Source organism: Amphibalanus amphitrite, unplaced genomic scaffold (assembly GCF_019059575.1).
Source record: "Amphibalanus amphitrite isolate SeventyFive unplaced genomic scaffold, NRLGWU_Aamphi_draft 000791F_arrow, whole genome shotgun sequence".
NCBI classification, from domain to species: domain Eukaryota; kingdom Metazoa; phylum Arthropoda; class Thecostraca; order Balanomorpha; family Balanidae; genus Amphibalanus; species Amphibalanus amphitrite.
Window position 1 is genome coordinate 1 of NW_024882285.1, and position 138,909 is coordinate 138,909.

At 49.9% G+C, this 138,909-nt stretch overlaps 10 protein-coding genes across 16 annotated transcripts; 6 read left to right on the forward strand and 4 right to left on the reverse strand.

The window, feature by feature from the left end:
• The first annotated feature begins 2,759 nt into the window (after positions 1 to 2,759).
• LOC122366211 lies at positions 2,760 to 13,313 on the forward strand. The gene is made up of 4 exons (XM_043338190.1): positions 2,760 to 2,854; positions 11,162 to 11,393; positions 11,625 to 11,865; positions 12,103 to 13,313. The coding sequence occupies exons 2-4, from the start codon at positions 11,163 to 11,165 to the stop codon at positions 12,153 to 12,155; spliced, it is 525 nt and encodes a 174-aa protein (XP_043194125.1). The 5' UTR covers positions 2,760 to 2,854; position 11,162; the 3' UTR covers positions 12,156 to 13,313.
• Positions 13,314 to 17,082: 3,769 nt separating this feature from the next.
• LOC122366208 (dnaJ homolog subfamily B member 12-like) lies at positions 17,083 to 39,728 on the reverse strand. Its single transcript, XM_043338185.1, has 9 exons — positions 39,584 to 39,728; positions 37,887 to 38,080; positions 37,333 to 37,492; positions 30,355 to 30,500; positions 25,716 to 25,850; positions 25,275 to 25,408; positions 22,258 to 22,370; positions 21,408 to 21,571; positions 17,083 to 18,704 (listed from the first exon to the last, which is right to left on the reverse strand). The coding sequence occupies exons 2-9, from the start codon at positions 38,017 to 38,019 to the stop codon at positions 18,595 to 18,597; spliced, it is 1,095 nt and encodes a 364-aa protein (XP_043194120.1). The 5' UTR covers positions 38,020 to 38,080; positions 39,584 to 39,728; the 3' UTR covers positions 17,083 to 18,594.
• An 835-nt stretch (positions 39,729 to 40,563) lies between these two features.
• On the forward strand, positions 40,564 to 63,971 carry LOC122366209. 4 transcript variants are annotated; one of them, XM_043338186.1, is made up of 8 exons: positions 40,564 to 40,685; positions 42,189 to 42,382; positions 58,403 to 59,392; positions 60,379 to 60,566; positions 61,249 to 61,341; positions 61,644 to 61,836; positions 62,230 to 62,344; positions 62,725 to 63,971. In XM_043338186.1, exons 2-8 carry the CDS (start codon positions 42,308 to 42,310, stop codon positions 62,910 to 62,912), a joined length of 1,842 nt encoding a protein of 613 aa, XP_043194121.1. In that variant the 5' UTR covers positions 40,564 to 40,685; positions 42,189 to 42,307; the 3' UTR covers positions 62,913 to 63,971. The 4 variants fall into 4 exon arrangements, with proteins under 4 accessions (XP_043194121.1, XP_043194124.1, XP_043194122.1 ...); XM_043338187.1 differs by lacking the exons at positions 40,564 to 40,685; positions 42,189 to 42,382 and adding exons at positions 51,528 to 51,720; positions 57,400 to 57,792; XM_043338188.1 differs by lacking the exons at positions 40,564 to 40,685; positions 42,189 to 42,382 and adding exons at positions 51,528 to 51,720; positions 57,400 to 57,792 and having other exon boundaries at positions 58,406 to 59,392.
• Positions 63,972 to 64,181: 210 nt separating this feature from the next.
• Positions 64,182 to 66,520, forward strand: LOC122366204 (immunoglobulin domain-containing protein oig-4-like). Its single transcript, XM_043338179.1, has 3 exons — positions 64,182 to 64,433; positions 64,874 to 65,023; positions 65,841 to 66,520. Exons 1-3 carry the CDS (start codon positions 64,239 to 64,241, stop codon positions 65,997 to 65,999), a joined length of 504 nt encoding a protein of 167 aa, XP_043194114.1. The 5' UTR covers positions 64,182 to 64,238; the 3' UTR covers positions 66,000 to 66,520.
• A 63-nt stretch (positions 66,521 to 66,583) lies between these two features.
• Positions 66,584 to 68,872, forward strand: LOC122366205 (immunoglobulin domain-containing protein oig-4-like). The gene is made up of 3 exons (XM_043338181.1): positions 66,584 to 67,601; positions 67,911 to 68,060; positions 68,397 to 68,872. The coding sequence occupies exons 1-3, from the start codon at positions 67,404 to 67,406 to the stop codon at positions 68,547 to 68,549; spliced, it is 501 nt and encodes a 166-aa protein (XP_043194116.1). The 5' UTR covers positions 66,584 to 67,403; the 3' UTR covers positions 68,550 to 68,872.
• Positions 68,873 to 75,336: 6,464 nt separating this feature from the next.
• Positions 75,337 to 76,374, reverse strand: LOC122366228. Its single transcript, XM_043338221.1, has 2 exons — positions 76,243 to 76,374; positions 75,337 to 76,027 (listed from the first exon to the last, which is right to left on the reverse strand). The coding sequence occupies exons 1-2, from the start codon at positions 76,307 to 76,309 to the stop codon at positions 75,495 to 75,497; spliced, it is 600 nt and encodes a 199-aa protein (XP_043194156.1). The 5' UTR covers positions 76,310 to 76,374; the 3' UTR covers positions 75,337 to 75,494.
• Positions 76,375 to 78,647: 2,273 nt separating this feature from the next.
• LOC122366229 lies at positions 78,648 to 80,964 on the forward strand. Of its 2 annotated transcripts, none has more exons than XM_043338224.1 (2): positions 78,648 to 78,728; positions 79,331 to 80,964. In XM_043338224.1, exon 2 carries the CDS (start codon positions 79,969 to 79,971, stop codon positions 80,683 to 80,685), a length of 717 nt encoding a protein of 238 aa, XP_043194159.1. In that variant the 5' UTR covers positions 78,648 to 78,728; positions 79,331 to 79,968; the 3' UTR covers positions 80,686 to 80,964. The 2 variants fall into 2 exon arrangements, with proteins under 2 accessions (XP_043194159.1, XP_043194158.1); XM_043338223.1 differs by having other exon boundaries at positions 78,653 to 78,728; positions 80,075 to 80,964.
• Positions 80,965 to 86,432: 5,468 nt separating this feature from the next.
• LOC122366201 (protein gooseberry-like) lies at positions 86,433 to 101,443 on the reverse strand. 2 transcript variants are annotated; one of them, XM_043338176.1, is made up of 8 exons: positions 101,308 to 101,442; positions 94,427 to 94,740; positions 92,939 to 93,065; positions 89,970 to 90,157; positions 89,447 to 89,591; positions 88,303 to 88,535; positions 87,852 to 87,988; positions 86,433 to 87,577 (listed from the first exon to the last, which is right to left on the reverse strand). In XM_043338176.1, the coding sequence occupies exons 1-8, from the start codon at positions 101,372 to 101,374 to the stop codon at positions 87,466 to 87,468; spliced, it is 1,323 nt and encodes a 440-aa protein (XP_043194111.1). In that variant the 5' UTR covers positions 101,375 to 101,442; the 3' UTR covers positions 86,433 to 87,465. The 2 variants fall into 2 exon arrangements, with proteins under 2 accessions (XP_043194111.1, XP_043194112.1); XM_043338177.1 differs by having other exon boundaries at positions 86,472 to 87,577; positions 87,852 to 87,985; positions 101,308 to 101,443.
• A 9,870-nt stretch (positions 101,444 to 111,313) lies between these two features.
• LOC122366213 (arylsulfatase I-like) lies at positions 111,314 to 131,888 on the reverse strand. 2 transcript variants are annotated; one of them, XM_043338194.1, is made up of 5 exons: positions 131,712 to 131,881; positions 127,996 to 128,159; positions 115,944 to 116,321; positions 115,468 to 115,636; positions 111,314 to 112,398 (listed from the first exon to the last, which is right to left on the reverse strand). In XM_043338194.1, the coding sequence occupies exons 1-5, from the start codon at positions 131,830 to 131,832 to the stop codon at positions 111,722 to 111,724; spliced, it is 1,509 nt and encodes a 502-aa protein (XP_043194129.1). In that variant the 5' UTR covers positions 131,833 to 131,881; the 3' UTR covers positions 111,314 to 111,721. The 2 variants fall into 2 exon arrangements, with proteins under 2 accessions (XP_043194129.1, XP_043194127.1); XM_043338192.1 differs by lacking the exon at positions 111,314 to 112,398 and having other exon boundaries at positions 114,344 to 115,636; positions 131,712 to 131,888.
• A 551-nt stretch (positions 131,889 to 132,439) lies between these two features.
• Positions 132,440 to 136,652, forward strand: LOC122366214 (arylsulfatase I-like). Its single transcript, XM_043338195.1, has 4 exons — positions 132,440 to 132,651; positions 132,914 to 133,077; positions 135,022 to 135,399; positions 135,597 to 136,652. The coding sequence occupies exons 1-4, from the start codon at positions 132,462 to 132,464 to the stop codon at positions 136,464 to 136,466; spliced, it is 1,602 nt and encodes a 533-aa protein (XP_043194130.1). The 5' UTR covers positions 132,440 to 132,461; the 3' UTR covers positions 136,467 to 136,652.
• Positions 136,653 to 138,909: the final 2,257 nt, after the last annotated feature.

Here is a 138,909-nt window from a genome sequence, read left to right on the forward strand (position 1 = left end):
AAATAAGTTCAAATGCACTGCAGCTTGTACTGAAACCAAGATAAAATGCGCAATATCTACCCTACATTGCCATCGAACGTTCTTTATTGAAATGTAGACGTCTGCGTTTTAAATGCTTACATTCAATCTCTAACCTACTATAGGTATAGCATTCCTAAAATCAATCCGGTGAAGTGAGCATTGGTGTGCAAGATAAAAGGCAAGTCTAAGGATATTGTATACATTATCTGCAAAGCGCATAAGATGGCACTACATACACAAAGTGCACGGTCCTTCGCCCCTATGTTCACACTAAACGTATTTTTTGTAATTAACCAATATTACACCACAAAACGCAAGCTCTACACAGTTATCATAATTAAAAATCTTCATAGGTAAGACAGCTAAATACGTAACTTCAATGAACTCTTATGCCTTGATCACGAACGGTATGCAGCAATATAAATTATGCACCAACGTCCGGGGTTGCGTAAGTCTATATGCGAGCCGTGGTATATGGCGCGCTTAAAATGAAGAGGTAACGCACCAAGTTCTCGGGGACCCGAGCCCGTTCTCTGTACAGAAGGCACGGCCAGGCGGCTTCCCTCGAGCCCGGGGCCCTGTTTGGTATTCTGCGGCTCGCCTGATCGGCAGTGTTGCAGCAGAAGTGTCGTTAGGGCTCCACACCTGGGCCCGATCTTATAAATGCCGTAAAATCGATTTGCAGCACTGGCTAAGGTTCAGCTACAGAAAACGGAGCTGCTTAATGCAAAATGGTTTTTACGGATTTTAGTCCATCGTATGTACGGCCCTCCAGCAAAAGAGTGGTTGGTTAGCCTATGTGTTTTTGGTGTAATAACTTTGAATGACAGAGATGCTCCTGTAAAATGACTCAATAGAAATGAGAGGAGGGTTCGTGCACACACTTCGGCAATGGTTTTCAACAGCCATTAGACGTATTCATCAATGCAGATCGCTTATTGTGATGTTGGCAACCAACCACTAAATACCTGGAGGGCCGTACATATATTGACGGTCTCATGAATCGTTTCGCTGACTGATCGCATTTGCCAGTTCACTGATATCACTGTAGATGTTAGCAAATACCATGAAAAGAACAGTACAGCGCTTACGATATAAGATTGGACCAACCAACGCCTGACGGTGCGTGTAACTTTTGTTGCCGTAGGTATATACGAGTGGTATAAATACACGGGAGTTCATGGGGCCGATCTCACGCGGGAGATATCAGTCTTCACTGTCCCTGCAGGCTGCCTGGCAAACAGGCTGACGGAGCCCACCAACCGAGTCTGCGTTAGCAAAGCGTCAGTAGCTATAGGACAAAACAAAACTCTTGAAATGCACATTGGCCTACATACTAAGTAGGCAACGTAAAAATTAAATAATAATATTAGCTCTATCATAACTCACTAGTACGCATGCAAGTGCATAACTAGCGAGTGCGAAAGCGTTACTGCAATATCACGGCCCTCATCCCTCGCCCGGTCATTTAGCTGCAGTGACCTTTGGCAAGCCCCGGATATGATCCACAGATGCATGTCGACCTGATCCAGTAAAGCCGCTGTGCCGTTGATTAAGAGCTGTCCTCTCATGGTATAGCACCATCGGCAGTGATGCACCGATAGAGATAGTGTCGTGTGGAGCTGGATTTCTGGGTACTTTGGCACTTGGCAAGATCCAAACTTTTCTATGTGGCTTTTCAGACACGTTTGGATGAAACTCCGATATCACAACCTCTAGGAAGGCTTCCCAGTTTTATGTAACGTCTAGAAATCTGTTGATTGGGTGAGAAGTTGTGCATGTGGGGAAGGGCCACCGGTCGGTGCCGATATCGTAGTTAAAGTTAGTCAAAATGAGCAGTGTTGCATACGGGTGGAGCATATTCTAGGTAAAAAGGTGTAACTTGAATTCATAGCTATGTAAATTAAGAAATGCAGTCTGATGCTCAATGCTCATGAGTACGACTATTCAAAACGTACATATATTTGACAATTATACCTTTCATATATAAAGAAAAGTATTGATGCTTAAACGTTAAGTCCGTATGATAACTAGATACGTGTTACTTAAGCTGCCGTATGCTCCATGAACGAGTGCAGAGTTGGCACCAAGATAATGCAACATTCAGCAGGTTAATTATTGGTTTTCCGCCTAAGACTAACGTGGTATGAATATCAACGTAAATGCTTGGCAACCCGGTACACAAACGCTGCTTCGAAATGGTGAGAATCATGCTTTATACACAGGAGTTCATGACAGCTGCTGGCTCAATTAGCTCGAACAACGGCCTCGCAGCGACTGAATGGAGCTTCCTGACAATGAAACTGCTGCTAGACCATGGAATTGCAGTGGCAATTTGCATTACGACCCTTGGAATCGTAGTGCCCGTTGGCTGAACTATACACCCACATTTCGACATAGATAAGTCTCGAAGTCGTCGATTTTTCTAAGACATTGTCCCACTGGTGAATCATTGCCCAACGAATGTTAGTCCTGAGTCTGACGGAGAGTTTGGACTCGTATTCGGTTTAAATACAATATAATACTAATAAGTCATCCGATCTCAGGTCTTTGCACCCAAGTTTTCGTGTCATCCCGCATTTTGTCTTGCCGTGAGTTCGTTGCTCTCTGTGCACGTGGGAGTAAAGGAACGCGGCGGCGGCGGCGGCAGGGACGGCGGCGCGCGCCTCGTGATGCTGCCTCCGACCAGGTAGCCGACGGCCTATATAGCCGGAGGACACGGCGGCCCGGTCACTACAGCGCGCGGTGTGGACTCGAGACACGGGCCGGCGGCAGTGGCGACACCACGGCGGACCCTGACAGCTCGGACTCTCGGACAGAGGAGACAGACCAGGTGAGCCCGGGCACTGGACAGGGGCTGTGGGTCTCACTGGGAGGCACTCCGGGCTTGGACCACTGGATCCGGCGAGACGGCGGAGGGATGAACCGTGAGACGAGCCGCAACACCAAGCATGTGCAACTATGAACTATGCAAAAACTAACAGCGGACGTCGTCCGTCCGCCGGACGAACTGCAACTGGCATAAGCTTTCCGAAACACCAAACAGGGTCTACCTAGCATAATTCCGTATATTCTATAAAGAATGCATGCATAAAAGGTGTGTAGAGTCTCTGGTAGACCATAAAATGGTACCTTACACGAGAAAAACAATGTGAAATTATGTAGGCAATAGGCCAAAGCTAAAGAGTACAGGAACGTTAGCGTGATCATTCAAAACTAAATTTGTTTTGTCAACGGACCATAAAAAGTCATAGAAGTTAACGGTAATAGGAGTTGTAAATGAAAAATACACCATGCCTCCAAATAAATCTAGGTGACCTTGTGCCTGAACCGCAGACAAGATTGGGTTTGAAACATTCAATTGCTGGGTGCATAATTGGAGACTGAATGCTATAAAAGAATGAAATGCTTTTATTTCCTTCTTCAGCTTTCAGAAGCAGCGACCGCCTCAGTGACCTCTCTTGAAAGCATTTGGCTGATTGACCTCCAGCGCGATAATGAGGGCGACGTTTGAGTTGTCTGTCGTCTTTCGTGCATTCAGTCGGTAGCGCAGCAGTGACCGAACCACTAGCCAGATGAAACCATGGTGAACGAGATTGGCATTGACACGGTCCTGGGGATATGACAAACTTCAGACTTTATACCTACCGTATTCGGCATTTACTTACCGTAACTTTTTAATACCGTAGTTTCGTGCAACTTTGACCACCAAGGGCAACTTTGGCCCACGCCTAGAAAACTAATTTAATTTGCCGTAACTTTTTACACTTAGGGTAAAGTGGGGTAAAACTGTCAGGGAAGCACCGTCTTTACCCCACTTTCCCTTAATTGTAAAACGTTACTGCAAAACAAATTAGTTTTACAGGAGTGCGCCAAAGTTGCCCTTGGTGGTCAAGGTTGCACGAAACTACGGTAGCTTTTCTATTCATCGTGTAATTTTATGCTGCTTTCCGTAAATTCGAATTCGAAAGGAGAAAGATAACCAACTTTAGGTCCTGACTCCTGATTTTGCCTGACAAAAGCTGTTCAATCACCATTGGTCGAAAGTATAGGTGTACTTCAGTTGGCGAGCGACAGTTGATGCCGAACATCGGCTGTAAAAGGCTACGGTAGCGCTTCGCCTTACGATGTAAGGCGAAACCATGGTCGTTCACACGGATTGGCTGATTCGATGACATTGGTTAGTGCCAGTGTTCACACCACAAGCTGCCATTGACTTTGTGGGCCCTCACAAACGATGCCTATCCAATCACAAGCTGTGAGTCGAAATTCAAATCGGTTCCGACAATTTCGATTGATACGAGTTTTATAAATTTTGCCCCTGCAATAGAAATCCTGTCCTATTTGCCCCTCATTCTTTATATCTTTATTTTTTCTCCCTGTCTTGATTCTGCTCTCTTCTCTCTCTCTCTCTCTCTCTCTCTCTCTCTCTCTCTCTCTCTCTCTCTCTCTCTCTCTCTCTCTCTCTCTCTCTCTCTCTCTCTCTCTCTCTCTCTCTCTCCTCTCTCTCTCTCTCTCTCTCTCTCTCTCTCTCTCTCTCTCTCTTCTCATGTGTATGGTGTATGTGTATGGTGTATGTCTCATGTGTATCTGGTATGGAGACTGAACCGGTAAAACAAAACTACAGGCTAAAACTGCAGTTGGCTGTAACTTTATACACCGAACACGTGCTCTATCAAACGCACACTTCATAAAATATTGGACTTTTTCGTCTTACCTTCCCAGAATGATCTTTTTTTGGAACATTGCAATATATGGCGTGATGGCTCATTTCGAGCTTCCACTGGAAATAATTAAGATTTCATTCATTTTAGGTACGCATAGGTACTACGCACGGAAAACAGGACTGACAATGGAAGGAGATAAAAACATCAACGCTCACAGAAGCCCAAGAGTAGGCAGTAGGCACATTTTTGGTGGCCGTTCTCCAATAGCAAGTGCGCGGCCGAGAGACACGTCACTTGATATCGGCTACGATACATGCCGTCGCAAAGACTGAATTTCCCCTGTGGATTATGATTGAAACTGTGTTGGTGCAGCCGGTGCTGACCAATGGATTAATTCTAGTCAACGATACCCGTGACACTCACTGACCCACTGCACACCAGCTCAGACCGGCCAGGCTCATGGAAACAGACCACAGAAGCTTCTGTGGTCGGTGCTGTAGTTTACCTCCCTAGGGAGGTAAGGGTGCGTCTGCTTGTTGTTAAAGGTAGTGTGCCAGCTTTCCTGGACCGTATGGAGTTAATGGCCCAGATAAGGAGAACCGGATTTTTAGAACTTATCCATACCTTCAAAACTCATGGAAACGTCTTAAATTCTTCAAATTTTGAGTACCCCAGTGCGAAATTCGCCCCGACGGGTTGTCGGTCGTACCCCAACCACATTTCACACCACTATGAACAATAAATGCACACACTGAAATCGCTATTACCGATATGCTCATCCAATCAAGTTTCGATAAACCCGTTCATCATCATCTCCTGCGGTTTCGAACACGCCTGTTAGGTTAGTGGTGACCGCGCCCAAAGCCAGGGCCCCGGTAACGTGAGGTAGCCGAGTCGGGGCAGCGTGCGCTGACCCAAGCCGGGGCCGCGCGTCCTCCCGGTGTCATGTGATAGCCCGGGGCTGCCCGCGGGGATGCGGTAGACCGCGCCCAAAGCTGCGGCCCCGGCTTGGGTCAGCGCACGCTGCCCCGACTCGGCTACCTCACGTTACCGGGGCCCTGGCTTTGGGCGCGGCTTCTGCTCATACTTTGTGGTGCGGTGGTGGTGCGTCGGGCCGCGCGCTCTGACTTCGGCCAAGAAAAATGCGTCAGCTGATCATTGTCATTTCTGCCACTTGCGTGTGGTGAAATGGGGTCATACCTTAAGATATGGCTTTTTCATATCAATTATTTTACATAAAATCATATTTCAAACCATAAATAATGTTCGACAGCCAAATAAAAGAAACAATACCAATACAGGCTTACAGTTTAAGGCTCGACAATGTGTTGTCTACGATTAGACAGCTGATAACTCATTCCCGTACGTCGTAACTCTATAATGACGTTTGCTTATTGTCACATGTGCGCCGCACTCGCGATTGTTGCCGACGCCTGTTTGCAGGTCAGCCCACTACAGTTGTTATACATATCGAAAAACCGATAAACTTTTAGGCAAAAAAGGCACTTTTCCAGGCCCATTTTTGATTTTTTTTGCGAAATTAGGTAAAAACAGAAGCTTCTTATCCTAGGAAAAATAAAATGGGAAATCTTTCAAAGGTGGCACACTACCTTTAAATGATCATTTCTGTAAATGATTCCCGCTTTATATGCTATCTGCCTCTATTATATTATGATCACTTGGCTTTCTGCCTACTTTTGTAAGATCATTATTTCCTATAACATGCATCAATATTGCACAGTGGCGCGGGAACTACTTTCCGACTGGGGGGCGGGGGGCACCCGGCACACCATAATAGAGATCAGCCTAGGGTACCCCCAAATCTAGTTTTCTCACCGGTTTTAGGCCACTTATTTTTCATCCCTCGGCTTTTTCAACAAAAAAGAAAACATTTGCAAAAAAAGTGTGGTATTCCGTCTCAGAGCTGTGGGGGCACCGCCCCCACGGCCCCAGAGTGGGGGGGGGGGGGCAAGCTGCCCCAACTGCCCCCCCGGCTCCCGCGCCTATGATATTGCATTCAACAAGTGAGCAGTACCTACCTTGTTTTGTATTCATTCAAAGAAAATATATCAGTTCATAAAAAATAGCAAAAGCTCGTCACCTTTAGCCCACGTCTCCATGCATGTTCGCTTACGACATCGTTACTACAACGTTTGCAGCTGTGATCTGTCGGCGTGCTGGAAATGTTACCTACCTACTGATTGTTTACCCCAATTACTTAGGTACATACATCAATAGTCACATACCATGTAGGTCAGAATGGTGGCGCACAAGCGCCAAAAAGAAACTGTACCGCCAGTAGTCCACTGAACAAATATTATGTGTTTGCCAATGCTTAGAGAGCGTTTCCAGAGACGGGGACAAAAGCTACAGACAAGCGTGCAGACATAGTAATGGTGGTCGTCAGACGCGTGAAACCTGAGCCAATACAAACGCGTGTTTATGTAGCTGAACTAGTCCAGGAAGTGTGCGAAGAGACTAGCGTAAAATAAGTATATGACGACGTGACATGTATGTGCTTATGATTGAATCTGAACTTCATGCAGTAATTTCATAAATTCCAAATTGGGCATGCTTCCCTCTAACATTTCAAAATATTGAAAAGAAGGATCCGTAGCATTGTTAAAGTTATTTCCGGACATTCCTTCAGAAACAATGTTACTCGAGGCATCGCCGTAAACATAAACGAATAAATATCTTATGTCTCTTTGATGCTTAGGCCTGGCAACACTATGCGTTTTCTGCGTGCCTTTTTTGCGAGTTTGCGTGATTTGCGGAATATCGTTCTAGAAAGAAACGACATTACGTTTTTGTTAGGTAAATGTTTTTCATATAAACTTTTAATTAACATAAACGTTTTATTAACTTTTATGTAAATATTAAAGAAGGTTAATTAACCCTCGCACCGACGGGGGGGGGGGCGGATATCCGCCCCTCCCTGAGGTTGCGAAATTTGGTATGACTAACCTCATCAATTTTACACATGGTGTGCAAGTTTGAACCTCCTACCTTTTAAGGTCAGGTCACCAGGTCACTTTGAATGACCCAACCTCAAGTCACTTTTTTGCAACTTTGTCACCGTGTCAGAGCTACAGTAGATGTCGGAGGCCTTTGAAGTCGCAGGATATTTATAGGTCATTAGTAGCTACAATTTGTGTATCTCGGAATTTTGATATCGGTGACCTAAGGTCAGGTCAATTTCGCGACCTCCCCATTATAAGTCAATGGGGGAAAAATCAACTCCCTGTTTTTACCACTAAAACGGGTCGGAATGGCCCCATATACCATACATTACTTCATATACGATCAACCTTCACTATCTTGAGGTCTGTTTTGCTGTTGGGCAGCTGTGAGGTCATGTGACGTCATCAAAGGTCACCAAAGGTTTTTGGCCAATAACTCCGTACAGGAACAAGATACAGACGCGTGGATGGTCTCATTGTGTTCAGCTCGTCAAGACGCATCGAATGATACACATGATGACCTCGAGGTCACGTGACCTGAGGTCAACCTTTGACCTTGACCTTTCGAGGTCAACATATATATCATTCGACGCGGATTGACGAGAGGATCACGATGATGCCCTCAGTTTGTTCCTATCTTGACTAATTCGAAAGTTATTCGAGAAAAACTCTCTCCATATCTAGCGCCGCCATTTTGACTTTTTCGACCCCTGTGACGTCATCTTTGACCTGACCTGAAAATGACCTTTGTAAAAATTGTAGATCTTAGCCGTGCGTATCCGATGCCGTTTACCGCTTGTCGCTATCTTGCTTCGTTCTCGAGATCTCAGGGGGGGGCGGTCATCCGCCCCCCCCCCCCGTCGGTGCGAAGTTGGCGCAGACCCCCGTCGGTGCGCGGGTTAATAATAACCTTTTTCCTAGAACGATATTTTGCAAAACACGCAAACTCGCAAAAAACGCACGCAGAAAACGCATAGTGTAGCTAGGCCTTAAGCGCATCGCGTTATGGGTGCCTGCAGCTGCCAGTGCCACTATGCGTAATCCGATTAGGTTAATAAGGATCGCTCTCTATCTGCCTAATAACCATATTAATTATACGATAATGCTGCTTAATTCACAACTTGTGTATTTACTGCTTAGCAATGTGTTTCATATTATCAACATGAGCTTTGGTATGCTGTATTTATATGCGTCTCTCAGCTACTCTTACTTACATTCTGTGAAAGTCTCACTTGTTGATAGCCTTTTCTTCATGTTGTTGCTTACTTGCTTACCTATGTACCTAATACCTACCTATTAAAGTGACCATCCCAGCTTAACATCAGTTTTGAGTTGAGATGGCCAAAATGGGGTCCCTGACTTGCACTTACCGGTTTAAGCACTCAGAACATCAAGTAATGCCTCAAATCGAAAATATCTAATTTCGAAGTTGCAGCACTTTGGATTCAGAGCGGCTAATGCATTTAAATCCTTCCTCTAAATGTGTGACATCAGCGCAGATCTAACGATTTTAAATCTGTTACTAAAACGTTTGGTAGCACACGGTGGTATACGATGTGTGCTGCTTATGCTGCCTGTGTGCTGTTTTGCGCGCAACAACTGCCGCACTTTCAGCTGCCGAACTATTGCTTCTAAATAAAGTCGCTAGGAACAGCGGAGATCCCAAAAAGTAAACAAAAGTAAAAGTATAATATCTTGAAAACCAGTGAATATTTTTTTTTCGGTGAAATTTGGTAGATTTTCGTTTTCGCTCTTCTTGAACCGAGCGACATCATGTTCATGCTAATTCATTAACTTTTTTGAAGGTGGGAGGGTTCCTTTAGGGTAGTGTTTTGTTGAAGTAGGTCGGTGTTATTACATATTGGAATGTCTAAAACTCTAAAACAGGTATACAATAGATGTATGTCAATGAACAACACACACGTAGTAGAAGTCACATGGAACGCTTAGAAAGATGCTTGCCTCTAGTTAAATCCAATTTCATTGTCATTTTTGGCGTATCATATTTTACACAATTACACATTTGCTTACATTCACATTTGTTATCTTCAAGATTCAAGCTAAGCTTAGCTACGGTACAGTATGGTGTACGTACGCCGTACGGTATGCGATGTGCAGCATTGGCGCTACCATTTGGCATCACCGGCATTGACAAAGTTTTTACCAAATGTCATTTTCTTGGGTTTCAAGGCGCGCCGCGCGGTGGACGGCGTTCGAAAGTGAGTCGAGACGGCAATGCTCCGTATAGCGCCCGAGCGATCGAATGCCTGAGGTGGTAGACTGTGCCGGCACACACGGGTGTCCAGCGGTGCAGTCTACCCTCCAGCCGCGTCGCCCGCCCGGATATCTCGGCTCAGCTGCTGATGGGAGCGGCGCGGTCTTGGGGAGGGGGACGGGAGGGGACGGGGCTCGGCAGGTGACAGGGTCGGTGTGTCGGCGGTCAGACGATGATCCACGGGCTAGTCGATAGATAGCTCCTGGTCGTGGGAGACGGCCGCGGTGTCTGAGCACCTCCCGCGGCGCCGGCCGGTCAGCGGACGCTCTATCAGCAGCGCACAATGCGGCGGCGCGCCGTCACCGCTACCCTGATGGCCTGCAGAGGTCTGTTGTCACCGCCGGCCCTCTCTGCGGGGCGCCGGGGACGGCCGCAGAAGAAAATGTCACACCAGGAAGCCAATATGAGTGATGGGACATTAAAGGTTATCGACAAAACTCGCGCCCAGGCGTTGATGGCAGCATGTCTTGTAGTGCCTTTGGAGCGTCATAAGAGCGTATCCCCAGCTTCCGAGAACGTTCTAAAAAGTGCACACAAGACTGAAATACTTACATAGGTACTGGAAACATCGGGTAGGTACGGGTAGTTGCGGGTAGTGGTAACCACGCGGTGGTGGAAGTTAAATGTAACGGAAAGGGCGTATAAATACAACAATAAAATACAACAGGGACTTTTATCCGTGAGGTGACGCATATCCTTTGGGAATCAGATACAGGGCGTGAAATGAAACAATCCGTCATTTGTTGACATTTAGGTTCAGACTAACTGCGTCATCGAAAAACTGCCCGCTAAATAAGTCGGATCGAGGAAGCGATTAGCAATTCCCGACTTCACAATGGACCCTGACCACGTTCAAACGTTTCTTTACTTTCTGTAAATAAATAGTTGCCAACTTGTGCCTTGAACGGATATTTAGTAGCCAGAAGTGTTTGTGACCCGGCTTGACTGTATGAATTGGTGTAACCTGATCTCCTTGACCTGTTATACCCGGCTGGCCCTGTGTGACCCGCAATGATGGTCAAACACTAACCTCCTGCATTGCCTGTGACCCTGTTTAACCCGTCTGACCCCGAAGACCCGTCAAGATGGTCCGGTGCCACCTACTGCCCTGCCTGTGACCCCGTGTGACCCCTTTGTGACCCGCCAAAATGGTCCGGTGCCACCTTCTACCGTGTCGGTGGACGGTGACCCGTGTGACCCTTCCTAACCCGTGTGACCCCTTTGTGACCCGCCAGGATGGTCCGATGCCACCTCCTACCCTGCCTCTGGGCCGCTCTGCTGTGGGTCTCCGTCCAGGGCCGGCCGTCGTCCGTGGAGCAGCTGCCGGACGGCACTGACGTCATGCTCAGCTCGATGGGCCTGGTGGAGGGCACTGATCAGCAGCACGAGCTGCAGCAGGCGCCCGGCACCGCATGGCAGCAAAAGACCGGCGCGCCGCTGATGGACGTCAAGGACCAGCTGGCCACGGTGAGGCTGCTATACCAGCGGCCACTTTTTACAGATATTTGAGGGTCCATTTAGAAAATATCCCTGAATTGTTTCGTTTATGCATGCACCGCTATCGAGAGGGCGCCGATTGCCGACTTGGCTTGAATTTGCGATAAGTAAAAATGCAAGGATCTAGCGACTAAAAACCTGGCGTTTTTCGTTATTGCATAGAAGCCCCCGGCCCAACTGACCGCGCCGTTGCCGGCCCAGGAGGAGCACGGCGAGGACAGTGCCGTGCTGCGCCAGCTGCTGGGCCGTCTTCTACCCTCGGTACCCTCTCTGCAGCCTCCGCGGCGCCGCCGGAGCGGGCCGGACGGCGACCGGAGCAGCCAGCAGCAGCAGCTCAGCAGCCAGCAGCACCAGCAACTGACCCGCCAGCTGCTGAGGCGCTTCAGGGAGCTCCAGAAGCGCAGCTACCCCTACAGGAGCGACCTGCTCAGACAGGCACGAGGTATGATCTGCAGCCAACTGTACGGCATCTATTCAATGTTTTATGAAAATATCATTTACAAATGCTTGCAGTGAACAGTTCCAAGGACTTTACTCAAGATCATAAGCCGTGGACAGCTATCCTGGCATTCACACTCCACGGTGCGAAAAACTTATATTGCTTTCAAATGATGACGACAGTGTTCTGCATCCGCCGTGTAAGCTTCTGACGATAACTACTTCTTTTGTGTATTTCCAGGCTACATGTGCCTCAGCAAAGTGTGCAATTTCAAGGGCGCGCGCGGCAAGTGATTACCTCGAGTCTCGGCACCAACCGGTGACGGCCGCTGGTGAGCGCGGGCCACCGGCCAGGGCGCGGTCTCCGATGACATGAGGTCGGCCCTTTCCACCAACAGAGGCCGGCGGGCTTGGCGCTCTGGATAACAGCTACAATAAGGAAACGGAACCAGTGGGGCGCTAACTACATCCATGGGAGGAAGCGATTGGGACAAACATGTCCTGTTTAGAAAATTCGCTTTGGCGGAAGGATTTATCAAAAGAATGCGAGAAATGTCAGAAATTATAACATACCACTATCCGAAGCGTGTTATTTACCAAAATATGATAAATTTAATAGACACTTGCGCATAATAAACCTAAATCAATCATTCACGATCGGAAAAGTCCCAGCAATTGTTTTTATGTACACGATTGTAAGTATTGAAATTCGAATTAAATATGATACAGATTAAGACGTGGAGATTATTTGCGGGCACATAGAGGCTGGATATAAAAGTACCTATCGTAAAAGGTTGTCTATGCATGCAGGTTGGTGTCGTACTTTCAATGCTGGTTTATATAACTCGTGTTCTGTAAAGTTGAATGCAGAGCAAGCGAGAGCTGGTTACTCAATCCTTTGCATCGTTAAACGTTACGCTTCGTCGAAGTCGGTTAAGTCAGCTAAGGGTCAAGTTTGAAGTTCAGGAAGCTTAAATGTTAATGTTTGAACTGTAACATCGTCTATGCATAGGTTATCATAGAAACATGTACAAGAAATCTTCATGTTGTCATGCTTCAGACCGATAGGACTAAGGAAGCAACCTAGGAATACTTTGCAGCACAATCATTTTTGTGACTAGCAATCTTTGAGTATTCCCGATGCTCTACTTCCGAACTGACGGAAAGCGCCAAACGGCCGAGGTCTCACCAAACGTGTCCATCAGTGCGCGGGCCCCGCCGAAAGAGGACGCACGGGACGCGCGCTCCTGTCAATATTTCTCGTATAATAATGCGTCCCGTCTGAACGTAAAGACTCTATTTCGAGCGTCGTAAATCGTCCCCTCCTGTCCCCTCCTGACGGCGCCCGCGCACCAGTGTTGCTCACCCCATTCTGTTGGTCATATTGGCCGACAGGAGTGCAGCTACGGGTGACCTAATGTACCATCTCCGCACCGGGTCTTTGCCGAATAAATCATGTGCAAAACAGTGCCTTTTTGATGTTGGAGCGAGAGAAAAATGAGGCGGAGTGCCAGTGGTGTTTGAACACTAGTTTGCGGTATGGGTATAGTGAAAAGTACAAATACGGCCAATTCAATACACAATGTGCATCGCCATTCGCCCCCCCCCCCCACACACACACAAAAACAACTTTCAAGCAAAATACGTGAACAATTAGGGTAGAAACAGCATATAACAGCTGTGTAAAACGTCAGTTAAATATTACGGTATGCATAAGTAGGCATGAAGAATAGCACGCCACGTTTTTAACCTATCACATCCAGAAGGCATTCCCTAATTCCCTTCGAGTAAATCGAGAAATAAACGACTTTAAATAAACTGACAAATGTAATAACTAAATTCAAAAGATGTCAGTTTCCTGCTGTTCTCAAAAGTTATCCCTGTTACGATAAATGAGATACATCAATCCTCAGCTTTGGATTGTTCAACATTGCAATGAGATAGAAACCAGCAACGAACATAAGCTTCATTATATCGTGGCCGTGCACTGAACAAATCGGCTCAAACGTCTCCGATCAACGTTATTATTCAAGCAGGCGTTAAAAATGGAGCGAAGAACTTCATCCCCATCGAGCGAGAATCTCCTATAACTACCTACTGCTAAAATACAGCAGGGCTGGAGTTCGGGCTGCTAGGGTCGTGAACCAATGCTGATTCGGCCGTCCGCCACCATACCCGTGGAATCTTTTTATGCACCACCAAGTGGACTGCTCTGGTGTCATCATTAGCGAGTGCTACACAGGTTCGCTATCATGTGTCGAAATCGGCCGCCCCGGGTCCCTAACAAGGCTGTCACGAAATATGTGGGCTCGTGGCTCCACGCTCAACGTGGGCGCAACAGCCAAACAAAGGGCGGTAAGACGGGATGCCGATGACACCTCAACATGACGTTCAAAATGAGAATGTTTCTTCGAATTTTTAGGTCCATTCGGTAAAAATAAATTGTGTATTGTAATTTATATAATTAATAATTTATGTAATTAGTGTAATTTATCAAAAATAAATTGTGTATTGAATGCCACACGTAACTTGCAACGGCCTTGCATGCTAGTGAGTAGCGACTGAATCAGAATGGTCCGTGTCACGGGTGACACTTTCCGAAACTTATTGGTAGGGCTCTAATGGTTAACCCGCGCACCGACGGGGGTCTGCGCCAACTTAGTACCGACGGGGGGGGGCGGATGACCGCCCCCCCCTGAGATCTCGAGAACGAAGCAAGATACCGACAAGCGGTAAACGGCATCGGATACGCACGGTCAAGATCTACAATTTTTACTAAGGTCATTTTCAGGTCAGGTCAAAGATGACGTCACAGGGGTCGAAAAAGTCAAAATGGCGGCGCTAAATATGGAGAGAGTTTTTCTCGAATAACTTTCGAATTAGTCAAGATAGGAACAAACTAAGGGCATCATCGTGATCCTCTCGTCAATCCGCATCGAATGATATATATGTTGACCTCGAAAGGTCAAGGTCAAAGGTTGACCTCAGGTCACGTGACCTCGAGGTCATCATGTATATCATTCGATGCGTCTTGACGAGCTGAACACAATGAGACCATCCACGCGTCTGTATCTTGTTCCTGTACGGAGTTATTGGCCAAAAACCTTTGGTGACCTTTGATGACGTCACATGACCTCACAGCTGCCCAACAGCAAAACAGACCTCAAGGTAGTGAAGGTTGATCGTATATGAAGTCATGTATGGTATATGGGGCCATTCCAACCCGTTTTAGTGGTAAAAACAGGGAGTTGATTTTTCCCCCATTGACTTATAATGGGGAGGTCGCGAAATTGACCTGACCTTAGGTCACCGATATCAAAATTCCGAGATATACAAATTGTAGCTACTAATGACCTAATAACATCCTGCGACTTTCAAAGGCCTCCGACATCTACTGTAGCTCTGGCACGGTGACAAAGTTGCAAAAAAGTGACTTGAGGTTGGGTCATTCAAAGTGACCTGGTGACCTGACCTTGAAAGGTAGGAGGTTCAAACTTGCACACCATGTGTAAAATTGATAAGGGAATAGTCATATCAAATTTCGCGGCGCTACGCGCCGCGGTTTTTCCGCTATTCGCGAAAAACCTCAGGGGGGGCGGATATCCGCCCCCCCCCGTCGGTGCGCGGGTTAAGTTTAAGATGCCGAAGCCATTCTTACTATGCAGCGCCATAGGATTGATGTTAAAATTCAGAAATTATTGGTAGGGCTCGGGCCCTATCAAGCCTATACAGAACGACAGATCCATGGTCCGTGTGACTGAGCAGGGTAGACTGGCCCGCACTACACGCATGCTGTGCGGGTCAGCCTACCAGTGCAGGCAGCGGAGCGGCACGGCCTGTTCAGTCGCGAGTCGGCGTTACAGGCGAGGTTAGAGACGTCACACCAGCGGCGGCGGAACACCTTCAATTAAAGGGACCCTCCCACCTTCAAAAAAGTGTATGAATTGGCATGAAAGTGATGTCGCTCGGTTCAGAAAGAGCGAAGACGAATATCTACCAAATTTCACCGAAAAATATTCACCGGTTTTCAAGATATTAGACTTTTACTTTTGTTTACTTTTTGGAATCTCCGCTGTTCCTAGCGACTTTATTTGGAAGCAATAGTTTGGCAGCTGAAAGTGCGGCACTTGTTGCGCGCAAAGCAGCATATACCACCGCGTGCTACAAAACGTTTTAGTCAAACATTTAAAAATCGTTAGATATCTGCGCTGACGTCACACATTCAGAGGGGTATTCCATGCATTAGCCCCTCTGAATCAAAATGCTGCAATTTTGAAATTCAATATTTCCGATTTAAGGCATTTCTCGATGTTGTGAGTGCCGAAACCGGTAATTGTGAGCCAGGGACCCCATTTTGGCTATCTCAACTCAAATCTAATGTTAAGGTGGGAGGGTCCCTTTAAGGGGGGCACTGCCGACTTTTAGTCCTATTCTTTCCGTGCAACCCCCATAGGGCTAATATTAAAATGCCAAAATCAAAGCGGAACACAGTGCCCCGGTGTCCCCTCGTTCCGCCGCTTGTGTGTCACACATAGGTAATAGCGTGGCCTGTGGACGATAACGCAGAGTTGAAACTGGTTCGAGAGGGGAAGTGGGGGCAGCTCTATACAACAGATCACTACGCTAATACGACAGTCAACGACAGTAGGATCCGACCGAGCGGTTTTCCACAAACGTTAGCCGTGACCTGAGACGTTTCAGATATTTTCAATTGCATAGCAAGGAACCAGAACGCAAAATCCAACCAGATTTCAGATACTGGAGAACCATTTTTGGCAGTGTACCCCCGCAGTGTTTCAAACAACGTTTTCGAATATGCCACTGATGTCTGAGGAGCGCGAAATTATAGGCGATCTACGCTAGATACGTTAGACCTCACGTTCTACTCTACTTGCAATAACGACTAAACCATTCGAATTTAATGAACAGTTGCCGAAACGGAAGCCATAAACGATGATCAAACCTCATTGATAAAAGCGCTAACATTTACACCAAATATATAATAAATAGTAACAGGCAGGTAATCGTACTTTCAAACCAACTCGTCTTGTAATTGTCAACCATTCTTCGCAAGCGCCACATTTCTGTCCCGACGTTTTCCGTCAGACGCCCGCGTATATTGGAGAAGTTTGAAATTCGAATGCCTCCGATGGGCGATGTCTTGACATGTTTGGGCTGAAGCTCCTCATCCTTTTCCGGAACGAATTATGCAAAGTTCAACTGACTTCGAATGGTGTGTATTGTTTAAGTTAAAATCACATAGATAAATGTATATAATCACTCATAGACACATCGTGTCGCGTTATTGATCGCATTGCGGTCTCGGCGACTACACGACCGTCAGTCGGTGATATTGCGTCAAACATACGCGCGATCACCGTATCTTGTACAGCGAACGCTGCTCTAGGAGGTGAAGGCCGTTCATAGCTAGCGAATAGCATCGTCTAGCCAACGACCGTCGTTCTCTAGGCGGTGTACTATATCCTCTTGCCAGCGAACGTTTCAACAAAACGTATGTGAATCGAGACGGGACACGCGACAACAGTGACAGATCGTTCGACACGAAATCGAAATAATATATCTATGTAGTTTCACGGTATGCTGTTTAATCATAGTGCTATCTAGCTACAGATCTTGCCACGGTATGCTGCGGGCAGTCGATTCCTGCTCCTATACGCGGTAGACAGCACACAAAACTCATGGCCATGGCACCGCAGACGCTCACTCGACATTCTAGCAATCACCTCGAACCGTCCCCACCCAAGGATCATCACAACCTCCCAGTCTGGGGAAGGATCACACAGGATTCGCCCACACACAGTTATCAGCTATCCTTGCAGCAGCACATCCGTCAAGGAGAACACAAGGTCTCTTGACGGCTTTTTCTACCGTTTTTATCACACTACCCAGTGACCAGCGAATAAAACTCGGAGCTAGCTAGCGCGCCGTACAGGACTGAGCCACGCATGACCGCGTTCGCGGCGGTGGCTATTTCCGGCGCCCGTCCGCGACCCCCGGGGCGGGTAGCGGTGCGCGGCGACACGCAGGCGGTGCCGGTACGTGGCCGGAGCCGCTCACTGCTCCCGGGGGAGCGGCACCAATCGGCGGCCGACCGGCGACCGATCAGGAGCGCCCGGCCCGGCCCCGCGGCGGCCGTCGGCGACCGAGAGCCAGCGGGGGCCAGTGTGACGCCAACGCGTCGGCGTGCGGAGCGCAGTCCACTCAGTGGGTGATACAGGTGAAAACTGAACACTCGAGGGGTTAGTCACTGCGCGGCGCACAACACACACATATAGCCTCTACGGCGGAGCTCGATAATATGCGATTGCACCGACCATCTGAACAGCGTACTCGTCATCCCGGGCGCTCTCGCCCAGATCCCTTCTACCCCCCCCCCCCATCACGATTTACTACGTCCCCCTTCGAGACACGTTGTAACATTCTCACCAAGGAACGAATAAACGCCCTGAATGGACGAAATAGACGCCTACCCACCTACACTTAACAGGACGTTCACCAGCATATCGGCGTTTCCGTTAAGAATCCCGACTTTGCGCCCGGTCGGTCACTCGAGATCGGAATCAGCGTGACATGGCAAATTGTAATCTACCAACACAGAAACCGATCTGCCTGCTCCATATGATCACCGAGAGGCAAGGGAGGTTAGTAGGGATGACCGTCTCGCCCACTGCGGTGTATATTGGGATCTCTAGGGGCCGATACGGCGCGTCGTCTACGTGTAGATTTCCTGCAGACGTTGACAGGACGGGGTGCCCAGACCCTGCGCCTTCTTCAACTGGCTGCTGTCTCCAAAACTGCGCGCTCGCCACATCATGTTCTCCTCTGTGAAATCGAGAGAGTTGGTAAAATAGGGTATATCTGCGGCATAAAAGACGACTAAAAACACAGCCCTGTTGCAATCACCTCCCTTGATAAAGAAGGACAAATATCATTCATGGGCATTTTTTTAACGCATTGTCCTCACTGCTAACTCAAATCCCATTAAAATAAAAGTGCGTACTTGTACGCGCCCCCTATCCGGCCGCGCATGCTGATCCCTAATACAGGCCCATTCCAGGTGAAGCTAATGGCTCACAAGTCCTTCCTGCGTCCCACCCAGAGCGATAAGTCCCCATGTGACCCCTTCCATCAGGGGTGGGCAATTCTCCCATCCCACTCTGGCATTAGCGCCATCACCGGCGACCCACTCCCCATCCGGGCCCGACCGAGAACATACGACCCTCCGGCCGCGCTAAGACACTGAGCGGGACGCCGCTTCCGTCCCTGCCGCGCCACCGAGTGCCGCCAGCGATCACAACAGTCAGCTGACGTTAATCAGAACATTAACGTTGCGTCACGCTCGCCGCACTGAGGGCGACCTGCGCCGCAACTGACGCCGCTGGGATTGAGTAACACGCAAACGCTACTGAGATCACTACTGGCATCGGAAGCGGCGAAGAAAGCCTGGGCCGTTAGGTGAGCGATCATGGCCGTTATATTGGCCAATGTAAGCCCGCTCGAGTGCGGTAAAAGCCGCCGGAGGAGAGGGGAGGGGAGGGGAGGGTGTGGCGGCCGTCCATGCATTCATCAGCGGGCGCTGGTGTGATGCTGAGCAGGGCTGCTGCGGCCGACAGTCAGAGTTGGCGCGGCGGAACACATGAGGAACGGCTCAGACCGGGACTGACGGGTAAGAGGGTCGGGGATATCGACTGCCAGTGCCCTTGGATACCTGGGTACGGTAACTAACACCCGGGCGGTGGCTGAACATTGAACAGCCGGGTGGCGATAGGCCTCAGGAAAGACTATGTACTATGTAGTGTAGGAAATGTCATATAAAGGGTAAAGCTCATGAAGGCGTGAAGAGGATGTCCAACTCTAATGGCATAGGGGAAACTGAATCCGTAAACGAACCTTTCAGTCTGCATTTTTCTGCTAGGCAGCAAAAGTCCTCCCGTACGCAATAAGTATGCTTTCTATACGTGCGTTATAATATGCGAATGTGGCGCCTTCCGGCGACCGACTAGAGAAATGAATGCCAACCAATCCCTCTCATATATGTACATTTACTGGAACCACGACCGCACGAAAAGCTCTGCTATCAATAGTTAAACACCATCACAGAGATAGGCGATACCGAATCTCATCAATATTTCAGAACGTCTGACTGTATTCTTGGGCCTTGCAGCAGACAAACAGACCAAACACATACGATGGTGCGACAAAACTATCCCGGAAACTTCACTCTGAACTTACCTCACACCTACAACTGTGATTCATATCCAGGCAGTTTCATTCGAGAGAAGTCTATTGTTTTTACACTTATGAGTTGCACAATCTTCGTCATCATGCGGCGCGACTTTTAGACGCACGAGATCATTAATTACTGCCGATGTAATTAGTATAATTGTTCGTACCACCTTCGCGCCCTTAGCTGTATTATCGGAACACGGAAACTACATAGGTATCAATGGCAATACGTCACAGTGAATAAGCATAAATCAATGAGTACCGGCAGAAGAATGGAACTAATGCAAGTTATTACCTACCAGATAATATAAAATAATTCAGTTGAAATCATTTGAATAATACACACTACACAGCCTTTAACAATTACTAAATAAATGTACCTATCGAATTGGCGACATGAATACAGGCAGCATCGTGAAAAACTATGCCTTATTTATGAAGGCCACATTTTGTTGCCCGTAGTGAAGAGATTTAATAAAATATTAGATCCAATTCTTCGTGTCAGTCCCAGGCATGATAAGAAGACGCAGGTCATAATCGTAACCTTAAAATAAGTGAGTTAATCACAAATAAATAAAAAAGTTCCATTGCCTCGTCCTAGATAACAAAGAAGATAATGTTTCAGTTTCACGCTAAAGCGGATGCAGGATGTCTGGCGATGAGCCCATCCACTGGCATCTGAAGTGGCCGCCACACAATGCGTTTTTACACCGTCCTTTTTACTTGTAACAATCCAGCCCAGCGTCTATTGAGAGGCACCGTGTGAAGCGATCCCCTAGTACCTGCACTTGGCGAGCTATTACAGCGGTCTCAGATGTTCAGCCGCTCGACTGGCCTCATCCGACTCCAAAAACGAGCGAGGGTGGACTCAGTGATTACCACGGTGGTTTATAAGTCATCGGCCCAAGGCCGGAGTAGGGTAGGGACTGGGGCGGCGGCGTGTTAGCAACTGCCATTGTTACCGACGGTTACCATGCTCATAGGGTAGCGAGAATGGTCCAATGCCCCTGACAGTCACAAACCGATTCGAATAGCGTACCCGCATCGCGACACGCCACACGAGGACCACTTGTAGGGAGGTGTAACGGGACTTTTATCAACTGAGAGCAGCCGGTTATCGTTACAATCCTACCGTCGGAACCTCGTAGTGAGGCGCAGCTATTATTTGAAGCAGACAGAACTTAATAGTTATGAATCAAGTTCTATTTAGCACAGCTCACTCACTAACTACATCCCTGAAGTCCGCCTTGACCCAACCCATCTCTCCCCTCCCTTTCCTTTTCCCCTGTCGTCACTTACTGTAGGTTCTCTCCTTGAGACAGGCGTTGCGTAGCATCCTGACATACTCTTCCTCGACCTCTGCCTCTAGCCGATATAGGCTTCCCTGGTATTCCGTACTAAAGTCGGGCTTCACATAGTAGGGCACCTTGAGCGTTCCCGTGCGGCGCACCATGCTGTACTTGCTGTTGACGGAGACGGGGGGGGGGGGGGCAGGGGGGCAGGGGATGTTAAACGAAGCGGTAAAATCGGCAAAAATTTAGTGGTGAGGGTGGTTGGTGGTAGCCGACCTCACCAGTCTTCTACGTGTACTCGGGCTTCCACGAACTCCCAGAATAGACCGATGGTGTAGGGTTCCCGGCCACCATGTATCACAGCAGGAAGGCCCGGTAATGTGTGTGGGGGTGCCATTGTGTGAGCGTTATGGGCTCGGAGGCTTAACGACTGGCCCACCACTGCAGTATGGCAGACCATGCGGTTCAGTAGGAACACATTAAGGCACTTCGTAGAGGCTCTGGTGGGGAGCTCCAGCGGCCACATGACTTACTTTTTAGGAATTAGGCTGTTCGAACGCATGTTGCATATGCAGCATTATAACCTAATTTCCTGTCACTCTGATTGATTTCTCAGGCATGATACATTATCAGAAAGAAACGCAGCGCAACTCTCAATACAAAAATATGTACAAAGCACATCCTCAAAAAACCTAAATTCAACACAATTCTGCACAAAACTTGATACAACGGCCCGGAGATCACCCGCAGCCTCCTAGCAGTTCTCACGGCTGACCGACCGTCAGAAGCTCCCACTGGAAGGCTCTGGCCTGTACAGCAGGTCCTTTACGAGCCAGCTGGACGTCACGGTCTCTCACCTGGAGGGCTGCAGGCTGTACAGCGGGTCCGACACGAACCAGCTCGACATCATTGACATGAAGATGAGCAGCAGGATGGGCATCAGCTGCAGCACCAGTGAAGACGTCGGCGCCTGCGGGCAGGACGGCGCTGCCGTTCAGAGCTACAGACACATACGATATACATGGCGGGGAAAATATACAGTCCTCACATTCGACAAGGGTGAATTCAATGGTATGCATCAATTGATACACAATCATAATGAGCTTAAGCATAACTTATTTGTCGAAACATATAATTAGATTGTCGGTTAACTTACTCATTCATGAAAAGGGAAATCCTACGGCGGAAGTTTGGCACCAAACAATATTTCCTTACATCAAGAAAATATAGGGGATTCGTCGCAACAGTTAATTCATGTTTTCATTATGGTACGACTGTCCGAACAACAACTGTGAGCGAAGAGTATCTGCCTGAATATTTTAAACAAAACAAGAACGAAAGCAATTTGCAGCGCCAACATTTGCAAACCTAGGCCAATATTTATAAGCTTCGCGTATCAATTTGAAACATGGATGGACGTGGCAGATGACAAGCACATTTGTAACGAAATAAATCGTAGACCCTGTGCACTGCAGTGACGGTATTTTATAAATGACGGACAAGCAAACATTACTTTTGTCAATATAAATGTTCAACGCACAGCGGCAGTCGAAACAACAAAGCCCGCGTACACGGCCATTTTATTTTTAAGCTGGCAAGGTTAGTATTCACAGCTTAATGGCTCTTTTATCCGCCTACGACGACTCGAAATTGGCTTGATCCTGTACAACCTAACAGTACGCAATTTAATAGCCGTCATTTGAGCAAACTGATGAGCTTTTACTGGTCCCCTAGTGACGAAAGGCAGCTCAGTTCCATTTGTGCCAGTATTCTCCGGTAGTATCCATCTTAGCTCAATGAAACGCACATCTGTTTCTGGAAATACGCCTGTCCGCACACGCGACACACACCTACAGGGAATCCGACACTCGCGGGCGAGTCGTAGGCGGGTGAAGACGGGGGCGGGGCGGGGGCGGGGGCGGGGAGGGATGGGTCGCGGTGTGACTCCGACAGAGCGGTCACCGTCACCGTCACGTCCGTCACCTTAGCGTCATCACTAATCACGACAGCCGAGCGCGCCGCACGCGCAAACATCTCAGTAGGAGCTCCGGGGCCGTCAAAACACCGGCATCCGCCGGACACCGGCCGAGCTACGACCGTGTTCGTTTTCATTAGCGACAGGAACCGCCGGCCAGTCGGCGGCTCTATATTGCGCGCCGGCGGACAGTTCTGTCACAGAAGGGATGGCCTCTTTTCTAATGGGAGGCAAAGATCGCCGGTTAAATTGAAGCTATCGTTCATCGCGGCACGCGAGATGACACGGGGAAAGAGAGATCGTTTGTACCGGTCCCGGGACTCGTTTTATGAGGTGGTTGATAACAGGTGGCGGGGTTCACACGCGTGACGATCAAAGATAGACGCTGCTTTCTGAATGAACAATATAGAATGACGGGAATCTGCAAAAAGTACCATTAAACATATACAGCTTTCGTACGTAAGACTCGTTCAAATCATAACCAAATCAGGACATTCGTTTTTCCTGGTTCTGCGACACCTGAGCGAGCGTCATTTCAGCGAACGACATTTGAGCGAAGCCTTTTCAGCGATTATCAATTTAAGCGATTGACTTTTTCAGCGATTGTCAAGTCGGCGAATTCAATCACAGCGATTATCAACTTAAGCGAGGACCAGAATCAGCGAAACCAGATTGAGCGAATATATGGAGGCCAATGGGGGACCAATTGAGCGAACACGCGAAACCGAACGCGACAGAAGTCAATCATTTGCTACTTTTCGGGAATTCTTGCCCTTGGAATACCCGCTTGGTGTGTGTCATGCTTCAAGCTGCGCGCGGCAAATTAAAAATTTTCTTTTAAGCTTGGAAACCACAAAAATATCTGGCCTCATTCTGCAATTTTGATCTGGAAATGTGGAACGTGAGAGGACGATGGAAGGAATGCCAAGGACCAATAATAAACTCGAGAGATGGCACAGGGGGATCCAATTCCAGTCTATGTTTCATGGACCTCACCCAAATATCTGGAAATTCGTACGGTGCTTGGGGCAAGAACAAATTTTACAACATGGGGAACTGATCCAAATTCAAGCGGGAGAATTTCGCGAAAAACAGCACAAGCAATATGAATCTCTGAACAAACGTTTGGTCATCATTATTGGCAAACAGCAGGGGGGGGGGGGGTGAAATCGAACCGCTGTAATTTTTTAGAAATGTGGCATTAAATTTGGAGCTTAATGTCTGAACTTTGAACGTGACATCCGCCATCCAGTTCCGGATAACCATGAAAAGTTCCGGAAACATTCGTTGTACGAACGCTCGCAAAAGAAAAAAAAAAGAAAAAATACACCGTTACGGGACGACGAAGTGTTTCGCTGAAATGACAGTCGCTCAAACCGTAGTCGACGAAAAAGATGTCGCTGAAACATAGCTTTCGCTTAGATTGATAATCGCTATATTTGATAATCGCTCAATTTGATATTCGCTAAGTTGCCAGTCGCTGAAAATGGTTCGCTCAAATGACGTTCGCTCAAATGACACTCGCTAAAGTCGCTCGCACCGGTTTTTCCTTCCTTTCTTCGTTCCTTCTTCAGTATTCTCTACACCATATGCTCGACATTCGACAAATCAGTAGATAATTCGACTGTTGAAATAGCATCTCTTTTCATCAATAATCACGTCAAATCCACTACGGCCAGCAAAGGCAAACATAACTAAACCGACAGCTATCCATCACAGCCCACTCCTCAGTCCTCAACAGCTCATTTCTTCGGCGGGCGGGCCAGCTCCTCCGCCCGGACCGACCAGTACTCTCACCTCTCCCCCAGACATTCTCACACTTGTCTCACCTCTCCCCCAGACTTTCTCACAGTTGTCCCGCATCCCGCCTGGACGTTCCCCCCCCCCCCGTTTTCTCACCTCCTCGCGCTCCTGGCGGGCGCGGTGCTGCTGCTGCGCCCGCGTCCATCGCCCGTTACGACGCATGTAGATGTTCTGCGAGGGCATGCCACCGCCGAAGAACATGTTGAACAGCTCCTCAGCAGTGACGTCGGCTGAAGCAGAGAGGATAACGGTCATAAAGGGAGTTACGCACAGCTTTGTGAGGTATTACGGACGACATATCCACTCCCTACCACAATGCCGGGCAAAACAGAGCTATTATATGTCGATAATGATGTAGTCATTCATCTTTATCGTAATACTGGTGTGGCAGGCAGCGTTTAACTCCAACGCGACAAATGGTTACCATAGTGATCAACACAGGTCACCAACCGACCTTCGAGTCAGCCCGATTGACCTTCACTCCACGCCACTGACCTTCGCGCCCGACCGACTGACCTTCGCGCCCGCCCGACTGACCTTCAAAGCCGCCGTGCGTGGGGTCATAGTGATGGTGTCCGCGGCCGCGGCTCGAGCGCACGTCCTCGTTGCCATACAGATCGTACTGCTTCCTCTTCTCGGTATCAGAGAGCACCGCAAACGCATTGCCGATGGCTGTAACAGCGGTGAGGCGAGTTGAACGGCCGAAAAACGGGCCGAGGGATGCAAAAGACTGATGTGTATCACCCAGCAACGTCCGGAAATAGTACACCCCCTGACTAGTCATGTTACAGCGACATATGTCGGTAATGATGGTACGACAGGGCGGCACAGGGTCGAAATATTCCAGCCGGGGAGGGCCACGTCTTTAGGGCGCCTCCCCCGCCGTCCGTATCCGGCTACATCATTGGCCCCATCAGACCCTGTCGGCGCCGGAGGATGAAACCACTGTGGCGCCGGTGAGAAGGAGGGAGGGATGAGGGGAAGGCCGATGGGTGGGAAAGAGGATGGGGAGATATTGGTGAAGAGATGGTTGGATGGGCGGCGGAGTGGGACCATGGACACAAGAACGAAAAAGACAAACCGTCGAAACAACTTGTTCACTGAAGGCAAATAGAGCCACCTCTGCTACCGCGCCTTACCAGTTGTGCATGCAAACCTGCTTGCAAATTATAATTGCTTGACGAATGACAGGACAAGATGTTTATGGGCCTCAGACGGGTACAGACGGGTATGGTTGCGGTTGATGACAGGCTGTAGCCAGGCGAAGTCAGTAAGGGCACCGGCCGTGTGCGGCTATGTGCGCATGCTTAACTTCGGGACTCCAAATTCTGCCATAGAAACGGAATAGCGCGATCAGAGGGTAGAGGGCAAGGCTAACGCAACAAAAAAAGGCTAACGCAACAAGCTCAGCTTAGCGGGAGCTCTGTCCTTGTGAATACTTCCATTCAAAAGGTTCGGACTAAATTCATTATAAAAAAACAAGCGTCACTTCATCATCAGTTCACTCGCGTATGTTGCTCATTGCCAAAAAATAAGTATTTTAACCGTATAACAGAGTCATTTTGCCCGTGATATATCCGTATATTATAGGAATCCAGTCTGCAAGGAACATAGAAGCCACCACCCTGCCAGAGTCAAGGCCATTCGTGACTAAAAGCGGAGGAAGACGGAGGAAAAAAGGAGAGGAAGACGGCGGACAGCGGCACGAGCCACACAGGACACGTTCGGACAGTCCGTGGCCCGCGGTAGGGTGCCGTTTCCTGGTCGAGTGCCGCGCGAGGGCGGGCCACTCGGAGCCGCGTCCGGGGAGCGTGCTCTGGAGGCCCTCCCCCAGAGGCGTGCCGTGCGCCGCGCAGGAAACGGGCTAGAGAAGCTGCTGCCGTCCACCGCCCACCGCCTGCCGCTAGCGTCGCCTACCACCCATCGGTGCTGCTACAGTAGTTAAGCGTCCACTGTCCACTGTCCACCATCCACCGCCCACCGCCCACCACCCACCGCCCTCCGCCCACCAGCGCTGCTAACCACCACCCGCCTCCGTCCACGTCGTTCACCACATTGCGGTCGTCCTGCTTTCAGCCACCGTTAAAATCGCCCGCCGCCCACAGCCATAGGAGCCCGTTAGCACGTAGCTGGGACTACTAACGCATGCCGGCCAGACACGTAGTTCTACCTTTCCCTACAGAAAAGCACGGGTGTCCCTGGGGAAAAATTAGCCGAAAGGGTAAGAGAAACGTCCGACTGGTAAACCATCTGGCAGGCTCACCGCCTTTGTTCTGGTAAAGCCCGCAAATATTGGCAATATATCAAACATTTAAAGGTAGTGTGCCACCTTCCAATGATTTCCCATTTTATTTTTCCTAGGATAAGAAGCTTCTGTTTTTACCTAATATCGAAAAAAATGGGCCTTAAATAGTGCTTTTTTCGCCTAAAAGTTTATCGGTTTTTTTATATGTATAACAACTGTAGTGGGCTGACCTGCAAACAGGCGTCGGCAACAATCGCGAATGCGGCGCACATGTGACAATAAGCAAAGGTTATTATAGAGTTACGACGTACGGGAATGAGTTATCACTATCAGCTGTCTAATCGTAGACAACACAATGTCGAATTTAAACTGTAAGCCTGTATTGGTTTTGTTTCTTTAATTTGGCTGTCGAACATTAATTTATGGTTTGAAATATTATTTTATGTAAAATAATTGATATGAAACAGCCGTCTCTAAAGTTATGACCCCATCTCACCACATGAAAGTGGCAGAAATGACAATGATCAGCTGACGCATTTTTCTTGGCCGAAGTCAGAGCGCGTGGCCCGACGCACCACCACCGCACCATAAAGTATGAGCAGAAGCCACCTGCGGTAGACCGCGCCCAAAGCCAGGGCCCCAGTAACGTGAGGTAGCCGAGTCAGGGCAGCGTGCGCTGACCCAAGCCGGGGCCGCGGCTTTGGGCGCGGTCTACCGCATCCCCGGGCAGCCCCGGGCTTTCACATGACACCGGGAGGACGCGCGGCCCCGGCTTGGGTCAGCGCACGCTGCCCCGACTCGGCTACCTCACGTTACCGGGGCCCTGGCTTTGGGCGCGGTCTACCGCACCACCTAACAGGCGTGTTCGAAACCGCAGGAGATGATGATGAACGGGTTTATCGAAACTTGATTGGATGAGCCTATCGGTAATAGCGATTTCAGTGTGTGCATTTATTGTTCATAGTGGTGTGAAATGTGGTTGGGGTAGGTACACTCGGGGGCAGATTGATGTTCCACCACTCCCTACCCATCGGGCTCCCATGGCTCAGCACTGGCTGCTGCCAGTGGCAGCACTGGCCTCAGCACTGCTCAGCACTGCCTGCCAGTGCGAGTGCTGCCAGTGCTGCCACTGGCAGCAGCCAGTGCTGAGCCATGGGAGCCCGATGGGTAGGGAGTGGTGGAACATCAATCTGCCCCCGAGTGTACGACCGACAACCCGTCGGGACGAATTTCGCACTGGGGTACTCAAAATTTGAAGAATTTAAGGCGTTTCCATGAGTTTTGAAGGTATGGATAAGTTCTAAAAATCCGGTTCTCCTTATCTGGGCCATTAACTCCATACGGTCCAGGAAAGCTGGCACACTACCTTTAATCAATGCCAATTAAATACAGAGTTAGTTAATTCAAATAAAGAAATAATCGAAGGGCCATTCAAATAGAATCAGCGTTTATTATGTGGATAATAATCATTTATTATGTGGATGGTTACAACATTGAGTGCATCAATGAAGCCCAGGGTTGAGAGCAAATTGAGAAACGATGGCTTACATCGCAATGTAGCCACCCGACCATAGCCAGCTACTACGGCCATCACCACATCAAAAGAACAGTCAGCTTCCATCCATGGCATTTGAGCGCACGAGCAGCACGCCGCTCATCTGTTCTCTCTGCGGCTTCAGCGGCTAATTCAGAACTGAGCAGCCAATCAGCGGGAATGGTGTGGCGCTATACGGCACGGGAAACGACAGCGAACAAAACTAAACGCCTGCCGCGCCAGCTGCGCCGCGGGCATGAAATTACAACAGACACGCAGCGCACGACAGATGACGGTAGAACGTCATGGTCTGTCAGTTTCTGGGATATGATAACAAAGATATTGGTTACGATAATCAATTAGTAAATGCTTAAGCATCGCAGGCGTTCATGAGCATTGCATAGGCTTACAAATTCGCAAACAAGTTGATGAATATGAATGGTTTACGAATGTCATTGGTAAGAGATTCGACGAGTCAATCCAATACATGCATTAAAAAAAAAAACATTCGTGAGGTATTGGTCCGTACACTAAAAGTTCAGTTTCCTCATGCCTATGCCTACGACATCGTCATGAAGAACAAAAGAAAAAAATCAGCGGTAGCATCACTCCTCTATCCCTCGATCGGCCTGGAATCTTCAAGTACGATGACCGGTGAGTGTGAAGTGTGAACACTCTGGAGTGGGGGTTCACTGACAGAACAAAAAACGTAGTGCAGTCGCCTATCGGCTATAAGTGCAGCCTCCCTTAGAGCACGTGACAGGCTGTTGACATCCGGAGGCGTGCTGACCTTTTATATGGACAAGTATCGCCAAGACACCATATTTACGGAAACCTTACGGCCAGGAGCCGAGGGAAGCCCACCAATTGTGACAGGTGAAACTGCAAATGAGCTTTAATGGTTCACGCTGTTTTTCTTTCAACATTTAAAGAGTGACAACATTTAAAGGTGGGGTCACGCTTCTGGAAATCTGTTTTTGTGAAGTGATTTGTCAACTGATCTCCTTAGTAAGCAGCTGCAAAAAATTATGCATTAACCATATTAACGACAAATCTATATTCAGTACAATTTTGGTGACTAAAATGAGAGTTGCGCTGGCAGAAAAAAACATCTATGAATCTTTACTCCCTTACCAGTTTGACTCCCCCCACTCAGCTCGGGGGCACACGACAAGGCGGGTTGCAGCGGATCCCTCAAAAGTCGGTCAGACAGACAGCTCACTCCTCCTCTCCGATTGAAAGCGAGCCCATGCATTTAAATCGGCCCGCCACACACGTCAGCCATGTATAATCCTGATTGCGGCCGGGACGATAACCGGAATCCGTTCTGTTCGACGGCGTCCACAATGTACCAGTGACGGGCTCGGCAGCGCGCCGCGCCACGACACGGCACTTACCTTTGAAGGCCTCCCCGGCTCCCGGCGTCTTGTTCTTATCCGGGTGAAACTGCAGTGCCAGCTTCCTGTATTTCTTCTTCAGTTCGGAATCAGTTACTTCTTTACTGACGCCGAGAATTTCGTAATAGTCCTTGCAAACTTTTATCCTGGAAGATACAGACCGGTTTGACGTAAAATATGTGTTGCAGACGTTCTTCAACTTGACTCAGTGGACTGTATAACTGTGTGTGTGTTGACGTCTCGCATCATTTGGTGTGGCGACCGGGGCCTGACAGGATATAGGTTGATATGGTAATGAGGCGAAATTGGGAATTTATAATATCAGAAGTGGATGCTATATGAATGGATATAATTTTGGATCAAGGTTTAAGAGCACTCTTTTCAGAGCGACAAAGGAACCCTCTTTACAGAGAGCATGTTAAGACCTAAAAGGGTATGTAGAGCCCTCTTTTCAGAGAGACAAAGGAACCCTCTTTACAGAGAGCATGTTAAGACCTAAAAGGGTATGCAGAGCCCTCTTTTCAGAGAGACAAAGGAACCCTCTTTACAGAGAGCATGTTAAGACCTAAATATAGACATAGAGCCCTCTTTACAGAGAGACAAAGGAACCCTCTTTTCAGAGAGCAAGAGGTATTAGGAAAATAAGGAATCAGATAGGAATGATAAGTAGACCCGGTCACCGTGAAATAGAAGACTGTGCGAACTGACTGTGTGCCACTCTCCCCGTGCTCTTATCCGCCGCTGCACTCCACTCTTCACCATTCACAAACACAAGATTCTTCCGAACTGGTGAGTATTGCAGATGGCGAATAGGCGATGACAACACAGTATCACTGACAAGAAGAGTTGGCCAGAGAGAGCGAGGCAGTGCTCTCTCGGCGCCGAAAAGTAAAGAAGTGAGAGCGAGGGTTGCTCCCGCCCCGTTTATATACTGGGTCGGGAGGACACAGATGGCGACGGAAGTAATGAAATAACAAAGAAGCTACACACTACACAGCGTCCTGGTAACCCTACCACGCGGTCGGCACATGTCGGCATAACGGCTCCGGCCCGCCGGGGACACAGGTCCACGTGCGACGCTACGCCAGCCCACCCCTCCCCCCGGGTCAGTCCCTCCGGTAACAGCGCATCCTTTCATACAACTGCAGCTGTAAGACACGGTAGCCGGGAGAGAGGAGCGTCCCGTCACCCGATCACTGCCATAAACTCTCTCGCGGACGGCCCATCTGCCGGCGGCGTGGCAGGGGGATGGGGCGGCGGCGGCGCGGAGCGGCGCCGGCCGGGATCACGAGTCGGCCCGGCCCGGCAGCTACGATCAGAGCCGAAATGAGCCGCAACATCAACTACCTAGTGCAGTTTGTCGGCAACATCACTCCCCCCTGTGTTTAGATATGCATTCTAAACACACACACTAAGGAGACGACAAACGTTCCGGCACATCCACTAGCTGCATCTCATCACACCGCTGTCGCTGCTCTACGGCGACAGCGGCAGAAGTCCGCTCCTTGAAGACGTTCCGGCTGGTCGCCGCCCTTCACTACGCTGGCCAGGGTGTTTGACTTCACCTCCTCCATGTCGTCCGTCAGCGGTGGCGTTGGCGCTTGCGCCGGCCAGTTCTCTTCGTCGTCGCTCAGGAACGCTGGGCCGCTCAGCCACCGGCTCTCGGACGTGAGTTCGGGGGCAGCCAGTCCCCTCGAGCAGTCATCGGCCGGGTTCATCTTTTCTGGGACGTGCCGCCTGGTGCCGCTGAAGGTTCTCTTTCCGGACGACTCCTGAGCTTTCCTCCGCTGCAGCCGTCGGCGCACCCAGGCGGAGGCCAGATCGCTGGTCGAAGTGCCTTCCAGAACTTCGTGCCGGCTGCTCCTCCATTTAGTCAGCTTGAATCCCCCATCAGAGAGGGCTCCGATGGCTCCTTGCTTCAGATGCCTGGCGGTATCCACATCCGCGTCATACAGCGAGAAGTCGTCCATGTCGAAGCTTCGTTGGATCTGCTCGGGTTCTCTCGGAGGCGCTGTCCATCCTTCATTCCAGCGCTCTTGGGGCGTTTCTTTGAGGACATAGTTGGCGATGCCCGGTGACGATCGAGCCCCCAGCAAACCGGTTTTATATCGTCCTTGACCTCTGATTGTGCTCTCTTCCAACGGTTTGACCACTCTTTCTCCCTCCTTTGACCTGGGTTTAGTCTGGCAGCGCTCAGTCCCGAAAGGCTTGGTAGACCACCCTTCACTGACAGCAGCAGACCGCTCGTCCTCCTGTTCCGTCAGCAGCAGCTTCGTGGACATGACTTGGCGCAAGCTACTGGGAACGATGGCCGAGACCGATCCTGTCAGTGCCCATCCGAGGTCGGTCTTCACTGCTACTGGTTGATTCGGGCGTCCGACACGCGTCTCTCTTTGCAGGACCGCTTCTAAGACGTTCGCTCCGATAAGCAGTTCCACTTGCCTACCGTCGTACTGTGGGAACTCAAGTCCGTGAAGGTGTTCACATCCCTTGAGCTGGCTTCCTTTTACCACAGGGGCAGTCACGTTGAGAGCTGGAACGGACCACACTTCCGGGATTTGGATTTCGCTCTTCCTTCCATCAGGGTCCAGTGCGCTTATGGTCAGTGAGACGCGCTGCGAGGGCTTCTGGACGCCACTTCCTTCCACATTCTGAATTCGGAGTTGGCGACGGTGTCCGGTGATCCCAAGTTCGCGCAGAACGTCTTCACGGCAGATGGATGTTTGCGCCCCGGTATCGAGCAGCGCAAGAACCTCTTTCGAGCCTCTGGTGCCATGGACTTGGACCCGAACTACCTGGAGCAGGGTGTCCGTCTCCTCGTTCAGTGAAGCCGCCACGAACGGCGCGCTGTTACTGCCTTCTTCCTTGCGAGGTTTGTCGGGTACCGCTTGTCCTTTGTTGCCATGAAGCAGGGGATGATGCTTGAACTTGCAGCCTTCGATACCGCACCTTCTGGCCACCCTGCACCTTCGGCTCCAGTGCCCTTTGCCGAGACACGAGAAGCACAGTGTCTCAGCGCTCACGATATTCATTCTTGCTTCGGTAGTTTTGGCCTTGAACGTCGGGCAGTCTGGGAGCTTGTGCGTGTCCTCACACACCACACATGCCCGTCGGGATTCTGGATCTGCCGAAGAAGTGACGCCTGTCGCGAATGCCGACTTTCTTGCCGTCCCACCGTCCCTAGACTTGGCTGCTTCTGTCCTGTCGTTTGTCACAAACTGGCTGCCAGAGTGGCTAAGGACATCGACTTCTATCTTCAACCATGAGCTAAACGCCTCCAGGGTGGGTCGCACTGGTCGGAGCCTATGCACTTCTCGGCCCCATTCTCGACCAAGCTCGACTGGTAGCTTCTCCACCACTCTTCTCAGGTTTTCGCTGCTCGCTAGGTCGCTTGAGTAGCCCAGATTGCGAAGAACTGTCACCGTGTTGTGGACGACTGAGTAGAATTGCTCCATGGCTGGGAGGTCCATGAGAGATGGCGGGGTGGAGGTGAAGATCTTTCGCAGATGGGCCTGTATGATGTCTTCCTCTCTGCCGAAGCGTTCCTGCAAGGTCTTGAGAGCCTCCTGGTAGAGTTCCCCGTTGAAGAGCATGCCGTTGATGGCTTGGGCAGCTGGTCCCTCCACCGCGTTTTGAAGGTGTGCCATACGCTCGGAGTCGGACAACGACGGCTGATTATGCACCAAAGCTTTAAACAGCCCAATCCAGCGTGGCCACTCTTGAGCGCTTCCTCGGAACGTCGGCAGGGTAAGACGTGGGATGCTCTTCACAAACGCCGATTGTTGATGAAACAAAGGCTGTTGCTCAGAGCGAACATCTGTCACCCAGTTAGCGGGATGCTGTTCGTTCTTGCTGCTCGGCAGCTCGGCGTTGTTTGCGGCTGTCTGCTGCTCAGGTTGCAGTGTTCGGCGCTGTTCTTGTGGCGGTGGTCTACGCTGAGGCAGGTCGACCGTTACTGGACCCTCCGCCACATTGCACTCCCTAGGGACCAGAGCGACGTTCTCGCCATCGAAATCGTGCCGTCTCTCCCACTCAAGGTCGCTCTCAGCTGCCTTGCAGAGACGTGCCTTCACAAGCGCTCGTTCAACCTCTTCCTCCATAGCCTTCTCCTCCAGCATGTCCTCTTGCTCCTTCAGCATGTCCTCTTGCTTCCTCAGCATGTCCTCTTGCTCTTTCTTCAGCATGTCCTCTTGCTTCCTCAGCATGTCCTCTTGCTCTTTCTTCTGCCTTTCTCGTTCCTTTCTTGCCCTGAGATGCTTCAGCTCGAGGGCCTTCATCTCTGCAGTTATTTCAGCCTCCCTTGCCACTGTTGAGGCCTTTGAGCATTTTGAAGCCCGGGACCCACTGACCTTACTTCCGTCTCGCCGTGGAGCGAGCGACATCGGCTTCCCCTCTGTCTCGGACGCTGAGCAGCCTGAGGACTTCAACTTGATGGCCTCTTTAATCGCCTTGATTGCTGAGGCGTGCCGTGCCGTCAACCGGGCGGCATACTCTTCCGCCTCTTCTAGCTCACCCACTTCATGTACCCTTTCAACATAATCACCATTTATATCCAGGAAGCCTTCCAGGGCCGTGTTCAGGGACTCAAGCCGCTTCCTAAGTTCTTCTTCACTTGCACAGCGATCGATTTGTACCTCAGCCATGTTACAGGCACGGGTGAGTAGGGCGGCCTTGCGGCCACGCTGCAGCTTCAGGGTCTTCAGCTCACCGGTGGCTGTTCCTTCCTTCACTCCGCCATTGACCCTGCTCTGCGGCATCGCCATCCCGTTGCTTTCCTCTGTTGAGTCTTGAGGCGTCAGGGCTCCCAACTCTCCAGCAGCACGTCCATTCTCTGCTCCAGCGCCGTCGCCGCTCCGTAGCATCATCTCTCTGTCGTCTCCCTCCTTTGAATCTTCCATTATCCTTCACCTAGATCCTGCGGGGGGCGAGTTGATGCCACTTGACGAACACTGGCGAGGGTTGCTACTGCGGGCTGTGCCTCTGGACCTCTTCCTCTGACTTGTCACCTCTGGCCGGGATCATCCGGCCCGGAGGACCAGAAAATGTTGCAGACGTTCTTCAACTTGACTCAGTGGACTGTATAACTGTGTGTGTGTTGACGTCTCGCATCATTTGGTGTGGCGACCGGGGCCTGACAGGATATAGGTTGATATGGTAATGAGGCGAAATTGGGAATTTATAATATCAGAAGTGGATGCTATATGAATGGATATAATTTTGGATCAAGGTTTAAGAGCACTCTTTTCAGAGCGACAAAGGAACCCTCTTTACAGAGAGCATGTTAAGACCTAAAAGGGTATGTAGAGCCCTCTTTTCAGAGAGACAAAGGAACCCTCTTTACAGAGAGCATGTTAAGACCTAAAAGGGTATGCAGAGCCCTCTTTTCAGAGAGACAAAGGAACCCTCTTTACAGAGAGCATGTTAAGACCTAAATATAGACATAGAGCCCTCTTTACAGAGAGACAAAGGAACCCTCTTTTCAGAGAGCAAGAGGTATTAGGAAAATAAGGAATCAGATAGGAATGATAAGTAGACCCGGTCACCGTGAAATAGAAGACTGTGCGAACTGACTGTGTGCCACTCTCCCCGTGCTCTTATCCGCCGCTGCACTCCACTCTTCACCATTCACAAACACAAGATTCTTCCGAACTGGTGAGTATTGCAGATGGCGAATAGGCGATGACAACACAGTATCACTGACAAGAAGAGTTGGCCAGAGAGAGCGAGGCAGTGCTCTCTCGGCGCCGAAAAGTAAAGAAGTGAGAGCGAGGGTTGCTCCCGCCCCGTTTATATACTGGGTCGGGAGGACACAGATGGCGACGGAAGTAATGAAATAACAAAGAAGCTACACACTACACAGCGTCCTGGTAACCCTACCACGCGGTCGGCACATGTCGGCATAACGGCTCCGGCCCGCCGGGGACACAGGTCCACGTGCGACGCTACGCCAGCCCACCCCTCCCCCCGGGTCAGTCCCTCCGGTAACAGCGCATCCTTTCATACAACTGCAGCTGTAAGACACGGTAGCCGGGAGAGAGGAGCGTCCCGTCACCCGATCACTGCCATAAACTCTCTCGCGGACGGCCCATCTGCCGGCGGCGTGGCAGGGGGATGGGGCGGCGGCGGCGCGGAGCGGCGCCGGCCGGGATCACGAGTCGGCCCGGCCCGGCAGCTACGATCAGAGCCGAAATGAGCCGCAACATCAACTACCTAGTGCAGTTTGTCGGCAACAATATGCATTGCTATGCTGCGTACTACGCTCAGTTTGGTTGCCTGCTGATGCATGAGGCAATTTGGTACCGACTGCTGATAAGGTTCATGAATTTAAGAAATGTTGTGGGGGAGGGGAGATGAGGTGAGTACTACTTGGGTTCGACACAATCGACACGGGGTCGTACTAAAAGCTTCAGGTGGGCGTTCACCACAAAACTTGGGGAGTTAATTATATGTAAATAACGCTACATTTGTCAGCAGATGTTTATTTCCAGGTACAGGTAAAACTTTGCCTAAAGTATTTTGTCGCAGCTTTCGTTCGAATAAGTCAAACTATGTCTTTAAAACAGAGAAGTTAGTGAGAATCGACACGCATCAGATGAGCCCAACATGGTCCAACCAATCACGCCCACCGACGAACCGTGTCAAACTCAATTCAAGCCCTCTCGAGCAGTCGGGTGTGGCTACCCAGGTGATATGGCACTCGTCAACAGCGTGCTGAGCAGCATGAGATGTGGCATTATGATCAATTATTGCTGGCAACTTGTGTATACCTAATATGATGCACACCAATTTACTCAATCGTGACATCAAAATGTAACATAACTCGTGATACGTCCGTAAAAATTAACTTCCAATACAAGCGAGCGCTGAAATATATACCGCACATAGCCCTCTCTCCACTACAAGTGCTTTGTAGGGCGTACCCTGAATTCACTCCACCCCACCTCACCACCTGTCCCTCCCATCCCCCTCGTTACTGACCTGCGGACTTCCTCCAGCTGCTCCTTGGTGTAGCTGGCCTCCTCCGGGGCGGCGCGCGGCTCCTCCGTCTCCGAGCGGCGGTGCTGCGCCCTGGCCGACGGACGGGAGCGAGCGCCGTCTGGTGTCGACTCGCCCAGACGGTTCAGCAGCTCGAGCAGCGCTGTAAGCCCGGGAAGCCGGGTCCAGTCAGGGCAGGGCATTGACGGTAGGCGCACGGGGCACGAAGGCGACAAAGGGAGTATCTCGGCTTACAGAGATTTATCTACAATCCACATGTCAAAGCACATTCACTCAGTGTAGGTTACAATACAAGAGTAGAATAGCAGATCAGAGGCAACTTGAATGGGCAGTCCAAAAACCCTATTTTTGACTAATTAGATCGGGAATACGCTGAATTTTCCCGTTGGAAAATATCTTTTGGGAGTGATAAGAAACCAACAAGACCTTTACAAAATAAACAAAGAGTGAACAGTACCCATGTCCCATTACATAACCCCCACCCTCACAGTCACATGACTGATGACCCTCTCCCTCCTCCCGAGCTCAGAACTCACACTGGGCCTTCTCTGTGGGGTACATTTTCTCCGCCTTCCGCAGCAGGCGCGCCGCCTTGTCCCGCTCGCCGGCATTCATGGCCCTCTCGGCGGCCTCCACACACCGCTCCGCCTCTCCTTTATTGGCGTCCATGGTGTGGCAAGGCTCGTCGGGACGTGCTGCTGCTAGGTCTCACCAAACACTGCAGATCAGACTGTAAGAGAAGTCGAGATCAAAGTCAGATGTGTTCTAACCACCGGCTCTATGTTAGTGTGAGCGAGCGAAGCGAAGTTTTTCCAATAGAACGGAAAAATCGCAGTAGAGCGGCCTGGCCCAGTCCGGTCTCTCACGCTTTAAAGAGGTTTATATCTCAGCAGCTGCTGCACCGATTGATCTGTGGTCATTTTAATGGGTAGCACCATCCATTCCCTTCTACCCCAAAATTGACTACTCTTAATGCATCTAAGTCACTGTCATGGCACGTGCCACGAAGAAAGTCAGGGGTGTTCAAGTTGTTCTGCTGAAGTGGCTCTTTGAGAGGCCTATATTGCTGGAACATTTGACTTATGGTAATTTATGTAGGGTAGTTGCATCCCTTCTACCAAACATCGGACACTCTCGATGCATGTGGGAGACCCACACAAAATCATGCAATGCAAAATCAAAATGAAGAGGCACAAAGTTTGTTCTAATTACAAAAGCTCAATAATTACTTGGGCAATTGTGCTGAAACTTATCATGTGGGTAGGCACTTACCACTGACCACTCATCAGGCTATGTATATCCATATGTCAGCAGTCAGGTTGGGGACTGCAGTGCACAGGCAGGGATTATTTAGAGCAGATAGGCATGCGCATGTGCAGGGTGCTACTTTTACATCATGAGAATGGCTGGACTAATTGCGCTGAAAGTTGGTACACCCTTAGTAACCAGTAACTAGGGTGCCAGGAAAACCATGTCTGTTCAGAGTAGACCCAGTTTGCAAGTGCACACATGCAGAAGGATGCTTCCACATCTTGAAAACAACTGAGCCGATTGTGCTAAAATAAAGCGCAGCGCGAGACACCAACAAGAAGGGTGCAATTGCAACTTGCAAGTCAGCTGAAAAAGCCCCTCTAGCACTAGAGCAGTGCAGTTGCACTCTCTTGTTCAGGGGATGGATCAATCAGAGGGGATGGGGTAAATCGGACCCCAGGTCCAGTCAGGCCTGGAAAGCACAATTTAATCCTTTTGAATTTATTGAAATCACTTCCTTTGAAGCATAATAACCCCTGCTCGGGGGAGGTAAATACAGGGCACGTATTTAGACCGTGACAAATTATGGCACTTTTTAATAATGCTATTCCAAATTCTGGCAGGTTGTTAATTATTGAATTATATCAATATAGGCTTGGTTTTTTTAAAACAAATATTGTTGATTTTTGGGTAATTCAGGCACACTTCTGTGATTGTGAAATACACCCGTGAAATACACCTGCTGGCTGCTGCAGCCACTTCTCCAAAACGGTCACCCTGCTGACTGCTGAGCTATCCTCCTGCTGCGTTAACTTAAAATACAGTATGATACAATGCCCTCAGGTGAAATAACTGGAAAAAGACAATAATGGATATCAAAATGAGTAAAAAAAAAGAGGCTCTGCCGCTCTTTTGTCATTTTGCTCATTTACCAACCATCGTATAACAATGATCATGCAATGCATGCAGCATTAAAACTTACAGCATGAAACTGCAATCGAATATCCTTGGAATAGCTCAAAAGATGATAAAAATATGAAAATATAATTGTACTATTCTTCAGATTATATGCCGCAAATTGTCGCTTTTGCCTTTTGACGGGCTAGGGTCTGGATTATTCGGTGAAATGCTGCATACGCTCTTGGGACACCTAGCGGCTCGATTGGAAAACCTATTTAAATTTCTCATAAATATGGAATCATTTGATCAAATTTTCATTTATTTTTCATTTAAGTGTTTCACTTCATATATTAAGCTCATCGACACATGAAAATATGAGAAAAAGCATTAAAATAATGGTAAAAAGCATGTTTAAAAAATGAATGCTACTGCTACGTCAGTGACACGTTCAATTGGTTCATTCCTGCCATTACGTCATGCTAAACTCAGGTTATGATTGGCTCACTTCCGGAAAGAATACCCTACATCGACAGACTGTGTGAGAAATGAACATGGACAAAAATATGATGTTTGCTGCGCCACTTTTGTGCTTAAAGTTGTTGAACAGCACCCTGGTTACAGGGTGCTGAATTGACAGCAGTGCTATTACTGCCTTGGTGCTGTTCAACAACTTTAAGCACAAAAGTGGCGCAGCAAACATCATATTTTTGTCCATGTTCATTTCTCACACAGTCTGTCGATGTAGGGTATTCTTTCCGGAAGTGAGCCAATCATAACCTGAGTTTAGCATGACGTAATGGCAGGAATGAACCAATTGAACGTGTCACTGACGTAGCAGTAGCATTCATTTTTTAAACATGCTTTTTACCATTATTTTAATGCTTTTTCTCATATTTTCATGTGTCGATGAGCTTAATATATGAAGTGAAACACTTAAATGAAAAATAAATGAAAATTTGATCAAATGATTCCATATTTATGAGAAATTTAAATAGGTTTTCCAATCGAGCCGCTAGGTGTCCCAAGAGCGTATGCAGCATTTCACCGAATAATCCAGACCCTAGCCCGTCAAAAGGCAAAAGCGACAATTTGCGGCATATAATCTGAAGAATAGTACAATTATATTTTCATATTTTTATCATCTTTTGAGCTATTCCAAGGATATTCGATTGCAGTTTCATGCTGTAAGTTTTAATGCTGCATGCATTGCATGATCATTGTTATACGATGGTTGGTAAATGAGCAAAATGACAAAAGAGCGGCAGAGCCTCTTTTTTTTTACTCATTTTGATATCCATTATTGTCTTTTTCCAGTTATTTCACCTGAGGGCATTGTATCATACTGTATTTTAAGTTAACGCAGCAGGAGGATAGCTCAGCAGTCAGCAGGGTGACCGTTTTGGAGAAGTGGCTGCAGCAGCCAGCAGGTGTATTTCACGGGTGTATTTCACAATCACAGAAGTGTGCCTGAATTACCCAAAAATCAACAATATTTGTTTTAAAAAAACCAAGCCTATATTGATATAATTCAATAATTAACAACCTGCCAGAATTTGGAATAGCATTATTAAAAAGTGCCATAATTTGTCACGGTCTAAATACGTGCCCTGTATTTACCTCCCCCGAGCAGGGGTTATTATGCTTCAAAGGAAGTGATTTCAATAAATTCAAAAGGATTAAATTGTGCTTTCCAGGCCTGACTGGACCTGGGGTCCGATTTACCCCATCCCCTCTGATTGATCCATCCCCTGAACAAGAGAGTGCAACTGCACTGCTCTAGTGCTAGAGGGGCTTTTTCAGCTGACTTGCAAGTTGCAATTGCACCCTTCTTGTTGGTGTCTCGCGCTGCGCTTTATTTTAGCACAATCGGCTCAGTTGTTTTCAAGATGTGGAAGCATCCTTCTGCATGTGTGCACTTGCAAACTGGGTCTACTCTGAACAGACATGGTTTTCCTGGCACCCTAGTTACTGGTTACTAAGGGTGTACCAACTTTCAGCGCAATTAGTCCAGCCATTCTCATGATGTAAAAGTAGCACCCTGCACATGCGCATGCCTATCTGCTCTAAATAATCCCTGCCTGTGCACTGCAGTCCCCAACCTGACTGCTGACATATGGATATACATAGCCTGATGAGTGGTCAGTGGTAAGTGCCTACCCACATGATAAGTTTCAGCACAATTGCCCAAGTAATTATTGAGCTTTTGTAATTAGAACAAACTTTGTGCCTCTTCATTTTGATTTTGCATTGCATGATTTTGTGTGGGTCTCCCACATGCATCGAGAGTGTCCGATGTTTGGTAGAAGGGATGCAACTACCCTACATAAATTACCATAAGTCAAATGTTCCAGCAATATAGGCCTCTCAAAGAGCCACTTCAGCAGAACAACTTGAACACCCCTGACTTTCTTCGTGGCACGTGCCATGACAGTGACTTAGATGCATTAAGAGTAGTCAATTTTGGGGTAGAAGGGAATGGATGGTGCTACCCATTAAAATGACCACAGATCAATCGGTGCAGCAGCTGCTGAGATATAAACCTCTTTAAAGCGTGAGAGACCGGACTGGGCCAGGCCGCTCTACTGCGATTTTTCCGTTCTATTGGAAAAACTTCGCTTCGCTCGCTCACACTAACATAGAGCCGGTGGTTAGAACACATCTGACTTTGATCTCGACTTCTCTTACAGTCTGATCTGCAGTGTTTGGTGAGACCTAGCAGCAGCACGTCCCGACGAGCCTTGCCACACCATGGACGCCAATAAAGGAGAGGCGGAGCGGTGTGTGGAGGCCGCCGAGAGGGCCATGAATGCCGGCGAGCGGGACAAGGCGGCGCGCCTGCTGCGGAAGGCGGAGAAAATGTACCCCACAGAGAAGGCCCAGTGTGAGTTCTGAGCTCGGGAGGAGGGAGAGGGTCATCAGTCATGTGACTGTGAGGGTGGGGGTTATGTAATGGGACATGGGTACTGTTCACTCTTTGTTTATTTTGTAAAGGTCTTGTTGGTTTCTTATCACTCCCAAAAGATATTTTCCAACGGGAAAATTCAGCGTATTCCCGATCTAATTAGTCAAAAATAGGGTTTTTGGACTGCCCATTCAAGTTGCCTCTGATCTGCTATTCTACTCTTGTATTGTAACCTACACTGAGTGAATGTGCTTTGACATGTGGATTGATTATCCAACTACAGTTTGATATTCAGGGTGCGCCGATTTCGCCCAAACTTGCCCCAGGGACCAAGTCTGACACGCTGAGCACGAATCTGGTGTTAGAAATCCGCTTTTCTCAACCGATCACCCAAATTTACCGTTTTTGAGTTCGTCCATCTACAGATTGACAAACTCCAGGGGCCATCGATTTGGCCCAAAAATGGGTCTAGGGGACCAAGTCTGACACGCTGAGCACGAATCTGGTGTCAGAAATCCGCTATTCTCGACCGATCACCCAAATTTACCGTTTTTGAGTTCGTCCATCTACAGATTGACAAACTCCACGGGCCATCGATTTGGCCCAAAAATGGGTCTAGGGGACCAAGTGTGACACGCTGAGCACGAATCTGGTGCCAGAAATCCGCTATTCTCGACCGATCACCCAAATTTACCGTTTTTGAGTTCGTCCATCTACAGATTGACAAACTCCAGGGGCCATCGATTTCGCCCAAAAATGGGTCTAGGGGACCAAGTGTGACACGCTGAGCACGAATCTGGTGTCAGAAATCCGCTATTCTCAACCGATCACCCAAATTTACCGTTTTTGAGTTCGTCCATCTACAGATTGACAAACTCCAGGGGCCATCGATTTTGCCCAAAAACGAGTCTAGGGGACCAAGTCTGACACGCTGAGCACGAATCTGGTGTCAGAAATCCGCTATTCTCGACCGATCACCCAAATTTACCGTTTTTGAGTTCGTCCATCTACCTACAGATTGACAAACTCCAGGGGCCATCGATTTCGCCCAAAAATGGGTCTAGGGGACCAAGTGTGACACGCTGAGCACGAATCTGGTGTCAGAAATCCGCTATTCTCAACCGATCACCCAAATTTACCATTTTTGAGTTCGTCCATCTACAGATTGACAAACTCCAAGGGCCATCGATTTTGCCCAAAAACGAGTCTAGGGGACGAAGTCTGACACGCTGAGCACGAATCTGGTGTCAGAAATCCGCTATTCTCAACCGATCACCCAAATTTACCGTTTTTGAGTTCGTCCATCTACAGATTGACAAACTCCAGGGGCCATCGATTTCGCCCAAAAATGGGTCTAGGGGACCAAGTGTGACACGCTGAGCACGAATCTGGTGTCAGAAACCCGCTATTCTTAACCGATCACCCAAATTTACCGTTTTTGAGTTCGTCCATCTACAGATTGACAAACTCCAGGGGCCATCGATTTGCCCCAAAAATGGGTCTAGGGGACCAAGTCTGACACGCTGAGCACGAATCTGGTGTCAGAAATCCGCTATTCTCAACCGATCACCCAAATTTACCGTTTTTGAGTTCGTCCATCTACAGATTGACAAACTCCAGGGGCCATCGATTTGGCCCAAAAATGGGTCTAGGGGACCAAGTGTGACACGCTGAGCACGAATCTGGTGTCAGAAATCCGCTATTCTCAACTGATCACCCAAATTTACCGTTTTTGAGTTCGTCCATTTGAGATTGACAAACTCCAGGGGCCATCGATTTCGCCCAAAAATGGGTCTAGGGACCAAGTGTGACACGCTGAGCACGAATCTGGTGTCAGAAATCCGCTATTAGTCTCAACCGATCACCCAAATTTACCGTTTTTGAGTTCGTCCATCTACAGATTGACAACCTCCAGGGGCCATCGATTTGGCCCAAAAATGGGTCTAGGGGACCAAGTGTGACACGCTGAGCACGAATCTGGTGTCAGAAATCCGCTATTCTCAACCGATCACCCAAATTTACCGTTTTTGAGTTCGTCCATATCTACAGATTGACAAACTCCAGGGGCCATCGATTTGGCCCAAAAATGGGTCTAGGGGATCAAATCTGACACGCTGAGCACGAATCTGCTGTCAGAAATCCGCTTTTCTCAACTGATCACCCAAATTTACCGTTTTTGAGTGCCCTTCCAGCCAGAAATTCGCTTGGGCTAAACAATGGCAAACGTCGGGCAGCTTGGGCTTAGCCTGGGTTTGCCCACTTCGATCAAAACCAATGTATTTTTTACTTGGGCTGAGCTTGGGCATGCCGCAGCTATGCCAGAGTGTGGCCAGCTGCAGCTCAGCCCGACATCCGCCCGCGCAATCAAAGCAGGCTCAACTTGGGCGGAGCGCGGGCTGATCAAGCTGGTTGTCTCCTTTGGCTAACTGGAGTAAAGCCGGAGTTGAACCATACTTGATCGGCTGTTCATGCATGCGCATTTCTGCGCCAGTCACGTTTTGCTCGGGCTTACATCGGGCTACCGCCAATCGTCGCACAACTGGGGCTAAGCTACGGCTGTCCGGAGCTCGCAGAGCGGGCATACCTCCGGCGGAGCATGGGCTTTAGTCGGCGTTTTTGTGTCATACGCCGACTTTAGCCCAAGCCCTAGCCGACTTCAGCCCGACTAAAATCTTGGGCAAGCCGCACTTTAGCCTGCTTGGGCCCGGAGTAAAATTGCTGGCTGGGCTGGAGTTTGTCAATCTGTATAGATGGACGAACTCAAAAAACGGTAAATTTGGGTGATCGGTTGAGAATAGCGGATTTCTGACACCAGATTCGTGCTCAGCGTGTCAGACTTGGTCCCCTAGACTCGTTTTTGGGCAAAATCGATGGCCCCTGGAGTTTGTCAATCTGTAGATGGACGAACTCAAAAACGGTAAATTTGGGTGATCGGTTGAGAATAGCGGATTTCTGACATCAGATTCGTGCTCAGCGTGTCAGAGTTGATCCCCTAGACCCATTTTTTGGCCAAATCGATGGCCCCTGGAGTTTGTCAATCTGTAGATGGACGAACTCAAAAACGGTAAATTTGGGTGATCGGTTGAGAATAGCGGATTTCTGACACCAGATTCGTGCTAAGCGTGTCAGACTTGGTCCCCTAGACCCATTTTTGGGCGAAATCGATCGCCCCTGGAGTTTGTCAATCTGTAGATAGACGAACTCAAAAACGGTAAATTTGGGTGATCAGTTGAGAATAGCGGATTTCTGACACCAGATTCGTGCTAAGCGTGTCAGACTTGGTCCCCTAGACCCATTTTTGGGCGAAATCGATCGCCCCTGGAGTTTGTCAATCTGTAGATAGACGAACTCAAAAACGGTAAATTTGGGTGATCAGTTGAGAATAGCGGATTTCTGACACCAGATTCGTGCTCAGCGTGTCAGACTTGGTCCAGTAGACCCATTTTTGGGCCAAATCGATGGCCCCTGGAGTTTGTCAATCTCAAATGGACGAACTCAAAAACGGTAAATTTGGGTGATCAGTTGAGAATAGCGGATTTCTGACACCAGATTCGTGCTCAGCGTGTCACACTTGGTCCCCTAGACCCATTTTTGGGCCAAATCGATGGCCCCTGGAGTTTGTCAATCTGCAGATGGACGAACTCAAAAACGGTAAATTTGGGTGATCGGTTGAGAATAGCGGATTTCTGACACCAGATTCGTGCTCAGCGTGTCAGACTTGGTCCCCTAGACCCATTTTTGGGGCAAATCGATGGCCCCTGGAGTTTGTCAATCTGTAGATGGACGAACTCAAAAACGGTAAATTTGGGTGATCGGTCGAGAATAGCGGATTTCTGACACCAGATTCGAGCTCAGCGTGTCAGACTTGGTCCCCTAGACCCATTTTTGGGCGAAATCGATGGCCCCTGGAGTTTGTCAATCTCAAATGGACGAACTCAAAAACGGTAAATTTGGGTGATCAGTTGAGAATAGCGGATTTCTGACACCAGATTCGTGCTCAGCGTGTCACACTTGGTCCCCTAGACCCATTTTTGGGCCAAATCGATGGCCCCTGGAGTTTGTCAATCTGTAGATGGACGAACTCAAAAACGGTAAATTTGGGTGATCGGTTGAGAATAGCGGATTTCTGACACCAGATTCGTGCTCAGCGTGTCAGACTTGGTCCCCTAGACCCATTTTTGGGGCAAATCGATGGCCCCTGGAGTTTGTCAATCTGTAGATGGACGAACTCAAAAACGGTAAATTTGGGTGATCGGTTAAGAATAGCGGGTTTCTGACACCAGATTCGTGCTCAGCGTGTCACACTTGGTCCCCTAGACCCATTTTTGGGCGAAATCGATGGCCCCTGGAGTTTGTCAATCTGTAGATGGACGAACTCAAAAACGGTAAATTTGGGTGATCGGTTGAGAATAGCGGATTTCTGACACCAGATTCGTGCTCAGCGTGTCAGACTTGGTCCCCTAGACCCATTTGTGGGCCAAATCGATGGCCCCTGGAGTTTGTCAATCTGTAAATGGACGAACTCAAAAACGGTAAATTTGGGTGATCGGTTGAGAATAGCGGATTTCTGACACCAGATTCGTGCTCAGCGTGTCAGACTTGGTCCCTGGGCCAAGTTTGGGCGAAATCGACGCACCCTGAATATCAAACTGTAGTTAGCACTGCTGTCAATTTAGCAGCAGTTTGATTATCCAACTACAGTTTGATATTCAGGGTGCGCCGATTTCGCCCAAACTTGCCCCAGGGACCAAGTCTGACACGCTGAGCACGAATCTGGTGTTAGAAATCCGCTTTTCTCAACCGATCACCCAAATTTACCGTTTTTGAGTTCGTCCATCTACAGATTGACAAACTCCAGGGGCCATCGATTTGGCCCAAAAATGGGTCTAGGGGACCAAGTCTGACACGCTGAGCACGAATCTGGTGTCAGAAATCCGCTATTCTCGACCGATCACCCAAATTTACCGTTTTTGAGTTCGTCCATCTACAGATTGACAAACTCCACGGGCCATCGATTTGGCCCAAAAATGGGTCTAGGGGACCAAGTGTGACACGCTGAGCACGAATCTGGTGCCAGAAATCCGCTATTCTCGACCGATCACCCAAATTTACCGTTTTTGAGTTCGTCCATCTACAGATTGACAAACTCCAGGGGCCATCGATTTCGCCCAAAAATGGGTCTAGGGGACCAAGTGTGACACGCTGAGCACGAATCTGGTGTCAGAAATCCGCTATTCTCAACCGATCACCCAAATTTACCGTTTTTGAGTTCGTCCATCTACAGATTGACAAACTCCAGGGGCCATCGATTTTGCCCAAAAACGAGTCTAGGGGACCAAGTCTGACACGCTGAGCACGAATCTGGTGTCAGAAATCCGCTATTCTCGACCGATCACCCAAATTTACCGTTTTTGAGTTCGTCCATCTACCTACAGATTGACAAACTCCAGGGGCCATCGATTTCGCCCAAAAATGGGTCTAGGGGACCAAGTGTGACACGCTGAGCACGAATCTGGTGTCAGAAATCCGCTATTCTCAACCGATCACCCAAATTTACCATTTTTGAGTTCGTCCATCTACAGATTGACAAACTCCAAGGGCCATCGATTTTGCCCAAAAACGAGTCTAGGGGACGAAGTCTGACACGCTGAGCACGAATCTGGTGTCAGAAATCCGCTATTCTCAACCGATCACCCAAATTTACCGTTTTTGAGTTCGTCCATCTACAGATTGACAAACTCCAGGGGCCATCGATTTCGCCCAAAAATGGGTCTAGGGGACCAAGTGTGACACGCTGAGCACGAATCTGGTGTCAGAAACCCGCTATTCTTAACCGATCACCCAAATTTACCGTTTTTGAGTTCGTCCATCTACAGATTGACAAACTCCAGGGGCCATCGATTTGCCCCAAAAATGGGTCTAGGGGACCAAGTCTGACACGCTGAGCACGAATCTGGTGTCAGAAATCCGCTATTCTCAACCGATCACCCAAATTTACCGTTTTTGAGTTCGTCCATCTACAGATTGACAAACTCCAGGGGCCATCGATTTGGCCCAAAAATGGGTCTAGGGGACCAAGTGTGACACGCTGAGCACGAATCTGGTGTCAGAAATCCGCTATTCTCAACTGATCACCCAAATTTACCGTTTTTGAGTTCGTCCATTTGAGATTGACAAACTCCAGGGGCCATCGATTTCGCCCAAAAATGGGTCTAGGGACCAAGTGTGACACGCTGAGCACGAATCTGGTGTCAGAAATCCGCTATTAGTCTCAACCGATCACCCAAATTTACCGTTTTTGAGTTCGTCCATCTACAGATTGACAACCTCCAGGGGCCATCGATTTGGCCCAAAAATGGGTCTAGGGGACCAAGTGTGACACGCTGAGCACGAATCTGGTGTCAGAAATCCGCTATTCTCAACCGATCACCCAAATTTACCGTTTTTGAGTTCGTCCATCTACAGATTGACAAACTCCAGGGGCCATCGATTTGGCCCAAAAATGGGTCTAGGGGATCAAATCTGACACGCTGAGCACGAATCTGCTGTCAGAAATCCGCTTTTCTCAACTGATCACCCAAATTTACCGTTTTTGAGTGCCCTTCCAGCCAGAAATTCGCTTGGGCTAAACAATGGCAAACGTCGGGCAGCTTGGGCTTAGCCTGGGTTTGCCCACTTCGATCAAAACCAATGTATTTTTTACTTGGGCTGAGCTTGGGCATGCCGCAGCTATGCCAGAGTGTGGCCAGCTGCAGCTCAGCCCGACATCCGCCCGCGCAATCAAAGCAGGCTCAACTTGGGCGGAGCGCGGGCTGATCAAGCTGGTTGTCTCCTTTGGCTAACTGGAGTAAAGCCGGAGTTGAACCATACTTGATCGGCTGTTCATGCATGCGCATTTCTGCGCCAGTCACGTTTTGCTCGGGCTTACATCGGGCTACCGCCAATCGTCGCACAACTGGGGCTAAGCTACGGCTGTCCGGAGCTCGCAGAGCGGGCATACCTCCGGCGGAGCATGGGCTTTAGTCGGCGTTTTTGTGTCATACGCCGACTTTAGCCCAAGCCCTAGCCGACTTCAGCCCGACTAAAATCTTGGGCAAGCCGCACTTTAGCCTGCTTGGGCCCGGAGTAAAATTGCTGGCTGGGCTGGAGTTTGTCAATCTGTATAGATGGACGAACTCAAAAAACGGTAAATTTGGGTGATCGGTTGAGAATAGCGGATTTCTGACACCAGATTCGTGCTCAGCGTGTCAGACTTGGTCCCCTAGACTCGTTTTTGGGCAAAATCGATGGCCCCTGGAGTTTGTCAATCTGTAGATGGACGAACTCAAAAACGGTAAATTTGGGTGATCGGTTGAGAATAGCGGATTTCTGACATCAGATTCGTGCTCAGCGTGTCAGAGTTGATCCCCTAGACCCATTTTTTGGCCAAATCGATGGCCCCTGGAGTTTGTCAATCTGTAGATGGACGAACTCAAAAACGGTAAATTTGGGTGATCGGTTGAGAATAGCGGATTTCTGACACCAGATTCGTGCTAAGCGTGTCAGACTTGGTCCCCTAGACCCATTTTTGGGCGAAATCGATCGCCCCTGGAGTTTGTCAATCTGTAGATAGACGAACTCAAAAACGGTAAATTTGGGTGATCAGTTGAGAATAGCGGATTTCTGACACCAGATTCGTGCTAAGCGTGTCAGACTTGGTCCCCTAGACCCATTTTTGGGCGAAATCGATCGCCCCTGGAGTTTGTCAATCTGTAGATAGACGAACTCAAAAACGGTAAATTTGGGTGATCAGTTGAGAATAGCGGATTTCTGACACCAGATTCGTGCTCAGCGTGTCAGACTTGGTCCAGTAGACCCATTTTTGGGCCAAATCGATGGCCCCTGGAGTTTGTCAATCTCAAATGGACGAACTCAAAAACGGTAAATTTGGGTGATCAGTTGAGAATAGCGGATTTCTGACACCAGATTCGTGCTCAGCGTGTCACACTTGGTCCCCTAGACCCATTTTTGGGCCAAATCGATGGCCCCTGGAGTTTGTCAATCTGCAGATGGACGAACTCAAAAACGGTAAATTTGGGTGATCGGTTGAGAATAGCGGATTTCTGACACCAGATTCGTGCTCAGCGTGTCAGACTTGGTCCCCTAGACCCATTTTTGGGGCAAATCGATGGCCCCTGGAGTTTGTCAATCTGTAGATGGACGAACTCAAAAACGGTAAATTTGGGTGATCGGTCGAGAATAGCGGATTTCTGACACCAGATTCGAGCTCAGCGTGTCAGACTTGGTCCCCTAGACCCATTTTTGGGCGAAATCGATGGCCCCTGGAGTTTGTCAATCTCAAATGGACGAACTCAAAAACGGTAAATTTGGGTGATCAGTTGAGAATAGCGGATTTCTGACACCAGATTCGTGCTCAGCGTGTCACACTTGGTCCCCTAGACCCATTTTTGGGCCAAATCGATGGCCCCTGGAGTTTGTCAATCTGTAGATGGACGAACTCAAAAACGGTAAATTTGGGTGATCGGTTGAGAATAGCGGATTTCTGACACCAGATTCGTGCTCAGCGTGTCAGACTTGGTCCCCTAGACCCATTTTTGGGGCAAATCGATGGCCCCTGGAGTTTGTCAATCTGTAGATGGACGAACTCAAAAACGGTAAATTTGGGTGATCGGTTAAGAATAGCGGGTTTCTGACACCAGATTCGTGCTCAGCGTGTCACACTTGGTCCCCTAGACCCATTTTTGGGCGAAATCGATGGCCCCTGGAGTTTGTCAATCTGTAGATGGACGAACTCAAAAACGGTAAATTTGGGTGATCGGTTGAGAATAGCGGATTTCTGACACCAGATTCGTGCTCAGCGTGTCAGACTTGGTCCCCTAGACCCATTTGTGGGCCAAATCGATGGCCCCTGGAGTTTGTCAATCTGTAAATGGACGAACTCAAAAACGGTAAATTTGGGTGATCGGTTGAGAATAGCGGATTTCTGACACCAGATTCGTGCTCAGCGTGTCAGACTTGGTCCCTGGGCCAAGTTTGGGCGAAATCGACGCACCCTGAATATCAAACTGTAGTTGGATAATCAAAGTGCTGCTAAATTGACAGCAGTAGTAATAGCACTGAATAGCGTTCGCAGTTACGGGAGCGGAAGGACGTGTGATCGGAAAGCTCTTGATTGTGATCGGCGAGGCCGGGAAGAAGGAAGAGGACTTTTTAAGTCCAATTTGTTTTTGTTTATTCAATTCTTTTGGAGAAGCATCCATTTTTCTTTTTCTTCCATTTCGTTTTGATTAATTGTCGGGTGGAAGCTCGGCCACGTGGTGAGTCACAATCGCCTCAATGAGTGATTGGGATCCATTGCGGAAGTGTAGGCTGGTGTGTAAATGATGGGGACACCCAGAGCTACAAAGAGGTCTAGAGTAGATAACATGAGAGAGACCTTTTGGGGTGATGAGGACTCGGGGTTATACCTGAGTGTCACCCTGAAGTCAGGGAGTCCGATCAAGGGTAAAGGCTGGCCTTGGGTTCAGACTTGCATTAGGGGCATCTTAGGAGGACAAGACCGAGTATCAAAGGCGACATTTCAGAATGATGGGAGTCTGTTGCTGAAAACAAAAAATGAAAGGCAATCTGACAGACTGCTGAAAGCGACAATGTTCGGAAGTGAGGAGTGCAGTGTTCAGAAAGCAGAGAAACTTAACACGAGCAAAGGCACTATCTATGCCTTTGACCTGACTGAACTTACTGAACAGGAGGTAGTGGGATGGCTCCAGGAGTTTGGAGTGGTTGGAGCGAAACGGGTGACAAGGAGGGTGGGAACTCACAGGGAAAACACCCCTCTGCTCATCTTGACATTTGACAAGCCAACGTGCCCAACACAACTACATTTTGATTATGTGTCCTATGAGGTGCGGAGGTACATTCCTAACCCTCTGCTCTGCAATCAGTGTGGCAAATATGGTCATGTTCAGGCCAAGTGCAAAAGTGTTGCCTTATGTCTGAAGTGTGGGGGTGAGAAACATGAAGGGGACTGCTCCCCCAAATGCATTAACTGTACTTCTGATGACAGACATCCTTGTTACTCCCACGACTGCCCAGTCTGGAGAAAGGAAAAGGAGGTGTGTGAAATCAAAGTAACACAGGATATTTCATACGCTCATGCTCGGAGGGAGTATGAGAAAAAGCACCAAAGACCCACAACACCGGCATATTCCACTATACTTCAGACATCACCGACCACACAGCAACAGAACCACCTGGATACTTCTCTGAGGGAGCGGGTTGATGTACTGGAAACAAAGGTGGATAAGATGCTGTCCCTTCTCAACAAACTGGTGAGTCAGGCAGGGGTTAACACCTCTGATGAGACACTCCAGATCCCAAACCGAGAACCTGAACTGAGAGACTGTGTCCCAACCCCTGCACAACTACCACGTGAGGTGGGAGACAGCATGGCTGAGGACAATCCTACTCCAGGTAGTGGAAATGGGAGTTGTCAAAATGCCCAGGTCGATGTAGAGACTGACACCTCTGATGACATGGAGGATGGGGAAAGCCAAGAGATTGGCAAAAAGGGAGTACACTGGACCAAAGTGGACCGTCATAGTAGAGATAGGAATAGAGGTGGAGGAAAAGGCAAACATCCAACATCCCAAATGCATCCATCGTCTCAAGAAGAGACTAGAGGAAAACAGGAACCCCTCACTGAACAGAGGACGAAGAAACGAATGCCCAGTCTCACTAGGATGGGCACCCCACCCACTTAGTAGAAGGCCAGGCAGTAGAAAGGCTGTATATAGTGCAGAGCATCAACAAGTTTTTAGTGTTGAATTGTGTCTTGGTTGACAGTGCACATTGCACTGAATGTTGCATACATCACACAGATAGTGTGCACAATGCATATATGTTCCCATTGTGGAAGCTTTGGTTTGAAGTGGTATGTATTTATTTGATGATAAGTTACACCTTTAGTTTTTTCAATGGGTCTTAGCATCCTACAATGGAATGCACGAGGGCTCATTGGCAAATGGGCCGAGGCAAAACCCATGTTCATGCATGGTAACTTCAGCCTCATATGTATTCAAGAGACTCATTTCATGATGAATGACAGGTATACTTTCCGATTACCTGGATTTTCTGCGTATCATGAATACTCACGTCAAGGAGGACGGGGTGGAGGAGTGTCTATATATGTGTCTAACAACTTGTCACACTTCCAGGTACAGGTACACACTACATTACAGGCAGTGGTATGTTCGATAAGGGTCCAAAACAGACGAATTGCGATCTGTTCATTGTATCTTCCACCGAATGAGACCTTCTCTTTTACTGAGATGGACCAGTTGATCAAAGAGCTTCCTAAGCCCTTTGTCATTTGCACGGATGCCAACAGCAAACATATGATGTGGGGTAGCCAAATAAATGACACTCGAGGCAATATCTGGATGGATGTGATTAACTTGAATACCTTGTGCGTGTTGAACGATGGTCAACCAACTAGAATTGACGATTTTACAGGCCACGAGTCATTTATTGACTTAACTGTCACAACAAGCGACATTGCTCCCCTGATGGAATGGAATACTGACAAGGACCTCCATTCAAGTGACCATTTCCCCATACACATTAGAATGGGTTCTGATACAGGAACACCACCACCAAATGTTCCACCTTTATTTTCAGGTTGGAATATTAAGCGAGCAGATTGGACTGAGTTTCAGAGGCACTTTTCTTTTAAGTTTGATAGCAGAAATGGTGTTGAGAATTGTGACAACATGGTGGCAGCGATGCTGGAAACGGCCACCCAATTTATTCCCACCCGAAACTGTAACACTAGATACAAATGTCCATGGTGGAATGACCAATGCCGAAATGCCATTAGGGAGAGAAGGCGTGCTCAGAATCGAATGAGGAGAGACCCACACTCTGAGTTTCTGCGAATTGAATATCGTCGAGCCAAAGCAAAGGCTCATCGCACAATCCGTGAGGCAAAGGTAACTTCATGGAGGGAGCTCATATCGATGTTTAACCACCGAACACCAATGAATAAGCTATGGGAGACGCTTCGGAAATTTAACTACAAAGGTCGCATATCCCGACAATACCCGGTACTGTTTGAAAATGATGCAACAATCGATGATCCTCTTGAGGTGGCTAACACGTTTGGACGTTTCTTTGCTGGTCTGAGTGGACGTTCTATGTACTCTGATGTATTTTTACAACGAGAACGGACACTTGTTGATTCCATGCCGGACTTTGGGAGTGAGAACACAGAAGACTATAATAAAGAGTTTTCGTTCCGTGAACTGACTAATGCAATATCTAGATCAGGTTCTACTTCAGTTGGGCCGGATAAAGTGCACTATGAATTTTTCAAGCACATGGATGAAGGGCAATTGCGAGAACTGTTGGCACTTTTCAACTTTTTGTGGCTAAATAATGTTTTCCCACAAACATGGAAACATTCGTATGTTGTTCCTATATTGAAGCCGGGCAAGGACTGTAACAAAGTCAAATCATATCGACCTATTCAGTTAACTTCTGTTTTGTGCAAACTGATGGAAAGAATGATCGGGAAGAGACTGAGCTGGTATCTAGAGAGGTTTTGCCTGCTATCTAGGTTCCAGTGTGCCTTTCGGGAGAACAGGAGCACAATGGACCACTTGCTACGACTGGAGTCCCAGATTCGAGATGGATTCCTCCATCATAGCACTACAATTGGAATTTTTCTCGATTTAAAATCGGCATACAACATGGTGTCTCCTACTATGCTCATGCATCGTCTTTTTGATATGGGTTTTCGAGGACACTTGATGTGCTTTGTCCAATCGTACCTAAGTCGACGAACGTTTCAGGTTCGATGTGGTGTGCTATCGGACACATTCTCTCAAGAATACGGACTTGTGCAGGGTGGGGTGTTATCGCCAATGCTTTTTAACATTGCTATTAACTCGATGTTTAATGATATCCCTCGCGGTGTCTCCTATGCCATCTATGCTGATGATTGCACGATTTGGACACAGGGTAGACGCCTACCTGAACTGTTTCACACATGTCAACAGGCTCTGCACAAAGTTGGTGAATGGGCGCTTAACAATGGATTTTCATTCTCAGCAGAAAAATCCACAGCGGTCATGTTCAGACGTGGATTAAGACATGTTGACCTGGGGTCTTACCCCACCCTTGTGATCAACAATGCAACCATTCCTTTTGCTGAACAGGTTAGATACCTGGGAGTTTTGCTAGACAGCAAACTAAACCTTAGAGCGCATGTAGAGTATACGAAAGCGAGGGCACAGAAACGAATCGCTCTTCTCAAATGTGTATCAGGCAAATCCTTTGGCGCTGATCGAGTGATTCTCCTTCGAATGTATAAAGCTCTAATTCGTCCTATTCTCGATTATGCTGCAGTGCTACTAGATGGGCCGGGCAGTCGCATTATTGATTCACTTGAGTACGTACAGAACACAGCACTACGTATTGCGACTGGAGCACTGCGAACCAGCCCTGTACGATCATTGCAGGTTGAAACCAACGTGGTTCCTCTTAGCCTCAGGAGGCAAGACCTATCCCTAAGATATTATCTCAAGGTACAGGGAGACATTCGACATCCATGTCGCAAAGTGGTTGATATGGAGAGCAACCAACACGTGTATGAAGGATTATCGGAACATTATATGAGAAGGATCTCTGGATTTCCTTTTTCACATAGGTTGTCCACCATGTGCAGGGTACTTGGTCTCCGATTACCACGAAACACGGTGAACCCACGTGGACTAATACCCCCCTGGCTCTTACCTGACGTTACCACGATGATGTTACTCAATGGCACGAGACACATGACAGAAACGGACATACATTTAGCGTTCCAAGATGTGCTTGCACAATATCCAGGTTTCCGGAGATTCTACACTGACGGTTCTAAGATTGATGGATCGACTGGTTGCGCTTTTACAGTGAATAATGCTTTCTTTTCCCACAAACTGGAGCCATGGATGTCTGTGTTTACTGCGGAGTTGGTGGCCATACGCGAAGCGCTTCGTTACATTTCGGATCATCGGGTTGACAAAGCAATGATCTGCTCGGACTCGCAATCCGCGATACGTGCTATAGCGTCTCACAATCGAGAACATTGCATTGTCATAGAGATTTCTGAGATTCTTTACCAGCTCTCACGTGATCGACGCCAATGTATCTTTCTGTGGATACCAGGACACAGTGGTGTAGCAGGCAATGTAAGAGCCGATCATTGGGCCAGAATGTCTCACCAGAAACCGAATGTCACACATGTTAATGCAGGGTACAGAGAGTTTCTGCCCATGGTACGCAAGAGTACCAAAGATAAGTTCGCTGAGATATGGCACGATTACCGCCCGACGCTCCTTAAAGAGGTTAAGCCAAATGTCGGCCAATGGATGTCGAGTTCTCGCAGTAATCGTAGAGAAGAAATCATACTGACGAGGATGCGATTAGGCCACACTCTTCTTACTCACAGACACATTCTTGATCGCGAACCTCCACCGATATGTGACCGTTGCCGATGTGCACTTGACGTTCCGCACATCTTGCTGCATTGTCGGAAATTCTGTGCCGAAAGACGGAACCTGGAAATAGAATGTCTCATATCCAATGTCCAGATGAATGTAGGATCTCTACTGGGAAATGAATTTCCCTTGATCACTGATGCTGTGTTTGCATATCTTACTGAATGCGGTGTTGCTCAGAGATTGTGAGACGATGTGATAAGCACTGTGATTTTGTGATGTCCAACACTGCTGTGACTTATTGGTGAACTAATTAGAGTGCGTGTTATCGATGCTCTGTATTGATTGTGTCTGTAGTTTAGTTAGACAATAGTCAGTTTTCACTCCCAAGTAGTTGTTCTAGAATCTACCGTATCCAGACCACCTCTTTGGTCTATGTAGCCTAGCTGAAACCCTAGTAGTGTAACCAGGATGCCACAACTACGGCCGAAAACTAACCGTTTCTGCCTCCGGCAGAGACCTTCATGTCTACATCCTCCCAAAGCAAGTCCACACCACGGCTATACCTATCCTAAATCCGTAACCCTGCTTAGTCACCCTGCTTAGTTCCCTTTACTCATTAAGAAGAAAAGAAGAAGAAAGACTGCCATCAAAAGAAGTTGGACGCAAGAGCCAAGCTGCTACGCGCCCTAACCCACAACAACAACAACAACAACAACAGCACTGAATAGGAATGAACGTTGGGATGAATTAAATTTGGGTGATTTAAATGTTTTGTACGTTCTTTTGGCGAAATATTAGCCATTTATATTGCTGATGCGTGGGAAGAATTAAATAATCTGATTTCTGGCCGAGCAGTGAAATCAGACCATTTTGTTTCATGCCAGTGAGGACTGAGGTGGACTTCAGGTAAGGAGAGGAGCTAAAGACTTCCAACACAAACCTACAGCGCCTCTCCTCGGATGGAAAACTTTCGTTTGACACCTGCTCTACTTATGCCAAAACCTGCAGGAAACAACAAGGACAACCTGTAGAGACATATGCACTCTACCATCTGACCAAGCAATAACAGTTTGCATTGGGAGAATCTCTCTCTCTCTCTCTCTCTCTCTCTCTCTCTCTCTCTCTCTCTCTCTCTCTCTCTCTCTCTCTCTCTCTCTCTCTCTCTCTCTCTCTCTCTCTCTCTCTCTCTCTCTCTCTCTCTCTCTCTCTCTCTCTCTCCTCTCTCCCTCTCCCTCTCCCTCTCCCTCTCCCTCTCCCTCTCCCTCTCCCTCTCCCCTCTCCCTCTCCCTCTCCCTCTCCCTCTCCCTCTCCCTCTCCCTCTCCCTCTCCCTCTCCCTCTCCCTCTCCCTCTCCCTCTCCCTCTCCCTCTCCCTCTCCCTCTCCCTCTCCCTCTCCCTCTCCCTCTCCCTCTCCCTCTCCCTCTCCCTCTCCCTCTCCCTCTCCCTCTCCCTCTCCCTCTCCCTCTCCCTCTCCCTCTCCCTCTCCCTTCTCACTCCTCTGCCCCACTCTTCCCCAGCAGGTGGCCATGATCACCGTCCTGCTGCCGGAGGAGCTGACAAGGCAGCAGCAGGGCTCGCTGACAGGCCTGTTTGAACGCGACCCTCGCGACCCTCGTCGCGCCGCCTTGGTCGTCACGGGCCTCCAGTATCGGCTGCCGGAGGCGCGCAGTCTCGGCTACCTCATTAGCCCGGCGGACAGCCGAGACTTCTCCGGCGCCGTGTTCGCCTACCTGCACAACTATGTGGTGATCACGAACGGACGCGTGCCCCGCGTGCTGCGCTGTGTCATCGACGGCCAGCCGGTGCCGGCCGAGTCGGTGACGCTGGCGCTCTACAGTCCGGCGGCGGTGCGCGGCGCCGACATGCTCCGAGGAAGTCTGGCCGGAGTGGGAGCTGCGTGTGACGCGGCTGCTGGTAATGCTCAGACGAACCACGCGTCTGCCGACGGTGTCGCGAACGGTCGTCGGGCCCCGCCGGCGCCGGACGGCTCGTGGGACCCTCTGCAGCTGATGGTGCGCGCCGTGCTGGCCGCCGAGCCGGCGCCGGCGGCGCGCGCGCGCATGCCGCTCGGTCTCGGTATCGGCTGGCTGCAGTGGCTGGTGCTGGAGCTGTGCTCGCTGGCGTTCGTCGGCCCGCCGTGGCCGGCGGCGGCGGCCGGCGCGGCGGCGCTGCGCATCGGCTGGCTGCAGTGGGCGCTGCTGGAGCTGGCGCTGCTCTGCCGCGTCTCGCAGCTGCACCGGCTGCTGGTCTGGCTGCGGGTGGACGTGCGCAGCGCCAGCCGCTCGCTGCTCTCGGCGCCGGCGCGCTGCAGCAGCCTGCTGGCGCAGTGTCTGCTCCGGCTGAGCCAGGTGGCGCGGCTGGCCATGCACCGCGGCCGCTCGGTGGTCTGGCTCGGCTGCGTGTGCGCGCTGGTGTGTGATGTGGCGCTGGGTGTTATCCTTACACGGCTGGTGCAGCGTCGGCTCGACTCGGCCGCGCTCCTGAAGACGGTCACCGAGCTCTCCACGGTGAGTCGGTCGGGGACGGATGCTGAGAGGTATCTACGGGATCATAAAAGGGAGGGGCGCCGTTGTTTTTGCAGTCTATAAACGTTTTGATGTTAAAGCGCCTCGTCGCTACATTTTTGGTACTGTGATGTCTGTTGATTGCTCTGAAAGTGTCATTCAGTATCGATCCCTGCACCTGAACCTTACCTGACTGAAATTATCAATCTCCCACGTTGTGTATATATAGATTGACAATTGTTGATAAGCGTTTAGGAAGGCCTTTAAATTAAATATTCATTTGCTTTAAATTAAGAATAAAGTTAAAATTGAAAAGTGATATATAGCCCGACGTTTCGCATTTATTGTAGGTTGCCCATGAATAAGCAATAAATGCGAAACGTCGGGCTATATATCATTTTTCAATTTTAACTTTATTCTTAATTTAAAGCAAATGAATATTTAATTTAAAGGCCTTCCTAAACGCTTATCAACAACTCCCACGTTGTGTTCCTCCACCGTATAGCGTTTTTGCGACAATAGTTTTGCACTCGTTAGTCCCCCGCTTGCCTCTGGATGCCAGCATAGCATTTGAACACCTCACCCTCTATATGTCGGTTTGTCTAGGCCGTGATGTTTCAGCTGAACACCCCGCTCCCCTGTCCTGTCTGTCCAGGGCGTGATGTTTCAGCTGAGCACCCCACCCTCTCCCTGCCTGTCCACTGTCCAGGGCGTGATGTTCCAGCTGAGCACCCCACCCTCTCCCTGCCTGTCCAGGGCGTGATGTTCCAGCTGAGCACCCCACCCTCTCCCTGCCTGTCCAGGGCGTGATGTTCCAGCTGAGCACCCCACCCTCTCCCTGCCTGTCCAGGGCGTGATGTTCCAGCTGAGCACCCCACCTCTCCCTGCCTGTCCAGGGCGTGATGTTCCAGCTGAACACCCCACCTCTCCCTGCCTGTCCAGGGCGTGATGTTCCAGCTGAGCACCCCACCCTCTCCCTGCCTGTCCAGGGCGTGATGTTGCAGCTGCAGTCGCTGCTGCAGTGGATGATGGGCGCGCCGGCCGGCCTGAAGCTGAACACGCCGCTCACCACGGCTCTGGGCAGCTTCTTCTTGTACCACGTGCAGCTGTGGGGCGCCTTCATCACCCTGGTGACGCCCACCATGATCACAGCCATCCAGCTGCTTCTACCGATGGGGTGAGGCGGGGCAGGGTGACGGTGTCTGTGGGTTTGATGGGAAGGGGCAAGACTAGCTCCGTTTAGGTAAGCGTAGGCAATGGGCATTGAGCAGTGAGCTCTTAGGATATCATCAATGGCTCGTGTAGAACGTTAAGCGTTGGCTCGTAATATAATACATATTTATGGGGCGATTGAGGACATCTCTACGAACAACGATCAATAGTAAATTGAAAAATCAAGATATTAACTGTGTGTTGTGCAGTGAGAAATACTTAATGAAACTTTGTTGCTCAAAAATTTGAATCTATTCTGTTGTCTACCTGAATAGAGATATCGTACTTTAATAGCGTTAGAGTCATTCATCATTTGTCAGTCGCGTTCTTTTTCCCTTCTCCGATAGTTTCTTCACGTCCGATTATTGCGTGAATTTCACACTCTTCCACATAGGCATGTTTCCTCACTAGCATAGCATCCATTCTCCTCCCCGTCCTAGCCCCGCTCGGTCTTTGTCCGAGCTCCCCCCCCCCCCCCCTCCCCGTTGACCGCAGCTGAGGCTACCCGTCACCGTCCCACCTGTGTGACACCTGTCGTGCCACGAGCGTGCGTGCCGAGCGGGTGACGGACACGCCGGTTCGGTATCGATTTCACCGCGGTGCGGCCACCGCTGACCGACGTGTGACAATAACATGGTCTGTTTCAGCTACCTGGGAGCGTCGTTTCTGTTCAGCCTGCTGTCGGATCTGCTTTCGCTGGCCACGTTCCACGTGTACTGTGTCTATGTCTATGCAACAAAGTGAGTTTTACCTATGCGATGCATGCATTTGGGAAAAATAACAAAAATTGATTGTACGTTAGACTTTTAGGATAGCCAAGAGTTCGAAGCCAAATTAGATGTGTTTTTCATCTCAGATGAGGCGTTAAAAAACGAATGTTTATTTCCTTGCTTCGGCTGTGTTCAGATCGAATAAAACGAATGTATCGACGCAACATTTTATTGAACGCGGCTGCCAGACACTAATACCCTAAGAAATACATGTGTTTAATATATCCTGACCTGTATGACTGAATAGCCGACTGACCGTTTCCGTTTCTCAGGCTGTACCAGCTGGAGGTGCGGTGGCTGGTGCGACTGTGGCGGCTGTTCCGCGGCCGCCGCTGGAACCCCGAGAAGCAGCGCGTCGAGACGTGGCCCTACACGCTGGAGCAGCTGTTCCTGGGTACGCTCTGCTTCACCATTCTGCTGTTCCTGTTCCCCACAGTGCTGCTCTACTATGCCGTGTTTGTCGTGGTGAGTCTGGGGGGGGGGGGCGGCTGGCAGGACTGGGAACACGAGTCGGTGACTGGCTGGGTGGGTGGATGAGACCTCTGCCTCTTACGTTTTGATGTTCACCCCATCGACTTAATACTGTCAACTGTTCACGACGTTACATGCCGGACGCTTTCGTTATGCGAGTCTTCTATCCCTACGGGTTCTTTCCGCTGGTTTTCCTTGGTTTGTTTTTCCATGCAGCGCCACATAGGAATTAGGATTGCTGTCATCATTTTGATTTGGTCTGACGTGTGTCATCGCTGCCAATCTGTCAACCAATTCATGCTGCCTGGGTGGGCACGTGTAATCTCTGTGCTGTATGTTTGTGACCCTCCCTCATTAACCTCCCTCCCCCGCGCTGCGCCGCCGCAGCTGCGTCTGACGGTGCTGGCGGCCGTGGGTCTCCTGACCCTGCTCATCTACGTCATCAACGTCAACCCGCTGCTGGTGGTGGTCAGCTGGCTGGCGCGCGCCAACTGCGTGGCCGGTGAGTGGTGCGGAGAAGTGGAGGGGACAGGTGGTGCTGGTGCTCGAGAGGGATAGGGGTGAAGGGTGAAATGAGGCTGTATGAGTGTGTCAGTGTTTATGTAGATTGCTTCTTCATTGGTTATGAGAGTGTCGGAGTGGAGAAATGTTTTGATATTTGTGGTAGTTTGATAATATGAGGGGGCCAGTTCCATGTGAATGTTGTCACATGGGGGAGTTATAGAAGCATCTCGCTCTGATGCCTTTGGACGCCATTTTAGCATGACCTCACGCCGTCTCACAGTCCCGCAGATAATGAAGTAGCCCATGCGATGCCACTCGCCCAGCTGTCCTCTGGTCATTACCCTCCCCACTGACCATGGTCCCGCTCTCCACCTTTAGGCAGTCTTCTGGTGACCGTTCTGCGCCAGGACCGGCGCAGTCTGGTCACCCGGGTGGAGCTGACCACTGCGCCGCTGGGCGATACCCTGCGGTGGTTCTGGTGTCCGGCCGACCCGGGCCTGGCGCCGCTCCGCTGGGGCCAGCTGCTCGACTCACTGGTGCGCGGAAACCTGGTCTACCCCGTGTGACGCGAAGGAACACCGAGGGGAACCGCCGCTGATGCATGCATGCTGTGATAATGGTCAGAGAGACTGGCAGACGTCGCCAACAGGTGCGGTAAGCTGCCAAAGTCGCGGGGAAGGGCTGGGTGGAAGTTGGCATGACAGACATTCACGGTTTGCGTTTGTATGGGAAGTGTTTGGCGGGTGGTAGCGTTTGACTCCTACGTTGCCTTGGCCGGCTTGGGATGGAGTTGACGCAGCCTTACGCCAGTTATGTAAAGTTGAGAGTTCAGCTCACCCAGTGCCCGGCCGGTGGGGTTGTATTGCTGTGCTGTGCGGTGCCAGTCTCGGATTGTTCCATTCCCAGCGGCTGTCGTGGCTGTCTCGAGGCCTCATTCGTCGCGCTCAGGGCTGTGCTGGGTCGTCCCGGGTGACTCCAGGAGCCATCTGCCGACGTCTTTCATAGGCGAGCGACTCTATAAGTCATACTGAAGATAAGCTGGTGTGGGTGGACAGATTAAGCTCAAAGGCAGAAAGTAGTCGCTGTGTCTAGAAGGAGTTTGAAACTGGAGATTATTTAATTCCATGGGAAGAAAACAGTGGCCAGTGGGGGTGGGCTGTCTCCGGGACGAGTTCAGACAGTCATGCTGGATAGAGTTAGAAACCGTGTCCTTCGAGTCAAACCGCGCCGTTCTGAGTCAGAATTCGTGCTCGTTCGAGTCAGCAGCCGTGCTGTTCTAGTGCTAAACCGGGTAAGGTGGAGTGCCTAGTCTGGCGCTGCGCGCCCCTCGCCGTTTTTGAGTGTCGTGAGTTACGATTCACGAGAGGCTCAGACCGCCGCCCGGGGCCGTCGTCGGCCCGCGTAACGTCGAGTGTTTGTGATGACGCGGCACCTGGTAAGTTTCCAGTGGCGCCGCGCGGCGTGTTTCCAGTGCTCCTCAAATGCACACCGGGAGCTGTGTGTAACTACTGGTCGGTTTGAGGTGTACTGGGCTGTTCCGCAGTGATTTATTTGTCTTGACATTATGCATATCATTCATCATCATTATAACCGCATTGTGCGCAATATAGTTCATTCCATACATATTTTGTGTTTTACTCGATTCTATACACCGTGTTTCCTCATTCCCTCCGCTCTGTCTCGGCCTGTTTGGACGGTGCGTCGCCCATCGCTACCCCCCCCCCCCCCCTGTCCTGTGTCGCACACTGTTCCGGCTAATCGGGAAGCACCTCATTGCCGACAATTGCGCGCGCCGGCCGCACGGAGCGCGCGCCGGCGGCCGCTGCGGGCGCGGTGTGCGGCTCGAGCCCAGTCTGTCCTCTCCCGCCCGCCCGTCCGCCGCCGGCCGTACCATGAGCGCCCCTCGCCGCCGTCCGCTGCTGCCGCTGCTGCTGGTCGCCCTGCTGCTCCTGCTCGTCTGTGAGCCGACCGAGGCGAGAAGAGGAGGACGCCGCCGGGGAGGCAGCAGGAGGAACCGCTTCGGAAACGTGCCCATCGACGGCATGTACCGGAACCCCTCCGCCAAGACCTACTACATGAACCCGAACGTGAGTGTTTCGTGGGCCCGGCGAGAACTGTTTGTGGGGGGACGTTGACCTGTGGGTTGTATGCCGAAGAGAGGGAGAGGTGAGGATTTGATACTACTGTCATGCCTTTTTGCTGATTGTAAATAATTGGTCGTTAATCTTTTGTTCGTTAATCAGGCTTAGTCCTCACCGTGTTCTTTCTTGATTTAAATTTTGAATTGTTCATTGAATGATATGCAGCGCTATCGTTTGCTGTAATGCTGGTGTTTTGGATCTTTTGGAAAAGTAGGTAAGTGACGTTTGTGGCTTTCAATAAGAAAGTCACCTTGGCTTCACTGCATCAAATAACTTCGTCAACGCTTTTTGACTTTCACAATTTTCTGCCATTATAGTTTCATGGCTTTCTGCAGCCTTTCGTCGCCCTTCATATCAGTTTCGTTGACTGTGCCGCCGTTCCCCAGGGCGCCCAGATCAGCAAGTGGTCTCACTTCGAGTCGGAGTACATCCTGGGAAGCAAGATCGTCTTCATGTGCACCGCTACAGGGAAGCCGAGGCCACACATCTCCTGGTACAAGAACGGCATCGAGGTGTACGCGCACAGCTTCTTCCAGGTCAGGGTCGCGCCCGGGAGGGTGGAGTCGTAATAGGTCAAGGTCGCGATGGAGGGTGGAAAACGTAAGGTCAGCGCTGCATCGTTGGCTGGGGCCGCCATGGCTGGGGCCGTCAGGGTCACATTGATTGATACAGGTCTCAGAGAGGATCAGAGTCTCATTGAAGGGTGCACTCACGAGAGGGATGCCAGATTCAAGGATTATCGAAAAGCTTGCCTGAAACAGATCAGCCGAACGCCGAATACACGCCATGTGCCAATGCACCTTTTTACGTATTGTGTGTCTGCTTTGGTGTTGTTTTGAAATGCGCTGTGGATACCGATTTCTTGCTTAACATCTCAGTGTTATCGTTAAGCTAGCTGACGTGCTCTCTGATACGTTTTAGGGACTCTTTAACCCTAAGAATTGGATCCCACCCGCGTATTATTAAGCGGCATTTCTGTCGCGCAACAAAATTGCGTGTAGTTTTTGTGGCTTGGTATCCGTTGCTCCAAACTAAGAGACAGCTAAGCTTGCATGCGAACGTTATGTAGTTTTATTTCCGAATGCGATTTGCTTTGATCCTTGCCAGCAGCTGGACGAATAACCAGCACATCTATTAACCTCAGAGTGCAGTTTTAAACCTCAGGGCAGAGCAGAGTTTTATTACCAATGAGAAGATAAATTCCACATTGCCACGGTATTATTCCCGTAATATGTCTTAACTTTGCATTCACGATTTTGAATACTGAATGAATACTACGCGGCTCAAAACTTTTACATATGTCCGCTGTCGCTGCATCACGCTGGTGGGTGACACACACCTTTCTCCCGTCAGATCACCGAGTACAAGGTGGGAAGCAACGTGACCGTCTCCCGGATGGAGATCACCCCTGCCAAGCAGAAGGACGCCGGCTTCTACGAGTGCGAGGCCGACAACAAGTACGCCGTCGACCGGCGCGGCTTCCGAACAGACTTCATCATCCAGATGGAGTAGCATACGTCAGTGGTTCGGGAGAATACTGCGGCGTGTCCCCGAGACTTGCGTGGTCTTCCCAGCCGTACCAGAGTGGGGATGTAAGCTGGCTCATGGCTGTTCCTCTGGCATAGAAATGGGTCAGGACGTCAAGACCTTGGCATTGATCGCCAATTGGAGTACATTTGGGTTGCGGAAGTCCTTGGGGACGGAAAGGAGGCTTACCGGGCCGTCAGTCACTTGGTGTGTGCGGTTTGGCAATGGGAGGATCGACCGAGAAAGATCAAGGGCACCGCTAGAGGTTCCAGCGTAGACAATAGTATGGGATCGCAGCATCGCGGCTCGAATAAACTTCGATGCGAAATACAGCTCTGTTTAAGGAGATATTATATAGATTACGCATCGATGATTGCTGTCCCGATAGATATTCAGTATGAATTGAATGATTGCTTAAAAAGTGGCAAACTGTTTTGTGTATTTGTCATGAATTTGGCTTGGTGTGAGGCATTGAATGATCGATAATATACCAGCAGTGACATGCAGTGGCCTTTGATAATCTGTTTATTTTCTATACAAGCCTTCATGATAAAAGAAAGTGCGTTTGCCCTGTCCTTACATTAGGCCATGCTGATGCTCATTGTCCAAACTGAGTCATCAGACCATGTTAAAGCGTCTTGCGCAGCCTAAACGCTTTCACAAGATCTTTTACCGGAACAGACAATGTGAGAAAGGAGCCGACATCGGGAAATGTGTTACTGTCACGCGAATAACTCCTCTCAACGAGTGAGTACGCATTTAGCTGATGAAGCTGATCAAGATGAACGCTTCTGACAACGAAGCAAACAAGACGAAATAGCATTGTCCTTTTGCGTGTCTGAAAGGAGTGGCACGGAAAAGGGGCAGTCGTAAGCGCGTCTCGAACATGCCTCTCAGAGCATTCACCTGCGCAACAGCAAATAAGCTGTCGGGTCGGCACAGGGGGTACTACCCCGACATAACATCAAATGATTGTTTTATACAAATATTACGTGATTGCCGATTGGACTCTTATGCTTCGTTTTATGACTATGTCAATATATAAAACAAAATAGTTGTGTTAGCTGGAACGAAGACTGACAAGACGTACAGACTTTCACAGGCACCAGCATCCTTGGCGACAGCAGCTCCAGATGTCGTCAAGGCCAGCGGCACTGGCACCGGACGGGCACTGGCACCGGGAGGACGGATGGACCCGGCCGGGGTGACCCAGGCCTGCCGACCTCTGCCTTCTGGCCGGATGTGTTAATAAGTCAGCTCTGCCGTCGCCCGGGCCGGACCAATGGCGACCCGTCGGCCATCACCGTAACGACCTGCCGGCGACGTTCGCTCTCCGGCCGCAGCCGCCGCCGCGGCGCGCTCACAAGGCGGTGGTGGTCCGGCGGCGCCATGGGGCTCCGGCGCGAGCTGGTGTTGCTGCTGCTGGTGACGGCCGTCCTGCTGCCGCAGCCGCCCCGCGCCGACGCCAGCCTGCCCAAGTACTGGTTCAAACTGAAGCGGAGACTGCGTAACCACGTGTACAACAACCACCCGATCGGTGGACGGTACCGCAACACCGAGACGAAACACTACTACGAGAACGAGGACGTGAGTCGATCGGAAGGGGAGCGGGGTGGGTGCAGGGTTGTCCTTATTGAGTGCGTGATGACAAGAAATTGTGGAATTTTATCTAACCTTCAAACTTCTTTTCTTAGTCCTTGCCGTATCCGCAGACTTTGTAATTTGGTAAGTTTCAGTAACCAGGTATCATGCGAAAGAATGCGCCGACCATTGTTTCTCATATAGTGCAATGGCAGTGCTATGCAGTTACAAGTCCGTCTTGAGTTGAAAGCCGGTGGCGTAATGCTGTCGTTGCCGGCTGGTATCTGAATCGACTTGTCCACGTCTGGTTTTCAGAAGGCGCACATAGTGAAGGCGTCGCACTTTGAGTCGGTATACGAGCTGGGCCACAAGATCTCCTTTATCTGCGTGGCCAGAGGCAGTCCTCGCCCAACCATCACCTGGCGTAAGGACGGACAGGAGATACCCACTCACAAGTTCCTCAAGGTGAGCAGTGTAGACGGTGGGACTATTTTACTTTTTTAAAGTCAACTCAAGGGCATGTCTGATGGAAGTGATCTATCATAATGTTAAGATAAGATTTGCGCTGATTTGTCGATAAATGTTACTTAGACGCATTTTATGTTGCCTGTCAGGGCTTGGGAGTGAGAACTCGCACTGTTACCGTTCAATAGTTGAAACTCGCACTCTATGTCTGTTACAGCTCTGGGAGTTTATACTCACTCTGTCTGCATTCTGCAGCTTTGAGAGTAGAAACTCACACTGAGTCTGTCTGCTGCAGCTGTGGTAGTGGAAACTCTCACTCTCTGTCTTCTATTACAGCTCTGGGAGTGGAAGCTCACCGGTGACCGTCTCAAGTCCAAGCTGGAGATCGACCCCGCCTCACAAATGGACAAGGGCATCTACCAATGTATGGCGGACAACCAATACGCGATCGACGTGCGGGCGTTTCGGACCTCGTACGGGGACAGCTAACGGGGAGGCCTTATAACACTATTTTCAGTGTTCGCTGGCCACAAATTTTGATATCTTCCTTGTTTCTTCGATGCTAGAGACTACAATTGTCGAAATTAACTGGTTCACATACATTTTTCAATAGCATCACTCGAGTATGACATTCTATTGTGTCATTCAATTTTAATCTGGAGCGTAATGCTCTACGAGAGAAGAATTTCGAAGCTGTCAAACTTTGTGTCCTCTAATGTCGAGCTAAGATGTCGTTTTATTCACTATGCAGATGCATAGACTGAGATGTAATGATATCCAATGGATGAGATCCAGAATAATAAACATACTTTAAAGGCAGTTTTTTCATTGATCTAATTTCCCAGTATACACGAATGCTATATGATTTCAATTGAGACTGCAGCCTGCACCACTTGCAAATGTTATCAAGGATAAGTACGAACATAGGTACATACATCGGCACTTGTCAGCTGCGGAGGCTGCCGCGACATCTACACAGCATGAACTATTGACTGCCTAGAGGGCGGTAGCTGTGGGCTTGTTAGACAAGTTGGATGCTATTCAGGTGGGTGGCTGTGGGTTGTGGGAGGGGTTGTGGGAGAATGCCACGGCGCTCTTGGAAGGGCTCAGTCAGGAAATAAAGGGAGGGTGGAGGGGTTGAAGAGTTTTGCTCATTCGTCTAAGGAACCAGCTACCACGTCTTGAAATTGAATCGTGCCTCGTAGTTGATGACTAGTAAGGTTTAGAAATGGGGAAATGAAGTAGCTTCAAGCTTGCAAGTTTAAAGTGCTTTTACGGCAATATTCCTGTGAAATCTGAAGTCCTTACGGCTGTTTGCTGCGACATACTTTTTGACAGGCTAATTCGGCATAAAGCACTTATGCTGAGTAACTTTAACCCTCGCAGGCCCGGGGGGGGGGGCGTTTTTCGCCCTCCCTGGCGAATATTTGCGATAGCTCCCGAACGCTTAGGGATAGGAAAGCGAAACTTTCAGTACCTTTTCTCACATCAATTTGACATCTTCTGAAGTAGAAAATTTGGACCTAGCCCCATTGATGACGTCACAAGGTCCATTTTTCTAGACCCCTGCACGGCAAACTTCGGCGTCACAGGCGCAAACTTCAAATAGCTGCTAAAAATAGAGTTTTAGAGATAAAGACAAATTACGAGCACGGTTGTGTAGCGTTTGACCTAGAGAAAAATAGAAAAATAGTTTTGGTGACCTGAGGTCAGAGGTCAGGTCAACGACCCCGAAATGTGATTTTAGTTTTTCGCAAATAACTTCGACAAAAAAGGTCCTAGAGCTACGGCAATGGTACCATCGCATTCGCCTTGTCAAGCCGCGTCGAATGCTATATATTTTGTTCGGAAAAGGGTAAGTTTTATGTTGACCTCATTTGACCTCGAATGACCTCTGGTTGACCTTGACACATGAGAGGTCATTTATGATGGATTTATACCCGCTGATCACGAATCTGGCAGCTATTTTCCTCTAAGCCTTCATTTAGAGCTTCTAGACGGCAAAATTGTCTTATCTATTATTACTAGCTTGAATCAGTGAAATAGCCTCTAGCAGGGATACTCTTCTGTGACCTTGACCTTTGAGCAGCCTTGTATCGTAAGATGAACCACAAATAGGGAACTGATAAGCCTCAAAACATTTCAAAACATCTTGGAAGCTAGTACGCAAGATGTGCGAAAAAGTGCCAAGTTTGAGGTCAATTTTGAGCGTGACCTTGACCTTGACCTTTAATTTTAAGCACATTTTCGGAATCCTCAAATTCTCTTCTTTCGTTTGACACCCAATTTTGCCGGTTTTATGCAGCCTGCCGTCCTCTAGAAGGCTTACTTTGAGATCACTACACATGTGCCGGTTTTTGCCTTTGACCTTGACCTCTGACCTTGAGAATTGACCTGAGGTCAAAAATTTTAGGTGCTTTAGAATCGTCTCGTAAGGACCTTTTGTTTGGTACCGCTTTTGTTTCCGTAGCTCCCTTATTTACGGAGTTAGACAGGGGGGGGGGGGCGAAAAGCGGCCCCCCCGGGCTGCGATGGTTGGGATTACCCCCCGGGCCCGGCCGGGTTAACCCGCGCCCAGATGGGGTCTGCCGAGCAACGCGGTCTGATGGGGGGGGGGCCATTTTGGCCCCCCCCTCAGATCTCGAGAACCACGCAACATAGCGACAAGCGGTAAACGGTGTTGGATAGCCCCAACGGGGAACTACCTTGTGACCCAATTTCATTGACCTCGGTCAAACCGATGACGTCACAGGTCAGGTCAAAGGTCGAATTTTCACCGTTTACAGGCATTTCAAGAAATGCGTTGTAAAATCGTGTAAAATGCATTTCATTGAAAATCATCGATGGGGAAATGTTCTTCAAACACATATTTTGCTATTTGAGGTCACTGATACCAGGTCAGGTCACAGAGGTCAGGTCACTGGGGGGTCACAATATGAAAGTGTCATGTGATACATGTTTTATGGTCCATTTTACATGACAAATGCGATTATGTGGGTCAGACAGACTTTAGGGCCAGCTTAGGTCACGTTTTGGTCAAATTCAGGTCAAGGTCAGGTCAAGGTCAGGTCAAATTAGGTCAAATTTCAAAGTTGATATTTTTGCATAAAATGGGTATCGATTCGATGCAGCTCGTCACGGGGAGTTCAACGGTGGTCTCCGTTTTGCGCTACGAGGTCTAGAATTGCTAAAAATTGAGTTCAAAAATTTGACGTCATCAATTTTTAACAGTTTTTTCGCTATAACTTGGCCAAAAAAAGAGGTATCGAGCTAAAATTTGGTATGTATATCGAAGAGTGCAGGGACTATCACATATATTCCGGTTTTTTCGAAATTCGAAAATTTTTTGGAAAATTTGTGAGTTTTTCTAAAAAATCATTTTTTTTATTTTTTGGGGTCAAAATCCCAAAATTTCGAAAATCCGAGATAGCAGTTTTGTAGCGCCGTCTTTTGTCTACAGAACCACATAAAGAACTTTAAAATTGCTTGTTAACTGTAGATTTGGTGAGCGTTTCAAGATGTCATGTTTTTTGCTCATTTTTACTCGAACATGACCTCAGTTTGACCTCAATAACTCCTGACCTGAGGTGACCTGTGACTTGAAATTTTGTGTGAAGGTGTCAAATTGATGCCCGGTAAGGTACCCAAAATTTGGCGGCGCTGCGCGCCGCCGTTTTCTCGCTATTTAAGAAAAACCACAGGGGGGGGGGCCAAAATGGCCCCCCCCATCAGGGCGCGGGTTAAAGGTAACAGTTTTCATGTTTCCTGTGGAATTTATGTGTGGCGGTAATTTTCTGATGCGATATACCTACCTAAACGTAGGTACGCCGTGCACCGCCACCGACCATTTATTTTCTATCATTTATGCCCAGGTATTGCCTTCTCCATGAAAAATAAGGCTACGTTGCCATTCCATGCATTACTTTTCACGTTTTGTGTTTGCGCATACTTTACTTGGAAGGCCCTGTGAGAAGTTGCATTTTGAACGTAAAAACTTTGTATGAGCGGCTTAACTATAAGTTTGATTGTTTGACGTACCCAATTAACTCTCTCCCGGATTGGTGTTTTTCCAGCCGCGAACGTATAAGTGTGTGGGGGGGGGACCTCTCGCCGTTTCGCCCCTGATCGAGCTAGACCTTCGCGGAAAACAACGAGCGTGTTGACCGTGACGAGAGGAAGCCGATGATACCACCCAATTTAAAGGTCCTAGGTCATTGGTTGACCTTCCAGGTCAGGTCAATGACCCAAAAGTCGGGAAAATCGGGACCTGTTAGAATGTCGTAAAGTGTGGCTGCTATTTGTATTGGGTTTTTTTCGGGGTGCTGATCACGAATATCATGTTAGTTTTGATCACAGATGATGTCGTCATGCATTTAGGCCAGGTCAGGTCAACCAGTAGGGGTCCTGCCGGGTATTCGTAGTATGTGTCAACCGCCTCTGACAGGTTCGTAACATGTTACGAAGGCACCAAAACTACTTCGCAAATGTTCATATGGTTGCTAAATTCGAATTCAGCTCCAAAAACTGGTCTAGAAACATGTATGATGTAAAACTCGAAAAAGTGGACCGAGGTCATCAAAGGTCAATGACCTGACCTGACCTTCAGGTGACCTTGACATCCACCCTAATGCATGGGAGCAACATCAAATTGCATGTTTGAACGTTTGAAACCACGAAAAGACTGCAAACGCGCGGCTAATGCGAGCCGACATACGCCGAATCGCGATTCCGGCCAAACATGGTCTCGAAAAGTAGGTCACAGATCAAAGGTCATTTGAGTCAGGGTCATGAAATTTTCAGGGTTGGTGTAAAATTAATTAACGCGAGGGTGCTGAAAGTTTCGTCGCGAGCTATTCGCGAAAAACCGAGGAGGCTCCGTTCGACCCCACCCCCTATACGGGCGAGGGTTAACTGGATTTTCACTCGCTTTCAATCATTAATTAATGGATTAAAGTAACCAGACCTTTTTAAAAATGTGCACCCGAGCTTGACGTTTCGAAAATTTGGTGGCTGAGCTGTTTGTTACCTATTTCAGTTATATCTTGCAACCTTTTTCATTTTACGAATACACACTCGCCTGCTCACCAACTCTGACCTCATCTGGTGTCCTACTGCGCCGCCTCGGGTCACGGGTCACAGCTCACAGCCCACCCTCTCGCGGCACGTCCGCTAGTTCAGCGGCCCCGTCTCTGAGGTCTGCCGGTAGCAGTTCCCACGGCTCCGGGCTCAGTGATACATCGACTCCCGACCCGCAGGCCTGCACGGTTCTCCGCTGCCGATTACGGCTGTGATTGTTCTCCAGAGCGGGGACCCCGGCAGCGGCCGCCCGCCCGCCCGCCTGTCCATACCCAATTATTTATCGATTCCGCGATATTGTTTCCCAGTTGCAATCGGGCCTATAAATTAGCCGCGCACGGTCGGCGGTCCACCGTGGCCGATAATGCAAATATTGCCGGAATTTATCGTCCATTAGTCGAGCTGTTGTTTTTGCTGACTGGGCATTGTTTTAATTCGATGGCAAAAACGGCAGCGCGTGTTGAGCTTGGTGCATGGAGTGAGGTTTGGTACCGACCCGGGGAGGGATGGGGCCGCTCCGATCAGCGCAGACCGCCGACTGTGGGGGGCAGGCCGCAGGATAACACGCACGGCACGGGTCGACCGATTGGGCTCCTGCGTGGTCCGATCGAATGCAAATGGTCATTAGTAACTCTCTGAGATGATTTTTCTTAGATCAACTCAGTTATGACTCAAATGACATTGCCTGTTTTTATTAACAAGGTTTTATTTTTACAGTTATTTATCAACAGCTTGATGCATGTGTCTCTCAGTTTCCAAAGTGCTGGAGACGACATGATCGAGGATTTCTCTTTTCTCCTCCCCCCTCTCTCTCTCTCTCTCTTTCCTCCCTCTCCTTCCCTCCCTCCCCCCTCTCTCTCTCTCGCTGCTCTCCTCTCCAAAAGCCACCCAGACAGAGCGACGCCTCGGCCGGACAGGCAACACCACGGTATCTCGCTCAGCCCAGTGAATACCCTCGACAGGTATGCCGCCTCTCCCGTCTCCCCGCCGCCCGGTGGGGAGGGGAGGGGAGGGGAGGGGACGGTTCCCACGCGCTCCTCTCGGCGACGGCGGCCGCCTTTGAAGGTGCCGCCGCCTGGTCCATGAGACGGCGACACGCCGGTCGGAGGGGACGGAAGCTGCAGCGGGGCTCCGGTGGCTGCACGGTTGGAAAAGGTGCGGTGCACGCGAGTAGCGGACATTGAGAAAGGAGCGTGGTGGGTGGGGAGAGGCCGTGAAGTGAGGAATGCCCGAGACACTCCCTTCAAACACGGTTCCAACCAGTTTGCATTGGGCTCAGAAGCATGACTCATTAAAAGACGTGGGTGTCTTACGGAAAAGGTCACCAATAGTAGGTATGAAAGACTCACAACTCCCCGTATACTGATACCTATTCCGATTCCCCGCTTCAGTCCTATCATGCATCCCAAAGCATTAAAGTCTATCCTCTCCTGTCCTTTTCTATCTCTCGGGATGCGACTTATCCAATCCATCCTACCTTCACATACTGCTTCTGCACTGTCTAGTGCCCATGCATCGCTCGGCTCAACGTGCCCAATACGCCACCGCCGTTCTTTCTCTCGTTCTCGGCTCATTGACCATCCCATCCTCTCCGTCATGTAGGCCGTTACAAATGCCACCGAGCTCTCCGACGAGCGGCGGGAAGGGTGGCCCGGTACCTCAGCACGGTCACAAAGTGAGCCAGCCAGTAACTGGTGATACCGCCGATGAAGTCCAAAGACCGCAGCACCAGCCTTTCATTGTGGAGACGGCGCAACTACCACCGTTTGCCGTCATCGGTTTCTGAGCTCTCGTTGTTGTGGAACTTAGTGCCAAGCGAAAACAGCTGAGAAAGCTTATTTGGATGCAGCCTGTGCAAGGGTATGTGGATACAAATCTTTTTCGGATTTGAGTGTTTTGCAAGTCCGGGCACCATGCACGGCGTACGGCATGGGATGATGTTTTGAGCATTAGATATTAAATCGAGATTAAAAAATAATGTTTTTAACTATACACCTGTCCAACAAGTGTTCCTAGCACACCTATTGAAAGAAGGAAAACACTTCATAACGTTTAAAAATCGAAGTAAACACAGCAACATAAAAATGATGTAAAATTATAGGTACTTATTGTCCAATTCAGTTTGAATGGGACGCTTGGTAGGCGTGCCTTTTATCATGTACCGACTATATATACCGACTATCATGTAGTATATAAAAGCCGTTATTTATTCATTTTATTTGTCGAAATGCCATGAAGGTTGAGCCTTCATGAAATGAACACTAATGAAACACTAAAAAACTCAGTCGTTATTATGCTCATCACTCGGAGGTAACCAGAAAAAAACATCACATAAGGTAAAGCCCTGTATATCGCTTGCTATTCCTCTGCCCCACTCTTGACGCTGACACCCAGGACAGAGCCCCCGTTCTCTGTAGAGCCCCGTATCACCACGCCGAAGTCGATGCCGGCGAACGGATGATAGCAGCAGCGCATGTCGCCCACGTCGGTGCAGATGCGTGTCGCCTGAGTGTCGGGGTTCGGATCGGAGGGCTCGGCGCCGCGGCAGCAGTGCAGCACGCGCCGGCCGCGCCTGCGCTGCTCGCACTGGCCGCTCTGTGTCAGAGTCGGCAGCAGCGGCACCAGGTCCGCCGGCAGACGCGGGTACTGGTCGCGGCCCGGCAGCAGGTAGCAGCAGCTCGCCCCGGAGAACTGCTGGCAGACGCGGGCGGCGCTGAGGCTGTCCGGCACAGCCGTGTTGTAGCAGCACAGCATGCTGCCGAAGTTGAAGCAGCCCTCCGCCTCCATGTCGATGCGGTCGCCGCCAACTTTGAACAGCTCCGGACTCGGGGCTGAGGCGCTGTACGTCGTGGTGTTAAAGACCAGCTCTTCCGTCTCCGTGGAGTTGTCCACTGAAAATGAAAGCAGACATGAGGCATACATGACTAGATTTAATCGTACGATAAGTATCTTTTAGCAGTCAACACTTGAAATCATGGGAATGTAAAAACCGGCAAAGACAAGAGGACTTAGGAAAAGTCGTCCAAAAATCACAAGTTGTCTTAGTCAACTCCATGAAAGAAGCCATCGTCCTTTCCCAGTCAGAGCTGTTTGAAGTTTTCCTTACCGGCAGCGGCGGCCAGAGCCAGCGCCTGACCGACGATCAGCAGTTTGACTGCGCTCTGGAGCTCCATGGCTGGCAAATGATGTCGCCTCTGCTACAGCACAACGCTTATATATCGATCCGCTGCTGCAATGCAACTCAGTTGATGTTTACAACACCGGCCGGAGAAAAACCCAGACCTCGTGACATGGGCTGGGTGTGAGTCAGCTGGCCCATGTGGACACCAGAGTGGTGTTTAGATTCATGAACGAAGTGACATCACGGAAAGCTGTGGGTAGGTATGCTCTATGCAACATGCATTAGGTTCGAATTTTTACTTGTACCAGGGACTGTCAATGAGGGTTTGACATGATATCGTTCTGGGCAATGCGTATTCAGTGTGTTCACTTACAATGCAAGTGAAGGGATTCCGCGCATTTCTTTGTTACTCTGTCCATATATGTTGGGCGAATGAAATTGCTTTTTATAACAAATAACTATATGTGCACATGGTATTGATTGAAATGCCGGAGATAAGTCTGATCCCAAACAAAAACGAGGCGGGGGAGGGGGAGAGCTACGGGATATAGCAGTGTTCGGAAGATAAAAATAATCAAGAAATTACGTGGTACCAGTTAGGACTCTATTGACACTTCTTCACTAAGATGTGACCTCACTTAGTATCTCAGGCCTAACGGTGTGGCATCCAAAGGGCAAACACCGTTAAAAGAGACCTTCTGCTATAATAGAAGTTTGTTTTTGTAATACTTTTTTACACGATGCATTGCTTATCAGCGCTTGTTTTGATATCAACTCAACCAGCAACCTGTTTACCTCCCTCAGTAAGACGCATCCAATGGTGATCTTAACCCGCAGCGGACCGGGTGTGTTTGGGGTCACCAAACGTGACCTCATCTCAGAAAGTTAGAATGCTCGTTATAGCTATACCGACTAAGCGATCGTCTTCAAACTTTCAGCGATTGATAAGAGTAACAGTATGTGTAAATTGTGTATCTTGGAATTTCAATATTGGTCAGTTAATTTTGCGCCCTCTCCATTATAAGACAATTGAAAGAAAAATGGAAAGGCGTATCTTTTGGACGAACGCCATTCTAAACACTCTCAAACGTCAGGGTACAGGTCGACTTGACACATTACACTGAAATACATTTGCGGGTTGATGCGAGTCGTTGCATGCCCTTCGGGCTTCGACCCGCGAGGCGCCCATTGGTGGCCCATTGTGCGGGTTGAGAGATTTATAGAATCCCGTGTGCATCTGAGAAAGGCACAGGGGCGAATGAGCCGTCTGATTATCCCCACTGGATGTTGCTCATAGGCAGTGCACCTACATCAATCATTCGACTGGAAAACACGTGTTTAGAGACCACAAGACGTTCTCAATGTTTATCGATATTTGATAGACACATTGCAGAGCCGTGTCCAGCGCCGTGCGGGCTAACCCTCAATTCCGACAATTTCGTCACGGCAGATGGAAAGCCCGCACAGTGCACGAGCCTGCTTCACAAAACGGGCCAGCCCGGCGCGCAGACATCGGAAGTAACTTCTGGATGTTCATAGATCTTGCATGTATTTTCCAGTCAATATGCTGAGCTGAGCCATGTGATTGTGTATATGTAACGTGTAAGGTACTTTAATCGGCGCGTAGACTAGTCTGTCCTATAAATATATGACATATGTAGCACGTGCAATGTGCATGTTTGTTAAAAAATTCTATCACTCATTTGTAGACATTTTCACCCAAACTTAATCTTGACATGTGTCATGCAGCATGCGTCTAATCGCTTTTCATTGGTTCGTTATTCACTCCATTTAGCAGCTGGTCAGACCAAGAGAAACAAGCATCATGGGGAGGGGTGTCTTCGCATCTTGTCATCGAATAAAAAGTCTGTGAACCATGCACGTTACACTTGGATCATTGCAGTGCAAACACCTGAATTCTGTTAATTGCCCAGGCTCTAACTCAATGTCCTCGATATTCCTTACCGTATATCAGGTCAGGAACCGGGGAACTGACGGAAACATGACAATGACCGGTTTGTCTAAGACGGAGAATGCTCGAGCTGAGACATGGATCAGTGTCTGCAAGTACATACTACATACGCTTGAGCTGGCTGATGGCGACCATTCCGTAAAACCCAAAATGATTCATAGAAGGCAAATGCACAAACACATCTCACGGACTACCGGAAACATAACATACCTAACCCATCATCGTCTAAACATTCAGGCGCTATACCGTCCCGTGCATATTGGGGTTTCCACACTCAGCTGTGGAACGCAACAACACTGGGAGTTCTCAGAGTGTCACCCGGGGTCATGCAGTAACTACTTGTTTACATCTTACCCACATCGCACTACCAGGAAAAGTACATGCAGGTATATAAACGTAGCGCTGTGGCAGAGCAGACATCATTTGCCAGCCATGGAGCTCCAGAGCGCCGTCAAACTGCTGATCGTCGGTCAGGCGCTGGCTCTGGCCGCCGCTGCCGGTTAGTTTAAATTTCTTAAATTCACTCGGTTCTTATCTGCGTAAAAGCTGAATGTGTTGCCTTGCGTTGGAAGAGATAGCTTATGAATTAAATGTAGGTATGTAGGAATCGTAACAGTTTTGCATAGATCTGTTAATAATGGAGGCAATATAATCCTCTCGCGTGAGACCAGTCTTGCTTTTTTCTTCTTTGGTAACAGATATTTTGTTGTTATATGTTCTGGGTTGGCAACAGAAAATATATCTGCAAGTGACTGCTAGTTTTCTTGTACATATTACAGCCATGAATATCTGCAATTTTTATTTCCCTGGCAGTTCAGCTCAAGACCATAAATTATCGCTATAAGTGTATTTATCTTACGAGGTGTGGCTAAAAAGAAACCGGACTGCTCGTGCTGACCATAAAGTAGGGGGCCCAAAACTAGCGAGACACTGGACATTAATCTTTATTGTCGTGATGTGTGCCATACGGCACCTCGATATCGCTATTATTCTCCTTTCCACAGCTCTTTGTTTTATTGATGACGCTGACGCTGGTCACTCCGGTCTGGATGTCCTCGACTGATTCAAAATGGGTTTCCTTGACGATGTTTTTCATTTCAGGGAACAGCCAAAAGTCACAGGGAGGGAGGTTTGGCAAATAGGAGGGTGCTTGAGCACCGCGACCTGCTTTTCGGCAACGAACTGCTGAACGCTAATGACAGAATGCGCGGGAGCGTTGTCGTGATGGAGCACCCAGTTCTTGGCTTCCCAGAAACTCCACTTGGTGCGCCTGACTCGTGAAATGAGGCGTCCCAGGTCTTCCTTGTAGAAGTGGCTGGTCGACTGTGGTACACCTCCAGCACGAACTGGCGGTGAACGAATCCCCTATGATCGAAAAAGACGATCAATGTCATCTCCACCCTCGACTTCGACATGCGCGCGGACGTTGATGGACCTCCAGACCTTGGGGTCATCACCGACATCCTCACGACCAGTGCTGAACCTCGTATGCCATTCAAACACTTGCATGTTACACGACTTGCTCCCCATTAACAGCCTTGAACAGATTCAGCATCTCTGTTGGACTTTTCTCCAGTCTGGAAAGGAACGTGATGTTCCCTCTTTTTTCGAAGTTCATCGTAGAAGCCAGGCGATGACAAGGCCGCCGAACATCGATAAAACAAAGAGCTGTGGAAAGGAGAATAATTGCGATATCGAGATGCCGTTTGGCACACATCACGACAATATGCTAAAGATTAATGCCAAGTGTCTCGCTAGTCTTCAGGTCCCCTAGTTTATGGCCAGCACGAGCAGTCCGGTTTCTTTTTAGCCGCACCTCGTATCGTTATAATGCGCTTATTCCAGGAGAGGAGGTGTTCGACAGCGAAACCAACATCACGTCGATAACCTACTCGGCCTCGGGGCTCCGTCCGATTCTGTTCGACGTCGGAGACGACAGCATCAAGGTCAATCTCCAGGGCTGCACGCACCGCAACAACCTCGTCTGCTGCTTCAACCGGCCGATGCTGGAGAACCTGCCGGCGCCGCGGCTCTGCTCCTCCTTCCTCTCTGCGAGCTGCTGCTACATGCTGCCGGGCCGCGACCAGTACCCGCGGCTGCCGGCTGACCTGGTGCCGCTGCTGCCGACTCTGACACAGACTGGCCAGTGCGAGCAGCGCAGGCGCGGCCGGCGCGTGCTGCACTGCTGCCGCGGCGCCGAGCCCTCCGATCCGAACCCGTCCGGGCGCGCGGCGCGCATCTGCAGTGATGTAGGCGAGCTGCGCTGCTGCTACCACCCGTTCGCCGGTCACCGGCTGACCTCAGTGCTGGAGGCCGGCGAGGACGAGTTCAGGGGAGTGTTCGGGGTGACGCTGGTGAACCACGCACCCCCGCGCGGAGATCGCCTGGCGTACACGATCGACAGGCTCCGTAAGCTGAGGGCTCGCACGCAAGCTGCGAGGGACATCATCGGATGAATGACATTTACGCACACATTCGGTCCTTTGCATGGCAACATGTTTTGCCCTTACTGGCTTATTAGTCGCCAGGTATATGTGATCACAGCTGTTTTTGTGATATGTATGCTGTATGCATTATTTCCCTAATTACTTATTTTGCAAGTTTATTATGTGTGTGTGCCCTATAGCATGCATGCCATTATACGGCTTGATGAGAATGCATTTGATCGTGTCGCTCACATTGAGAAAATGAGCTTTATTCAAGATTTGCAATAAATGAAGTGGTCACGTCACAAATGAGTTACTTATGCCATTCTCTGTTCAATAATCAAACATCAAGGTTCTTCCCTCGGTTTTCGGTTAACCAATCCTCCAAAGTCCTCTAATTCGATGTTTGATCTCTCGACGTCTGAACCTTCAACTGAAGATTCCACAGTCATCCTTCTCACACCTCCAGAATAGGAATAAAACTGGCATTTTTGTGCTCACCGTTTTCATCCAGTCACACCGGCATCTGTGGAATCCGACGGACGCACGGGCACACGAGCGACTAATAGATCCCACAGCGCAATCTGGCGCTCCCCGGCCGGGTCTCCATGGGCGCCGCGCGACACCGCCAGGTCGGCCGATCGCCGTCTGCGCGCCATCCGTCACCGGCGGCTCTTCTGCGGCCATTGTGGCGCGACATCAGCGCTCCGATCCCAAACCGACGCTCAATCGCGCCGTGATCGCCGCGCGCCGGGAATGCCTTTTTGAAGAACCCCGCGATGGGCCAGCACTATTTACCAACAAACCGTCCGCAACAGGAGAGGCGGCCTGATCATTTATCTCGGCGCAGCAAATTATGCCCTGCTTCATTTGTCAAATTGCTGTAAACATCTGGGCGGCGGCTGGGCGGCGTACAATCGCGGTGGCGCCAGCGCAGAGCCCTGAGGGACACTATCGGGGTGGCCCGGCCGGCAGCTCATTGAGGCGCGGCGGCGGCGGTGCCACTGATCCGACGGTGTCGCGCGCCGCCTTCCAGACGCGAACCGCTACAGTTGTGGTGTGCCGCCATTCAGGGCGCATCAAAGGAGCACAAAGCGTCAAACGCGCCGCCGCAGAATGACAAAAATTCAGAGGAAAAGGAGGAGACACCCGCGAAAGGAGAGCGTCCGCCGCTGTGTGGGACGACGCTTCCGATGCCTTTTTTCGGATCTACGACACAGGCGTACAACAGCGGCACGTCGATTGGATCCTGTAGGGCTTTGTAAACAGCGACCGCGGGCAGAGACAGCCGCACCTTCCCTTTCAGGGCGTGTTAGAACTGGTGGTGTGATACTTTCAGAGTGGTGTGACGCAGCTCAAGGGCATCGGTGCGCTAAACGGGGTGCTTTGTAATTTGGCCGATAAAAAGGACGCTAGACGTCTCACCCAATTTGGTCCACAAATGGGAAAAGGAAATGTGGGACAGCCGAAGACCCCGGTCTTTTATAGGAAAACGCGGTGTTTAGCCTTATATCAGCTCACGAGTAAATGGTGTAAAATGCATCGATTTGTTGCGTCTGAACAGTTACATTCCTTCTGCTTTCAACGATTCTTTTTAGCTGAGAACAACACACAGACCTAATGTTCCTAAGAATAAAAATAACCTAATTTTCTATGAGTTTGGCCTAAACATAAGCATTAAGCATGCAATTCAATTCGTTATCTCTACACAGTAAACGATGCCTTATAATAACATGATAAACGATGATCTATGAATTTAATATAGGGAACTGAATGGATACCTACCTTAAAATGCAAAGTACGTACCTAAGTGGTAGCACTAACAATATTATCTAAGCTTTCTCCCCACTAAAAAAAAAAATCGTTATCCAGAAAGTGCATCCTGCACCTTGAATCCTTAGTCTTCCTAATGCATCTAAAACCACAGACACATTTGTGTCATTTAGGGTCGACCTTTCGTGACCACTGGCGGATCCAGGGGGATGGGGATAATGCCCTCCGAGGCACCCAAAATCGACAAAATTCTGCGTTTTTAGAATAAAAAGTAAACAAAACAACTTTTATGAAGAAAATTTTGGTTTAAACTGCTCAGCAGTGCGCAAGGAATCGAAATCCAATCCAGGGAGTTATTGAAATTGGAGAAACTTTTTTTGGGGTATGCACACTTGCCTCGCAGCCGGCAGCGTCCACGATCGCCTTTCTGCAGATCCGCCAGTGTTCGTGACCTGGATTGCTTGTCGGCATGTGTTAAAGTGTTGTGCAAGAACGGTCTGTATGTAGCTTGCAAGTTTAGTTATTGCTTTCTACTACTTCAACAAACATCGCAAGAAAATGAGAGGGGGAAAAGCAGCTTATAGGTCGTGCGTCAACGGTCGAAACGAAACAACTCATAAAATGCAGTTATCACCAAAACAAGCAATGAAATTCCGGTGCTGCTCGCTCCGATAGACTATGGTCGCTATGGGCGCTCGCTCTGATAGACGACATATGTCCCTATAAATTGACTGACTCGATCGCGATCTGATCAGTGCAGTGGTCAATGATCAACGTCCATGAAAAAGCCGATTGTCCCCACATTTGATTCTGTGGGCCGATGGCAGCCCTAACACCAACCGGAACATGTGAGTGAAATGTCGTCTATTTCACTACAAATATGTCATATCCAGACATTCAATCATTTAGGTATCTTCATGCACTAACAAGTCATCAAATCTGAAGTACATACGCGTACACATACCAAAATGTATGCACCGTTCCGTGCTTCTATCCTCAGGATGCTGAAATCCTTCTCCTCCACGCCGCAACCCCCCTCCGGGCTGGACAGGCAACTTTATCTCATGCGGATTGCGGGCTGCTCCCTTGGAGCGGCACCGCTGCTCCCGAGGGAGCGCACCCCGTAGCCGGGTGCAGTGAGTGCCTTAGGGCTGGGTGGCCTGTCCTCTGGACGGGCTCAGCCCCGGCGACTCACTAAGGTGCCTGCCCAGACCAATGTCTCCCCCTATATCCTATCATCCTCCCGGCTCTGAAATGGTATCATTGGACCGAAAGGGCCTAACCCAACAAAACAAACAAACAAACAAACAAAATGTATGGACATACCAAAATTAGTGTGCAGATGCCCAAAAGTCTTGGCCCCTGGTATTGGATGTTGAACTTCGGCCTCACTGGACATCTACGGGACCAATGTGTATCGGTGGCCTCACGGCCCACGGGCGGCCCCGTCGCTCGCTGGCGGCACCGGGGAGTTAGCAGCTGCTGCCGTCTGGTGGCAGCGGCTGGAAACTGGTGGCCGCCCCTCCACCAGCCGTATATTACCCTGGCACGGAAAGGCACCGTCTTCCCCCTACCTCGGCTTTATACAGCGTCGGAAGTCAGCGGGGGATGGGATTCTGTTCAATATAACGTCATCAGTTACCAGATAATCCTTTCGCTTGGGTGCGGAATTGAACTTGGAATCGAGCGTATTATGCCACTGAGCCTTTATAATCCCAACACAACACAATTTATATTGTGTCCATGAATGCATGCTTTGAGACATCCGGCTATTCCTTGCCCATCAATGGAAACACGTTTTGGACCTTTTTTGTGAACTGAATCTGACTCTAACACACGCAAGTCACTAAATATGATACATGTCTGGCCACTGTGTCCCACATCCACTCCATTCATTTCATACGCTCAATTTAAAGACGTTCTACTTCTTCAGTTCCGTTAAAATATCTGCCCCTTTTGTGAATCCTCGCGGGCAAAAAACTGGCTGCGGTTTGTAATCGTTCCGCTGAATGGCGACTCCCCGGCTCAGGTGACTTGTAGTGCGAGTACCGCGTTGTGCTACCCTCCCTTCCCCTCCCATGGGTTGTGAATTCTTCCTAATCCCCCGCAAATACGGTCATTTATATCGGTTTTCCTTCCTCGCTTTTCTCGTTCTCTCCTCAAAGAAGGACATTTGTGAGTTCGCATGCGTTATGTAGCGAGTCAGACTATATGTGATAGGTAGAGACATTCATTTACTATATATTAAACCGCGAGTAGGTAGAACAAATCTTTTAAACGTCGAGCCGACAGGCAAGACGTTTAAAAGATTTTTCTACCTACGAACAATTTAATAATTTTATCCCTTACCACCGATATGTTTCGGGCACTTAAAGGTAATAAGTATATTTTATATAAAAAATACGACATTATTCAGACTAGACCAAATGTCTACTAGACGTTTAACAGTTTGTTAATCGTTCGGACGTTTAAAAAATCAATTAAAGGACATCTGATAATTTTCTCTCTTTGCACCTGAAGCAATGGTTAACACTGTCTACGGTGCGGGATAAGAGTTTCTCTCATATTTTAATGATTCAGCACGCCAGAGATATAGAGATATTTGCGAATAAGCAAGTTTCATATAGTTTTATACATTGCTACGTGAATATTTCAAATTTGCGTGTTTTTAGGTATTGCTGCTACTACGTACTACTGCTACTGTATAATAAGAAATTATTAGCTATCCGTTTGCATTAATTCATCAGTGACCTTATGTATTGGAGGGCGGAAGTGTAAACATTAAACAACTTATGTCCAAAATGACGAAAGACAGGTAGGGGAGACCCGGGAGGTATGGGCCCCCTGGAGGTATGGGCCATCGCAGTTTTGAAGAAGTGTTGCGTATTTTTACACATTTGACAGCGTAAACTGGTAGCAGCCATTCCGTTATACAACCCACGTGATTTTCAAAATCTTCCTCAGTCTTCTTTGGCAATGAGCGGTGATAAAGCGTTTTTGCCCTCTTCGAGTAAAATACTGTACATACAGAAAATTTGTGATAAATTTGAACCAGACTCGTTTTATGATGTCAGACGAATGCTAACATAAAGTTTAAAGCATGCAAATTAAGACTGGATAGACAATTGGAAGCTTTCTTGCAAATTTATGTGCTAAGATGCTATGCAACTTTTGGCGTCCTAACCGGGAGGTTCGGGCCACCCACCCCCGTCGATACAAAATCAATAAAAAGATGCTTTCATTGATTGTCATCTTCAATAAGTTTTATTTTTGTCGCGCAAGGTTGAAAATTTAACTTCAAATTTCATTCGAACAGAAAAATATTATTTATTTTATTTCATGGCGCATGATTGAGTTTAACCAAAATACATATGTGCCTAAGAAACCTCCATGAAGTAAGCTGCTGGCCGCTTATGCGGTTCCTGGGCTCTAAGAGATATCAGGGTAGATACCAGCTACGAGTATTGTTCTCATTGTCGAGAAAAGAATAGGAAGCATGGCACCGGCCCATACCTCCCGGGCCATGGCCCATACCTCCCGGTATATTTTGATGGATCGAAAAAGCACATTATTTATTGAAAGTTATCTCGAGACAAAATAGTTGATCCCAGATACCTAATATCAGGCACACTTTGCAGGCGAAAGGCAATTTCACGTGCACAGAGTGAAAAACCGGGTCTAGCCACTGCCCACTGGAAGAAAATTGCCTTTTTACAAAACCGGCCCATACCTCCCGGGTTTCCCCTATCCATTATGTAATTGCTAGATAACTAATATGGATTAGCAGTAGGTGCGTACCATAAATCATAGCTAAATCAGTGTTACTGCGTAGAAACCAGCTTTTGGTCGCTCTCATTTGTTTACGATAAGATAGCGGAAAAGGGCATAAATCATTGGTCGACAAGCGGATATAGAATAGAAAAGAACAGAGACCGCACCTGTGCTTTTGTGACTCGCCACTTTCAATGTCCCCAGCTCATCTCTTTCCAGATAAGATTCACATACCTATGTTGTTTTTACCTTTATTGATTTCCAAGGAACCGCAAAAGGCAACTATCACTTCCAATACTCATACCTACTATGCAATAACGCAAAGAAAAAAAAAACAATGCACGGCATACAATGGTCACCTCAAGCTCAAGTCATATTATGTAACCTACAGTCTGTTAACAAACAGGAAATGAGGATTGTTAAAACGATTAGTCAAACAGTATCTGCCGAAAAGTCATGAAATTTCGCTAGTTTAGATGCGTGGTGAAAATATTTCAACTGGGACACATAGGAAGCAGCACGCCTTGAAACTCGCAATGCACGTCACAACTCTAATGCAAAATAGACATATACACTTAAATGACGATTTCATACACCATAATTGGCACATCGGTTGGCCATAGCACAGCTGCACAAAGCCAGATCACGCCGCGCTTATTTGACCAGATATATCTGCATAATGGTGGGAATGAATACGATAAGCCGACCTTTTGATACGCATCGTATTGAAAGATGTCGGCTTTATTTTTTCCATGCGCCTTTATAAAGTGCATGCAGCAAAAAGAAGCAACCAAACTTGTCGGGAACCTTTATAGGTGGACTTCTGCCGGAGAGTCAGTGCCCGACATATAGAAAGATATGGCACTCCAACAAAATAATAGCGCACAATGAATCAATGCATCAAATAACACAAAAACAGACGGACGTCTCACCAATGTCTATAGGAGTGTACGCAATCACACACGAGGCGATATGTCAGCATCATACAATAATACCATCCGAGATTTTGGGAAGCAAGGCATAATACTGAAAGGCAAGTTTAACATTAAAGGTTTCACGTAGAGACCGTAGAACCCTTCGACAGCTGGAATGAGCTGCGCACGGGCAGTTAAATCGCCGCTGCTCGCCAGAATGCAATATATTCGAGCAATATGTCAGCACACACTTGTGACGACCGTCTCACTTCACGGCTGGATCTGTCCGTTCTGACTCCACAGAATCACTGTGTAATGATAATTTGTGAATAGCTGTATAAGTCGCAGTCGATTAGAACAGTCCGAGCCCTCGCTGCTTTAGCTGTTGGTGGTGATTGTAGCCGTTCGCGGGAAACTGTCCGCCGTAGTGCGGCGACATCAGGAACTCGCTGCCGGAGCCCACGCTGAAAGAAAAAAGAAAATCGTGAGTTAGATGCAAGTTAGCTTTGTAACGTGTCGACCGCTTTCTACCTTTGCAGATAAAACGGAAAAGGCACGAATAGGCCTCTCAATGAGCCAGCTATACGATATTGAATCCCATCTGCAATCCACCCTATCACTTTCTTGTAGCAACAAAACATATCATCATACCGTTTGGCATTTCAACGAGCAGTTGTAGATAATCTGCCCATTGATAATGATGACTGATCTGAGATGATCCCCTCGATCTGCACTCACTTGTAGTTGTCGGCAGCGCCGAAGGAGTGGCTCCAGGCGGCCGCCGCGGGGTTGGAGTTGGCCCCCACCGTCTGGGCCGTCGTGGTTGTCTCCTTGCTGTGGAAGTTCCAGCCGGCCGCCGCTGCCACTGAGGACTGCTGCAACGAGACGCAAGAGCGCTGTCAGCACCATCAACACTATTAGCACTTAACAATTAGCAGCGTCGAAAAAATATGATATGCACAAGGTCGGAGGATCAGACCAGCAGATTAGTTCATGTGAGATAGAACAGAAAAGATAGAACCCTCAGAAACCCAACAAGCTAACCCCTCAGGATCATACTAGATTGCAGAGGCCTTTGAGCCGATCCGCCATCTGAACCCTGGCAGCTACCCAATCGCTTCTCTCATGACTTACAGGTCTTTAACTGCGCGCTGACCTGCCTATCTCCCTGAACTTCCGATCTTCTCACCTGCGCGGTGCCCTGTTGGACGCCGTAGCCAGCGGTGGCTGCCGCGGCAGCTCCCGTGCCTCCGGCAGACCCCAGCAGGCTGGCCATCTGGGTCTGCAGCGCCGCCTGGGTCTGAAGGCTGGGCATGGCCGCAGCCGCCTCCGGGAAGGTCTGGAAGCCACTGGAGCACGACTGCTGCTGCAGGAGTGACGGCCCGTACCCGGCGGCCGCCGACCGGCTCCAGGCTGACGGGTCTGCGGACAGCGCGGGTCGGGTCAGGGCTGAGTGCTGAGGGGGGCGGCGCGGGATGGGTCCGGGGAGGGACAGGGCGGAGATGGCCCGGAGCGGCGAACGGTCGCAGAACTTCAGGGATTTCAGTGAGCTGTCACTTTCAACACATTTTGGTTCTTTAGAAGGGGCAGAGAAAAAAATACTTGCACAAAAGATATGGCGTTTCACCATAGGACACAAACAAAGGTGAAAAATGTTCTTGATTTGCCAACAACAGCCATTCAGTGCCGTGCAAATATCTCTGACACCATGCCATACCAGTGAGTACGTTTCTCGCTTCTTGTCGCGCTCCAATCGCCTTTGGCAATGTCAACATAATGCTCTGTAAATAATATAAAATTGTACCGCAAAGGTTGAAGTTAAAGAAAGTAAGGTCTCTGCTCCTGGGTGTCTCTGCAAAGTGTTCTACGATCAAACAAAATCTGTTTCGCCAGCAGCGCGGCGGCGACGTTTACGCCTCTCAGCGTCTCATAAACGTCTGGCCGGGAGTCTCCATTGAGGGGGCACCCCGCTGTGAGATGGCGCTGTGTGGACACTTATCTGTCCATATCGCCTTCCCCACCCTCCCTCCTCACAAGCTATTCAAGTGACCAGAGAGGTGGCATTGAATGCTCCGTCCAGCATCCAGATTCATCTCGATGTCAATGTCATAATTTCATATTTCTTTCAATCCGTGACTTGTCTCTTTTCGTTTAACACGTCTCATGTCCCTCTACTCCTCTTCTCTCTCTCTCTCTCTCTCTCTCTCTCTCTCTCTCTCTCTCTCTCTCTCTCTCTCTCTCTCTCTCTCTCTCTCCTCTCTCTCTCTCTCTCTCTCTCTCTCTCTCTCTCTCTCTCTCTCTCTCTCTCTCTCTCTCTCTCTCATCCCACCCACCGTGTCCGTGCTGTCCGCCGGTGTCCGCCAGTCCGCCGTACTGTCCGCCTGTGTAGGACACGGGGAAGGCCAGCGAGCCGAACGAGCCGCTCTGCTGGTTACCCATCTGCTTCCTCCAGCGGGCCCGCCGGTTACTGAACCACACCTGGAAACGGGGAGATGGTGTCAGGCATCAGCTCAGCCAGCTTGTCAACGATTGTGCCACAGTACGGTCAGCATTTATTATGCGTAAACGTATGCTATCCGTATGCCAGCGTTTGAAATTACCTTGGCTTATCGTCTGTTTATTTTTGTCAATTTTTGTGGGGGCTAGGGCTAAGTAGTTACGAACTGATGGGTTAAGTAAACATCTAATAAAAAGAAGGATCTAAGTAATAAGTAAGCGCTTATCAAAAGCCATTAAACCAATTTAAGCGAAATGATAATTGTATAAATAACCATAAGTAATTTTCTTAGCATGGCGATTTAGCCGAACCGTTTAACCACAAAACCTCCTCTGAGACAATTTACTGTGTCGCCTTACCTGGACCCTGGCCTCGCTGAGTTTGGTCTTCTGGGCCAGCTCCTCGCGTGTGTAGACATCTGGGTACTGGGTCTTCTCGAAGCTCTTCTCCAGCGTCTCGACCTGTTCTGAGGTGAAGGTGGTTCGCGATCGGCGCTGTTTCCTCTTCAGAGTCAGACCCGGCTCACTCTCCGTGTCACTGCAGTCACCTGGGGAGAGAATGGGTCAGTAACGGTTATTGGAGTCTGGAGAGGTAACGATCAAATGGGAGAGGTGTGGGTTTCAGTCACCTGGGGTACGTTACAGTCGTCTAGGAGATGGGTCACCACTGAAGGAGGGCCACCACCGTTATCCAAAACTTTAGATGCAATGGATCGGCTGCGCTCGGCGGCTAGCTCCCTGCTCGTTTTTATTCGATGACAGCTGACACGTCTGTTTGCCACCTTGTCACTTGACCCCGGTTCGACGACCGACGGCGTCTGTCCGGCGCGTGCGCCGTACACGTTCCAGGCCGCCGCTCCCTCCCCTTCTCACGGCCAATGAGCCGTGCGTAATGAATCCGAGCTGTTCAAACACCACTAATTGCACCGGAATGAAAGCCTAACCGAACCGCAGCCAGTCGGAAGAAACCGAAACCCCGGCGCGGTCACTCGCAGACAAATAGCCCGCGCGGACCGGCGGTCCAGCCACGCAGCTCTGCCGGCACTCAATTACATTTTAAATCGTGGCAATTAACATTGTGCGGCTGTCGTCGCCGAGTGAAGGATCGCCGCGGCGTGCGTGGGGTCCGCGCAGTGGCATTAACCGGGCCGCGCGGCCGCCAGGCTCGCCCCGCCGACCCCCTCCTGAGACACACAGATTTATGGGAGCTCCCGTCGGCGGCAGGCGGCCGACGCGCCGAGGGGGCGGTGGGAGGGCCGGGAGGAGGGGAGGGGTCCGCGAGCTGCGTGCATAACTGCATTGCTGCATAACATCGGTGTATGATTTCTACTCGACAGCAGAAAAAGGACATTGGACACTTATCATCTGTGAAAATAATCACCGTAGTGTCGAGTTCTAGCGGTTCTCTTCCATTTCAATGTCATAAATCAGTTTACGAAATAACACAATTGTCAAAGAAGCAGAGCTTCTATGATCATAACTTTGATATAAATCAGCCATCCAAATATATGCTGTGGTCCGTGTCAACTGAACTAAATGGCTCGTGACCATTGATTCCAAAATGGCCGTTCGCTCCACCCTCCCATAGTCAGTCCTACGGGCCCGTCCCCCGTTCCACCAGCATGGCAGCATCGCGCACCCCTGCACCCGACATCCCAGTCTGGAGCGGGACGCTCGACCAGCCACCATTCACCGGTCCCTTCCCCACTCATCAACCCTTCTGTTCGGAGCTCATATTTCGCTGGGAGCCATTGTTCACCGTCGGCTTTGTACAGCATTCGTATGATGTATTGCACCGTTTAGTGAGTGCGGCGCTGCAAATCGCTGCAAAGAGCTGAGTTCAGCTTTTTGCTGCTAAAGGGTGGAGCGTTTGAAAATCGACTGTCAGTCTTGGGCTTAAACTGGAAACTCTGAAAGGCAAAGTGCAAACTATGGTTCCGCTAAGTGAGTCGATTTCATTGACGTAGCCTGACCTGCTGTTACGTAAAGATGCCTGTTAGACGAGCTCCTGGCTGGTCTGGTTCCCGTGAGATTTAGGCCGATCTTGGGCCATTCATTTAGAAAACACAAAAGCAATGGTTTCTTAACTTGGTTTGTGTCTTTATTAGGCATTTTTATCTTCGCAAACACTGACATACGTTCGTGACGCCTCTGAATCGGTAACCTTCTGTTCTTCAGGCCGTGGGTCTGGCCAGGCCTGGCCTCTACACTGAGACAGAGCTGTAGTGTGGCCGCTCATCCACAGAGCAGGCGATCAGAACTGAATAAGCCCTCCCGGTGGTGCGCGCCTGACCACCTATCCCGGCGAGCTGCGGTCGGTCGGACCTCACACCTCACACCTGACTGGACTGTGAGGAATGCTCGCCAGGAGGCTGCCAGGAATGTGAAAAATCAGCCGCCGCCCGTTCAGAAGTCGGCCGCCACCCAGGCACCTAATTAGATTACACCTCTCCGCGCCGGCGGTCGGCCACGACCGGCGCTTTTTGCCGCGCGCGCGCCACCAGTGCCGCCCGCGCCGCGGCCGCCGCGCCGCGCCGCAGCACGCCGACGTAATTAATATCCGGTGTGCGCGCGCACGGCGGTCCGGCCTCTCGACATCGGTGGAGCAGCGGGGAGCGCTGTTACAAACTGCCGGCGCACATGACCAGACTGGGGATGGCCACCGCCGCCGCCACGTGCCCCGGCCCGCTGCACAGACCGCACAGGTCACGTGATGAGCCGGGATTGCCGGCGACGAGCGGCGGCGCGCCGGCTGCAAGTCGGGCGCGTCGTATCGTTTACGGCGGCGGCGGCGGCGGCGCGGCTGTCTTGTTAGCCGCGGCTTTGTTAGAGCAGCTGGCGACGGGCGCGACAGAGCGGATCGGCGGCGCCGTGTGAACTGAGCTTTACGGCCCGCCAGAGAGGCCGCGAGCTGCGCCACGGGCTCCGTACGCGGCACACGGGGTCACGGAGTGACGGCAATACCGGTGGTTGTCGGAACTGTCAGCTGAGTGTGCATATATTGCATACATAAGAGGTACTAGAAACGTTCAATACCGGGAAAATTATGTTATGCTTCTTACTCATGGGTTAGAGAAGAACCGGGCAAATAAATGTAAATCCGTCATCGTCTTCGTCGAATTTAATTCAATGCAGCTTATGGAGTCTCACAAGCTTTTTGAGCACAGAATCATGGATGATTTCTGTCATGCCGTATTGACCAGAAGCCATTACCAGAAGCTGTTGGCAGTGGGCTTCACAAATGCATTTGTGTCCAAATCACATAAATCCAAGAGGGCTCGGTAAACGAAAATATTTCAAGTCCAACACAAATCCGATGGCTGACTGACCTGCCGATTCTCCGAGGATGCCGTCGATGCTGTGGTCCTTCCTGAGCTCGTCCCCTGCCGGTCCTCCGCGCAGGATCCGCGATATGGAGCTGACGGAGGGCGCCGAGTTGCGGTCGCACAGACCGTCCTGGAACAGAGCACAGGTCAGTCACATAGGGCGCAAACCTTCTGAGTCCCAGCAGGACCCTAACTGGTCGCACAGACCGTCCTGGAACAGGGCACAGGTCAGTCACGCACGGATTAATCCGGTTAATTTTTAATAAAAAAACGCGATAATGCAGCCAAACAGACCGTCTTCAAACAGGGTGTAGGCCAGTAACCCGGAGAAACGGAACTTCATGTGTCGTAGCAAGACCCTAATTAGTTGCACAAACCGTCCTAAACTAAGGCCCAGATCAGTCAGAGAGCCCGACCATTCGGAGAACAAGCTTCCCTGCGGCCACATAAACCTGTCAATATCATCAAGCATCCCCAACAAATAAACCCGAGTGCATCGGCTTCAGACAGTCGGCCGGGCTGTCGTTAAGCGCCGATGGCCCGCCGGCGTGACGTTCCCTTTTCTACGGGTCTGCTGAGCCAGAGAGGGTCCATGTAACGGCCGGTCCGTGGCGGCGATAATGGCGGCGGGGTGGATTTGGCGTGGGCGTTGGTGTCGCTGGGGAGAGGTGTCCCGAGCGACCTCGCGTTCCCACCGACGGCTAACGGACAGCGAGGAGAGAAGAGAACAGGTGGGTGTGCTGAGCTGCAGGGGTTCGGTGGAACTGTGATGTGAATGTTAGTGTAGAGTCCGGAATGTCACTGATCAAATCTGTTTTTAAATCTGTCAACTTCAGAAATGACACTGTTTTTAGACTTATGTAGAGTCCGGAATGTCACTGATCAAATCTGTTTTTTGCAAAACACCAATTCATTTTGAGCATTATGAGAGTTCAGTCCAATCAAGCATGAACTAACGTATGAAACATAATGCAACGCTCTTTTACTGCTGTTCGGCAAAATAAACACGTAAATTTATAAATTAATGCCTGTCTAAAAACAGTGTCATTTCTATATATAAAACAAAAACCGAACTGAAAATATGCATCGAGTTCACGCGACCTAGATCGTTCAAATTTAAATGTGTTCGTGCTGAAACACCTAAGGTACCGCCTCTTCAGTTAGTGAGCAATGATCACTGAGCATGATGGCTGGAGCTGCTGGTTTTAAGACGAAAACATACAATTTGTCTCTGCCCAAACTGTCCCCCTCCCCCCACATTCCACAAGAAGCATTTACAAAAGATGTAGGCTGAATCTTTTTATCAGTAAAGCCTAAAGAACCTGAACATTGACGACAGATGTCCTGAATGCCCCAAGCCAAGTCTAACTCTCGTAATACCATTTGTCGACCTGTCGTGGCGATCAAGGGTAGCGCGAGTTGCACCTGATAATCCTTGAACCATCTTTACCGATCTCACCCATCTCACCGGGCTCCAGACGTAACTCTCACCTTGATGAGCCGGTCTCGGATCTCCCAGCTGAAGACGCCCGGGTTCTCCTTCTTGTACTCCTCGATCTTGTTCTCGATCTCTGGCGTGGCGACGCGCGGCTTCGATCCGCCGATCACGCCGGGCCGGATGCTGCCCGTCTCCTGGTAGCGGTTCAGGATTTTCGAGACGCATCCGTGGCTGACGCGCAGCTGCCGAGAGATCATGCAGGGTCGCACCCCGGCCGACGCCATCTCGACGATCTTCAGTCGTATGTGGTTGGGCAGCGGTCGACCGTTGATGAACACGCCACCCAGCTGGTTGACCCGACCCTGACCTGGCAGAGACAGAGGGGGCGACTGGTTAGAAGCAGTACGGCCAGTCGGGGTAAGTTTTGACTTTTCGCCTGATGACCGTTTTTTCAGAAGCCGCATGATCTGGAAACGCAAGGGCCTATAACTGCACTGTTCCTCTATAACTAACCCTATGATTGCACATTTGCTTGGGTATACGCACTAGCGGGTCATCCAAGAGGGCCAGACTCAGGCCTAGGGGCGGCCAAAATGTGACTTGACTCCCAATTTACACATAGCACTCGTCCTTTTCGAAAATTCTCTGAGCTGCCATTTACAGCAGATGATATGCGTGCATGTAAATAGCCGTTTTCACGACGGGCTATCCGGCGAGTGCACCTAATTTGACCAAATCTGAACCTAATCTCTTTTACAGCAAATATCTTTATGTTACAGGGAGTTTGAGAAATCCGTGAGTCCTGACCCATCAGTGAGTTTGCAAACTCACTAGGGAGTTTGCAAACTCACTGACCGGTCAGGGAGTTTGAGAAATTCCAGAGCGGTTGGGACAAATAAAAACAAATGTGTAGCATGTGAGTGGCGTCCATGATGTTAAAACAAAGGCGGCTAGTTGAAGGGCCTATTTAACCGTCGCACGCTGACTAAAAGCTAACAGATCATTTGCATACCATAAATGCCTACTTAAGCTTTTAAACTTGTCAGTGATCTAGCCCAAACATGTATTGCCGCTTCATTTAGTCATACACTTATTTAGTTCACGTCCCACACAATCCGTCCCACACAATACATAGATCCGTTCCACACAAGTGTCCCAGACGTGTGCCTATGCTTTAGCATAAATGATCAACTGAGCTGTTTTTACTTTGATATATTGAGCCTGACTCTGGAATAGCCACACTTCTGTGGAACGGATACAATTGGGCCGTGAACTTAATACATGTATGACTAACGGCGGTATACTAAAGCGGCGGCACTTACATGTTTGGGCTAGGTCACTGAACGGTTTAAAATGAAAAGTATGGTGTGCATAGTGCATATGATCTGCAAGCTTTCTGTCAGCGTGCGACGGTTATGCCCTACAATTAGCTGCCTTTGTTTTAACATCATAGATGGCACGTATGCCACTCACATGCTGCACACTTGTTTTCATTTGTCCCAACCACTGTGGAATTTCTCAAACTCCCTGACCGGTCAGTGAGTTTGCAAACTCCCTCGGGAGTTTGCAAACTCACGGATTTCTCAAACTCCCTGTAACATTTATTTTATGAATTTATTTCAGTGTTTTAATCGATGATGCGCTCTGTTAAGATGACAAACCAGGCATATAAGCAATTAGTGCAACCCTAGCTGATAGCTACTAAGAGACACACTGAACCTAATTTGACCAAATCTGCACCTAATCTGCACCAACTGTGCACCAAATGCGTACCAGATGACCGTCGTGAAAACGGCTAATATGAACCAGTAAAACGCCTTTTGGGGCGACCACCGATGCGTGCGAGAGGGTGGGCCTTGCACGTGCGAAATTGCGAAGGGGTATCTCCAGCTAACTTGTGCACTGCAGTCTGCACCCTACTAACTGGTCTCTAGCGATGTGCCAACTTTGAATCATGAATGCGATCGGCCCAGTCGTTCTCGAGATCTGGAAGCGGCACCCTGTACGTGCGCACGTGCCAACTGGGTCCCAACTGACTTTTGCACGGCACCCTACTAACCGGTCCCTAACCATGTAGGGGAGACCCGGGAGATATGGGCCGGTTTTGTGAAAAGGCAATTTTCTTCCAGTGGGCAGTGGCTATAGACCCGGTTTTTCACTCTGTGCACGTGAAATTGCCTTTCGCCTGCAAAGTGTGTCTGATATTAGGCATCTGGAATAAACTATTTTGTCACTCTCGAGATAACTTTCAATAAATAATGTGCTTTTTCGATCCAGCAAAATACACCGGACCGGGAGGAATGGGCCATGGCCCGGGAGGTACTGGCCGGTGCCATGCTTCATATTCTTTTCTCGACATTGAGAACAATACTCGCAGCTGGTATCTACCTTGATCTCCCTTAGAGCCCAGGAACCGCATAAGCGGCCAACAGCTTACTTCGTGGAAGTCACTTGGGCACATATGGATTTTGGTAAACTCAATCATGCACTATGAAATAAAATAAATCATATTTTTTGTGCGGATGAAATTTGAAGTTAAATTTTCAATCTTGCGCGACAAAAATAAAACTTATAGATGATGAAACTCAGCGAAAGCATCTTTTTATTGATTTAGGATCAACAGGGGTGGGTGGCTCGAACCTCCCGGTTAGGACGCCATAATTTGCGTAGCATCTCAGCTCATAATCTTTGCAAAAAAATATTCGCTTCGAAAAACAAACGACATCCGTGTCACCGTCTTGTGCAAGTTCGCAACTCGTCAATTATACATAAATGCTTCCCCTTACACCTGCTATATGGTGAATCAACTGCCTATCTTACACCGGGTAGTCAATTGACACCTAGGTCACTATAATTTCTCTCTACAAATCCTTTTTCACGCCTCGCCACACGCGTAGCCGGTTATCTGTTGGCCAAGGACCGAGTGACACTGTGTAATAACTCGGCAGCCAATCGGGGGCGCACTGGTCTAATGATCAGGTAGCCCGTGCGGTAATTACCAGAATTATTACCCACCGCCGCCGCCAGATTTGTCCCAGTCTCGCCGGTAATGCCGCGTCACGGCTAGCGCGCGTGTGGCGAGCTATTTCATCGCGCCGCGCTGCCCCTGAACCTCACTGGGGCCGACCGACCGCCCATCTCAACCCTACTGACCAGCCCGCGCCAGTTGCACACTGCAATCAGAACGGCAGCTGAAAAACGAAACGCATGAAATTGGATTCAATTAGTTTTGAGCACCGTGCCGTAACAGGAGACGGGCTAATGATTTGATAACAATAACGGCCGAGCTGGCGCGTTGTGCGGTGTAATCTCGGAGGGCGCCTGCGGTGCTGCTGGACGTTAGACATGGGGGAGTTGGAGGAGGGCGGGCAGGCCTCCTGACTTACAGCCGGGGACTGGACGGAGTGGCTAGAGCTGGTGGAGATGCTCCGTCAAGTGGCCCGAGTCATACTTGTTGGCATTCTTTAAAGTAACACTGGCTTGCACAGAATTAATTGTTCTATGTTGCCACCATTTCTTCTGTCGTTCTACAATGGATGTAAGCATAAAGCCTCCATACATTCCACCTTAGCGTACTATATCACCTTGTCATGTAGACAAAATAAGTTCTCCCCATGCTCTTATGCCTTATCATATGCGCTCGTCCTTCAAACGTGGTTAGATAGCTGAAAAGCATGCCTACATACACAGGCACTTCATTATGATCAAAGAGTGTCTCAGTTCATGAGACGGTTCTGTTCCAATTAAATTCCTTGATGAATTGACTTTTAGGAAGCATGCAATAAGACCAACCGTCGAAATTCTCTGGCGCATTACCTAATATGAAAGCATTGTGTGATTTGTTCATTCCACCGTCGATTTAAATTGCAGTTATACGCATCTAACTTTCGCATTTAGCTGCACACCTTTCCATCTTGCAATAACCTATGTTTGCATTTTTGGGATTACTAAATGTTCTTTTGGGACTTAACTTGTGGGTTGCGATGAAGTTCATGAATGAAATGTGATATCAACGATAACTTTTGACCAGCTGTTTGGAGCTCTGGTTACGGAGCGAGCGAAGCGAGCGGAGTCTTACGTAGAGTAACGGAAATTTCTGAGTATGAGCGGCCGGCCGGCCGGCCGGCCGGCCGTGGTCACGCTTCTGTGACGCTTATATCTCAGCAACCACTTGACCGATTTACATGCGGTAATTTTTGTAGGGTAGCTTCATTCCTTCTACCAAGTATTGGACTATTCCCGATGCATGTGGGTGACCCCTTATGCACGTGCCACGTGCAAAACGAAGAGGTGTCACTTTTGTAATTGTTGCAATATCTCGGTAACTACTTGGCCGATTGCGCTGAAAGTTGGCATGTAGGTAGGCACCCACTAGGCAATGCACATCCATGTGCCAGAGTTGGGGTGCTGCTGCACGTGCGCACGTGCAGGGGTCGATTCCAGATCTCGAGAACGGCTGGACCGATGACGCTTAAATTTGGCACATGGTTGGGGACCGGTTAGTAGGGTGTCGTGCAAAAGTCAGTTGGGACCCATTTTGCACGTGCGCACGTGCAGGGTGCCGCTTCCAGATCTCGAGAACGGCTGGGCCGATTGTGCTCAAATTTGGCACATCGCTAGAGATCAGTTAGTAGGGTGCCATGCACAAGTCAGCTGGAAGTACCCCCTCGAAATTTCGCACGTGCAAGGGTCACCCTCTCGCTCGCTCCGTTAGTCGCCGCAAAAGGCGTTATACTGGTTGTTATCGCTGGTTAATGCTGTTCAATGTTCATAGTGACGCCTTCATCTTCCTGACACTATGAACATTGAAAGATAAGCAAGTAATAGCATAGTGAATGATATTGAGGGTTTCCTTGAAAATTGCGTTGAGCCCCATTATGATTAAAAGATAAGCAAGTAATAGCTTTTGGCTCATTGTATAATTGACAAAAGAAATGGAAAAGAATATATGTGCGATATTTCGTGTTCGGCACTTTTTCAGTGCATGAAAAAGTGTCGAACACGAAATATCGCACATATATTCTTTTCCATTTCTTTTGTCAATTATATAATGAGCCAAAGGCTATTACTTGCTTATCTTTCAATGTTCATAGTGTCAGGAAGATGAAGGCGTCATTTAGCGCTATTGAAATCAACTTTTGAGGTGCTATATGGTAGCTTGATGCCTACATATAGGTTCATGGATGACTGAGAGGACGCCTTATCACACATTTCATTTATTCAATTCCATATCTGTCCAGTGTCCAGTAATCCATGTCTTCCAGTTTCGTACAGCAAATTTGTATTTGAGTAAATGAATTTCGTGCAATGGTAACCGAAGGTTTGTTGTCAATAGTTAAAACACTATTCTTTAGAATTGTGTTTTTCTATTGAAAAACATATCTGAGTTCCCTGACAATTTGGCAAAAGCTGCCTGAGATCAGTACTATGCGATGGGCTTTTGTCTACATACCAGTTGTTTTTAGCATCTGATTCATGTCTTGGATATTGGCCACCAATGCATCTGTTTTCTGCATGATTTGGGCATTGATCATGCAACATTAGCATATTGGCGGTGCATGCTCGTCAAAGGAGAGATAATTGCAGTGTCGACATTAGATGAGCAAATAAATATGCATATAAATGTGCAGTTCACTGAGTCACCAAGTACCCATTGACCGGCCAACAGCCAATCCGCACGTCTATGATTTAACTTAATGTGAGGGTTGTGGTGACTAATGATCATGCAGGCAATTCATCTAAAGGAAATTCTTCTTAGCCTTATTCTGGTTATCTTTCATCGTTTCGCTTCAACTTCCACACAGTAATGAAAAATAATATTATGTGTGAATGATTCGTCTGGAGCAAATATCACACTCTCATGCCTATTTCCTATGTATGTACATCAGAAAGATCCGGAGAAGAAGCTAAAAAACCACAATGCAACCTTCTAAAATACGCATGCTTAATAAGGTGTTCCAATCTAAGGTGTGCCCCAAAAAGTCAGATGTGCCTTCTTCGCCTGCGTTGCATAGTATACGCGGTGACCTTTGCAATCAATATCGGTTTTTATATAAAAAACGCATTTAAGGTACTTTTGAACGAAATCGTCGCAAACTTTGCCAGTCGACTGATCTGTCTGCATGGTAACAAAGCTGGCAGGCTACTGGTGACATTAGGGATTAGCGAGGCCACCGATAATTCAGTCAGCTCTGTCATCAACCACCCCAAGCCACGAGGTCATCCATAGGTTCCATCCCAGGTCACACCCAATGTCTGGCGAACAGTGACTTACGCGTAGTCCTGAGTCACTCCTCAGTCCTCATGGTACTTATCCAGCTATACACGGTCATTCATGAGCGATGCACGGGCGAAGTCGCCTTCCGCGACCCCGGCGCCTCGCCGTATATCAATCTTCACGTGCCAAGTGTCCGCCGACACCGCTCAGGGCTCATTAAGGAGGTACCAATTAGTCAGTTTCTGTTCCTGGAACGGACCCGTTGCGCTGAGGACCATCGAACCGCCCAGCTAGACTCAGCTGGATGGAAGCAGCCAGACTTGATTCGGTTCGCCGCTCAAGCACTCACGACTGGATTCGAGTTGACTTGGCCAAACGCGACCCGACGCGACACAGCGCGGCGACTCGCCTCGACCCGACCCGTAGCCCTTCTGTCTCTGCTCGAGCATGATTGGCTAAGTGCAGACGCCACACGCTCTTACAACTTTTCTGCAATTACAACTTGTCGACACGTTCGTGGGACATTTGTAGAGTTTTCCGAAGACGTTCAATACCACGCTGACCTCGATATTCCACGCGTCCTAATCGATGCGGCACCGGGTCACCATGGTCCACCCGTTGGTCAGCGTCCATGTGCGCCCGGTCGGCCGGTCGCTACCGCCCCCTGCAACAACCACCGCCGCCGCCACCGCACCACCGCTGTTTGCGCACCCTCACCTTGGAACGGGTATCCAGAGAAGATGGGTCTCATGTTGGAGATGGCCAAAGACCCGGAGACGGCCATCCCGTGTCTGCCCTGGTGCTCCAGCTCGCCGCTGTCACTGTGGCCGCCGCCACCACCGCGCAATGTCCCGTGTCGTCGGCTCAGTGTCGGCCGTCGGGCGCACGCCGGCCGCCCTCCCCGCCGCCGCCACCGCCGCCGCCTCCTGTGCGGTCCCTTTGGTGGCGGCCGCTCGCCGCTGATTGGCGGGCCGGGCGCGAAGGGGCGGGGCCTCCGGTCGACCTAATGACGGTGGAAAATGACAGGAAAATAAAAGGTATGAATGATTTTCGTGCGATTTGGATGTTTAACATTCCAGTGAGCTGGATCAAGGGGTGGATGCTGCGCCACTCGGCCATTTTGCCGAAGGCTGGGGAGCGGCGGGGCGCGGCGGCGGCAGCGGGGAGCGGTGTGGAACAGTCCAGAGTGTGAGTTATGCGGGGTGGTGTCGGCGCTGAGCTCGGCCTGTCCCCGCTGACGGGTCCTGGGGTGTGCCACTGCGCCGTCACCGACGCAGCCGACGCAGCCAACGCGCCACCAGGCCACCCAAGAGCGCGCGCCTGACGCCGTCAATTCTTCCGGCCAATGGTCGCGAATAAGATGTAAAGTCGCCTGGTGGTCCTTCTGCTCTAACAGAGCGCCCACCGGCCTGGAAAATGACCCCGCGGTCCGCTGCCTATATGACGGTGACACGACGGAATTTTATCGACCGGTGAAAAGGCCTGAAATCAAGGCGGCCGCGCGGTGTCGGTCGCCGCTCGGGCCCGCTCGGTATTGTAGTCGGTGACGAGGCGGCGCCGGACCGGGCCGGGCGGGCTTCCGTACGTCATGTGTGGTCCATGGTGACTCGGCCGACACTCCCGATATCCATAGAGCATGGAGAGGGGACTGTGGAAAGGGGGCCGGACGGCCGGATATGGCGAGGTGAGGCGGTAGCCTCTGCATTTCGTCTATAATTGACATGTGGTACAAGACGTATTCATATTTAAAATGTGACCGGAATGCATGGGATTATCTAAAAAAGCACGACTCTTTGAGGCCGTTCTTCATTCAATCCCAGCTTATTTTCTTTTGATTCCAGCATTCCTTTTCACTGTCTCCATTGGAATTCGGACCGGCTGAGATCCAAGTGCATGATCCTGCGAGGTTTTATGGGCGGTGAGGCGGCTTTCGCTGCTCGTGCCACGCGTAGGTACTCCCAGTTTTTGTGGAGATCCCATCGGATGATAGGTTTTTCGTTAACCAATTATATGCTAGCAAATTGCGCGGTTCAAGATGGAGACTAAATGGCTATTCCTCTCTGGACGCAAAGAAGAGCGACAGCGGGAGGCCGGGAGAATGCGGAAGAGATCGGCTATGGGAATAAACGGGAGAGATTTCGACCCTCCTGATCTTATATGTAGTTGTAGGCTGTTGAGTTGATCAACTATGCCAACGTGAGCATTGACCGACATTTTACACGAAACATTGAACGTGCAAAATGCCCATGATTTTACGTACAAGAATGTTGCAGATGCATAACCTTTAGTGACCTTTGGTCAAAATTGAAGCAAGAGGGAAGCCTTGACACGCTATAATACATATACAAGTTTCATTGCACCGCGCCTCGCGAGTTTCCCTAAAAATGCTAAGCAAAAAGAAGATAATAAACAGAGAGGAAGCCTAACTAGAATTAGGTAAATGCTCCTGTTGGTGAATGCAGTACGCTTGTAAAATCCTGCCTACACTCCTGATCCTCGCTTTATTCTTTTTTTCATTCTCTTCGATGTTGTCTATTACATAAGTGTCATTTTTCACCGCTTATGTTGCGTTTGGTGACGTGTGATATTATATATATATATATATATATATATATATATATATATATATATATATATATATATATATATATATATATATATATATATATATATATATATATATATATATATATATAATCATATCCCGTAAGTTCGTGCACGCCCCTGAAGCGTTCTCACTATCCGTGCAGATGTCAGCAGAAAATGCGGGCATCACTCCAACGTCTGTGCCACGCTTCCTTTGGGCACGTCCACGCACGTGTGGCCCACGTCAGTGCCACGTCCACGGCACGTCGCCGGTGGCGTGTTCCAGGCCACCACCACGACCGCCGCTGCTGCCGTCGTCACCACGGGAGCCCTCCTCCCAAAACAAGAGTGACACATTAGGCGTGCCAAATGGCGGCACCGAATGGAAAAATGCCCGCTCCGGGCCAAATCGATGATGACGGATCGGTGGTAGCGCACACGGGGCGCTCGGCTGATGGATGCAAAATTCCGCAGCATTTCACGGAACCGGTGGGAAGTGGAGAAATTCTCCAGATGCTTTTTGTTCGCCGCCTTTATATGAACTCTCGAGGTGGGCGGTGTGGTGGCGTAAGATGCATTTGGCGGGGCCCAGTGTGAATGTGGGAAAATGTGTAATCCTTGGGAGGGCGTCCCGTCCATTGACTGCGATTTCCCAATACAGCGACTGTAGCCGTCACTGGCTGGCCAGTCGTCAAAACAGCATGGTTAGCTAAGCCATGAGAAGAGCAATTTAGTTTTGCAATACTAATGAGCATCACCCTCCGTTGATCATATTTATTGAGTGTTAATCACTTCAATTGCAATTTATTTTATCGGACATCTTATTCGACGCAATAGCCCCCAATCCCTTCACTAATGACATACTTGCAATGGTTGACGAGGCTAGGTCCATCATAACGTGCAATGAATAGCGGTCATTTCTATTTAATGCATTCTGGACAGTTGATCTTCCATCTCACGCCGTGCTTATGAAATGTTCTCACAAGCGTTAGTTATGTGACCCGTATCCTTAGTTTTCTATCGGCGAACTCGGTAAGATTGTTAACGGTTTCTAAATGTCATACACACGCACATGTGGTTAAGGCCCTTTAATAGCGGGTCAACATGGTGCCCAAGGAAAGTAGCTGAGCATGGTGCAATAAGAAAATCATCTTAATCTTACCTATTAATTATTTGGTATTATTGCATTTATTGTACAGGCCGTCACTTGTGGATTTACTTGCTCTTCCCCCTCCAGCATTCTTTTATCAGTAAATCAAGCGCATTTTCAATTTATGTAGCTGACGCAAATATCAGCGAACATGACGCTGAGCCTTATTGGTTTGAACGGCCATGTCTAATATTTCCCTAATCAAATATAACCAGCTATGAAAATCGATATCAACAAAGACTCGGATGGTGGCGGCGAGCCGCATCGGTGCTGCTCTGTCCTACCTCACCCCTCTCGCTCTCCCTCGCTCCCCTCGTGGGGCAGGCCGCTGAGAGCGCCACTCGAGGCGTTCCGATCGATTCGTGACAGCCGCGGCGCCGTGACGGAAGGCCACCGCACAGTGGCCCTTTTTCAGAATTAGCACGCATTAATTCCCACATTACCTGAAAGTGGAGCAAGACATCACCACATGATCAAGGACGTATTCCTTGCCAATGCAAAGAGAAGAAAAGAAACGAACTGCCCAAGGAGATACGGCCCAACAGCGACAGGCCGCTCGGCCCAAGATTTGGCGCACGTTCGCACGGCTCGCCCGCCGGCCCAGGCCGCTCCGAACGCAAGTGTGGCGAGCCCGCCAGCCGACCGCGTTGCACTGACCGCCAGGACGCCCCAGGGCGTCACGTGACCGCATCTACAGCTGTTGCAAGCCACCCTTAGTCGGCCCCGGCCGGGCAGCAACTAAGGTCAGCGCGACGCGAACAATACAAACACATAGGCGCTTTTGACGTTAGATCTCAAGCCGACCACGGGACTTGTGCGGCTTGGACATCAAACGCGACAAGAAATCGGACAGTTTTTCTTGAGCACAGCGTTATGCCTACATGACATTTCAATAAGCACATCTTATGGCAAAAGTCAAGCCACATTTAGGCGCACACCAGATGACACCAGCTTCGAGCCAGGTCAATGAGCTTAGTCGTATCGAACAGGAGCCACAGCCGCTCGCGGACTGAACTGGCTCACGTTATCCACCGTAGAAGCAAAGTGGCGCAAAATGGCGCGATGCCCTTTGGTGGACATGGTCAGAAGAGATCGGCGATTCGAACGATGTATAATACGACATGTTCCAGAGTGTGCTACTTAACATAAGGCTTCATATGTATGCCACCATCTCCAGTTAATAATTGTCCTGTTATTGTGTTCACAATATTCGGCAAAAGTGGTCTATTTAAGTTTATACAATGAAAATTGTGGTTTCTAGGGCTTCTACGTAAACTCAGCTTCACAGCCATGCCACTAATTTTTAGTATTTTCTCACCGAAAGCCTTACAAATTGATGTTCATCTCACCCTTCTTTTTAGGGTCCGCCGGTGGTGTCCGCGCGCCTCACGATAAACTTCGTTTTTGCGGTCAGTTTTACCAAAGATAATTATTTTTTATGAGGTAAAAATGGCACCATAGGATAGTTTGGAATGTTTTGCACACGATTAGACTACTTTTTACTCAAAAGAAGAGAAAAAATATTTTGAATTTATGCGTGCTAATTCTGAAAAAGGGCCACTGTGCACCGGTTCCCGTCAGCCCGTGTCGAGCGCGCCCCAGAAGCGGCGCTTGCCCAACGTCGCTGCCGGGCCGAGGATGAGACCGAGGATGAGACTCGGGGTGATGGGTGTCTGAGAGAGGCGGCCGTCGCCTGACTGGGCCAATTAACCCTCATTCAGTGGCGTCAGTTGTCGCGGGTTTCGACATGAAGTGGAGGAATGTAGTCGAGACTCGAGAGTGTTTAACCTTGCTTTCAGATAGATCAGAAATGGCATCCAGAGATGAACCATGAACAACTAACGAACGTGTCTGCAACAGGTCAAAAGTCAGGTCAGATGGTTCAGAGAAAGCGCAGCAAGCAGAAGTTCTCAAGATGTGTGTCGAAGCTCGTCGAGAGACTCCGGCCAGCCACTGCAGGCCAGGTCGGGTCAGATCAGGTCAGGTCGGGTCAGCGCCGGCTGTCAGCGATGAGGAACATCCCGGCGGGCCGGCCCCCGTCGATTGATAGGGCCGGCGGCCTCCCGCGGCGCGTCTGCTCCAATTATGGCGCGATGATGTGCGGCCCGTCGTGGCGTCTAATGTGAGCCGACAGGCGCGACGAACGGGACGAGCCGGCCGCGCCGGTGGCCGCCCGGCCCGCCCTGCCGCGCCGGCCCGGAGAGCGCGCCCGCGCCGACCTGGTGCGCTCAAATGCGGGATAGGGGATAGTGGATACGGGATGCATGTATACGGTTTTAGAGATACAGGCACAGACGAAAGGGCACGCGCGGAGGCGGGGACAAGAAGAGATAACTACATACAAGGACGTAGCACACGGAAGGAACTAGGTGAGCAGATAAACACGAATATAAACACACCGAAACAAAGACGGCGACAGGCCACACGTGGGCATGTGTCTACTATGTAGTCACGCTGATGCAGGTATGTATCCACAATCACGACACTCTTTTCCTCAAAGCCGAACAGCCAGCCGTTGCATCTGTGGTCCCTGGTCTGGGTGACTGCATTAGTGCATTGCAGCACAAGACGCTAGCCCACATCTCAGAGGTCCCGGATGTTGGGCCAGATCGGGTGACGCGGCTTCCGCCTGAAGTGACGCAAAGTCCCGGATGTTGGATAGAAAATGCGTGTTCGCTCTCTTCGTAACTGTAAACTAGACTTTTCTAGAAACATTTTCGTTTCGTGACTAACGAGTAGTGGTTCATCATTGTACTCTACATCACTCATTTCTAACCCTTACCCCGTACCCGCTCCTCTCTCTCTCTCTCTCTCTCTCTCTCTCTCTCTCTCTCTCTCTCTCTCTCTCTCTCTCTCTCTCTCTCTCTCTCTCTCTCTCTCTCACACTCTCTCACTCTCTCTCCTCTCCTCACTTTGTCCGTCCGTCAGCGTATCGTCCCCCGCGCGTCGCGGCCGATTCGGCGGACCCCGGCGGTGTCGACCGCGTCGCTCGTCGCTGACGACCGTGACACGAAGCGTCACAGAACGTTATGGGGCGCGGCCTACAGGCGGAAGGCAGGTCGTCACGGCCACCGGCCACTCGCCGGGTTCGCCACGGCTCCGGTCATCAATGGGATGATAAGGGCGCCAAAAACAGGACCCGGGAGGCGGGAAGCATTATTTATAGGTGGTTTATATCAAGTCTCCCTGCTGAATTTACAATAATGTGCTGATTGCTGGATAATGTGCATGTTCATTTTATTAAATATGAATGATACAACCTACAAATTGGATAATGCAGGCATCTGTCTTGGAATTTTATGTATGAACTTTGTGAGTTCAAAGTTGTGGACCAATGCGAAATTCTTCCAAATCTAAATTTTCAGACAGCGTGAGGAAAGCCAGGGCAGCAATGTCGTTTTTTTTTTTGCAAAGAATGTATTATAAATATGATCGTTAATTGGCCCAACTTACATATGAAAAAAGTGGTGCAAAACAATATAATAAAGCTAGGCTCCAAGGAGCTCGGAGATCTCTCACGTCGAGAGGGCGATCTCACAAATGCCTCACATTCTTATCAAATTAACCGCAGAGGTGTAGCTATAACGCCTCTGTTAGATGACATCCGATTACCAATCAGCCAGCACATATCTGACCGGAGTCCCACAGGGCCGGGGCATTCCTATCGCAGTGCCCCGCCGAGCCTTGGTTGGCCACCGCCGGCGATCGCGGGGCGGCGGCGGCGGCGGCGCGGCGCGGCCGGTCCGCCTGGCCGCAGCTGGCCGCCACCCCGGTGCACTATGGTTGGAAACGGCCTCACGGATGGCCGGGGGTCAACGCGAAAAAATGTTTTGCCCATAACTTGTTAATGCGTAGACCGACTGCGATGAAACTTTGCATAGGTATACCAGTGTCTTTCGTGCATCATACAGTAACTCAGAAATGACGAGGTCACGTCACGTCACGCGTGTGTGACGTCATCATTGCAAGTATGTTATAAGTCGCCTATGTCTTTCGTTATGTTATCGATATCGCGAGGCATTTTGAACATGTTTTGAATACTGCTATTACTGAATGGATATTGTTGTTATGCTTTAGGGCAAGACATATCAACGTAGTGACGCACAGTGTCTTACTATTGGTCATAAACGGTCAAAAATTTGGAGAAAGAGTATTTATGATTTTTTTTAGATTGGGCAAAAAAGTAAGAAATAAAATGACGATCAAATGACAAAACATGCGTCAGATTAACCCGGCAGTTGCTGGGGTATTTCCCCATCCGCCGTTTGCCCGGGGGGGGGGGGCGTTCAACGCCCCCAGCCGATAACTCGCGAACAAATAGGCGCAGCGAAGCGCACGAGGCGCGGCAAACGAAAGAAGAACGCGACGAGACGATTCACATGAATACTTTAAAGTTGAATTTCGAGGTCACAGGTCGGGTAAAGGTCAGGTCAAACACTTGAAATCGGGTTTTCAGTAGCATGGACTTTAGAACCTCGCAATCGGTGCCTCGCGTTTCGCGTTTCGATTATATCGTCATCAGTTGGTCCTAAATAAATTCAGTCATCAGTTGGTCCTAAACAATCTGTCACAACTGTCACAACCCTTCATATAAGTGCTAAAAGAGTGTCAGATCAATGTAGGGGTCAGTCAAACATAGGCCACTGGCCAGGGTCAAAGTCAGGTCAATCAGGTAAGCACATAACCCCGAAAATTAAAACTGGTACCTATTCGCAGCCCATGCATGACACATTTTTTATGGGTACTTTTGGGCGTAGAACACGATGGTGACATTCATTTTATCATACGAGTACGTAGCTGGTTGAAAAAAAAGATCAATTTCAGAAATGCATGCATCATGGTCGTGAAGTAGTCACGAGAAATTGCCAACATTCAGTTCAAGATTTTGGGAAATGTAGAACGATGATCAAAAACCATAGATAGCCATTTGATTTGCCATGGTATTGGCAGTGTAATGGCGTTTACAGCATGTCTGTATGTCTGCTCTGTCGGTGGATATCCATATCCATACTCCAGGATATCCATACACGTTTGCACGATATCCATACTCCAGGTGCAGCGGCGAGCAGTTACTTCTTACGAGGGGTGCGGAGTCGAAGTCAGAGTCGGAGTCAGAGTCGGAGTCGGAGCCAGAGTCGCCCAGAGTCGTGGCAACGAGCCAGGAGTCGGAGTCGGAGTCGGGGTCGGTCAGGAGCCCGCAGTGGAAGTCGGAGTCGGTCCGAATCGGAACAGCTCCATCACGACTCCGAAACACTGGCAGGGGTCCGGAGTCGGAGACAGAGTCGGCCGGAGTCATGGCAACGAGTCAGGAGTCGGAGTCGTAGTCGGAGTCGGATTTGGCTCCACCACGACTCCGCAACCCTGCTTCTTACCATCATTTATAAGGATAAGCGATTGCAAGACTGACGAGCCGACCTGGTGCTAACGAAGCGACGGGTAGGTACGCCTCGGGAGATGAAGCTTCACGGACGATTTTGCGCACAAGTGCGCAGTCTGCTTTTACGTTCCCCTTACGCAGAATTGAACAGAGACTTATTCTGCCAAAAAGCTCAATGGAGGTCGATGGAGAACTTTTTGTATGTCCAATGAAACATAAACGTAATTTTGCAAATATTGCTGTGGTGACACTGCAAACAGAATGCAATGCCGTTCCTGATTTTGAACACGCATGGGAAAAAGAGTCACTCCACTCGATAGCCAACATAACAAGGATTATTTTGATATATAATAATCCAGTTTTACAACGTCATGGAGGTACTCCACATGCTATCACCAGCGCGGTTGTTTAAACCTTTGACGGCGCACCAAAAAAGCCACTCTCAGAAACTCCCGATTCCACGTACAATAATGGAGACTAAATGCGCAACTAAATAATTTTTTCTGCCCAATTCAAAACATTTCATCGATTTCCAACAGAATGACACCCCAAATATACATATATTCCGAGATTGCCCACGGCCATCCGTGAGGCCGTTTCCAACCATAGTGCGGTGGTCCGAACTTTTTCTAATTTTTTGTCAACACTCTCTCGGCTCGCGGTGGCCTTTTTGTGCATCGATTCTCTCCAGTCACGTGAGGTCGGAGCTGTTCAGAGGTGCCGCGCCGTGTCCGCCCACCGGCGCACATTAGTGGCTGTCAACACGGCGCGCTGGCGGCACTGCGCGGCGCACAATGACGGACGCGGCGACACGGGTGGCGGCCGGCCCCCGCCGCGCGCCGGCCATTCTCCGCCGGCACGGAGACCGGCGCCATTGTCGCACCATTGTCGGTGGCCGCGGCCAAAGACGACCGCCGCCTCCGCACACCCACCTCCGCCCTCGCCAGCTTCGCCAAAGTCGCCACGTGATCAGCTGCGTATCCCTTGCCGTTCTGGTAGCCTCATTGCCACTGTTGGCGACTGACGACTTACGTTACAGCGATCGTCCTCGCGGTATCATTAACGTTGAACTCACCATTCACCATGATACCCTACTGGTGACTGCTCATCCATTGTTTTTCTCTCGTTACATTCCCGTTTTCCACAGTTTCCCCAGTTCCTCAGAGCCGTCAGTCTCCCGCCCGCTCTACCGTCCCCCGCTGGGGTGACCGCGGTGAGGCGTTACCGCTCCAGCGCGCACCGACAGATCTCACCCTCCACTGGGCCCTCCTCCGCCGATATCGGCTCGCTTCATCAGCCGTCGTCGCTTCGGTCGGCGCCGGTTGTTTGCTCAGTGTGATGAGTACTCGCTGACGCCTGGAGAGGGTCTCGCTTGAAGGGTTCGTCGCGAGCACTCCTAAAGGAGCAATCAGTTTCTTTCAGCGGGGATTTACCTTTGTGTCGTGCCGGGGTTATTATTCCGCTGGAGTAGCCGGTGGCAGGGTGGTAACTGAGAGGACACGGAGGTGATCGCGAGAATGGTGCTCCGTGTTTGGGCGTGACGAAGAAAAGGAAAATCGGTAAAATCGCCAGCTGCTATCGGCATCGGCTTTGATCAAAGACAAAACAACGAACCTGTGCTGGGTGATTATATTGAATGAATGGGTAGACGATACGAGGCCATAATTTACCCTCAGAGAGTAAGACGGCCCTCACATCCCCATGGTATGCAATGCGTATCACAATATTGTCGCCATGAAAAGTGCTTATTGCTAGTTTATTTGTTGTCTTTAAGCTTCAAAAAGATTATCAAGATACCGGCGAATGGCTATCGTAGGCCATGAACAACATTTTTCGTTTTTTTTTCCGGATAAAAACTGTAAACTCGAGGGAGAACTACGCAAAATAATAGAACAACCTTACGAATGGTGTTTATTTTATGACATCTCTTTGGGCCGTATAGCCATCTGATGCCCTGAACATTAGATCTCGTATTCAGTCGCCATACCGAATGAGCCAAAGAAACAAAAACATTTAAATCAGTAGGGCTTACACCAGCCGGTGGTCCAGACCCCGTCCACCGGGTGACCACGCGGGTCGGGGAAGGGCACGTCGGCCGGCACTAGCTCCTTCGACAGCTCCAGCAGACGCTCCAGCATCGCCTGCACCGTCTCCGGCATCAGCGACGACAGGTCCTGGCGCTCGGTCGGGTCGGCCGTCACGTTGAACAGGTAGACCGGGTAGTCGCCGAGACTGCCGAGACTCGAGCGGACCGATCGCCACGCGCTGGCCAGAGCGCGATCGGAGGAGTCTAGCAGGGCCTCCAGCACCGGGTACCAGTCGCTGGAGTCGGAGTTGTCTCCCCAGAGCAGCTTCATGTCGCCGATGCGCAGTGCCGCGTTCGGCAGCTTCTCGTCGATGTTGTAGACCATCTCTGTGCGCGCGCTGGGCTGGCCGGCGCTCAGCATGGGCCACTGGTCGAAGCCGTCCAGAGGGTCTCCGTCGGCGCTGGCTCCGGCCAGCCGCAGCAGCGTCGGCATCCAGTCGGTGATGTGGATCAGCTCGTGGCTGACGTAGCCGGTCCGCTCCAGCAACGGGGAGTGGACGAAGGCCGGCGTGCGGGTGCCGCCTTCCCAGAGGGTGTTCTTGTCCCCTCGCAGAGGATAGTTGTTGCCTCCGTAGCCGTCACGAGAGCCATGGTTGCTAAAGACACTTCCTCTTTAGCGTAGGAAAGGCTACGCTCGCTTCACTCGCTCCGTAACCAAATTATTGCTTACAAATGACGTCGCAGGAACGGCGAAAGCTCCGAAAAATAAACAAAAGTAATTGTCCAATATCTCAAAACCAGTATTTTTAAATGAAATTTGGTAGATATTCATTTTTGTTCAATCTGAACCATACGACATCACTTTTTTGCCAATTCATTAACTTTTTTGAAGGTGGGAGCCGGGAAGGTCCCTTTAAGGTTTGACATTGAAACAAACGCAATCTATTGATAGTCTCACCAAGGTCATCTGCCAGAATGAAGACGATATGCGGCTGGTTTGTGGTGGCACCATCACAAAGAGTCAGCAACAGCACCAGCACCAGCACCAGCTGGACCGGTCCCCGCCAGCCCATGGTGTCTGCGGGCCGCACCAGAGCAGCTCTGCCGCGGCGTGGCGGCGGACCAGGCAGCATGCATGAGGTCCCAAGGACAGGAGTCTGGGAGCCGGCAGATGTTACATTATCAGCGGCTCATGATTTCAGTAGGCACCTACGTAATTTTGAATCACACCCAAAGATAACACACAAGGCCAATGTCATACTTTTTGGTCGATTGGACACCTCAGTTGGGCAAACTAGACCTTTGGAATCAAAATATGGAGGCATCAAAAGATTGATTCTTTATGACCATATTTTGGCAAAATGCAGACCATTTCTAACTTACCAATCACATAAAAATAAGAGAGTGTTTCAAGAAGGAGCATGCCTGATCTTGAACAGAAATGCTGGAACTATCTCCTAAGCAAAATAATATTGCTCCTATCATAACAATTTGAATTCTATAGGTAGTGAAAGGCAATCAAGGAATTTATTCACTTTAAACAGATAATCATAATATTGATTCCCCATCAGCTGGCTAATCATTATTTTGATTCACAGGTAATGTTAACAGATAGGCAACAATAACTTGCAGGAATACAGCATTTATCTTGCTATTATTCTCATGTAGTGGTATCCTCAGCACCAGAACAGATACCTATAGCATTGTTGTACTTTATCTTCACTACATTTGATAACAATTCACATTTTTTACATGTCAAGAATGCAAAAACTAAACCAGCAGGTAAAAACCATATAATAAATATAAAAGCACTACAACAATGATAATTAGGGGTTTGAAAATTTCATTTTGCCATTTTACACAAACACTGATTGTTTAGTATGCGATTCATGATACAAAAATAACATACAGTGTGATTTCCCCAAAACAGCTTTTACGTGATGGACAGTGGCTCTGTCTTCTTCCCATTCACAAGGCCAAAGGGACAATTTCTTAGTTTTGAGGTAACACTTTTTGCAAATCTACCACATTTTTCTACTTTTTTAAAGAAAAATCTCACCGTCATGGGCCTTTTTTCAACCGTAACGATACATTTGAAGTCAAAAGTGTACCAAAATGAATCAAAAAATTGATTCCATGCCCATATTTGGTCATGGCTCCTCCCACCAGAATCAAAATATTGATGCCTCCATATTTTGATTCCAAAAGTCTAGTTTGCCCAACTGACCTGTTTGGCGCCCCGGCAGAGCTGCTCTGGTGTGGCCGCTGACACATGGGCTGGCGGGGACCGGCCCAGCTGGTGCTGGTGCTGGTGCTGGTGCTGGTGCTGGTGCTGGTGCTGGTGCTGGTGCTGGTGCCGGTGCTGGTGCCGGTGCTGGTGCCGGTGCTGGTGCCAGCTCTCTGTGACGGTCCCACCACAAACCAGCCGCATATCGTCTTCATTCTGGCAGATGACCTCAGTGAGAGAATAAGAAAATGGTATTTACATTTACACACACACACACACGCACATACACAAAGACAGGAAAGGATAAGATCTAGGAATTCAACTTGCAAATGAAACATAGCATTGCTGGTACTTACTTGTAGGTATGCTATTATGCTTCATGCTACGATGATGACTGAGCTTTTCTCATCGCCTTTGATTAGAGATAAAATGAAAAGCCACCGCTAGGAGGCGACTGTATTAAGGAACTACGTAGGCGATACGATTCTATGGATTTCATTTAATCGGTGATAATGCTCACATCATCATTTTATGCGTATCTTAATATACGTGTCACAACACCGTCACTACAAATACGAGTACATGATGATTGTGACTTAAGTTATTGATGTTATCTTTTAGTTACAAGAATATGACCGATACGAGGTACGAGGTAGGGCTAGGTAGGGCTGATACGAGGTAGGGCTAGGTCGTAAGACATCAGGTATACTCGTACGCTAAGTTCTTGATGTTTCTTGATTTTTAACCACTTGATGGCAAAAGACACTTCCGCATTATCACACCATTAGCATTATCAGCCACCCTACCGATTCCCTGAAGAAACCTGTCGTGGAATCAGTAGGGCTCACACCAGCCGGTGGTCCAGACCCCGTCCACCGGGGCGCCACGCGGGTCGGGGTCAGGCAGGTCGGCCGGCACCAGCTCCTTCGACAGCTCCAGCAGACGCTCCAGCATCGCCTGCACCGTCTCCGGCATCAGCGACGACAGGTCCTGGCGCTCGGTCGGGTCGGCCGTCACGTTGAACAGGTAGACCGGGTAGTCGCCGAGACTGCCGAGACTCGAGCGGACCGATCGCCGCGCGCTGGCCGGAGCGCGATCGGAGGAGTTCGGCAGGGCCTCCAGCACCGGGTACCAGTCGCTGGAGCCGGAGTTGTCTCCCCAGAGCAGCTTCATGTCGCCGATGCGCAGTGCTGCATTCGGCAGCTTCTCGTCGATGTTGTAGACCATCTCTGTACGCGCGCTGGGCTGGCCGGCGCTCAGCATGGGCCACTGGTCGAAGCCGTCCAGAGGGTCTCCGTCGGCGCTGGCTCCGGCCAGCCGCAGCAGCGTCGGCATCCAGTCGGTGATGTGGATCAGCTCGTGGCTGACGTAGCCGGCCCGCTCCAGCAGCGGGGAGTGGATGAAGGCCGGCGTGCGGGTGCCGCCTTCCCAGAGGGTGTTCTTGTCCCCTCGCAGGGGATAGTTGTTGCCTGCGAAGCCGTCACGAGAGCCATGGTTGCTAAAGACACTTCCTCCGTTATCACTCACGAACAGAATCACCGAGTTGCTGTAGAGGTCGGCATCCTTGAGGGCCTGCACCACTCGTCCGACCGAGTCGTCCAGGGCAGTCACCATGGCACTGTAGGTGCGACGGTCGGCGTTCATAGTGGCCGGGTATAGCTCCTCGTATTCCGATGGAACCTGCGATCGGAACAGGGCTGGTCAGCTTCGCTTAGGTGTTTGGATCTCGGGTTGAGGTAATTTGGTCGTTTTTTACCGTCAAGCTTCATTTGTTTACAATTTTGCCAACCAAATACCGAGTACATGATTTGAGGGTTGTCGGAGAATATGACAAGTAAAAGGTTATTTTAGTTAAATGCTCCAGGGATCCATACTGATTAAGAATAAGTTTTTAATCTAACTTAGTAAAATATTCGGAGTATCACAGATGGGGAAGGCAAAGACCTGTCTAGCCAAACGTTCTTCTTTTTTAACGATCCGAGCGAACCTCCAGAGGCGCGTGGGGGTTCTGGGCGGACAGATACATGAAGAGCGGCCGACTGGCGTTGTGCTCTTTGATGATGCTCTCAGCCCTGTCGGTGAACACAGAAGTCGCGTAGACGCCATCCAGCTCCGGCAGCGGCCGATCGCCGTCCCAAAAGTCCAGTGCGTCCTGCACGGTGTGGTTGTAATGCTCCAGCTGGCCGCACCAGAAACCCAGGAAGGTGTCGAAGCCGCGGTGATGTGGCAGGTACTCGGGCGCGCAGTTGCCCTGGTGCCACTTGCCGACCATGTGTGTGCTGTAGCCGGCTGACCTCAGCCGCTCCGGCAGCAGGGTGACGTTGATGGTCAGACCCGTCGGCATGTGCGGGCTCAGGACGTCATGCTGTGAGGAGCACAAAAACGACAAATAGCACAGGCATAATAAATGGACTACCTGGGATGCAGCCTATAACGAGTGTTAACTCGCCCCGCTGGGGGGGGGGCAATTTGACCCCCCTGTGGTTTTCCTGAATAACAAGAAAACTCGCCCCGCTGGGGGGGGGGGCAATTTGACCCCCCCCCCTGTGGTTTTCCTGAATAACAAGAAAACGACGGCGCGCAGCGCCGCCAAATTTTTAGTACCTTACCGGGCATCAATTTGACACCTTGACACAGAAATTTCAAGCCTTAGGTCATCTTAGGTCAGGAGTTATTGAGTGAGGTCAAACTGAGGTCATGTTCGAGCAAAAATGAGCAAAAAACATGAAATCTTGAAACGCTCACAAAAAAACTACAGTTACAAGCCAATTTCAAAGCTCTTTATATGGTCATGTAGAAAAAAGACGGCGCTACAAAACTGCCATCTCGGATTTTCAAACTTTTGGGATTTTGACCCTACAAAATTAAAAAAATTGATTTTTTTAGAAAAAAGCAAAAAAAACAAAAGGATTTTGAATTTAAAAAAACTGGAATACATGTGATACCTTCTGCGCTCTTCTATCTACATACCAATTTTTAGATCGATACTTCTTTTTTTGGCCAAGTTATAGAGAAAACTGTTCAAAATTGATGACTTCAAATTTTTGAACTCAATTTTTGGCAATTCGAGAGCACGTAGCGCAAAACAAAGACCACCATTGAACTCCCCGTGACGAGCTGCATCGAATACATACCCATTTTATGCAAACATATCAACTTTGAACTTTGACCTAATTTGGCCTGACTAGAGATGTCAATCGGATACCAACTTTTTGGTACCTATACCGATACCAAACCGATACCAAATTGTTATTTGGTATTTCAAGACGAAAGCATTTGGTATTTTGTTGGTATTATGAATCCTCTCTAATGTAAAAGAGGCTGAGATTTTGGTAAAAAGTTGGTTACGGAGCGAGCGAAGCGAGCGAAGTCTTTCCTTAGATTAACCCGGCGGCCGCTGGGCCTCCGCGCCACCCGCCGGCCGCTGGGGGGGGGGGGCATATAGTTGCCCCCCCCCCTTTACTTCTGCGACGATATCGTCGCAACGCGAAGAGATAGAGAAGCGAAACTTTGCACACATCTTCCTGAATACCTAGCCGAGGTTGTGTCCAAATTTGGTGTCGATCCCATTTGAAATGACGTCACAGTGACATCATAAGTGAAATTATAGATTTGCGACTCTCATATTCCTCACGATACATCAGATATATGGGACCGAATATAAAGGGCCGATTATTGGTCAGAAACTAGATGGAAGTGTAGTTAGATGTTTAAGGATGACAGCAGGTGCTGTCTAGTTCATTTACAGTTGAGTTTCATGCTCAGCGTCATCAGAAACGGTCCATATCGAAAAACGACAAAAATTTATGACGTCACTGTGACGTCATCTTAGGTGCTACAGCCACCAAACTTTCCTCAAACATTGCCTAGGTATTCATTACGGAGCGAGCGAAGCGAGCGGAGTCTTTCCTTAGATTAACGGAAATTTCTGAGTATGAGCGGCCGGCCGGCCGGCCGGCCGGCCGTGGTCACGGTTTTGCGACGCTTATATCTCAGCAACCACTTGACCGATTTACACGCGGTAATTTTTGTAGGGTAGCTTCATTCCTTCTACCAAGTATTGGACTATTCCCGATGCATGTAGGTGACCCCTTATGCACGTGCCACGTGCAAAACGAAGAGGTGTCACTTTTGTAATTGTTGCAATATCTCGGTAACTACTTGGCCGATTGCGCTGAAAGTTGGCATGTAGGTAGGCACCCACTAGGCAATGCATATCCATGTGCCAGAGTTGGGGTGCTGCTGCACGTGCGCACGTGCAGGGGTCGATTCCAGATCTCGAGAACGGCTGGACCGATTGCGCTCAAATTTGGTACACGGTTACGGAGCAGTTAGTAGGGTGCCGTGCACAAGTCAGTTGGGACCCATTTTGCACGTGCACACGTGCAGGGTGCCGCTTCCAGATCTCGAGAACGGCTGGGCCGATTGTGCTCAAATTCGGCACATCGCTAGAGACCGGTTAGTAGGGTGCCGTGCACAAGTTAGTTGGAGGTACCCCCTCGCAATTTCGCACGTGCAAGGCCCACCCTCTCGCTCGCTCCGTTAGTCGCCCCATAAGGCGCTATACTGGTTTGAAGGTATGCCAAGTTTCACGTTCGTAGTTCATCAGGTTTCGGAGATATTTCACAAAACGTAAAGGGGGGGCAACTTTATGCCCCCCCCCCCCCCAGCGGCTCGTGGGCCCGGCGGCCGCTGGGCCTCCGCGCCACCCGCCGGCCGCTGGGGGGGGGGCATATAGTTGCCCCCCCCCTTTACTTCTGCGACGATATCGTCGCAACGCGAAGAGATAGAGAAGCGAAACTTTGCACACATCTTTCTGAATACCTAGCCGAGGTTGTGTCCAAATTTGGTGTCGATCCCATTTGAAATGACGTCACAGTGACGTCATAAGTGAAATTATAGATTTGCGACTCTCATATTCCTCACGATACATCAGATATATGGGACCGAATATAAAGGGCCGATTATTGGTCAGAAACTAGATGGAAGTGTAGTTAGATGTTTAAGGATGACAGCAGGTGCTGTCTAGTTCATTTACAGTTGAGTTTCATGCTCAGCGTCATCAGAAACGGTCCATATCGAAAAACGACAAAACTTTTGACGTCACTGTGACGTCATCTTAGGTGCTATAGCCACCAAACTTTCCTCAAACATTGCCTAGGTATTCATTTGAAGGTATGCCAAGTTTCACGTTCGTAGCTCATCAGGTTTCGGAGATATTTCACAAAACGTAAAGGGGGGCAACTTTATGCCCCCCCCCAGCGGCTCGTGGGTTAACGGAAATTTCCGAGTATGAGCGGCCGGCCGGCCGTGCGGACGCTTTTGCGAGGCTTATACCTCAGCAACCACTTGACCGATTTACACGCGGTAATTTTTGTAGGGTAGCTTCATTCCTTCTACCAAGTATTAGACTATTACCGATGCATGTGGGTGACCCCAAATGCACGTGCCACGTGCAAAACGAAGAGGTGTCAGTTTTGTAATTGTTGCAATATCTCGGTAACTACTAGGCCGATTGCGCTGAAAGTTGGCATGTAGGTAGGCACCCACTAGGCACTGCATATCCATGTGCCAGAGTTGGGGTGCTGCTGCACGTGCGCACGTGCAGGGGTCGATTCCAGATCTCGAGAACGGCTGGACCGGTGGCGCTCAACTTTGGTACACGGTTACGGAGCAGTTAGTAGGGTGCCGTGCGCAAGTCAGTTGGGACCCATTTTGCACGTGCGCACGTGCAGGGTGCCGCTTCCAGATCTCGAGAACGGCTGGGCCGATTGTGCTCAAATTTTGCACATCGCTATAGGCCGGTTAGTAGGGTGCCGTGCACAAGTCAGTTGGAGCTACCCCCTCGCAATTTCGCACGTGCAAGGCCCACCCTCTTGCTCGCTCCGTTAGTCGCCCCAAAAGGCGTTGTACTGGTATTTTCCTCATATTCCCAAGATGGTTCGGTTTCGATATTTAAGGCGTTGTACTGGTATTTTCCTCATATTCCCAAGATGGTTCGGTTTCGATATTTTTCAATGGATGTTGTTACGGAGCGAGCGAAGCGAGCGGAGTCTTTCCGTAGATTAACGGAAATTTCTGAGTAGGAGCGGCCGGCCGGCCGGCCATGCGGACGCTTTTGCGAGGCTTATATCTTAGCAACCACTTACCGATTTACATGCGGTAAATTTTGTAAGGTAGATTCATTCCTTCTACCAAGTATTGGACTATTCCCGATGCATGTGGGTGACCCCTTATGCACGTGCCACGTGCAAAACGAAGAGGTGTCAGTTTTATAATTGTTACAATATCTCGGTAACTACTTGGCCGATTGCGCTGAAAGTTGGCATGTAGGTAGGCTGTCGTGGCCGCTACCCCGTGTTGATGTTGAAAGGTCGCCCTGCACGTCGAAACTTGGAGCGGCCCTGCCGCTGTCCACAGAGAGTGGCCCGAGTTGGTACCCTACTGTGGCGGGGGACGTGCAGTCGAAGTGGGTGTGGAGAGCTTTAAGTGGACTGTATCATTTTAGAGGATGGACTAGCCGACTGATCACCGCGACCGCCAGGTCAAAGCTGTACTTGGCACGTCTTGTATTGTCGAGAGCCTTGTCGGAGAAACCTCCGCACAAGTCTTACTCATGCGTGCCGAAAATCAAGACAAATCAAGAACAAGACATGAGCTGGTTAGACACTTGCCAGCAGAGACAAACACGAATCCAAGAACGAGTCAGACGCATCGAGCCGTCGAACATGAGCGCATCCCGCTGCTGTGCGCGATTGTATGTCGTGTGTTAACCCTGAGGTGAAACGGCGCTATATCCGGAGTTAAACTGGAGCTAAGGCAGATTAAGAGAGGATAACTATGGGAAATTGCTAAGGAAACTTTACGAGTAGGTTCGACCGAACGGCCGAAACCATACTCCGTAGAGATGCAAACGTATTAGATTTAGGGGGAATACTGGCATCAAAATGGTCGTCCACAAGGGCGAACCACCAGTATTAGATTATTGGGACGGCCTCAAATCGCCGGAGCGACGCCCGAGCTCAGAGAGCACGTGTCCGGACGGGCACGTACCGCGCAGAGATCGAGAGCCGACTGACTGCCGCTCCCAGTCCCAACCCCAGGTCAGTTCGGCCGGCGCCTGGGGCTAGCCGCCCGGCCCGGCCCTCCGATTGGCCGGCGCTACAGCGAGCGCGGGCAGCGGCCGGCGGAGCGCCCACTAACGCGATACAAGGCACACAAGCATCACAGCCCCGTGGTACGCGACGTAATAACAAACAAAACAATCAATAACAAGTAACAACACAAATACACTTCTTACGCGGCGGCACACCAAATCACGCCGGGACTGTCGCCGATGGGTCCCGACGGGGAGGGTAGGGGAGAACGCCTCCGCCGCACCAGAGCTGCCGGTTTTACTGCGCGCGGGGCCCACACTCCACATACTCCCCACCAAAAAACGAAGGTTTTTTTTCTCTTCTTGAACACATGTATCCGTCACATGTCACCATGACGACACGCCAGCCGTCGAGTGTCTCCCGGCTCCAAGTCCAGGCTGGTCCACGCCGCGACGACGCGCGCACGGGCCAGGATCCGGTCGAGTGGCGCCCGGGGAGATAGTCCGGAGCCACGGGCTGCATCATGCGCAGATCGGGTGTCGCGGATATGTACTCTGTCCGGTCCCGCCCGGTCCGCCAGCCAGTCTCCGGCCTCGCCATCGCTGACTGCTGAGCATAATCGTCTCCATGTTGTCCTGCTAATGATACAAACATGAGTAAATAAACGCACAATGTAACACATCTGGGAACGTTCGATGGTTTGAGGAAAATGGGCAAAGTGGCGACGATGAGTGACTTTTCGCTAATGAAAAGATACTGGGCATTGGGCAAATCAGGAAAATGCAAGTTGACAGGACGTCGGGAAATGACGTAAGTTGTGATGCGTTTGCCACAGGAAACGTTGAACGAAAGCATGATACTTGAATGATGGATGACTAAGAAAGACACAACAATACAGTAGTTACTTGCGAATCTCAGGATAGTAGGATTGCTTGCTGGAGTCGGAGAACCTCCGCACTCAGATGGAACTGTGACTTAGAAGTCGAAGAAGCTCCACACTCGGACGAAGACTGGGACTAGGGAGTCGGAGAACCTCCGCACTCCGCTGAGCCAGTTTGATGCACCAATACAGAGCGTTGCGCTGCTTCTTGGGTCTGGGTGGTCCGTTAGCTCGCTGCTCCTTTCGAAAGCGCAGGCTATGGATGAGCCGCAGCACCCACGATGTTATGTTGATCGCTTGTTTCCGATGGCAACAGTTCGTCGGAAGGAATGGCCCTCTGGTGTGAGATGTGCGAGTCGATGTGACCACCGCACTAGCACAGCTCCGTGACGGTCTCGTTTCGTCATCCGTGCGCACGTCGAGTGCTTGACTCTTGGCCTGGAAGGGGCTGGTGTTCTTCAACTCCTTCGCCGGATCTTCTGGTTCCTCGATTCTCTGATTTTGACTGCTGGCCGGTGTCAGAGGGGGCAGTCTGGCTCCTGTCACCACCAGCTGAGGCTCCCCACCGTGGGCAGCGTGCACGACGGCACAGCAAGTCTTGCTGGCTTCGTCGCAGAAGACTTGGAAGACCACGTCTTCACCAAGAGGATGGACGGATCTCGGGACCTCAGCTTCTAGTCCCGGCCCATAGCGCTCTTCTTGCGAGTTTCCCTCGGGTTCTCGTTGGAGGTTTTGAGCCTCAGGGTCCGGAGTTTTACCCATGGAATCGAGGTCCCACATTTGTTCCACTTGTTGACAGTGGTATACATGTCGAGTGGACTGTCCTGTTGCAGTGCCCTTCCCGTGGATCACGTAGCCAAAGATCGTATCCAGTGCTCTCAGGGATTCATCTAGAACGACGCAATCTCGCAGCACGACCTTGTAGTACTGGTCTGTCCCTATCAGGATGTCCACCTGGCCACCGCTGAAGTCGTCGGCCAGCTCGATGTTCTCCTCTAGTCCCTCGGGCTGCTCTGCCGGTGGTAGAGGTGCGCACAGGCGGTCACAACACCACAGCTCGAATCTCCTCGCTTCGCCTCCGTGTCGGTTTCGCAGGTCGACCGCGACGCGATCGTATGACCGTGGCTCCTCTGCTCTCTCCTGGAAGCCGACGCAAGCGAATGTGTCGGAGCCGATGACGTCCAGACTCATCTCTTCGGCGACCGTCTTCCTGATATAGGAAGCGTCGGACCCACCATCCAGCAGGGCTCTCAGCATCTTAGGCCCACGTGGTCCTCTGCCCACCACCAGCGCAGTTTGAATGTAACACTGTGATGTAGTACGCTGAGCTGCGTAGCGCATGCTGGGATGGGAGTGCTGGCCGTGGCTGGAAGTGGAAGGTTCTGGCCGTTGATTTTGAGAGACTGATTGATGCGTGCTAGCTGTTGGAGGTACCAGCGCGGGAGGTGGTACAGCAGGACTGTAGGGAACAGAGCTGGCGAGAGGAGCAGGTGCAGGCTCTGGAGCTGGGGCTTGGTGACGATGCAGAGAGGTATGGTGTGGCCGATGACAGTGTCTGCATGTGCCACTCCGGCAGTCTCGAACATGGTGTGAGCCGAGACACTGAAAACATGCTCCTGCACGTTTCACTGCCACCCATCTGTCGTCAACAGGCATCTGCAAGTACTGGTCGCATCTGTCGATTCGGTGCTGCCCTTCCTTGCAGATGTGACAGCTCCATCTTCTCTTTGAGTTCGAGGTGACACGTTGTGTGTTGAGAACACTGGTTGTCGCCCTGTTGGCTGGCTGGCTCGACTCCTCCCGCGTCTTCTGACACAGCACCTGGACGGACTCCTCCTGACATTCCACCTCTTGTTGGAGGAATCTGAGGAATGACTCGAACTCAGTGTTCTCGTCATCAGTGGCTCGCTCGCGTCTCAGTCGTGCCCACTGCAGCCTCCAGGAGGCTGGGATTTTGCCTTTGAGGACCGGAAGCAGCACCTCTCCGATGTTGGTGATGTCGAGGGCTCTCAGTGACCGGACTCCTGCTGTCACCTCGTCAGTCAGCTTCCGCAGGGATTTGATGTTGTCGGCGTCAGTCACTCCAGGTAGACTGAGCAGTTTTGCGACCAGCGTGTCTTTTCGGACGTCGTCTTTGCCGAAGCGGTGTTGCAGAATTCGTACTGCTTCTGGGTAGTTTTCAGCCGTCAGTGGCAGGCCCTGAATGGCCCGGGCTGCATCTCCATCGAGGTGTTGCTTCAGGTAAAAGTATTTCTGAACAGGCGAGTACGCCAAGTTTCTGTGCACAGATGCCTCGTATACCTCCCAAAATTCGGGCCAGGCGAGAACATCGCCGTGGAATTTTGGGAGATTGAAGTCGATCTTGAAGGTCGCCTGGTGTTGAAAGTTCGGCGTCACAGGCGCTGCGGCTTGTTCCCGCAGGTCCGATAGGAGGCGTTTTCCCAGTCCGACAGCTCGGTGCAGGTCGGCGATGTGAGTGGACTCGGCGTCCTCTATGCCGGCATCCCTCAGCTGGGCTTCGAGAGTTCCTAACAGCGTCAGGTGACTCTCGCCGATTTCGATGGCGTAGTCCAGCTCGTACCGGGCAGGGCTCTGGTTGTCCTCATGTACTTGTTTAAATAGAGATTTTAGTTCATTGATTTGTTTAGTTGCTTTGCTTCGGTCTTTGGTGCGTTTCGCCTTCAGTGACTCAATGTCTGTGTTGGGGTCTGGCTTACCCATCTCTCTCTATATGCTGGTGATTGATCACTATAAGCAAACCTGGTGGAAATGCTCCCAGTGATCCGGCCCCCGGAGGACTATGTCGTGGCCGCTACCCCGTGTTGATGTTGAAAGGTCGCCCTGCACGTCGAAACTTGGAGCGGCCCTGCCGCTGTCCACAGAGAGTGGCCCGAGTTGGTACCCTACTGTGGCGGGGGACGTGCAGTCGAAGTGGGTGTGGAGAGCTTTAAGTGGACTGTATCATTTTAGAGGATGGACTAGCCGACTGATCACCGCGACCGCCAGGTCAAAGCTGTACTTGGCACGTCTTGTATTGTCGAGAGCCTTGTCGGAGAAACCTCCGCACAAGTCTTACTCATGCGTGCCGAAAATCAAGACAAATCAAGAACAAGACATGAGCTGGTTAGACACTTGCCAGCAGAGACAAACACGAATCCAAGAACGAGTCAGACGCATCGAGCCGTCGAACATGAGCGCATCCCGCTGCTGTGCGCGATTGTATGTCGTGTGTTAACCCTGAGGTGAAACGGCGCTATATCCGGAGTTAAACTGGAGCTAAGGCAGATTAAGAGAGGATAACTATGGGAAATTGCTAAGGAAACTTTACGAGTAGGTTCGACCGAACGGCCGAAACCATACTCCGTAGAGATGCAAACGTATTAGATTTAGGGGGAATACTGGCATCAAAATGGTCGTCCACAAGGGCGAACCACCAGTATTAGATTATTGGGACGGCCTCAAATCGCCGGAGCGACGCCCGAGCTCAGAGAGCACGTGTCCGGACGGGCACGTACCGCGCAGAGATCGAGAGCCGACTGACTGCCGCTCCCAGTCCCAACCCCAGGTCAGTTCGGCCGGCGCCTGGGGCTAGCCGCCCGGCCCGGCCCTCCGATTGGCCGGCGCTACAGCGAGCGCGGGCAGCGGCCGGCGGAGCGCCCACCAACGCGATACAAGGCACACAAGCATCACAGCCCCGTGGTACGCGACGTAATAACAAACAAAACAATCAATAACAAGTAACAACACAAATACACTTCTTACGCGGCGGCACACCAAATCACGCCGGGACTGTCGCCGATGGGTCCCGACGGGGAGGGTAGGGGAGAACGCCTCCGCCGCACCAGAGCTGCCGGTTTTACTGCGCGCGGGGCCCACACTCCACATAGGCACCCACTAGGCACTACATATCCATGTGCCAGAGTTGGGGTGCTGCTGCACGTGCGCACGTGCAGGGGTCGTTTCCAGATCTCGAGAACGGCTCGACCGATTGGGCTCAAATTTGGTACACAGTTAGGGACCGTTTAGTAGGGTGCCGTGCACAAGTCAGTTGGGACCCATTTTGCACGTGCGCACGTGCAGGGTGCCTCTTCCAGATCTCGAGAACGGCTGGGCCGATTGTGCTCAAATTTGGCACATCGCTAGAGACCGGTTAGTAGGGTGCCGTGCACAAGTCAGTTGGAGGTACCCCTTCGAAATTTCGCACGTGCAAGGCTCACCCTCTCGCTCGCTCCGTTAGTCGCCCCAAAAGGCGTTATACTAGTTGGTATTTGGTTTGGTTTCGGTATCACGATTTTCCGTAATTGACATTACTAGGCCTGACCTTGACCTGATCTTGACCTGACCTTGACCAGAACATAATCTTAACTGACCCCAAAGGCTGTCTGACCCACATAATCGCATTTGGCATATAAAATGGACCATAAAACATGCATCACATGATATTTTCATATTGTGACCCTCAGTGACCTGACATCTGTGCCCTGGCCTGGTATCAGTGACCTTAAATAGCAAAATATGTGTTTGACAAGCAATAGCCCATCGATGATTTTAAATGAAATGCACTTAGCTCGATATTACAACGCATTTTTTGAAATGCCTGCAAACGGTGAAAATTCGACATTTGACCTGACCTGTGACGTCATCGGTTTGACCTAGGTCAATGAAATTGGGTCACAAGCTAGTTCCCTGTTGGGCTATCCAACGCCGTTTGCTGCTTGTCGCTATGTTGCGTGGTTCTCGAGATCTTAGGGGGGCAAATTGCCCCCCCCCCAGCGGGGCGCGTTGCTCGGCAGACCCCAACTGGGTGCGGGTTAAGATATCGTACACACTTGTCGATAGACCTCTCTTACAGGACATCGACTAACAGGTAAAAGAAAACTTTTTTCTTTTATGACATAGATATAATGGACCCTCTGTTAAATTTCTCTTAGTTTTACTATAATACCTAATACTGGGCTTCTCAAAAAAGTTAGACGGATTTCTTTTGCGAATAGAGGACCCCTAACAACATTTAAGCAAAATCAATGCACGTGGAAAAACGGAGAATTTTTTTGTAGATTTATATCAAGATTACTTTACTACTCATGGATTTATATGACACCATGGTTTGAGCTTAAAAAATGAAGCCGTGGTCTTAGGAAGTAAAAGCAAAACTCGTGAAATTATGCTTTCCCAGACTAAGTCGGTCGGTTCGACACCACGATAGATCCGCAAACACTTTCGGGCAAAGACAGCAACATCTTGAAACAAAATTTTCTACATTATTGACAAGTTTCTGGCTCGAGGAAGTGTTAACAATAGGTTCACGCAATTCAAGGAACACAGCGGCGGCCATAAACCCAATCAAAGGCTCACGGCGAACACCACTCGTGTGAGAGATGCGCTACTCAGACTGTCAATGGTCAGCGATATCGGGTGGCTCTGCAGCGACGTTTTGGAGGGTTCTGCAATATCAGGATGAGCAGAGATCCGGAAACGCTTAAGATCCAATGGTTCCAGCAAGACGGTGCCACGCCAATACCGCTAAAGAAAACCGAGAGGGGCTGTGGGAGCGTTTCGAGCAGCGCGTGATCTCGAGGTTCGAGACACGCCCGTGGTCGGCGAATTCCCCGAACGTAACCCCACCGGACTTTTTCCTATAGGACCACCTCAAGTCCCAGGTGTACCGAAACCACTCAAAAAGTTCCGAAGATCATAGGGATGCAGTGAAGTCAGCGGTGTGCCGTCTGCAGCTTTCCGTGGGTCGTGTTGCAGCAGAGGTCGCGCTGCGCCGGGCTAAACTGTGCATCGAGCAAACAGGGAATCATCTCGAACAAGACCTCGGCGCGGCTCAACAAGGCGACTGCCGAGGATCGAAATCCCCTCAAACGAAATGTCTTTGATGAGGCTTTTAGGTGATACCCAATTATGTGTTGTTGCACTGATGCACCCTTCAATACGTTAGTTATAAAATCGTCTAACTTTTTTGAGAAGCCCGGTAGTAGGTCGTACTGCCATCGGTGGATGATTTCGCTACTGAAAATCTCACTCCTCTGGTGTATCGTTTTCTTTTGTCAACTGACCTGTCTACCAACGTGAAAGGGATATCGGCCGGAGAGCAGCGCGCTTCTAGAGGGAGTGCAGAGCGGCTGGGCGTAGTTCTGCTCCAGAATGACGCCCTCTCTCGCCAGAGCCTCGAGCGTCGGGGACAGGATGTCGGAGTTGTGCCACGACACGTCATTGTAACCTGAAAAGCAAGTAAGCTTGGTGTTTTGCGTAGAAATCGTAGAATAACAGCGATGTGCGTTTGGTCGGATTTGGTTTAGAATGGTCGCGAAGTTGCTAACTTTCAGGGCAGCCCGAATTAGTGATGAACAAGGCCACGCTGATTGTTTTAACGCTAGGTTGCGCCCATATGCGAACATTGCACAAACGATTTTTGATCTCACAGATGGCTTCTTAGTCACGGTCCATATTTTTGGAGACGATCTTACTACCGTCCCTAAGTACATACTAAGTAATCAGGTCTCGTACCCTTCTCATACTCGATTAAAGTAATGTACCAAATTTGAGCGCAATCGGCCCAGCCGTTCTTGAGATATAAAAGCGGCCCGCTGCACGTGCGCACGCGCTAACTGAGACTCTAGATGACTTGTGCCAGCCACCCTTCTAAATTGTTCCTAACGGTGTACAAAATTTGAGCGAAGTCGGCCCAGCCGTTCTTGAGATGTATAAGTGGACCCCTCACGTGCGCACGTGCAATCGATCCACCCTACCTGTCACAAATGACCATGCATCGCCGGATGAGTGCCCCCTCCACCCACAGTCCAAGTTTCAGCGCAATCGGCCCAGTAGTAGCTGAGTTATTCCTAGTACAAAAATGTGCTGTTTACTGGAAGGCGCTTATTTTCAGTGTTTGGAATTCCCCTTGGCGGGCGGTGTAATATATTCCTGCCCGGGGCCGGGATGATTCAATAAATGTCACCGAAGTTTTTTAGCGAAAACTCCGAGGGCCGTTAGGCCCGAGGTGCTTTTCGCTAAAAAAGCGAGGTGACATTTATTGAATTCCCGGCCTTAGGGCTGGAAGGTGTTTCCCATACCTGCCAAAAAGCTCACAACTATAATTGATAGTGACGTCAGCAGCCGTGTGGTTCAACGCGTTTAACCACACCTCTTGAACCACACGGCTGGCAATATTAAAGCACTGGATTAAACTTTGAAAAGTGTGGTACAGTGCACGTGCCATTAAAATGCCTGGATGTCTCGATTTAATGATGCAATGTAGCAGGTATGGGAAATTGCAGCCCATGCTTTGATAGCTATTGTCAAAAGTTGAATGACTTGCCGGCCATAAGCCATCAATCGGATTTTGTCGAAAAAATACCGGTAACGTTAACAAAACACGGTCACATGCTTAAGTCATTTTCACAAAAGTTTATTGACTTTTCGATAATATTTTGGGTGGATAATGGTCAGAAAAGAATGCTCTTTCCGAATATGTAGGTTTCATAGCCATTGGTCAGCGTTTTCAATACGTTTTGATGTTGTAAAGGACATCGCGCTCCGCGCGAATCAAATTTTCCAATTAATGTTTCATTATTAAGGAAATGGAACGGATCATCACTTTTTATGTGCTATCCTCTGATTACACGTACATTTGCCTGCAAAATGGTACCACACCGATTTCATTCCATCAAGCCGTTTTCCAGCGGCATCGATTTTCCCGTCACAATGCACGAAATCGGTCATTTTTTCACAACTGGGGGTGCTGTCTTGCACGTGACGCGTGCTATGCTATGAAACCATATCGATACGCTAGTTCCATCTCTCCTCTATCCAGTGGTGACAACCCCGTGTCGCTGCGACTCTCCGTTGCCGATTTATACAGCCGGGAAGCGGGCGCCGCAGGCCGTTTTTCGCCCGATCTTCGATTTGACCGTTTCCCGTGTTAATTAACCCTTTGGCGCACGCGAGCGCGTGCTGACGGCGCACCCCTGGGCCAATCCGTTCCAAATTTTAATACAGAGGTGACATCAACCCAATATATATGTATAATAATGACATATATAATGAATATATATGTATTTATGTATAATAATGATATATGTATAATAATGACAATATATATGTATAATAATGGTATTATACATACTTAGTATGTATAATAATACTTAGTATGTAAATAGTATGTACAGGTCTCGCGAGATTAAGCGGTAGGTTTTGCACTTTTGCTTTTCCGGTTATATCTCAGAAACTAAACGATCTACGATGAAGCCATTTTACATCATCATGGCCGGCTTGTTACCCAACAAGTCGATCGCATCTTCAACACTTAAAGGAAATAGTTCACTTTCACGAAATTATTTTTTTTTGCAATGGATTTATGATTTTTTATGTTCAAAATGATCAGCAAAGAAAATAAAACCTATTTATAACAAAAGATTATTTTCTATATTTTGATATAAGAAGAACTTTTCAGTTTCTGTAAGGCACAGGCGATCCAGTATGAAAAGAGCATGGGTTCCGAAAATTCTTCAGAAACTAGAGAAATTATCGCGGCCACCGGCATTTGGGCGATCTGCTGCTGCTGAATGTCCTTATTGATCAGTACGAGAATTTCTCTTGAGTTCTCGTAGATAATTTCACTAGTTTCTGAAGAATTTTCGGGACCCATGCTCTTTTCATACTGGATGCGAATATATGCAAGGCACACATCCTCAACGCAATACACCTTTTTCGGGACGAGAAATAGAATATCTTTGCCTAGGGTGATCGTTGGGCTGTAAAAGCTCCTGATTTATGCTCGTCTCAGCCCAAGCTACGGAACTGCTATTCCAGTTCAAAACCCATGTTAAAAAGTGAACTATTTCCTTTAAAAGCTTAAGACGACGAAGATATAGCCTGAAGTACACTAAATTTTCTAGGTGCAAATCCTACCGCTAAAACCCGCGAGACCTGTACGTGCCAAAACATTGTTCAAGTAGGGATGTTGAAATTCGGTCTTGAGTGAAGTTGTGCCTTATTTATTTGTACCTTGTGATCAGTGATTCAGCCCGGCCGCCGGCTGAGCTTCCCGGCCAACGCGCGGCCGCTGTATTGCGGCACAGCATCTCTCGCTGGAGCGGGGCTGTGCGGCGCGGACACGTGCAGTGATTGGTCGGCCGCAGAACACGTGATTGTGAAGCGAGGTCGAGTGGGGTCGCGCCGGCGGAGGGCAGTCGGGCAATGTCTGTTGTCGCGGCTGGTGCGTTGGGACCTCGAATGACATATGCGTTTGCTGGGGACGTCGGCAGTCTTGTCTGAGTGGCATTCTGTCGGCTTACTCCGCGACGCATATACATTCGAGGGTTAAAATTTGGAGCTATGTCTGACCGGCTAGCTTCCACAGACGCTTTTTGGGCCCAACCACCGATAACACAGCGCCGTGAATTTGTTAGCTGTGACAGTCTGAGTGGCTGATCGGCGAGAACGTTCACGGAGCTGTCTGTATCAATCGAGCGTGCCATGTACGGACGCTTTGTTACACGGCAACCCCCCTATTCAGGGAGGCTATTTACGGGTTGGGGGGCTATAAACGCGGCTCTCATTTCGTAGGTTTCTCTTGGTTTGGGTGTCGCGTTTGTACTGGGCCGAGTTGGAGCCCTGCCCTGCTATGGCTGTTGATTTTGTTGTCGACCAGAAATACATCCGCCTGGTGTATCTATACTTTCTTTGAGGTGCAATCGTAACAAGGTATGTACATTGTACAATGCTTTTAATGTTTTACATCAAAACAAACACAATCTATTGATAGTCTCACCGAGGTCATCTGCCAGAATGAAGACGATATGTGGCTGGTTTGTGTTGGCGCCGTCACAGAGTGCCGGCACCAGCACCAGCCCTATCACCAGCACCAGTTGAGCGGGTCCCAGCCAGCCCATGTTGTCTGCGGTTGGCAGCTCTGCCGCGGCGTGGCGGCGGGCCGGGCGGTGGAACTGTATCTGAGAGGTCCCAGGAACCGGAGACTGGGAGCTGACAGGTGTGATGACATTATCAGCGATACATGATAGCCTGGCTCGCGTACTTCTCGGGTAGTCGCGACCTCCCAGATATGGGAACAGAGGATATGTTTCATGAGTGGTGAGGTCATTGACAAACACGAGTGGGCACTTTATCCCAGCCACCGTGCTATCGATTGTCACATGTCTCCATTACTAGGACCTCCGATTATTGTTGCATTTATATTTTTTAGCGCTTACCTCAGCCAGGTTTATTTTCACGATTTTGGAAACAATGTCACTCAGTCACGCACATCTGCCTACTGTCGTTCAAATGTCATTTTTCTGCCACGAGAAAACCCTGCACCACTGTCAAGGCCTGTAATAACCCGAAACCTCTTATCATCCTGCACAAAACAGATCTTCAATCGACGGAAAAAAGCATGATCTTGCGTGCTTTGGTCTTTGCGTTCCATTCAAAAATACGTAGATACGCACTAAACCGTGTGCTGCCTCGATAGCGCCGCACCTGCCGGCTCCCATTGCCTGAAAAGTGGGAACTCACGGCTCGCATGCAGTTCCACCGCCCGGTCCGCCGCCACAGACGAGGCAGAGCTGCTCTGGTGCGGCCCGCAGACACCATGGGCTGGCGGGGACCGGCCCAGCTGGTGCTGGTGGTAGGGCTGGTGTTGGTGCTGGCACTCTGTGACGGCGCCACTACAAACCAGCCGCATATCGTCTTCATTCTGGCAGATGACCTCGGTGAGAGAAATTATACCTGTTTATACCTATTAACGGTTTATGCCGACGTAAAGGAAAAGTAAATGCATGCCACTTTCATCGTTTATTTGAATTTATTCGTTAGATACCTCACTTGATGCCTCCATGATAGTTTATCATTTCTTGTTTACTGACAAGTAACAATTTACGATGGCCATTAAAAAAGAGCCGTTGATGTATAAAGCTGGTACATTTTTTTCATACCCTTACCCAATCTACATGGACAATCTCATCACCGTTTCAGGTTATAATGACGTGTCGTGGCACAACCCCGACATCCTGTCCCCGACGCTGGAGGCTCTGGCGAGAGAGGGTGTCATTCTGGAGCAGAACTACGCCCAGCCGCTCTGCACTCCCTCCAGAAGCGCGCTGCTCTCCGGCAGATATCCCTTTCACGTTGGTAGACAGGTCAGTTGGCGGCCCTTTCACGATGGTAGACAGGTCACTGGTGGCGCAGCCGGTTAAGGCGTCGGCCCGCGGTGCGGGCGGTGCCGGGTTCGGGTTCGATTCCCGGTTCCGCCCGTTCCGCGGGCGTCGTCCCCGGCTGTGTCACGTGTGGGGTAGGCTCTCACTTCAGCCGTACTGGGGGGGGGGGGGGGGACAAGGGCCAGGAGGAGGAGGAGCGTTCCTGTAAATGGGATACAAGTGCCCGTTGGAGGGAGGCCTGAATAAAAAAAAAAAACGGCAGCGTTCTATTCACATGACATGAAGATAAGGCAGGGCGTGGAGGTATGATACGAGACGACGTGCTGAGGCAACTTCCAATCGATAACAGCATTCCAATTCGATAGCAGCAGTTGTTACGCGGCCTACAGCCAAGAATTTACAACACACCGTAAACAGTAGCGCTTGAGAATAGGTACCAAGATTATAAAGTGATTTCAGGCGGCTAAGACATTGCCCATATGTCTTAATTATTCGTATTGGTAATGCGGAAAGGTTATCAATTGTATATATTAATTCAATTGTAATCAATTGTAAACACCATATATAGGGGAGAGTGGGGTAAGATGCCCAGGGTGGGAAAGACGCCCCACCCCCTCTAGCGGGGAAACAAAGAATCGAACCTGGAAATTAATGTTCTTAGCGTAAAGCGGAAGCCTGCCTTGTTAACCGCACAAAAATTTGCGAAGCTCAGTTGGGCAACGGCTGGCTGGTGATTGCATGTTTTTTATTTGCTGCTTTCAAAAAATATTTTGGCGTCAAAACATTGTAAATATCAAAGAAGGTAGATAATTTTTGCGTCCCTTGCTAAAGTCGTGATACATTAACATGCGTGTACTGTGTCCCAAACAGTTTGTTTCAGGGTGTAGTTTTATGGCTAACGAATTGTGCTGATTTAATGTTACTTCGGTACCTTGGGGTAAGATGCCCCCTGTCCTGATGGGGAAAGACGCCCCCCTAAATCCGTAGGCTGTCCTTCAAGCAGCCCGTCAAATCATTTATTACATACTTGTGATGAGAGACAAAAGCCGATCTGGGACTATTGAGAGTCCGGTACGGTCGAGTGCTCCCCATGCCGGTCTCTCGGCCCACACAGCGACTTTTTGGGCGGCATCTGACTCTGAGAGCCCTCACGACGACCTCTGTGGGCCCCATTATTGGTTCCAGGGCCCCTCACGACATCCTTTGAGGGCTCCCACGCTGGCTCCACGGGCCGCGCTGGCATCTGAGGTCCCCACGATGGGCTTGAGGGCCCTCAAGCATCATGAAGACCTATAAGGGCCCCACAGTGGTCTCCGAACGCCACCACGGAGGCTTGTTTGGCCACGCTGGACTATGTTGGCCCTAACGATGACCTCTGAAGCCCCTTACGACTACTTTTGAGGGCCGTTACGATGACGTTTGGTGTCTACTGCAGGCTCGAAGGGACTACTGATTCGTTCAGGCGTTTCACGTGCCTATTTTATGTCACTTATAGTGCAGGGGGGCATCTTACCCAACGCCAGGGGGCGTCTTTTCCACCCTGTGGGGTAAGATGCCCCCTTTCACTTCTTCAGGAAAATGCTTAATAGCAAAAAAAGTTATCATATTTCAGGCACGAAAGTGTGATATTTTTGGAGAAAAATGATGTCGGCTTCCGTTGAAACTCCAAGTTTTGGCTTTCCGATCGTCACTTTCGAATAATATATGACATAGTCAAACCCTGGGCATCTTTCCCCACTCTCCCCTACCTATAATATATGGTGTTTTGAACCATTGAACACAAATCTTCGATTTAGATAAGGTACTAACTAAATTCAAACACAACGGCGGCATGGCATTGCTGACCGATGGCTAAAAAAACTTCCAGGACCCAGGCATGAGCGAGACGACTGCATCACCATTTCTCCCTGTTTTCTTTTCGCACAGGATGGCGCCCTGGATCCGCACATGCCGACGGGTCTGACCCTCAACGTCACGCTGCTGCCGGAGCGGTTGAGGTCAGCCGGCTACAGCACACACATGGTCGGCAAGTGGCACCTGGGCAACTGCGCACACGAATACTTGCCGCCGAACCGCGGCTTCGACACCTTCCTGGGCTACTGGTGCGGCATGATAGACTACTACACACACAGGAGGAGCGGCTCACTCGACTTCTTTGACGGCGAGCGGCCGCTGTTTGAGCTGGACGGCATCTACTCGGCATCTGCTTTCACCGACCGGGCAGAGAGCATCATCAAAGGGCACGACCCCAGCCGGCCGCTGTTTCTCTATCTGCCCTTCCAGAACGTTCACACACCATTGGAGGTTAGTCGATAATTAGAGATTGTTTGGCTTTCTCGTGAAACGTTCACAAAATATAAAAGATCGCTTGGTATTGTATCGACCCTCTATGAATGCTGATGATACACAAGCGTGTTGTATGCATCGTCACACATTTTGTACGGTATGGGTTTGCCGTGACTATGAAGCTGTTGGGCCCTATACGACCTCCGGTGTTGCAGGCGCCTGCCGAGTACGAGGAGCTGTACCCGGCCACGATGAACGCCGCCCGGCGCACCTACAGTGCCATGGTAACCGCCTTGGACGACTCGGTCGGACGGGTGGTGCAGGCCCTCAAGGATGCCGACCTCTACAGCAACTCGGTGATTCTGTTCGTGAGTGATAACGGAGGACAAGTGCATAGTCACCTTCACAGTCAAAATCTGTACGACGAAGACAGTCGAGACGGCTACGGAGGCAACAACTTTCCTCTGCGAGGGGAGAAAACAACCCTTTGGGAGGGCGGCACCCGCACGCCGGCCTTCATCCACTCCCCGCTGCTGGAGCGGGCCGGCTACGTCAGCCACGAGCTGATCCACATCACCGACTGGATGCCGACGCTGCTGCGGCTGGCCGAAGCCAGCGCCGACGGAGACCCTCTGGACGGCTTCGACCAGTGGCCCATGCTGAGCGCCGGCCAGCCCAGCGCGCGCACAGAGATGGTCTATAACATCGACGAGAAGCTGCCGAACGCGGCACTGCGCATCGGCGACATGAAGCTGCTCTGGGGAGACAACTCCGGCTCCAGCGACTGGTACCCGGTGCTGGAGGCCCTGCCGGACTCCTCCGATCGCGCTCCGGCCAGCGCGTGGCGATCGGTCCGCTCGAGTCTCGGCAGTCTCGGCGAGTACCCGGTCTACCTGTTCAACGTGACGGCCGACCCGACCGAGCGCCTGGACCTGTCGTCGCTGATGCCGGAGACGGTGCAGGCGATGCTGGAGCGTCTGCTGGAGCTGTCGAAGGAGCTAGTGCCGGCCGACGTGCCCTTCCCCGACCCGCGTGGTCACCCGGTGGACGGGGTCTGGACCACCGGCTGGTGTGAGCCCTACTGAGTAAATACTTGGAGGTTTTCATCACGCAGGACGAGTGCTAAATACAGGAACCATTAACCAAACAGAATCGCCGAACTAGTTATGTGCTTACGATGACAGCTGACAATTGGATACGTGTTCCTGACGAAAAGTTCCAAGCTTCTTCATTGTCGGCTCCCTTTTTACCGAAAATAGATCTGCTGATCCAGTTTCATAAGACTTTGGCATTCATTATAAGACGCAGCTCTTAGCTGGATTTGTCATTCCTTGTCGTGTTACATAGGTATTCTTTTCCAGCAAGATGTGATAACATTTTACACACATACAAAACTAGGTTATATGTGCTGCCATCCATGCAGTGCTTCTAAATATCAGTCATTCAAAAACTCCGTAACCGTTTCACTGTAATAGTACCTCAGCTGTCTATCACATAAGCGAAAAGGTAAGATATTCCATCTTGACTCCTTAGCTCTCTGCATGCATAAATCATCCTGAAAAATGGAATGCTGTATGCACTTCACATAGCTTCTTTGATCGCCTACTAATCGAGACCCTTGTAATTTCCAACTGAACCAGCTTCAGGTCCCAAGTGAGACGCCGCTAATGATTCCAGTTCCGTCACCATACAGGGTTTTCGCCGTTACATTCCTGGTTGTTTTCGGCCGTTCGGAGCGGCGGTATCACCCGAGAAGGCGAAGAAGGCGGTGCCCGGTCGGTCCGGGGCTGTCCCCTGGAAGGGCCCGAGTGGTTGCGGCCTCCGAAGTTGTGTGGAAGCTGGTTAAAAAGGATAATGGGAATAGGAAAAGCCGTTTGTCGTTTCTGTCTTAAACGTAACTGGAGATTATTGGAAACGACAAAGCCAAGGACAATAACAAAGGTCGACTGAGTTTAGAAATAAATATCTTGCTTCAGCTGTGTTCTCCTAGGATAAGGGAAATTCGACAGCTCCAAGGACAAATTTATGTAGCCGTGTCAACGAGCTGGCCGAGTTGATGACAGTGCAGTCAACTCAACAGCTTTTTGTGACCTCCGCGAATTTACCTGACCCACCCGAGTTGCGTCTCGCTGTGCGCCGTCGCGCCGGTGCAGCCTGCGCGGTCCGGCCAGTTCCGCCCCCGCCGCCGCCGAGCCCGACCTCTACTACCCAGCCGGAGAGGCCCGGCGAGCGGTGGGCGGACGCTCAAGCCCAGTAGTCAATTACGGCGCAGTGGCGACAATAGCGGCGCAGCACAGTCACAATGGCGCGCCGCCCTCGTCGCCGCCGCTGCCAGGCATTTATCTTGGCGAAGCACGATAAAACAGCGCCAATCTATTATTGCCGTCGGAGAGGTCGTAAAGCGCGGAGCGGCCGGGGCGCGCGCCCTGTGATCTGCGCCTCGTAATGGGACACGGGCTTCGTGTTTGATTTGGCGGCCGGTCGTTTACTGCCGGCGCGGTTCTGAGGAGCCATCAGCGCACGCTGGCTGACGGCGCCTGCAACAGGCGACCACTCTCTCACGTGCAAATTAGGTGCTCGACACAGCGGGCCTGACCCCCGGCGGACCGGTGCATGGCGTATACAGGATAGGCGAGGACTGAAGAGGGCAACGGTATGGGACACATGGCATTTGAATTTTGATTTCACGTATCATACTCGTATCATAACTCGTCATATAGTTCTGCACATGTCTTATGGATTGAAACGGTGGTCGGTGGGCCCTCCTGAGCATTTTAGTGAAGTCAAAGCCAGTCATCCTACTACAAGACTTCTTTCATCGCGGAAGATAATTAATCATTCGGGCTCCTTTCGCCGCTATTTCGGCTGCAAAACTCGAACAACTTCCTGTCGCACTCATATCCCATCTGTCTAGTATCCCTGCCTTATAGATACCGTCCGGGGTGGCCGCACCCTGCCGTGCCCTCCCACCTCGTGTGGCCGTGCCGTGCCCGTGCCTCCCTCCCCGTGTGGCCGTACCGTGCCCGTGCCTCCCCGCGTGGCCGTGCGCGGCCGTGCCGTCTGCCCGTTCCCACGCTGCCGTCCGCCGCCACGCCGGCCCGTTCCGGGCAGCACCGGTAGCCGGCTGTCGTTACCGCGCTGCTGCGACAATGTTTACGAGCGCGCCGATTGTTTCTCCATTCCGGAGCCTTTGTGCGCCACTATCGTAAACCGCCGCGCCGGGACTGCCGCGCAGGGTGGGCGGGGCTACCAGAGACCGGAGTAGCCCGCCGGGACAGAGTGGACAGTCGGCGGACAACGGGAGGACAGCGAGAGGACAACGAGAGGACAGCGGGGGACGGCGCGGACAGGGGCAGCTCAGTAGCGGTGATCGCCTCTTCCGGAGCGGACAATGCGGGGCCGGGCGGCGCGCTCAGCCCGCCCACGGTCGCCGCCGTCCCGGCCGTAAATTACCGGCCGGCCGGGCGCCGGTTTTTGTCTCGTTGCGTCGTTGCTGGCCGGGCCTTGCAGCGGCGCCGGCGCCTTTGA

Bases quoted from the DNA above. Each gene is read 5' to 3' on its own strand.
- LOC122366211 (XM_043338190.1), top strand. From the start codon at position 11,163: ATGGTCCGATGCCACCTCCTACCCTGCCTCTGGGCCGCTCTGCTGTGG. The intron at 11,394-11,624 runs GTGAGGCTGCTA...TTGCCGGCCCAG, and splicing joins TCAAGGACCAGCTGGCCACG to GAGGAGCACGGCGAGGACAG. The intron at 11,866-12,102 runs GTATGATCTGCA...GTGTATTTCCAG, and splicing joins CCTGCTCAGACAGGCACGAG to GCTACATGTGCCTCAGCAAA.
- LOC122366208 (XM_043338185.1), bottom strand. From the start codon at position 38,019: ATGGACGCCAATAAAGGAGAGGCGGAGCGGTGTGTGGAGGCCGCCGAG. The intron at 37,493-37,886 runs GTGAGTTCTGAG...CCGGGCTTACAG, and splicing joins CCCCACAGAGAAGGCCCAGT to CGCTGCTCGAGCTGCTGAAC. The intron at 22,371-25,274 runs GTGAGAAAACGG...TCCTGCCCGCAG, and splicing joins CCCGCCAGGAGCGCGAGGAG to GCGCCGACGTCTTCACTGGT.
- LOC122366209 (XM_043338186.1), top strand. From the start codon at position 42,308: ATGCCGGCGAGCGGGACAAGGCGGCGCGCCTGCTGCGGAAGGCGGAGA. The intron at 42,383-58,402 runs GTGAGTTCTGAG...ACTCTTCCCCAG, and splicing joins CCCCACAGAGAAGGCCCAGT to CAGGTGGCCATGATCACCGT. The intron at 62,345-62,724 runs GTGAGTGGTGCG...CTCCACCTTTAG, and splicing joins GCGCGCCAACTGCGTGGCCG to GCAGTCTTCTGGTGACCGTT.
- LOC122366204 (XM_043338179.1), top strand. From the start codon at position 64,239: ATGAGCGCCCCTCGCCGCCGTCCGCTGCTGCCGCTGCTGCTGGTCGCC. The intron at 64,434-64,873 runs GTGAGTGTTTCG...GCCGTTCCCCAG, and splicing joins CCTACTACATGAACCCGAAC to GGCGCCCAGATCAGCAAGTG. The intron at 65,024-65,840 runs GTCAGGGTCGCG...TTCTCCCGTCAG, and splicing joins ACGCGCACAGCTTCTTCCAG to ATCACCGAGTACAAGGTGGG.
- LOC122366205 (XM_043338181.1), top strand. From the start codon at position 67,404: ATGGGGCTCCGGCGCGAGCTGGTGTTGCTGCTGCTGGTGACGGCCGTC. The intron at 67,602-67,910 runs GTGAGTCGATCG...TCTGGTTTTCAG, and splicing joins ACTACTACGAGAACGAGGAC to AAGGCGCACATAGTGAAGGC. The intron at 68,061-68,396 runs GTGAGCAGTGTA...CTTCTATTACAG, and splicing joins CCACTCACAAGTTCCTCAAG to CTCTGGGAGTGGAAGCTCAC.
- LOC122366228 (XM_043338221.1), bottom strand. From the start codon at position 76,309: ATGGAGCTCCAGAGCGCAGTCAAACTGCTGATCGTCGGTCAGGCGCTG. The intron at 76,028-76,242 runs GTAAGGAAAACT...TTTCATTTTCAG, and splicing joins GGCTCTGGCCGCCGCTGCCG to TGGACAACTCCACGGAGACG.
- LOC122366229 (XM_043338224.1), top strand. From the start codon at position 79,969: ATGCCAAGTGTCTCGCTAGTCTTCAGGTCCCCTAGTTTATGGCCAGCA.
- LOC122366201 (XM_043338176.1), bottom strand. From the start codon at position 101,374: ATGGCCGTCTCCGGGTCTTTGGCCATCTCCAACATGAGACCCATCTTC. The intron at 90,158-92,938 runs GTCAGTCAGCCA...TTCTCTCCCCAG, and splicing joins CATCCTCGGAGAATCGGCAG to GTGACTGCAGTGACACGGAG. The intron at 87,578-87,851 runs GTGAGTGCAGAT...TTTTTCTTTCAG, and splicing joins GGCGCTGCCGACAACTACAA to CGTGGGCTCCGGCAGCGAGT.
- LOC122366213 (XM_043338194.1), bottom strand. From the start codon at position 131,832: ATGGGCTGGCTGGGACCCGCTCAACTGGTGCTGGTGATAGGGCTGGTG. The intron at 116,322-127,995 runs GTCAGTTGACAA...TGCTCCTCACAG, and splicing joins CCTTTCACGTTGGTAGACAG to CATGACGTCCTGAGCCCGCA. The intron at 115,637-115,943 runs GTTCGCTCGGAT...TTCCGATCGCAG, and splicing joins ACCCCCACGCGCCTCTGGAG to GTTCCATCGGAATACGAGGA.
- LOC122366214 (XM_043338195.1), top strand. From the start codon at position 132,462: ATGCAGTTCCACCGCCCGGTCCGCCGCCACAGACGAGGCAGAGCTGCT. The intron at 133,078-135,021 runs GTCAGTTGGCGG...CTTTTCGCACAG, and splicing joins CCTTTCACGTTGGTAGACAG to GATGGCGCCCTGGATCCGCA. The intron at 135,400-135,596 runs GTTAGTCGATAA...CCGGTGTTGCAG, and splicing joins ACGTTCACACACCATTGGAG to GCGCCTGCCGAGTACGAGGA.